A 144,179-nucleotide genomic window follows, 5' to 3' on the forward strand; every position below is an offset into this window, starting at 1 on the left:
CAAGCACAGTGGGTTGAATTATAGGGGTGGAGCGCCTCCATATTCAAAACACTAATAGCAATACCTGATATCGGCATAAAAACCAAATCTATTGATTTACGTCCAAAGATGTAATTTCAGTTTTGAGCAACTGAACACAAAATAATTGCACAGAATAATTTAGTCTGAAGGCATTTTGTGAAGTTGTCACAAAATAACTGTCTTACATTGACATATGGAGGTCACAGAGATTTAGCAGATGAGCTATACGTGGGACTGTCAAGCTGAAGAGCTCTTCTATTCTGCTCCAAGAGTGAATCTGGTGTGCAGAAGAATGACAGGTGAGTGTCCTATTCACTAGGTAAGTAATTGTTCTTGGAATTTTAGAGGAAGCTAAGTTAACTAACCTGCGAGCAGACATGAACAGGCTCTCCTGGATTCACCAGGTATGGTGCCTGGGGCTGTTTTTGCTTCTCCTGTGGGAGTGATGAATGAAGGGGATAGTTCTTTAGTTAGCAAGTGCAGAATCTGAGGCACAGAGGCTAGCTGTGAGTCATTCAGCTGAGTGAGACAGACTTTGGTGGTCACAATCTTGAGAAGAGCATGGGGAAAATCAGTCTGTCAATCTTTATGTGTAACACTTTTCATGCAAAACATGGAACACAAAGTCAGAATAAAACCCAACTCAACCACCCAAGTCTCCAAACCCACACACATACAAATCAACTCCCACCCGGACACAAACATGTACACGGGGACTTATTTGTGTGTGTGTGTGTGAGTATAGAAAGCTGTCAGTGACAGCTGGGGTTAAAGTAGTGTGTGAAAATGACCAACCATTGCAAAAAGCCTTCAGTGAGCACAGAACTAAAGGTTAACCATGCTGCATACCATAAAGGTAAGATTACCAAAAAGGGAATGAATGAGGAGCAGTCCAGGGTATTTGAGCAGCTGATAGCCACAGGGGAGTTAAATGCACAATGCACAATCCCCACCCTGCAGACTGCCACACCGAAGAGAAAACAGGAAACACAGGAGAGGAAACAGAAAGATGAAACAGTCCCCTTGTTCTTTCAGGCACTGTTTGATGAGGTTCACACATTAAAAACTATCTGATCAAGGTCAGGCATTAAAAGGTTATGGTCAGAAAATACAATGACTTGTGATAAAGCAGACACTCATGGTTTTCCTGGATTACCTCCTGATCTGACTGGCTCCCTCACCCTCAGACAACTCACAAAATGCGTTGAACACATGAACACTGAAATACATACATTACTTTGATGTCATACTGGAGGGTTCAGACAATCAGCCTGAGAAGTCCTGCAGAACCAAAAGTAACGCTTTTCAGAAAAGCTGTACCCCTAAAGTCAAGTTACAGAACGGCTCATCAAGGGAGCAGATTTGCTCCTTTCATCCATTCTGATAGTTTGAATTAACTGGTGTCCATTGAGCCTGAAAGACATATGTTATTATTACAGACTGTGAAAAAGTCATTTATATACAGTCTATGGTTATACTTTGGACCTTTTTGTGTCAGATCCTTGTAAATTAAATAGACACATCCTTAAATGGCAATATTTCAGACAGTGGAGGAATTGAGGGCCTGAGTGAAGGGGCAGTTTGAGATAAAGGAGGAACTTTGAAAATGAACTGATTACAATACAAAGTCTATAATTTTAACAAATGACTGAAGCAGATGAATTGTGCAGAGACAGATAAAACCCAGAGCTTCTTACAGTAAAAAGAAAAAAAAGATATTGGTTCTATCATGTTTAAGCAGCCTTCTGAGCAGCAGTGATGTTGGTTTTTATGGCACATTTGAGTAGCTATGGTCAGATTGACTTTGGACTCTGCAGCTCTGGCCTCAGGCCATCTGATGGTGCCCCTGACCTTTTGAGCCCTTGTCCTGAGATTTCGTGTCCTTTCTACACAGCACTAATGACTCCCAGTGGTGCTTCATTCGGCAAGCGCTGGAGAAACTGCTTATTGTTCAAGCTAGTGTTGTCATTTACATGAAAACTAATATTGATTTTCGTATTCATCTAGCTTATTTAGTTTGAACCCTTTGCATGATCATTGTTCTAATTTCATCAGCTTGGGGAAACAACACCCCCCTGGAGTTCTTGGGCACTTGGCCTGTTTTCTATGTGCTAGGAAATGTGGGTTTTTCTTTGTTTTTCTTCTTTTCTTTTTTTCCCCATCATTTCTTCCCCTTCCTTCCTCAGGCGTGGCTTCCTGTGTGGCTGATTAATCATCTGACTCAGCTGTGTTGGGACTGATTGCTGGTATTTGGTAATTTCATGTGTATTCCATAAAACTGGTCAGGAGGAAAAAAAGTTAAGCTAAAATGGACCTTTTCTGGTATTTCCTCATACAAATCACTTTATAATACGTTTTATAATGCAGTTTTGATGGAGGATGAGGAGAAGCAATGGAGATATTCGATTCCCCGCTCATATTGCACGTCCTGGAAGACCTATTTCTGAAGTTACATCTGTACCAGCTGGTGGTATCCTTGCATACTTTTTCAATAACTCATGGTTCATACACGCAGGCAACACCCAATAATGTCACCCTGATACATAGGGATTTTGCATATTCAGCAAATACTCGTGGCTAATGAATGTAATAAATGAGATGCTGCCTTTTTGCAGCATTTTGTTTTGCTTTCGCTGAGCTGACATCCTACTGCCTTAAGGTGAACGCTCCTCATAAGCATTTCTTCCATACCACTTTCTACACCTCTATTTATCCTTTTATCTTTAGTCCAGTCCCTCCACATGGTGGATGAAAAATAGGGACATGAGCACTGGTTGCAGAGGAGTCTGTCATTAATGCGTCATTAGACACTTGGCGGGGCCATTCATCGCTGTTATCGCACGGCCACAACGTGCCCCTCCGCCACCTACTGCTCATGTATGCATTGTTCCACACACATCCAAGGAGCTGAAACAATCATATGCTTCCTACCTCTGCACATACACACAGACACACACTTACAGCGTGGCATCGTTATTGGCCGCTCAGCACTGCTGACAGCCCATCTGCTTCATAAATCTTGCCTACTTTAATTTGCAATTTGAGCATTCTCTGCAATTCGAAATGATTAATTATTCAACATGCAAACAGTCACAGGCTAGGAAGCAGTGAAACATATGGATATTCCCACTCTATCATGGAGGAAGATAGTTTCATTGCACACACGGACATGCACAAACACACACTATTTCTATCATTGACTCATTGGTCTTCAGTGTTGATTAATCTGTGCACTAGTTGCACTGGAGAAGTCTGTTCCATTACTTGATTTCGATGGCTCGTAACATTGATTAAGCTATTACTCTGATTAGGAGATTATTTAAGTACCCTTAAGGCTCTTCTTTCATCATCTATTTAAATCTCTTCCAGGGCAGCTGGTGTGTATTAAAACCCTTGGTTCAAATGATACACAACTTAGAAATGGGTTGTTCTTTGTTGTGAGAGGGACACAGTGATTTCTTTTTCAAAGCTGGTAAGGACTACTAACTATGCACTGACCTTTGTTGCTATCTCTACATATGTAAAAAGCCAACTGACCTTAGGCTTTGGCTGCAATTTGTCTTTACTTTACCAACCCAAACTTTTTGATGTGTTTAAGTGATTTAACTTCAAGGTTGGCTAAAGTAGAGAACCAACAATAAGAAACACACTCAACAACAGTTGTCCTTCTCACTTATAACTTACTACTGGTGTGTGGCAATGGGTTTATCGGACTATGCATTGTTCTAGTTTCTTCTTATTTTGCTATGTTTAATACATTTTTTGGACAATAAATCAGCAGAGTGGGTGTGAATTTGGATTTTTTTTTTTTAAATCTGGCCATACACTACCTACCCACAGGGTTGTGTGTCAATGCTTTGTTATCTGACTGCATTGTAACCGTTGTTCTTTAAAAGCAAAACTTACACATAAATCACAAGATATTTTTTGTAAATATTTATTTGAAAAAGAAAACATAAAGGCAGATTAAACATCAGTTAATTTTTTCCCAGCTCTTTCAGGAGGACAGCCGAGCACTATAATCTCTTCAGAAGCCCCAGGTATGCCCCAATGCATCCTACCAATGATACATGTCCAAAACATCTCCTGTGGGTGTTCCCTGGAAGGCATCCTAATCAGACACCTGAACCACCTCAACTTTCTCCTTTTGACGGTGACGAGAACAGAAGCTACCATGAGCCCCTTTCCAGATGATAGAGCTCCTCAATTCAAATTCTGAGCTCAGACAAATTACCTTCAGAACCTTCGAGACCTTCCAGAAGAAGCCTCTTTTGGACCATTTTTTCTTTTGACCACAGCTGAGGGTTGGAATGCAAATGGCCTGGTGATTCAACAACTTCAGAAACATTCTTATCGATTTGATTTTCATATGGACCCGTGCCTCCTTCCGGTTGAAGAAAGTAGAACCTTATTTTAGATCTTGTTGCCAGCTACATTGGAGGCTTAAGTAGATTATAAAAAAACAGCGTGCTACTAACTATAGTCTGGGGTCAAAACACTAAAGTAATCATGATTTCATGTATTCATAATCAAACCCTTTTCTTTAGGATAAGCCATGGTTGGCATAATTTTGTGCACTTGCTTTCTCAAACAGTAAAAACAATGCACTTTCATGTAAATGCAACAGGGAGAATAGCAAAATTCATTATTAATTATTTAAAAATGCACACATTACGTAAGGGGCTTGACACTGCTCGGACCACATGTCATTTAGGACCAGAATGAACTCTGTCTAGACTCTAGACAATGATGAGGATGTAGTAGCATACTCAGACAGCGGGTGCCAGATAGAGATTGTGTTTGGGCCACATACACACAGAATGAAATCATGTCTCTGTGTTGTTCTGATCAATAAATTCCCCATAAGAGGCTGCAAAGATGAGTCCGACTGCTTTTTTCTCCACAGCATAATGGTGACCCCGACGTGATTTGACTTCTGGAACCCCGCTGAGTGAGTCATCTGTGCCCCGGCAGCTGAGATCAGATATGTTTTCTTCTAACCATTTAGAGCGGCAGATGTTTGCTGTAGAGGTACAGTTTGACAACTTCTGGGGTTCCTTCAAATTAAGAACACAGGAGAGGGTGGTGGGCTCACCCTCATATCCTCTTATTTCCTCTGCGTTGGGGGGCTGCTGAAATTATGCAGGAAAATAGTTGAGCACAAAGGTGGTGCATGTTTGAATTTGGACAATAATTTTCACTGGGTGAAAACATCTCCATCTGGATGTGTGAAACTTTTCTGCACGAAGTGACTCCAAGCAGGAGTAGCCAAGTTCAAACACCGTTTAGTCTGCCTTTAAAACAACTGACAGATTTGTACTGAACTGGATAAGTTTGCACAAGACAGTGAACCGGAATAACAACTACAATCTATACTCAGTTTGCAATTTTCATGTTTTTAACTTGTTAATTGAGGATAAATAAAGGATTGGTTTAACATTTCGGAAAAATGCAATTCAAAAATAACTTTTCTTTGAAATAAACTCATTTTAAGGGTAACTTGTCTTTTTGAAGTTATATTACCTAAATTACCCACATTCCCCTCTATGCTCACTAATTAAATGCTTTATCAAGTTTATTTTACTGATACAAAAAAGAAGTGGAAAAAGAGCCAACTGGTTTTCGGAAAAGTTCTAGAACTTTCACCTGTATTTGGTCAAGTCATGCAGAGGAAACACACTTTGCTGCTGCGCTGAGCAATGCCTCTCAATATGACAAGTGTAGAGGTATAGCAAGAAGTTTGCTTGCTTTGCTCTGTCATCCACGACTCGCAAAACAAGAAACCAGCAGCAGTGGCAGCACAAATTGCATAGTCTCTAAATGCCTATTGGGAGAGTTTACCGCAAAGGTTTTTGTTAATACCTTTGTATACATTGCTTAGGGAACACTCTACAATATCAAAGAGTCATTCTTTTTAATTATTTCAAGGACAGTTCTGCAGTAGTTATTAAAGTAGCCAAATCTCATTATCTCAGAAATTGTAGGCACGCGGTGAAACAGAAGCAGGTTGAATGTGGGGACACACTGCCATGTTGCATAATTGACAGGTTAAGCTCAAGGTTTATTTGCATTAAGAGAGGAGCTTATTATATTCTCACTTCGCACAAGTCACAAACTGTTGAGACGGCAGTCAGTGTTTTGACACTGCACTTCCTCCAGTTCACTTTTCAGTTATAGAGAGCGATCTTTTATGGGTCTCCTGTTGATGGAGAAGTTTGCCGTGGCAATCCTATCTTGTTTGTTCAGTCATGGTGGCTCTCAATTAAAAAAAATAATCACTCTTTTGTGCAGACAGGAGTAATATCACTGACATATTATGCATAAGGCAGTTTAAATCAGTCCAGCCACATCTCCACCACACTTCCTGGAGGGGTCACAGTGTCCTCTCTCTTTTGCTGTGTGCCTGTTCATGACAGCTCCATATTTCAGCTCTGCAGGCATCCACCCTGCACTCTGCGGGGTTACTGAACAATGTATGGCATGCACACAGCTTTTATTTACTTACGATTTCTCAGTCCATTCATATAGGTCACAATGCCAGTCATTCAACCATCTGCAGGAAAACGGATGGAGGGTGCACCATAAAGCAAGATTGGTTAGCCAAACAACAATTAACAAGGCAATTAATCTGCTATATCTCATAGTATGTCTTCAAATTTGTTGAACAAAACTCGCAAGGCTTGATTAAACCTCTAAATATGAATAATTCATCATTATAACAACGTTTCATGACGTGCAAACCCTCTTTTGATATAACTCATTTGTGGTGTGAGAGTGTAAAGCACCCTCTAGATAAAGGTAGCAATGGAGTGTAATTTTCTAACATAATGACGGTCCGACTGTAGCAGTTTAATAACTGGTCCTTGTGAGGGGAAAGTGATTTAAAACTTGATTGAAAAACGCATGTCCATGGGTCCCATGGATGTACATAGATTTGAATGTATTCATCCTTGATCACAAAGCATTGCCAACTTTTAGTAGTGATAACTTCAAGTAATTGTTTTCGACATGATGTTATCAATCTCTCACATCATCTTGGCCATTCATTTATGCACATCTCTCTTAAAGTCCCACCACAGCACTTCAATCAGGTTGAGGTCTGGACTCTGACTGGGTTACTGCAGCATCTTGATTCTTTTCTTTTTCAGACATTCTGTTGTAGATTTGTTGCTGTGTTTGGGATCATTGTCATGTTGATGACCCAGTTTCAGCCCAGCTTTATCTGTCAGACAGGTGGCCTCACATTTGACTCTGGAATACTTTGGTATACAGAGGAGTTCACAGTGGTCTCAATAGTCATGTTTTCATCCAAAAGTGATTCAATTCATTGGGAAATGCGCATTAAAAGAAATTCAAATCATGTGTGTTTCCATCAAAAATACGGACTTTGGTGAAAACTACTAACTCGCACAAGTTTTCTAAATCTGCCATGTCTGCTGCTTCAGATTTTTCCATTTATTTCTCAATGCAGTCCATGGTTTATCAAACCCCCGGCTACACATTTCCACGCAGAGCTCTTGATATATTCTGGCATTTCTCTGCTGTTTACTGTCAAGGATAGCGGTTATTTGTTTCTCCTTAATTAAAGTTGATTAGTTTTTAATTTGAAATGATGGCGTTTCCATCATAATTTTCCGATGCGATGCTTCCTGTGGTCCTGTGGCTACAAAACATGCCCAAATCATCAGCCCTCCTCCACCGTGCTTGACAGTTGGTATGAGGTGTTTGTTAGGTTAAGCAGTAGGTGTTGAATTAGTTGAATCTGTATTATTGCAAAGGTTTTGTAAGACAAGGAATTATACATTTAATATGTCACATGTTGTCTATCTGAGAAGATACCTCCAAGACCTGGTATGCACCAGAAATTCTTTTATTGTGTCCTTAAATGTGAAACATTAGAAATTAAAGAGGGTGCCTATATGATTGGAGTTGTAGAGGGCGATGTTTGATGAGGTGGTTTGGGGGATTCATGATATTTTTTCTACCAAAACATCATTATGAAAGCGTGTAAAGGATCAAATCACAAAAGCAGCTTCTCAAAATATGCCTTAATGGCATACTATGCATGAGAATATTTTAGCTGAAACCAAAAAAGAAAAGTGCAAATTAATTAGATGACGAAATGAAATGCTTAGCTATTCTAATTAAGTTTGTATGCTCTCTGGATCCCACTTTGATACCTTTCAATAGTTTCAGTATAGTTTAAAATTTTAAATGGACTTTTACCTCCAGAGGAGACTGTTTTATTGATTTATTTTATTACATTTTTTTCAGAATACTGTAAGCAGGTGTAATATTGCATCCATCCCCTGCATGACACAACATGCAAATCTCACCTGAGCATCTTATTTAATTCTGCCTTCCTACCTTTCTGCCCTCTCTCTAAATCCCTAAGCCCTCGGCTTCGGAAAATTAATTAAATGTCTGAAAATGACAAGCCCTCTTTCTCCCACTTACAACAGCCACAGAGCCTCTTCTTTTTCAGGACCTGCAGGGAAATGACACGTTGATTTCCCTGCAGTCTAATTCTCTCAAGCCGTGTCTTCCATGGCTTCTTTTTCTGGGAGACCGAGGAGAAGATAGTGGTAATATGAAGTGGGTGGGAGGGCTCAGAGGGCTGCAGAGGTGTCGGTGGTGATGCCGGTGTGCGCTGCCTGCATTTGTGTGGGTGGTTTGTGGAACTGTCAGCTACCACAGTCGGGACTATTTGCTGCTGCTTCCACCAACAGCTCCTGTCAGTGATGAAGGCTGTTCATTAACTTTCTGCTCAGTTTCCCTGACAGCCCCCTCCTTCTGCTCCTCTGCATTTTGTGGGATGTTTGCAGTTCAGAGAGGAAGGTCACTCAGTGGAGAGAGGCATCCCACAGAGACAATATTAGCATACCATCATGCAGGGCTGCCTGTTTGGTTGTCCTCTGATACAATGCATTAACTGACACTACATGTGACAAACTAATGTTACCAATGACATATTACCTGTCATATGAATAATTTAATTGGTGTCTAATATATTTCTTTCCACAAAGGTTGTAGAAAAAAAAAGATTTAAATGTTGGACAAAAGATGCCTACTGCCTCATTTTAAGGTCCACATACAGTACGTCAAGCGGAGCCCCACAGCCGCTCAGACAGTTTGGTAAATTCCTGACCTTGAAAGTGGCTTTATGCAGCTACGTTGTAATGCGGTGCCATGCCCAGAATGCATGGCTCACTGGTGGGAGGAGAGGCGCGACCACATGGGAGGTTAATTCAATGAAGCGTTATTGCATTTATTTTTTTTTAATTGGTAGGAAATGGATTTTTGAACTTGTGCTGATTAGATGTCAGAATAAATGACAGAAGGATCTTTCCTGGACTGTCTTAAATGTGTTTAACTGACCTCACTGCAGGCAATACATGCGTTTCTGAAAAGATGTATGAATGTTGACAGAGCGTGAAGCAGGAGGTCAGTAAATCAGTCTGTATTGATGTGTAAGAGTGTTTCTCACAGGACCTGTTCACAGCTGCTTCATGCTGCATGTAATGTTTCTGCTTCAGTTCATTAAACCACTGCAGCCATCTGAAGACAGCAGGACACATGATGAGAAATCTGTCTGTCTGAGTGTGGTGCCACTATATTTATCTTCACATGCAAACCACACCAGACAGCTTTGCAATAACCCCATTCAAAACTTCCCCAATCTGACTGCTCCTGGACGTTTTGCTCTGTATTCTGCTCAGCTGGGATAAGACATGCAACAAACCAATTTGTCTTTGCCACCAGTCCACTTGTCCTTTATAAAAGCAATAGGTGCTTTTGTAAAAAAATGTTTATTAAATTTTTTTTAACTGCAGGAAGAAGGACAAACTGCTGTTACACACAGTTTATTTACTCCACAGCAAGTGCCATCAACATATTTAATTTTCTTGCGCCTATGAAGTACCAAAAGCTAAACTACCTCTAGCTGCAGGTCATGCTGCACCGTTTTTCAGACACTTACCATCTTCGGGGCTAACCTTTAGCTACCTGCGGCCAACTTCTATGACAAAAATGATAAAAACTGCAGGCGATATAAGGCGATGGAGTGTAAAAAGAGTCACGTCAAGTCTGAAGCTGAGCTTGTGGGCATGCAGGTGTGAGAAAAACTTTGAGAACATTTATTTTCTGGTTTCTTTCCTCAGAATACATCATTATCACATCTCCAGAAGGCTAACAGGAAAGCAAACTAAAACGTAAAAAAATACCCTCAAAGGTATAACGTCTTTTCCAGTAACATTAGCCGAGATTTAAATGTGAATGACGCTTGTTTAGTTCTTACACATTTTTACCAATTTCCTAAAATGGCCAAAGTCATTCAGGAAGAGTATAAACATGTCAGAAATGGTTACACGCCGACATCAAATTGTTGGAATGGCTACACTTCCTTTTCTATCAAACGTCCCGCCATTCTGACACTTTTTATTTTTTCTAAACATCCTTTCCGACAATGCCTTTGATAGCGTATCAAAGCCTTTTTTTTTAGAGGAACTCCACAAACTCACAAACCACCTTTAATAATCTATTATCAAAATCTCTTGAAATTTCAAATATCAAAATACAGGTATTAATGTAAATCAGGCGAGTCTGAAACATGTTAGATTAAGGAGAAATACAGTGTCACAGCAGCCAGCCCATGTGTCTTTTGCACGCTGGCATTGTTTGCAACATTAATAATTGCAATTACAGACATCAGATAAAAATTCCAAATTCCAAATTATCTAAACAACATGAAGGCAGCTGTGAAGTTAATAGACATGTGCCACTTTTGTCATATTCATCATTGTTTATGGGATGATTATAATGTCTACTGAGTTTTCTTTTGTCTTTTGTTGCATTTATAATACACAAGTTCCTGCTTGTGTCCCTACAATATACAACAGACCAGTTACATCTCTTACAGTTCATCTCCAAATCACAAAAACAAAGTTTCTTTTGGACTAAATGTATCTGTTATTCCAGATCAGAGAGTTTTGTGGTGTAAAATTGTCTTTTTGAATTAGTTTCCTGTTGCCCACATAAGGTCTTAATGATGGAACTTTATAGGAAGTTTAATGGCAGAGTAATCACACCTCTAGAAAATCTGTCCCACAACATAAAAAAACACTACACAACACTGTGACTATGAAACAGAAAGCAGTCAATTTCTTAATTTTTGCAGTTATTCTTGCATTGCTGGTCTATTATTTTCTTTAAATCTCAAATGAGAGTAGAAATGTACCACACGTCATGCAAGTCAGTGAAGAACAGCTGCAGCGCCTGACCTGTTCTGCTGCAGCCGTTTCCCACCGAAGGGGTTTTAATGTCACATGACATGATGATGTCACATGACATTCATAAGCAAAAGCTGGCAAAGGTTGCTAACCATTTTGAATTTCTTCAGAAACGTGATGCATCATGTCAAGGTCATCCCACTTCAAGCTCCAAATAATACAATTCAAAGCAGAGCTGTTGGCATCATGTGACATCATGTGTTTTAAAGCAGTAAACAGGTGATGAAACTGGCTGAAAGTAAATCATCAACATTGCACCTTATCTCCATATGCTTTCTTTGGGTTTCTCTTTCGAAGCACCATGATGTTAATGAGCTGTATCATTTCACACTGCTGTCTTGCTGTAATTTAATGCACTTTGAGGAATGTTTGTGGCCTCATACTCAAATGACTTACCGTATGTTATTGGTTGAAAAGAATTGGCAGTGTATTCCAAGTTTAATTCTATTTTGATATATTGATGTAATTAGAACTAAACATTTTCTTTACTGTGATAATTTCTGTCAGCAGGATAAATTTGTATTGATTACTTTAATTACTAGTATAGCTGAGGTGCCTTTTAGGTGAAAGAGAAATGAGTCGGGGGGGGGGGGGGATTTAACTGGGAGGTCTTATTGTGTGCAATATCCAAGCACTGAACGTACTTCAGGTTAAAGGGTGTGGCTTCTTAAATAACATGATGGATGCACTGGATGTGGGATGATCCAACTCTACCTTTCCAGAGGTTGCAGTGACAGGCTGCTCGCTCTTGACATTCAACATGTTGCTGGCAATTCTTTTTCTTCTTTTTTAAATCATCTTTGTTGTGTCTAAGGTCAGAAAATAATACATTTTCAATAAAGATGTCCTACTCTGACCAGCCAAAGGCAAAATGATGTTTGTTTACTATCAAAGAGCAATATTTAAAATATAAAGAGTCATATTTAAAAATGTAGAAGCAGCAAATGTTCTGTTTTTACCTAAATAACTTTATCAACCTCCTTTCAGGGGAAAACAAGACATTTCCCAGTTGCACAACTGGTACGTACCACCAATGTTACAACTATGCTACTGTGGATATTAGGTTCAATTAAAAAAAAAGGTGAGACTGGAGCACAGCCTATTATATATATATATATATATATATATATTAGCAGGAAATACACAGCCTGGCTCAAAAAAAGTGATTACTTATTTTCAATTTAGGAAATGAGAGCCTCAAAAAAAAAAGTTTCAGCTAGCAACACATTATTTTACCCTAACTGATCAGTTTAGCAGCTTTTCGTTGATGACACATCATGTGGTTTTTGAAAAGAGAAGAGTCTGCTTCAGGCAGACAAAACAACTAAGGAGACTATCCATACCACTATAAGTGGGTTATAAATAGTTGGGTGTTGGCTTATTAGAATGTGATTTTTTTTCCTTTGGCATTTTGACCAACTTGGCATAAATATTGTATTTAATGCTAGATGAAATCCACTTCAGCAAGTGTCATATATGAAAGCCCAGAGTTTCAATCTAATAAAACATCAGTGAAATAAAAACAAAAGTAGCTAAACTCTGTACTCAGTCATTTGCTCGGGAATAATACATTTATTTTGTTACCCAATTGCCTGTTACATACACCCAAAATGAGTTATATCCCATGTTTAAGCACAAGGCCTACCAGCACATAATATTTAGAAGGAAATTATAGAGGCAACATATCATGCCCTTTTTCGCAATCTGAAACAATTTTTATTGAAACGTTTATGACATGCTTTGATCAAAATAAGTCAGAAGGACATTTCTATTCAAGTGGATCTTTTTAGGGCATGGAATGACAACTTGACTCCGCTTCGCCCCTCTCTTCCTAAGAGTCTGTCTCTTCTGAGGCAATAATTCTTAAGGCATTATGACCGTATGAGAGAACATACAGTAAACAGCCTGAGAACTCAGACCAAACACCAAGCTGATAGAAAAATACTTGACCAGCAATTTTATTCTCAAATACAGCTGGATAGCTGGAAGGCCAGAGATCCCTCTTGTAGACATAAGTTGAACAGCCCCAGTTGTTGGAATATAACAGCTGCTGGCTGCTTAATAACACCACTGGCCCTAATTGTAATTAGTTAATCTGTTTGGATGGGAGGATACTGAGCACTTTTTGGTGAGGTCAGCAGCTACTCACCCCTCCATCTCTCCACCACCCTACTCTCACATAGCTGAGTGCTCACTACTGATCAGTCCAAGCTGAACGAAAGAAACATGCAGAAAGTTCCCAAACAGAAAGTGACTGTCCCTGATAAAACCGTGGAATTTCATTGTCTTGAACCAGTTAACAAAATAATGGTGTTAATAATAATGTTAATCATCATGTTCATTACCTAAGCTGTTAGTATCAGCTACTGCTATGCGAATAACTAAATAAGTAAATAAATCATGGGGAATTATTTCTCAGATACTTCCATTTCCCTTGGAACTAGTTGGAATTAATCCCTCTTTGTGGCTCAGTTTCTTCAGTCCAGCATTGAACTGCAACAAGTTGTTAAAACAGTCCGATAAAAAGGGGTTGCTGTACAAACACATTTCTTGATGGAATATTACCCTGAAATATAGTTTATCCACTGTGCTCTTATATCCTTTAAAACCCAAGAATTTCAACTTCTGACTGATGCCCTCAGTATATATTCATATGTATGTTTCTTAATCCATAGAGTTAAATATGACGGCGGCCCACCCTTTGCAGCCAAAACAAAACAGTTTAAACTCTTCTGGGCAAGCTTTCCACAAGGTTTAGGAGTGTTTGTGGGAATTTTTCACCATTGTTCCAGAAGCGCATTTGTGAGGTCAGACACTGATGTTGGCCGAGAAGGCCTGGCTCGCAGTCTCTGCTCTAATTCATCCCAAAGGTGTTCTATCGGGTTGAGGTCAGGACTCTGTGCAGATCAGTCAAGTTCTTTCACACCAAACTTGCTCATCCACGTCTTTATGGGCCTTGCTTTGTGCACTGGTGCACAGTCATGTTGGAACAGGAAGGGGTCATCACCAAACTGTTTCCACAAAGTTCCTTTCACTGGAACTAAGGGGTCAAGCCCAGCTCCTGAAAAACAACCCCACACCATAATCCCCCCCGCCTCTAAACTTTACACTTGGCACAATTTAGTCAGGCAAGTACCGTTCTCCTGGTAACCGCCAAACCCAGACTCCCCCATCATGTTGCCAGATGGAGAAGCGTGGAGAAACGGTGTTTCCACTGCTCTAGAGTCCAGTGGCAGCGTGCTTTAAACACACGCTTTGCATTGCACTGGGTGATGTATGGCTTGGATGCAGTTGCTCGGACATGGAAACCCATTCCATGAAGCTCTCTACGCACTGTTCTCTAGCTAATCTGAAGGCCACATGAAGACCTCTGCGCACTATGCGCCTCAGCATCCGCTGACTCCGCTCAGCGCAAAAGAGCAAAATAGTTTAAACTTCCCTCTTCTGAGGTGTGGTGAATGTAGCATGATCTTAACTCTAACTAGGTGGAAACATAGAAAAAAGAGGCTGGATAACCTTGTAAAGTGATGTTGTTTCCATTACAAATCTGAATAACTGAGTGACACGTTATAAGTTCTTGACGGTCCAAAACAAACCATAAACTTTGCCAGGTTTGTGTCTTTCTAAGATTTTGAGTTGGAGGTGACTTCAGACACCCAAGCACTGAAAGCCCAGCAAAAAGTTATTTTTCCATATGTCCCCTTTAAAACTAACTGCTGAACTGAAGCTGCTCTCAGTGGGATAAATTATCACTGACACTTGGTAACCTCAATACCCGACAAGGCTGTCAGCTGCTCTGCTAGGGGGGCCTCACTACTCACTACCTTGAAAAAAATAAGAGCAAAGTTGGATCATTCTCATTAAATATACCATATATTTGAAGTTTTGAGAAATATATTCGCTTTGGAAACAAAACTTAAAACTACGTTTTGTGACAGGCACAAGGAAGCTCATTTAAATCAACATGGGTATGGTGCATGGTATCTATAGAGGTAACCATGACCTTTCTTTCTGAGGGGAAGAATATTTTTGTTACAAAATGCTGCAAAGCACATATTTTTTGCAAGTAAAGTGAGGCAAATATTCACTTATCATTTGGTCTGAATGCAGTATAATATTGACACGTGAGATCAAGTCAGATGTGTCTGACTAACTTTTGAGAATTTGATTGATCATCCCTGCTGCTCTAAAGATTACAGAGGAAATAAAGGACAGGTCAGCTGTCTTCCGTTTTGACAAAAATCCAACCTACGGTGTAGGTAATTGCTTTGATTTCCTCAGCAAAGGGTAGCACTATTGTAACTCCATCCTAATTCTGCTGAAACATTTTCCCCATAAATGGTCTTCACTTGACATCCTTTGATGGCAGGCACCGAACGCTTTGCAGATGTCTCTCGGTTGAAGCAGATTTTAACTACATTTTAACCGTCACTACAGCTTTAAGTGGAATTGACAGAATTCATTGTGCAGCCATAAAGAAATGGTGATTGAATGAGTTCAGGTGCTGAGCAGTTTAGAGCCAGAAATGACTCCAGACCTTAGAGACAGGTAATCATGCTACTTAAATCCTCCTTAGAGGGTTTGACTGCTCAAGAAAATGTCACTTTTGGTATGAAAAAGTATTTTCAGACAGGCAAATTTTCACTGAATGGACCATCACCTGTTGACGTCTGTTTGACACGTTCATCTCAAGAGTCAACAGACGAATGCAGAAACAGCAGCGCTTTTAGAGAGCGGTTTAACACATAAACATACAGAGGTAATGCTGAGCACAGGGGCGCCACAAATGTCTTTTACAGGGGCATTTTGGTCAAGAACTTCAGTAGGTTCAATTCTGTCATGTTTGTTAGTTTTGTTAGCTTTAAAGTTTCTGGTTTAGTCTTTAGTTTTGCCATGTTTTTCCTTAGTTTCTCTTACATCCAGTTACCTGTGTTTCTTTCCCCAGCTGCACTCACTCACCAATCACCTCCCCTCAGTATTTAGTTTCCAAGTTTTCTCATGTTCACTGCCAGATCCTCACCATCACTCATGCTGTGTGGTTCAGGTAGGTCTTTGTCAGGTTCATCAGGTTTTCACAGTCATAGCCAGGTTTTGTTTTGTCAAGTTTTTTCATTGTACTATCATAGTTTTTTTTTTTTAATTCTGGCTCACCTGCGCTTTTTGTTTTTTGTTTAAATAAATCAAGTTTTTGTTTTGAAATATCTGTATCCGGGTCCTCCCTTCACCACGCCACGCAACACACCACCCTATGTGACAAATTCCAAATAAGCATTACATGGTGCTATTCTTGATGTGCTCAGCTCATGTGTTGACTTGTCATCAAAGTAAACTGCTGGCATATCTGTAATTCCTCAAGAAATAACAGGTCCCAGATCTTGAAATAAAATGATTTTGTGTTTTAATACCCTTTACACCTTAGTCTGTGCTCTTAGTGCTTTTTATACGTGCTTTCCATTTAATGTTTGACAATCTCAAAGAATTATTCAGAAATGAAATGATAAATGGACAAAGACCAGAGGTAACTGTACCTTAGAAATCAGTTTATGTATAGTATGGTAAAGTACTTTGCATTTCTATTTTGCTTATTTTGCTTGGATACTTTTAAACAGTTTCTGACAATTTTACGCACAATATTAACTGAAACAGCTCTTCTTTCTACTTCTTACATTTCCTACTTTCTACCTGTTAGATTTTCAGAAAAGACTAGTTGCTTTAGTTATAAATAGAGATGTAAAGAGTAACTGAGATTTTCTGCGGGAACATCAGCGTAAACGTGGGTTGGCACCATTACTTGATGGTGATCCAAGTGAGTCTGCACACAGCGTTTTAATTGGCCCTCCTGCTCGATACACTCCTCACTTGAGTGGGGAAAGCAGTATGTTTCCCATACCCACCTTTGGTACAGCTGAAGTCAGCAGGAGAAGAGGGTGTACCTTCTATTTTTATCAAGGTTATTTATCTATTCACTTACTCATTTATATTATAATGATATATAAGGTTCTGCTTGAGTAGAGTTTATGTGAACCTCTGAAACCTCTTTTAGGTTCCTATGAGGTTCCTACCTGAAATTATACAGAAATACAAATAATGTATCTTTATGGTGCTTCAGGATATTACTCTTAGGGACCAGAGAGGAAGACGCTTAAACCTAAAACATGCATTGACCATTAAAAGCATAAAAGGAACAATATTAAATCCTATAAACGTCAGAGAATATTGTACATCTGGAAAATAATTTTGAGTGATTGCGAAGTGCTGCAGTGCTTAAATCTTTGCTTTTCATATTAAGACAATGTGAACATGTCAACATGCTTGTACAAGCTCTGTATGGTCTTATATTATTTGACTGCTTTTACCTTCATAGCTGTCTTGTACATGTACATGGTTACTCTTTTCAGTAGCACTGTCCGCTTATAAAACATGCTGTAAATAAATTTACATTACATAGTCTTGAAAGAAGCCTGAGGATAGGTTTCTGATGGCCGCTGGCTCATAAGTGCTTACTTGTCCTGAACCGATGACAAGGTTTAGTGGCAGTTAGAATGAGATGGTTAGTGTCACATCACAAATACACGCATGGGCCAAAGTCTTTCTGAAGAGGCTAAAAATCCACACTATCATTAACTGATTTAATAATACAATAGTTATAATGTGGCTAACTACAGTAGTTTCAATGGAAAACAAAGAGTAAACATGATAGCGCTCAATCTCACATGACTTCGGTGTATATGTAGTCTGAAACTGTCCAACAGTTCTTTTCATGGATCATCTTTGTTCTTGTCACAGAAGAGAAAGCTCAGGTCCAATTATGATGGCTTTGCTCCATCAGATGCACCAGTAAGCCACGGCAGTGAGCCAGTATGAATTAAAGAAGGCTAGTTTCCCCTAACTGGAATGCAACCTTCATTTGCACATCTTTGCTGTCCACAAAAGTCAAAATGTATGCCATAGAAAAGCTCTGTTAACCTTCATATGCTGTGTGCTGCCACCTAGAAATCAGTAGGAAACTCAGCGCAGGCTTGAATGGGGCATTTTATAAGAAAAAAAAAGTTTTTCTGTGCTGCACACCATATATTTTGGAATTTGGGTCCAAAGTTGCTGTCAACTCAAATACTGAGAAATGAAAAAATCTTTCTGACATTTTGTTTGGGTCCCACTTGGTTTGAAAAATTAATTGAGGAGCAGTTTAGATTTGCAAGGGAGAAGTATGTTACACTCCCAGCTCAGAATAGAATTGCCCGGCCGTTTTCATCTACAGCTCCACCCAACTTCAAATTCAAGTTATGTTGTATTTGCTGTACATTGTAAATGGAATGTCAAAACTCTCACAGCTTTTTTTTTTTCTTTAGTTCTTCAACTGACAGCATATTTCCTTTAACTGTGTTGGGATTTACATGAGAATGAAATTTGATTGTGCTCTTTCCAGTTTTTGTCACTTTTATATTCCCACTAAGACATCTGACTTCTAATAGGCACCCTTTTTTCTTTTTTAAATTCACAGTCTGCATTTGGAATTGCTGATTTTCATTTGTATGAAAACTCAATGTACCGTATTTTCCGGACTATACACTTTTTCACACTTTTTTTCATTGTTTGGCTGGTCCTTATTGTCAGGTGCGACTTATACATCAAAATACATATAATTTAACATGTTTTTAAATGTTAATTCATACTGACTGACATGAACTAAGGAGTAAACGTTGCTATCTACAGCCGCGAGAGGACTTAAAGACACCCGAGAAAAACTGAACCCAAACAAAATGCCGCCAAAAAGAAATTACAATTACAGATTACAAACTACAGGTTGTAAAATATGCAGCCGAAAACAGTAATCGAGCAGCAGAAAGAAAGTTTGGAGTGAGTGAGAAACTTGTGAGGGACTGGCGAAAAGCAGAGGTTAATCTTACTGCAAAGAAGAAAACAAAGAAAGCTAATCGGGGGCTCAAAGCAAGATGGCCAGAGCTGGAGGAATGAGTCTACAGGTGGGTGCTTGAACAACGTACTGCAGAGAGACGTTGTACAGTAATGGTACAGTTACGTCCCCACGCCCTGGTACTTGCTAAGGAGATGAATATAAATGACTTTGCAGGCGGGCCTTCTTGGTGTTACCGCCTTTCTATCAGAGCACAGACAACATGTCAGAAACTGCCGGCAGGCTTCCAAGCCAAGGTCGACAGTTTCCGTGAGTTCATTGAAAAGCAGGTAACTGAACACATCGTGTCACCGGATCATATTAGTTGAATAACTTTCCTTTCCAGATTAAATGTCTGTTCTTGGTCTTAGATTTTGAGAAATAAATTTCTAAATAAATGCGACTTATAGTCCGGTGCAACTTGGTTTTTTTTTCCTCTTCATGATGCATTGCGAGTTATAGTCTGGAAAATAACATTAACATATGACATTATTGTTGTCTCAGCAGATATCCCTGGCTTGGTGTTATGGTATTTCTTGTCCCCTCTTTTCTGTCCTCTCAACTCCCAACCGGTCGAGGCTGGTTCTGGTTCTGCTGGAGGTTTCATCCTGTTAAAAGGGGAGTTTTTCTTTCCACAGTCATCTTGTGTACGAGATTGGATCGTAGAGAAGTTTCAGTGCAATCTGTTGGTTTCCTTAGCAAGGCCACTTTATTATTTTTTTTAATTGTCTTTGTATGAAGTGGACTCATTTGGAATTTAATTAGAATTGATTGGATAATGATTTCATCACAATGTATTGGCTTGTATTTAGCTGTATCTTAGAAATTCTTTGAGAATTAAATTGAATTTGCCACTAAATGTCCACAGCTACAAAAAAATAAAACTCTGTTAACTTTGATGAAAAGTAACCTATATAGGCAAGATTTCTTAGCATCGACTCATCAAAACTTAAACAAAACACAGAGGAATGACCCAGAAGTTAAGCTCAGGTTTCATGGACCAGATATTGAATTTTGACTACAGTATAAACCTGAAATTCCATTGTGAGATGTGCTGTTTCAACAACCTTGGTCAGTTCAACACATGACTCGTGACTTGATTAGTCCTAAAAGAAGGATCAGAACCAGCTTTCCGTGGACGAATTGTAGATGAGGGGAAATGTTAAGTGTGAGTCGAGGTGTAAATTCATGGTGGAAAAGGGTGTCGTTGTACTGTATGCCTCTGATATTTTGGTGTCATGCATATCACAGATTTGATTGTGTATGCATTTGGCACACCTTTATCCAAAGTGACTTACACTGGCAGGCAGGTAGGGTAAGGGGGTCTTGGCTGTGGACCCCTTCTGAAGGTAGTACCTTTCATCCAGGGGATTTAACCCAGGTCACACATATGAAAGGTGGCAATCTTACCACTACACTATCCAGTCACTTAAAACTGGGGACTCATGAAGACTTTGGTATATTGAGTCAACTCATGAAAAAAAGTACATAAAATCTCTGCTTTAAAACACCTGTCTTTCAGCTTCTCTTAAAGAATATTTTATATTGCACAGTATTGTACAAATAATCAAAATTAAGCGTTTAATTTTTGGGTACAAAACTTCATGAATTAGCTTTGCTCTAAAGCTGAGACAGCATCAAGTTCCTTAAAACGTTCCATAGCAAATTCAAAGCTGCGGGACAAAAATCATTTTGTATTTTAGCACAGAGCTCTTTTGGAGCGTGGCATAATGATTTATCTCTGCTACAGCGCTGGGACTGTGTGGGTGTCTTAAGTCACATTGGTATATGGGGTACCATGCTGATGAAAATTCCACTGCACAGCTTTTGAGGGAAAAAAAAAGTCTGTATGGTTCTGCAGAAAGGGCACTGAACACCGTGTCCACCTCCAGCCAGCAGTTTGCATCAATATGCACGCTCCATTTTCATTTAGTTTTATTGAAAATAATTTGACCCTGCTAACATTCTGATCTTTTCCCACTAAAATCCACAAAGATTTCTGACAATGTGCTGCAGGCTTCCATCCATTCCCATTTCAGAGGTAAATAGGCCATATAATTAACTATTATTTTTCTCAATTAACTCACAGTGACCTCAGAATAATGAATGCCAAATTCACACACTTATCTTTTGTCAGGATGAAGGGAACATGTTAGTGTGCAACAGATTTATTATGGGATATTTGCTAAATCTTTGACCCCGTGTCTTAAGGTTCACAAATTTGTTTCCCCGTTATTAGTATTAATTTTTGGCCTTGATCACTCTTTTACGTTAGAGTTTGGACTGTTGTTGTCAAAATATTTTCATTGTACTGCTAAGCCATTATGTGGTTATTAATTTAGTAAATAGATTATAATTGCCTTATGATTGCATCTTTATTACCAGACTATTACCCCACTTTTATCATCTTCTTACTTTACTGTCAAGTACTACAGTTCTGTTTTTGATTAGCAACCTCATCTCTGTTCAATTTAAGCCATGTCTAATGTAGCCTATAACCCCACTTACCTACAACACTGTGTAGTTCAGTTTGTCCACTCCAAACTAATTAATGGAAACATATTTGATACGCATTCTCTATCAAGCCACATTTTGCTTTAATTTTTGTCACAATTGGATGGATATTAAATGCTGTTGAAAATATCTACAACTAGAAAGTGTAAAGAAGTGTTTCTTGCATCCCCGCTCTGGTTTTGTGAGGAATCCTATATACCAACTTGCCCCTCAAGTAACTAAGAAAAATAGGTTGAGAGAAGCTAATAATGATCAGTATTTCTTAATTATTCCCACTTATGGATGAACAAGATCAAGGCGGCTCGGAATGCACAACATTTTAAACCGCAAAGAAAGGAACACGCACTGTAAAATCTAGAGTAAGAATATGTTTGGTATCTGTTTGTAATAGCTTACAAACAGTAAGGTAGATGGTTGTTATTATCTAAGGGACTTGGAGGGATTTGCATGTTTTGTCCTCTGCACTGTATAATATCATCAAATGATCCAGGCTGAGTATCTGGAAGAATTTCAGTGTGTAAACAGCAAGGACACAGGCTTAAGCTGGAAACCTATGACCTTCAATCCTTCACACAGCTCAGCATGAAGATTTTTTATTCTTTAAAAGTCTCATGGGCAAGGGGATTACTGTGGGAAATACTTGTTTACAGATGTCACTTTCCCAACTTCACTGTGAAAAAAAAGGAGCCGACTTTGTCCAGAGGTGCATCAGCTTCTCTGGGCTCTGAAGCATGTGGGATGGACCTTCACACTGTGGAAAAGTGTATTGTGGACAGACAGTAGTCAGGATTTTTGTTGAAAAGGAAAAGGGTGTGTGATCGGAACTAAATACCAAAAGAGTCATTCAGACTGTCAGCTATGAAACCATAATCCAAGGTCCGTGATCAGATGGGATTGTGGAGCCCTGAGCAAAGGTGATACTTCTGTGATGGCGCCACTAAATGCAGAAAAGTTCATTAAGATTTTAGAACAACATATGCTGCCTTCATATGACTTATTTTCCATGGAAATCCATTGAGCTTTCAACAAGACAGTACAAACACATACTGCAAACAATACAAAGGCATGACTGTGGATGAAAAAGTACTGCAGCCCACCTTAACATGTGATTGAAGGAAGAATGGGACAAAACAACACCTAAAATGCATCTTCTTGATATCGTCAATGACAGTGTTGTGAGTGTGAGTTGGATGAATACAAATATGAATATGAATAGATATACTTTTATGAAAGTGTTGCAGGAGTGAAAGTCATGAATGTATGTGGAGACAATGTTGGACTCAAGCTCAAAGCACAGTGAAACAGGTGAGAAATTATGACTGACTAAGAGCGAGTCGTGTTCTACAGATCCAATATTTGTGTATAATATCTCAGATGCTATTTCATGGGTCAGGCACTGTTTTGCATGTTTAATACCTGTTCACGGCCAGAAAACGGTAAAACATATTTGCATGTCAAAGTTGTAGAACTGATTGGGTTTTTTTCACAAGGAGTACAAACATAATCATCACATATATTACCAGTAGAATCCCCACCACCATGATCACCACTACCAAATCTTGTTCTATCTGAATGGTAAATGAGCTCAAGTTAAAGCGCGTCCCAAAGGTTCTGGTTCAACAGGGCTGACTTTTAGGCACTGAGCATGAGACTCATGCAACTGCAAGTTTTCTCAAACCACGCATTCACTTTCTCACACAGTGAAAAAAGTCATTTATACACAACACAAACCATAGCCTTGCATCATTAAAAAAGGGAGACTGTCAGTGCGCATAGAGGAAGGACAGAGTAGCAGAGCGGTTCAGGCAGCAAATTCTTTTTCTGTTTGATTAGGGGAAAGGTGAGAAATATGCACAGAACCATTAAACTAGTATTTTTTTCTCATGCATTCTGCTCAAAGTAATCTAGTAAGTTGCTCCTATGCTGCATCTGTTCTCTTTCTGGGCTGTTTGCAATAAAGAAAGGAGTGTGATTACCACAGTATGTTATGTTTTCTTTCTTGGGCCTTGAAACCAAGCTTTTCATTTCATTAAAGGGGGACTCCAGTATTTTTAAACCTAGACCTTATTTCTGGCATGAAATACATTTATCTACTCACGAGAACAGTTTGTGTCCAACAAGAAGCTATTTAGATAACTCGCGATCGGCGTATATCCATATAATGGAGTGAACGGGGCAATGACGATGCAGTCTCTAAATAAGGCATTATCTGTCTTTATTTCACCAATACTTTAAGAAGAATTAATGAACGAACTTGTACTATTGCTCTGTTAGCTCATAGGTGCTGGTATGTGGCTACATGCGGCTATAGGAGAGCTAACAGAGGGATTTCTACACAGGCACTCTACTGGTTGTGGTTACAGTGGAAGGAAAGAAATGACAAGGTAGGTGAAGCAGAAAACACAATAAAATGGAGAGGATCAGGACTGAGGTTGAAAAAGTAGAACTGATGAAGACGGAGGAAGGTGTACAAAAGAAAGAGAGGAGAAAAGAGGAGGAGGAAGGCTGATGGAGACAGACTCTGTGTCCCTGCCTTTCCAATTTAGTTTAGCTGTCATCCTGACTGGTGATTAATGAAGTATGGAATCCCATCTGTTTTCCCTGGGAATTTCACCTCTGCAGGCTCAGAGATTGCCCCTCCCTATCCTCCCACTGAATCTTTCCTCCGACTCTGCTGTTCTTTTTCTGAGTGGATTCGGTAATTGGGGATAGCCTAGTTTTTTGCTGATACTGGAATACGTTTTGTGGTGCCAAAAGAGAAATTGGTAGAAGTTGGCAGAAAGAGTGGAGAGATGGAAAACAAGAGAGGGAAAGGTACTGAGGAGCAGGCAGACACTTGAAGAAGGGCTATCATGTAAGGTTAAGGACCATGGGGCACGAGGGAAAAGCTGAAAAGATTGCCATCTATAATGAACATTTGTGCCAACACAATTCAGGGGCATTATGGGAGTGTTGAATGTTGATGTACGATATCAAACCATAAAGTTAATTGTTTCTCACTGTAAAGACCTTTGGGGGATTTTATCTGGTGCTGTGAAAAGCAAAATGATTTAGGTCCTTCTATATGAAGAAAAACAGTATTTTTGGACCCAGTTTAGATTTCAGGGACTCTAAAGACTCACAGCTGCACAATAATCAGCCACATTATTCTCATCTTGTACTCGTTGCCCAGAATTTTTGGTAAATTGATTTTTATATTCAATTTGGACCATGAAAAACAGTAGCCAACACTGTCCTAATTTGGTTTGCTGTAAGCCCATCTGTTGTGGATTTTATACACAATAATCCATTCTTGTTAGGGAAGCCTTCAAAAGGTGATGATGAGGTCTTTTAGTTACATTTGATATAAGATCTCTCATACAGTACGTCTTTTACATACTTTGCACAGTTTAGTAAGTGAAAATGCAGCTTCTTAAAATTGCCTCTTCAAGTCAATAGACAGCCAGTCTCCAGCCAAAGACCTTGCAGAGAATCAGCTGGGGAGTGAATGGAGGAGCCATGAAGGAGCTTTTCTATGGTGGCCAAGAAGGGTCAACGCCAGTGTTGCCAGGTGGGAAATGTAGTATTATTGTACCAGAGACATAAAATTATCGTTTTTTGAGGGAAATTATCATACACCTGTCATAACCAAAATAACAAGTCTAGCACTCACGGCTTTGTGTCAGTACGGAATGGATTCATCAGCAGCCCCACAGTTGTGTTAGGTTAAATGTCCCCCGCAAACAATGACGAAATGAGCCAAATCATGAGGCCTTGAGGCCACCTACTGTTAGGAACTTCTGAGGCAAACGCATGCATGTCACTCGTAGCTCACATAGAAAAGCATGATTGGCTTGAAACTTGGAAATACCTTCAGGGTTCACAAAAAAATTTGACAGACAGTTGCGACAGGCTGATTACAACTGATTACAACCACACATTCACAGAATGGTCAAATTATCGTATATTTGGCCTTTTGTGGGATTATTGATCGCACATCGTACACAGGGCAAATTTATCGTACAAATACGATAATTATCGTACACCTGTCAATGCAAGCTGCAACACAAATGCAAAAGTCACAATGCAACATAAATGCAAAAGTCACAATGCAACACAAAAAGCCGCAAAACAACACAACACAACACCTAAGTCACAACAGAAGTTACACTACAACGGAAGTGAGCAAAACATTGCTTTTTGTACACAGTGCTGACATGCACACTGTGTTTTAAACATCCACATCGATGAGCAACTGCAACATCAGCTTTGTGAGCAGGACACCACAGAAAACTGATCTTTCTGTGGTAATAGGAATTGTATTACCTCAGTAGACTATAGTTACCATAAAGAATGTCTAAAAATCTATACATGGGGAAGCAAATGTTCTCTTTATTGTTCTTTAACTGGTTTTATCGAAGTTCCACAGCGAAGTGAACACAACAAGAGCACCTAAGCAGAGATAGCCTGCCACATTGATTATTTGGAACTGTAGCCTCTATGCCTTTATACTTGTTTCACCTCATGCACAAGGTATTGATTTGCATTATGTGACATTGTGGCAGTGGTGTGTCACACAAAACGGGTAGGGAAGACTGTATTTCCATTGCTTCGCTTATTATGTGGTGAAGCATTGTGCTCTTAAAAGTCACTGAGTGCATCTTTCATCCCAGTAACTGGATAACTCCTGAACGGAGGGCTACTTACCATTAGTATCTTTTTGTCGAACTACAATAAATACAATCACTTGTGCTCTTTTCCCTCTTCACAACAAGGTTGGTTCTTAGATATAATCAAACTCTAACAGCACAGTAACACAGACAAGATTTATGGGTGCTGACTCCAACAAATGGGACAGAGGTTTATGCAATTGCCAGGAGAATATATGAGTGTAACACTTAAATATATTCATGAATAAACATAGATATGTGATTCAGTAGATATTCTTACATCTATTATTTGGTTCATCTCATAGCCTTTCATACCATCAAAATAGGGTCTGATAATGCAGCCTACCTTTACCAGACTTTTCAAACCTGCTTTACTCTTGATGGAGGCACTGTTTGAGGATCAGGATGCAGCAACATTTCAGCTGCAGCTTTGGAAAAAAGAAAAAGCGCTGAATCCCGTATGGAGATATTCAATGTTTTAGTCTGATCATAGACACCATAGAAAACGCCTCAAACATAATTATGCTGCTCATAAAAGACATCTGTACAAAGAACTAACTGTGAAAGTTTCACCTCTTTCAACTCTTTTCAACAAAAACGTGTAATGTAAATGTTTTTCTTAATCTGAAATGGAGATAATAACTGTTGTCTGTAATCTGTGACATCAACATGTACTGTTGCAAAACTTGTGTTAATGTAGCCATAGCTCATAACTTGAGGTGGGTGGTACTAATTGGTTTACTAGAAAACAATTTCATAGCCTTATGAGCACCACCCCCCACTGTTCAGTCTCAAAATACAATGTTGTGCTTTAAAAAAAAAATCTAATCTCAAAGTTTATTCTAAAATGCAAGCTTCACTGGTTGAATTATATTGGAATCAAACCTGCTATCAAGTACCATGGGAAGTCAGTGGTGATAGTATCAGTTCCTATATTTTGGGTATAGCAACATGCTCATTAAGTGTGCACCTAAGTATGTTAAAGGATGTTCTGCTTTATCTCACTATACGCATGTGTGTACAAAAGTCCTTTTCTGTTGCTACATTCTGTTTGCACTTTACAAAAGCTGATGCTCTTGTTTTAGTCCACTTTGTTCTCACCCTGGCTTCTCCTTCACTTCCTCATAGTAAGCTCAAAGCTTGTGTAAAAGGGGCCACTACCCATTTATAAATACAAAAGACAAAAACTCCACTATCAAAGTCACCTAGTGTTTGTGGACTTTCTAAATCCAACAAGCAGGTCAAATAGAACTTTTCTGTTGTGTTTAGAGAAGCCTTGCATGGCCTTTGACACTGGCAGGGAACACCATATGTTAGTGTATGACTTCATCATTTAGTTACATTCCATCCATTTTTAAAAAAAAGAATAACTGAAAATCTGAATTTAAAGACAAAAGTTTCTGAAAATTAAAGTTATTTTCTTAAGTTCGGTTCTTGTTGATTTGGTGGCCTGTGAATTCACCAGAGTAACAACCATGCACTGTACATAAACTATGGATGATTTAACCCAATGTCAAAAGGGAAGTCCATGCAAAAGACTCTTTAGCATAATGACAATGATCCAAAACACCTCTGGCTCCATAGACACTCTTTCAAAATGCATCAACTTATTACTCAATATGTTTTCATGCATTGTTAAATAGACTTGACTGGGCCATTTAATTAGACTGTTGTCCTTGCCTCAAAGGTACAGACACGGGAGAGGAATCAATTTGTTGTCCTACTGAGGTACAATTGGTGCCAATATGCCCCCTCGCAGCAATAATGTCAATTAGTAGCCAATTGGGCTTTTTCCAGCTGACCTAATTACATCACAGACCAAAAATTTACAAATTGATTAGGTGGTTTCATTTTGGTGCCATATTCAGTGGTAAATGTGATAGCTTTACTCCTCTGTGCTTTTCATATGTGCTGTGTGCTTTACTTTGATTGTGGTTAGCTTCTGCTGGCACTGGCTTTTAGGTCAAGTCCCAGATGGGAACTGTGGAGCATGCGCAGGGTACCTTGGCCAATTTGAGTAATTTGTCTCCCAACCATATTTTCTTGATGTATAAATCTGCAAAAAAATATTTTATATGATTTTAGGCCTCAGAGATTATGATTGGCTGTATGGACAAGTTTGGGAGCCAATTACTCATTATTTACCCAAAAATAATGAGTAGTAAAAATAATGTGGCTTACTTCCCACTGCAAGTAAATCACTTACTTGCTCTGTAACAAGTAACTCCATTTGGTATAACCCTATGGTGTCAGAGGGAATATGATTCAGTGTTTGATCATTGCTGATCATCCATACTTCTTGGTATTAGAGTATTTTAGCTAATAACAAAGAGACCCAATGCTATCTCACTCAGAAAAAAAACCCAGAGGTCATATGTCAGATATCAGATCCTTGGGCTTTTAAGGACTTGTGAAGACCTCCTTAAAGAAGGGGAGGCACCTTAATACACATTTTTAGTGAAGCTAGAAACTACATTAGCTTGTTAGCTTGTTGTTTCAGCAGCAGACTTTTACTCTCGCAGTGTAGGAAGGAACGCTACCGTGGGTCATTCTTGCCGGCAGCTGTCAGACTCCATAATACCACATGAGCACTCATCAGCTCTGCTACTCACAGTTTCACCTGCATCCTGCCATATTCATAAGTTGTACATACTATTTTACATATTGTGCATACCTTTTTGCATTTGTTTGTTTATCTTGTGTATATTCCTTCCTTACAGAGCTCTGTATCATGCAATTTACTCACTCGTGGGATAATAAAGGTTATTCTGTTCTCTATTGCTATGCACTCTCATTAAACTGTTGTTTTTCTTCTAAAAAAAACCTACAGATGAAAGTCACTTTCCTCCCCTTTTGGCACATATTTTACATCAAACCTATTTTAACAGCTTGTGAACGTATTTCGCATTTCTGATCCGCAGAATCAGTGTTTCAGTGTTACACAGTATGTTTACCATCACACAGAAAGGAGATGTCCTATGTGCCTTTGCAGTTATTTCATTAAATTCTGATGGTGCAGGTAGAATAAAGAGTTTGATGTTACTAGTTGGTAAAAGAAATGCACTTCAGTGATCTACTGTCACTACCGAATGACAGATCACCACTCAGTGCAAATGTTTATAGCAGGAGAAATCTACCCAAATGAACAAGAGTAGTCTTTCAGTTTGCGAAAATGATAGAAAATAACTTGAAAGTCCCTCTTTTCTAAAAGTAATTTGTGAGAGAAATAAAAGAAAATCTTTCATTTCTTCCCCTTGAACACAAAACATGATCCCTGCAAGAAAAACACCAACCACTGCCATCTGAGCTTCTTATTCATTTTGTGAAATGTTGCAAGTTTAGGGCGAAAAAAAAGACAGAACACAACACTTGCTTCAGAGAGTGATTGGTTTTTCATAAATCTACTTCAGAGACAAACATATGGGATGGATATAACCCTGAGCTGTATCACTATAATAAAATCCCTACCAGCACTGGATATGAAAGCTCCTGAGAGCTTCCCAAAGGGCAGGTAAATCCTCTTTGCTTAATTACCATGTAGAATTACTTCAAGGGGGTTATGTTAGAGTAATAGTTTCTTAATTCTCTGTAATATGCAGCTTATACTTAGAGCCAGTGACCATGACCTGTCTTGTAGCTTAAAGCATGTCACCCGAGCTTACAGAATCCTGACTCTCTGTCTCCTCTACAAAACGGATGCCTCTCTGTAGACTTCAGTAATCACCCTCAGCCAGTCTAAGCTAATTTTGATAGAGCTGTAAAATGGAGGAGTTTTAGAGAGAGATGTCTTAGAGTGGATGAGAGCTGTATATGGCTGGGTTTTTTTTGTAATTGATTCTAAGTGGGCTTGACAGCAGAAATGACTAGGAATGTCATAACAAAAGGCTGACACAGTGAATGGTAGTGATGGCAGCCTATCAGCAATATACAGGTCAATTTATAAGCTTATGTGAATGTGATTAAAAGAGTAGAGACACAGCAAATGCAGATGGTGCCACCCAGTTGTGATGCATGGCATGATTAAACCAAAGCATCCAATGCTGCAGTGTGACATGAATAAAAATGCTTAGTTGAGCGTGTTCTTGTATCAAGATGGCAAGAGAAAAATATATCCTATTTGTGAACCATGCAGGAATTTTTAGTCACCCCTTTTTAAGTAAAGTTGTGTGAAGTACTTTTTAGTAGTAGAGCGCTCTTACCTTGGACAAATTCTGACAGTGGAGCTAAACCAACCAGCTATTCAGAATGGGGCCACAGAATAGCAAATTTTCACAATCTAGAGCAGTGTTTCTCAATTCCGGTGCTCGTGACCCACTGCCCTGCATGTTTTCGATGTTTCCCTCCTCCGCCACAACTGATTCAAATGAATGACCCCTTATCAGGCCACTGTAGAGCTTGGTGAGGAGCTGATCATTTGTCACAAATTTCTTTTCAACTGATGATCTGTGTTGCTCTTGATTCCTACTGTAGCTGAGATCAGACCAGCAGAATTTTGAGTCACAGCTGACCACTGACAGGATACATTGGGCAGCCATTGTACATGTAATGACACAAGCAACATGGATAGCTTGATTGAGCTTGGACAGTTCGCCAGTCCATCACAGGGCCACATAGACACAAATGAAAAAAAAATACCCATCCACGCTCACACTCACTCCAAGGGACAATTTAGAGTCACCAATTAGCCCTTTGGTTGAGAAAATGTAAAAAAAGTAATCTTTTACTTTTATTACTTTCTGGTTGGGTTTCAGAATTAGCATCACTTGTTTATTGTTGTAAATCAAAACCACTAAGTTCGGGTTTAAAGACATCTTGGTCTAGACTAAGCACTACTGCAAAGCTGGCAACGCACCAGCAGTGCCAGTAGCACATCACGGAAGTTCAAGTTCATTTTGTGCACAGCTGCGTTAACAGCAAACTCACAAACTTTTAGTGGAGATACATCGATTCACTGCTGCGACTGCTGGACTTCGTATGTGATGTGACAAACACTGAACATAGATATAATTCTTACCAGATACTATTTTGGCGTTTCACATGCAGTTATTCTCACAACCACTTGAGGTGACATATTCCTTGAGATTAATAAAAGTTTGTTTTTGCCTGCATGAACAAACAGCACATGGTCATTTTTTGTCTTGAAAGAAGAGAACAGAAACTCTTCCCCAGTACCAGTGCAGGGTGTAATCAGACTGTAAAAGGGAATATTGTTACAGTAGGGCTATGGTGCAAAAACACATAGTTTCAAAGACAAATGCACATTTGAGTGTTCATTGACATAAACCATAGGCACCTGTCTGCAGTCATGTAGAAAACAAAGTGATACAGAGATGAACCATCCAGCAAATCAATACAAAGTTGTTCTTAGTGAAACTGTCTCTCATGATAGCAGCGGTCTCATATAGGATGCTAATGACTGGATCCATAGAGGATGAAGGATGCCTGCATGAAGATAATAATAATAATTGGTCAGATAATAATATAATTAGTCAGATAATAATGTCAAACATATGTTATCACATGTATATCATGTGCTATGGCTGCTTCAGGACAGAGCTCAACTTATAGAAGAATTTGGAACAACATGGTTGACAGCGCCCTCCATCTCCATCATCCTGGGAGCATGTTGTTCCAAACACCTTATGATGACACATCGTGGTTTTTCTTAAACTTTCCAGTATTCACCTTTGTTATGTTCTTACTGCAACTTTACTGTATCGCTTTTAACTTCTTTTTTTTATTTAAGAATAGCGCATTTGTAAATTAGTCTGATCAGTTTTGTTTGTTGTCCAATAGCTAAACTGAAATTGAATTTCATGGACCTTGAAATTAGTTGGGCTCTAGCTGTTGAGGTTTGTCAGTGTATGACTATCATTAGGTTTTTGAATGCAGCATGTTCTTATCAGCAAGTGTTTTTGTGTGTGTGATAAATTATATAACTCAACATTAACAAAAATATGTGCATGAGCTGCACATTTATAAACATGAATTCATAAAGTGCAGAGCTGCTATAGATTACCATGATGTTTCACTGGGCTGAGTTAATTTAATGGGAACCTGTGTGAACAAGGAGAAATATCATCATCTTTTCGTAGTTTGTGATAAATGATCTTTTCCGCTGCAATGTTCTTACCTTGACTTCTCGCTGAGTTTCCTTTCTTGGCCTGGTCCCATCAGAGCAAGCTCTAATACATTATTCTAATATCTGAAATACTGTAGATGTTCAATTTAGTCCAACCATTTACATTCAGCCGTCCGTGTTCACTTGTTCCCATCCACCCATCCATCAACCACACCAGAACAGACATGGGAAAGTCACATTTACCGAAAGTCTAATTGGAGCTTATTTCTGTCCTCTGTTTTGGACTTTTTTCATGGATCTCTATAATACCAGATGGGACAATTAACATGTAATAACCTTCCATTTTTTGTCACTTTTGCTCAGTTAATCCCCTTCAGTCACTGTGTGAGTAATTAAATTCAGTCCCAGAGCTTGTGGATGATTACAAAGACAGTGCAACCTCAACATAAATCACTGTGACACAAACACAAAGGACAGAAGCTGACTCATTTATTCTGCTTTTACATTTTAAATTGATTTTATTTCGAGCATTTTCTTGAGCTATTGTTGTGCCAGACATACTCTGTGTTGGTAGAAACAGCACTAATGAAAAAGGGCATCTATATACTGTCTATCTATCTAGAGCTAAATATTCAGAAATATTTTTCCATGCGTATGCCTTTATGTGTGATTGTGAGGGACATAAGTGATTTAAAGAGCTGCCTTTCACATCAGAGACCTCATGTTGGATCTATATACAGATTGCCCTTCTTGACTTCACAGGAGGGATGACCTGATACTGTCCACTTGGCCTGATACCGAATCCCATGGCTCTAATTAAAGACTTATGTTTAACTTTAAGTGTGCCTCTTCAAGTTTGTCGAACAGTATACACACAACCGCATGCTAATGACAATGATTGGATAGTTACGGAAGTTTGGTGTGGACTGTAAAGCACTGAATTGTCTCTGTCAGCTGTCAAGCTGAAAAAGTAATGGTCCAGTATTTATCAAAAAGAAATTAAATGCAGGTTGATAGCAAAAAAAAAAAAAAACTTTTAGTTTTGCAAGTCATATAATATCTTAAGCGCCATTGATGTCTTGCCTCCCTACTGCAAGCAGCTGTCGGTTGTTCTACAACTGGAACTGTGATCTAGGGTTACCATGTTTGAAGATGGATTTAGTAACCCCTTTGATGATTGGCTGGAGCTGTGGCTGCTGGTTATGAGAAAGCATGGTTTAACAAATGATCAAATCTACAGAAAAAATAATGGGTTGCTATGAGAGATTAAACAAATGCGAAAGCTCTTGCTCATCCAAACAATGAAGAAAATTAATACATTATTTTGTTTTTTTAAAGGATCACTGTCACCGTCATCTCAATACTTTCATAATAATAATTACAAAAAATAGCTTTGGGACATGTTTAAGCAGCAACTTAATATTTTGTAAAACTGTTGATGATATTAAAATAACAATTTGTAGCACTGGACAGCATAAACATAGTTTTTTGGTTTGTTGCTTATGTATTAGTGATCGGTCTGATTCGCTGGTTACACACTCAACAGAAATCTACAGACTAAATTGAAACATCTATTCAGTCTCCCATCCTGAGCATGCACGAGGCAACAGTGGAGAAGAAAACCTCAACCAGACTCAGGATTCGGCCATCTGCCTCGACTGTTTGGTGGTGGAGAGAACAGCAAAGGGCTGAACAAGCACCTTAACGCCAGGTTAGTGATACCTGGTGAGTAAGAGAAGCGCTAATTAATGACAACATTAATGTCATATGTACATGGAGAGTGAAAGAGAGCTCAATGCATCATGGGAAGTGCTGCAGAAGTCGAGGCCTATAGCAGCATAACTATGGGGTGTTTCAGTGTCACCTGAGCCAACCCCAACTATGAGCTTTATCAGAATCAGGATCAGAAATGTGCCTCGGGGGCTCCTGCCAGAATTCAAATGAAATAAATAATGGGTAAGAGCACAGAAATATGTACATTAAGATGAAAATAAAAGAAAAAATATGTATAAGAATACCTAAAAAGTGCAGAAAAAATTTAAATAACCCAAATAAAATAAAATTATAAAATTAACTATAATCATATAGTAAAATAATTAATTATCAAAAAGGAACGTTTTAATCCTAATCTTAAATGTAGAGAGGGCAGAAATCAGGATGAGTCCTGCAGCATTCTGAAAAAGGCATTTTCAAGCAGTTGGCTCAGTTAGATAGTCCATACTGCTGTATCTGCTGTATCCGGAACATTACATCTAATTCACTGGCTTTAGCCTAGATATAAAGTGTTTCTTCTCCTGCCACTGAATATAATGTGTGTGTCTATTTATTAGGCAGCCAGGTCAGCTGACATAGCAGATAAAAACAAAAACATCCAGTCAATTTTCAGTGCACCAAAACCCCAAGTAAGTATACTGCTATATCAAAGGAAGTTTGATAAAGACTTCATAAGAAATAAGTAAAGTTTTAATGAGAATGTTTTACAATGATGTAATCAGGACAATGTAACTAAAAGAACAGACCGGCAGGGACAGACAGACAGACAGAGAGAGTTCCAGATAGGTTTCTCAAAAACTGAAAAAACAACTGAAAGAAGCTTAGGTCTGTTAAAAGGAACACTGTTACGTTTCTGTGAGAGGTGGCAGAGTCAGTGTCAGTGTCCATGTATGATCAAATTCTCCAATAGTGCGCCCCAGCTTGAGCGTGCACGTAATCCTCTGCGACCCCCCCCCCCCCACCCCCACACACACACACACACACACATACACACACCATGTATTGTGTGCAAAGAAATGGCTCATTTTCTTCTTAGCTAGTGGAGCACATGTTTTGTGCCTCATGTGGCATTTTGCCACACTTCCCACATCTGCACCGATTAGCAAGAATATACAGAAAAACTAAATATGGTGAGGAACTGGCAAGATAACATTATCTGTATGGCTGCACAGCTGCAGACAATGAGCATATTTGGTCTAGTCCAAACAGATGTCCAGCTTTAATCTTCGCTGTTGCAGTTCATCGTGTTGCTTACTTTCATATTATGGACCCAAATCTGGCTCAAACATGCATGTGGCTACATTTGAGGTCATGTTTAAAAAGTAGTGTTTCTCAAAGTTTCTCCTTTGCTTACAAGTTGTGGCTTGTGTATAACCTAGAGTAGTGCAAGTTCACAAGTCACCAACATCCTCTCTCCCGCCCCCTCCCGTCCTCCCCCGAATCCCCCCGTTATCAGAAGGAAGCTTCCCCCAATTACTAACTGTTAAGAGTGATGATGGGTGCAGAGCAAATCTAGTCTAATCTCATTCAGAACCTTGCACTGAGATCACTCTTTACCTTGTTACAGACGTCAGTTAAAGTCTCTTCAACCTCCTGCTGAGAACATTGTGGTGGGAACCAAAAGCAGAGGTTGTAAACGCCTTATGGATGTTGAGAGTACACCCCTTGTTTGCTGGGTAGAATAACATATTGTCTCAAGGAGAAAATGAGAGACACAAGGGTATGGCATAGGCAGAAATGTGCTGTAGAAATCTGCAGCTGCGGTTGAGTTTATCAGTTGAACAAGTGGAAGGTGACGAAGACAATATAAAGTTAAAAACAATCATGAAATGATCCCGATCTCACAAAACATGTAAAAATATTAATAGATTCTTTAACAACACAATAAGTGGTGGTGGCGCGTAATGTGTTGAAATTACATGGTGACAAAACAGAAAGTCAATTTTCAGATTGTTGAGGACAGATAATACACTAAAATTGTTCCTGCTGGTAGAGCAAATTACTGACTCATGCTGGAAAGGTCGCCAGTCATTCACAGCTCTGACACAGAGACAAACAACCATGCACACTTAAAAGTCACCAGTTAACCCGTTAACATGCATGTTTTCGGTCTGTGGGAGGGAGTCAGAGTACCTGGTGTAAACACAAACTCCACACAGAAAGGCCATGACAGAGTTTTAAACTGAGAACTACAGGATCTTGCTGTGAAGTGGCAGTGCTAACCACCAGACCCGATTCCTGAGTTGAAATGTTGTATTTTACCATTTATTAGGTTTCTTGGGCCATTCTTACTTTTTTTTTTTTTTTTTAGACTTTTTTCACTTTGTTTGGTTAGGGTTGGGCAAAGATATGGTTTGGGCAGTTTGACAGTTTGGAAACTGACAGTACAACTCAATTTCTGCTCTCCTCTGAATGAATGCACCTTTTCATAGAAGTGCCTGGGGTGGGGCTTGTCACCCTGGTAATAAAGCAAAGTGGACTGACAGACGAGACAGAAGGCAAAGCTCATTAAAGGATCAGAAAAGTCGTGAATGAAATCACATTAAAATGTATTTGATCTGTACAGTTGTGTACATAAGATGAAGTAGTTTGGGTTTAAACTGACTAAATGGCTGACCAAGTAAATTATTACAGAAAAAGTGCATCCAGAAGATGGCGATTCACTCCGCCACTCCATCTTTGTCTTTCAAACATACATACACACACCTGGAAAGCTGCAGGTGTCTGTCTAATCTGCTTTGCTCATTTATGCTGAACTGAAAAGCAGCCAACTGCCATACAGATACATATATATATATATATATATATATATATATATATATACACAGGTCTCATTTACAAGAGAGACCTGTAAAAATAACAGTCTAGCCTAATAAAAAGGATATGCCAGCCACGTTTAATGGCCAGTTGCTAATCTATTCAGCTCAGGAACAGTATTTCTGTCAATCACATCAAAATTGTTTACTTTTGATACTTTTGATACTGAAGGGCTGAAGCGAATCCTTGATATCCTGACAAGAAGTTGATCCATGTTCAAAGTATTTTCACAGTGAAAAACTTTCACCTTAGCCAGCAGCAGCAAAGTGAAGCATATAAGGATTGTCCCAGATTTAACTGAGAACACTGGGAAGTTAAGTATGTTAGTATATGCTTATGTTACTGGCCACTATATATGACATATACATACACATACATATTCCATAAGTGAGGTTTACTGGCATACAGGTGACCTGTTTAAGTCCTCTCTCAAAACCCCCGAGGATAATCATACTGAGGTTTGAAATCCCAGGTTTCTAACAGTCCCGTCCACCTATATGGTACTGTGTGTAGACATAGAAAACAAGTGAAAGACAAGGTGGTGGTGAGCGGTCCATTTAATACACTACGTTGTCAAGATACAACAGATTTTTACTGTGATTTTTATTTCATTCAAAATAAACTGACCTTGGGCTTTTTTGTTAAAAATGTGTTTTGAATCTTTTACAAAGCAATGGGAGGATTTGGAGTAGCAATTAGCTGCAGACGAACTGTGAGAGATTGTACATTATTCATGGAAACACAAAAATAACAGCTTTTTTTCATCAGCTTCCAGCCAACAGTACAGTGCAAAAGTCTTGATCCACCCTTCATTTCCTTACCATACTGTCAACAAAATACATGCAGCAATTTGCTGAAACATGTTCAAACATAAATCAAAATATAGTATATAACCCAGAGTTTGTACAATTAAGAAAAATTCAGTGAACAGTTGGTGAATCAAGATGCAGCTCTCAGGTCCTGGTTTATGTCTTTGCTGGGTTCCTGTTTCTGCTGTAGACTTAATGTTTTTCAGGCCTATTAGGGGCCTATTATGGCCTATTATGTGTTAATAATTTATAGGCTACTATTAAAAACTTTCCTCTGAAAATGGTCAGTTATAGCTATGGACTGGACTAAAATTGAATAAAAATCAAAATGGGGTGTATATTTTATTTATCAGAAAAATCTAATTTGAAGTTGATGCTGGAAGCATGTGCTGTTTTCAAGAACACAACTGAAACATTATTAAATAACAGCAACAAAAGTTGGGGAAGTACATTGTCTACTCTACATACTGTTTTACTCAGCTATGAATATCTGGAAGAATACCATCAGCTGTAGATAGGTTAGCCAAGTAAGATTTAAGTTTCTCATCAGCCTCTTATCATTTTGACCTTAAGAGCTAATGAATTTAGTTAAAATGTAACATTTTTTGTAAATACAAATAACCAGGGTAATGCTTGGGTTCGGCTTTACACTTGTACAATCCCAATCCAGTCATTTTTAATCCTATTTTGTTCCACGGAAAAAAAAGTCCTTATAATGGCCTGGGGTATTGCTCTACATCTTTTCCTTATTCAATGAATGGAGATCTATCAATCTAGGCTTGTCCACATCTCACCAACAGCTGACACTACCCTGTTTAGTCAGACTCTGTCTACTCTGTTTAGCACTGAAATATCAAAAGCAATAGCTGACTGATAGAAGGTCACATGCTCGTGGAAGTGTCCAAATGATATTAGATTTTTACAATATTTGATAAGAATCTCTCACTGGTCAGCTAGGACTGCTGTTAGCATCCAGGACAGCTTGCTTAGCAACTAGGTTGGCTGCCAGTAGCTGTTGGCTGGCCAAATTGGAGCAAGCAGTTGTCTAGTATCTGGGTCACATGTCGTAGCCTTGGATACTAGCCACCGTGGCAGCTAGGCGGTTGCTAGCAGACACGGCGGCTAGGCTGGGCTTATAAATGGCTGCTCCTATGGGCAAGGCTGGGCTAAAAACATTTGCTCAGCCAGCACGTGGTGAAAATATTTGTGGATAATCAGTTTCCTTACATTGTTGAAAGCAATAGAAAGTGAATATATAACTATTCTGATACTTCTACAGTCACAGAAGCTGCGGCTACTAGTGGCTACTCAGAGCAACTAGTTGACTTCTCCTCATAGCTTGTCCTCACTTTTCATAGGTTCCTCACAATGGATGCAAATTAGCTGTAAAGCCAAGCCCACATTTAGTCAGAACTGGTTCTGCCAAAGTTCTCAGTGTAACATAAAGGCTGTTCAACCTTGTCTTATCTTTTTAAGGATATGCTCTATAGATTCAGAGCAGAAATTCCTGTCCATAGCTTTGATGGCTGATTTTGCTTAGGAAAGGTCTTGCATTGTATCAAATTTAATTTAATTCAGTTTTATTTGACAGATGTAACTGAAACATAAATCCTATACATGTATTTTATACATATAGCACCAAATCACAACAAATGTCATCTCAAGGCACATAAATGCTTAATAACAACTAAAAAAAGCTGTTCCTGCGAAACAGCAGTGAGAATGCTGAAAAAGATTATTTGCTGGAGTTTCAAAAGGCCTGAAATGTGTTTTTGAAAGGAGTTCGAGCTGTATGAAGGCAAAAAAGTACAGCAAAGAGAAGTAAAATGCAAAACTAAAAGGGGAAAAAAATAATAAAAAATAAAGAATAGTAAGAACTATTACACTGATCTCAGACATGAAAACTCCTACGCTGAAAAATTGGCCCCATTCTGGCCTTGTGATACAGACCCTAATTCACGAGTAAATGAAAAGTGAAATCCACTGATCAGATAAAATTTTGGCTAGCACTACAGAAAAGAAAAAGTAGAATTTTGAAAGGCTTGGGAGAAAAATTCATGGTGTCAGTGAGCTTTATTAATCAATTATATGTGGAAATCCCAATGCTGTCTGCACTCATATAGACCTGGTCACAAGGCAGCCTGCCAGATACCACAACTGCTACACTCTGGCTAGTTTGGCAGATGTCAGAGACACACTTTACCACCTGTGTTTCATGGACCATGAGTACCAGAGAAGCAATGTTTCACTGTTAAAAGATAATCAGGCAAAGTAGGTTTTCAATTTGTCTGACATATCTGTGCATGTAAAAATATAGCTGTGGTGTTACCATGTCCTGCCCAATGTTTCTCTACATAGCTCTGTCCTCTTAGTCCCTTTTTATGTTATGACAATAATGCTTGATCTACTTATGATGACAGATTTAGAGGATGAAGATGAGGATTTAAATGTGACTGAAAGGTATGAAAACAACTGTGGGATAACTGAAAATAGAATCCAGCTTCTGCTTCTTCTGCTTACATTAACCTATGTCCAGTATAATGCACTTGGTTGCTACGTTTATTGATTCACAGTCCATCTTGTTGTTGTCATGTCATTATGTCGATGTTGTCGGTAAAGGTACAACAATGTAAATAGAAAATAAAAATTCATGACATTTCAGGGTCAGATGCATCAAATGAAATATGAATCAATTTTAGTATCTAGTAACTTGTAAGCTGAGTATAATCATGTGTTTTATCGTAAGGCTGGCATCTGCTGTCTGATTTTCCAATTAATTAACTGACTTGATGGCTTATGGTTTATATGCAACAAGAACAAGAGCCAGGGCCTTAACCCTTAACCCTTGGGGCCTTCTGGCCAAATTGAACCCCTTCATTCATATAGCCAGTATGAATATAAAGCAGCCATACACATATTTGTAAATACATATTGATTACATTTTTCTGCTTGATCTGATGTAGGGGTCAAATCTACGTCTCTTTACCTTTCTTTGGGTCAGATTTAAGTAAGTTTAAGGGTTGGAAAAGGTTGCTTTCGAGTTGGTGTCCATATACAACTTCTGCTATGGAGATTGATATGCACCTAGAGCACAAGGGCCTTGTCAGTATGGAAAATTAATCTGAATTTTGTCAGATACAGGCATCCCAGATATGAGACAAAATACACTGTTAAAAAGTTGCTTTAGGTATTTTTATCCAATTTGTCAAAATCCCACAGCACATATCATAGATATCAAGTCAATATTTGTTCTCTTGCTTCATAACAGGCATTTGTTGGTATCTGTGCAGGCTCGGGGCCACATGTAGCTCAGTCTGGTCGAAACCGGCCTGTAAAGATGGCTCTGGAATTAAAATGTCACATTTTGCATATTTTCATTTATTCAGGTACCTCTTATCTCTGCTCACCAGGGGGTTTATAGTAAACAGTTGAGAGTAAGGTCCAAGTATTACACACAAACAATTAGCAGAACATCCCTAAAGGCATACTGAAGCCTGAAAGAGATTTCAAATCACTGCTGAGAAGAGAATACACTACCTGGGATACTTTGTCCAGTTCTTATAAACCTTTCTGGTTGTTATTCATTGAGTGCATAAGGGTTACTTCGAGACAATTTCATCCACAGTCCATCATATAATATCTAATGCTCATCATATATTTGTGAAAAATATTAGTCAATGTACCAGTTAATTAACAGATGGTATAAGCCTGATAGCCTATTAATAAATTACATATCAGTTATAATGACTCTAATGCTGTCACAACCGGGGGACTGGTGTGGGACGGAGGGAGGACCCAGATGTAGATTTTAAAAGAAAACTTGATTAACACAAAAGAACATAAAGCGCAGCTGAGCCGGATCTCAATAAATCTGAACTGTGAAATAAACAAAACTATGCTATGGCTGTGGAAAAAACAAGAGGCAAACCTGACCAGGCAAACCTGAAACACATTAATCACGTGGCATGAAGGAAGGGAAGGTGAGGTGAGGATTTTGCCCAGACCTGAGGAAAACCTGGAAACTAAATACTGTGGTGAAGTGATTGGAGATGGGGTGCAGCTGTGAAACAAATACAGGTGACTTGAGTGAACCTAATGATGTGAAAAAACATGACAAAAACTATTGACTATAGATAAACCTAAAAACAAAACTATAATCATGACAGAAAACACAAAACCCAATACATGACATCAAAAAACACAAAACCCAAGACATGACATGACAAATGCTGCTTGCTAACTGCACAACGTTAAAGTTATAAACTTGTAAAAAAGGCTATTTTAGTAATAGTCAGTTTGACTATAAAGCAATTATGTAACCAAGTTTTCAGAGAATGTCAAGTGTAAGGAATATAATGACACTGAGCAGTCGACTATATTTACTTTCTGCAGGGATTGTGGCAGAAATTGTTTAATTATAATCCAATACAATAATTGCTGCTTGACACCTGCTGCAGCTGCCAGGCAAAATGCTTTTAATAAGTCATTTTTATTTGTGCTTGGCTACAGGTTGGCCATAGCCAAGAAACAAGATGAAATACTGAGGCTGGATTTAGGAAATAATATTATAATACATGGTCGGGGTTACAAACGATTATGAGGCAAAAATATATTCTTTTTATATTGTTGTTGGTTACATGTAAACACAAACTTTTTGACCACCTTTAGGCAGTACCATCATTTGATTAGTTAGAAATAAAAAATGATTTGGTTAAGGTTAGAAAAGTATCATGGTTAGGACTACAATCCATTTCTTATACAATTGAAGGTAACCCTCATGGATGCCAATTTTCCATTTTCCATGCAGTTGCTAATAACCGTTAGCAACTTCATGCGAGGGTGTGTGTGTTAGCGAGGTTGTGTATGCGTCAAACACAATTATGGGACGTATCTGCCAGCATTAACATATTTTTGGGCAGGAAAGTCTCTACAATTTCTTTGCATGTTGTAGTTTAATTTCAATGTTTTCTTATTTGCTCGCACATTTTTAGAATTTATGTAACACCACATTCGTACAAAATGAGAGTGCTGCACATCCACATGAAAAGCACAACAGAATGCCTCCTCTCAATGATGTGTGAGGTTTTTTTTGTTCTCAGTGCCTTGTGCTGCACATCACTACAGTTTCCTTGTTGTCATTACAGGGAAGTGTTGCAGGGTGATGCATTATAAAGTGCTGATCGTGGCCACATTCTATATCAAGGTCCTGGCACAGCATTTCAGTCAGGTTTAGGTTCTGGACCAAACATGTCCACTTTGGTCTCGTCTGATCAAATGACATTGGGCTTCATTTACAGTTTTTATGAGCAAATTTGTTCTAAAGTCCTACTCACATATTTTTTCCTGAAGACTGAGGCATTAACAAATGTTTTCTCATCCAGGATTTGTTAGTAGGTAAGATCAAATCTTTCTTCTTCGGTAAGAACAAATTACATGATCCCTCAGGAGTACTCTTATGTACATTTGAGGGATGACATGTTTGAACGAAATAAGCGTTTATGTTGTCTTCTGCGCTGTCAAGAGTCAAGAAGGGATTTAGTTCTATCACTGGTCTTCCTATAGATAGATAAACTGCACACATGTGCGTTAAAGACCCTCACCAGAACCGTTCCCATACCTCAACCGCAATCTGTCTTTAAATGTCCAACTCATTTGCGACTCCCAGAACCACCTAATGAATGCGGTCTTCCGCCTCCCAGGAGGAGCAGACTACTTCATCTAACAGCTCCATGGGAATGCACCTTGGACAAGGAGCAGCTGGTGACACATAGCTCATTGCTCCCTATCTTTTATTAATTCAAATTTTCTACAAGTGTGGATTTTTATTATGACTTGGTTTTTTTCAGGAGACTGAGGATATGCCCTCGGCCTCTGGTTAATAACACCACTGACCAACCCTCAGACTCACCAACAGGTTTTATTTAATCAGATGCACGAACATACTCGCCCCACAGTTGAGCACACCATAGGCATCTTAAAAGAATGCTGGATGTGTTTGCACATGGCCCTTCAGTCTCATGCTCTTTTATGGGCATTTTTGCAAATTAGTGACAGCTGGCACGTCCTTTCCGTTTTCAATGAGATACAAAATACAAACAATTTTGCAGTCTAAGAATGTGAATCTGATGTAGAGTTTCCTGGGACTTTTGAGACAGAAGACGCTGTCTGCCATCACTTAGCAGCGTGTCAAAGACTTTACATTCTTGCAAAGTAATTGCATGCTGTGTGGTCAAATGGTTCAGCACGTTGGAGGTATTTCCCCCGTTTGATGCGATCAAATCTCTGCACATGTTGCAGCTGGCCCTAATATTGTCCTTTTTGGTGAAATATAACCAAACTTTGGAACGCTTCTGCCTCGATGCCATGCAGAAAACATTCTGAGTCAATGCGTCAGACGTTAGCAGAACCTATGAACTAACTAGGCAGGTTAGGCAGGTGGATATAAGGATATATGGAGTCCACGGAATCTAGCTACTAGGAGCCGGTGGTTCTAGATTCCCATCCCTAAACAGGATATACATACTCTTTTTTTTCTTTTTTTTTTAGGATATAAATACTCTACAATACATCTAGTACATTTAACAGTTGTTTGACGTATGACCACTCTACTTCAAACTTTCAAAAAAAGTTGCAAAATGATTCAGGTTTTAGAAGTTTTATTGATCAACGCCGTTCCAAAATATGAAAGTGTCCCTTACTTTGGTATCAACTCATGTATATTAATGATAAACAAGATCAAGACCTTGACAGTACATAGAGAACAGTTTGTGGGAAATATTAAGAAAAAAACAAACATAGCACAGACTACAATTTGTGTTATGCCGGAACCAAAAAGACCAAACCAATTGAAGTGTCACTGACTACACTGCATCACTGCACTGCTTTCAGAAACTCCTCCCCTTTACTCTGAGTAATCAAAAAAATCTATTACGGTGATGAAAAGTACTTCGCAAACAATATATACACACTTACTCCATCTAAAAGTTGTATTTTTAAAAGAGAAAGTCATTTTTCATGTTGTAAAAGTAGTTTTGATTGATTTTTAGAATGTTCACATTCTGTAACAAGATCATTCAGACTGTAAAACTCTGCACACAGACTCTCAAATATCTTGAAAAGTGTGTAAGTCATGAATGTAAAAAAGGCTGAAACGCTGGTGACAACATGGCCATGAACAGCACACTACACCTTAGTTTCAAGAATCTACAAAGATTACATTTTATGGTCTGTGAACACTTCTTTTCTTCAGATTCTCCCTTCAGTTTGAGTACATGGGCACAAATAAGAAATAACTATGAAATATAAAACATGTATAAATATAAAACAAAATGTTAAACATAAACCAGTACACCAAATACATTTTTCAGATTTTTCACTAAGTGCTATCTATTTAACAAGAACAGATTCAAACTGATTTGCAATTTTTTTCCAACAGTGCACATGCACAGTTTTAATTGGAGGATCCATACAGAAACTCTCCAACATGCTCTTATGATTAACTTTTCAGTCACTACTCCTGAAAATAGATTTTATTGCCAATAGCATGCTACAATAGCAACGCTACATGTATAAGTCACTTAAAACCAGCTTCAAAAGGGAGTGCTAAAAGACAGTAAAATCAGTACAGTCTCTTTGTTCTGGCTTCCCTGTTTTGTCTTTTTTTTTTCAACCATATCTGTATTGGGTAAGACTTCAAAATGATTGGGGTTATGAACAGCTTGTGATCTTTACTTTATCTTGTAACCACTGCCAGTAACAAAATAAATCTTACTCCTCCTTCACTCTGAACACAGTCCTGTCATTTTATGAGAACGAAAGACTTACCAAACCTATAGCTTAGATATTGCACAAAACAAATGATCCCTATGATTCCATATTTTATTAGAGAAACAGTGTTTACTTCAGAAATTGTCAAATGCTCCTTCTTAGTAAATGCCTATGTTCTCTGCAGAGAAACATAGGGTCCCAGATTCTGCAGGTTCACCACTCAGATTATTGCTCATATTGTCCAGAGACAGTCCAAGGTTTCCCTTTGTTATGAGCCTGTCAACTGGACCAGCCGGGACAGAGCTGTCACAGGAGCTGCATTAAATCCACCTGGACTGGCAGGCTGCTGCTATCTGAGCATCTGCAACACTTCTCCTCTTTATCAACAACCCTCTGGATGGGTACTTCAACATTTCACTGTAACAGCAAATCGTCAGCCATCAAAATGGGTCACTAGTGATACTATGACAGGTTTGTTTTCTGAAGAGGGCTCTTTGGTGATGTCAATGGTGGGTTCACAGGACGGGGCCAGCTGTGGCAGAGTGGTCGCAGGTTGACCCAATGAGGCTACCATAAACAGGAGGTCATTGGTACGGCGGGGACCGGTCCCCCTCATGCCCTTTGTAGCAGCCTTGGAGGAGCTCTTGACGCTGGAGCCTCGTCGTGGAGCCTCACAACTCAGTAGGGCTTGGAAACATCTGTAAAACTGGGGCAAGCATAAAAAAACACATGATTAGACCAAAGTGGAATAAATTACAGTCTAGACAAATTCGCTTATGGCTTTGTCTTAATACTTGGAATATAAATTTAAAACCTGTAACTGATTAACCATGAACATGATTTATATTTGGGAAAAGTTGCTGCTTCTACCCAAGGGATCCAAATTTTTCTACCTCTTTGCCAGTCACTCTCTCTTCTGAACCTTTAGGCAAATTGAATTTAATTATCATTTATCAGTGATTCCTGCCCTCCTATATATGCCAGCACCCGGCAGCAACACTTTGTCATTCGGGTTACTGTGTCACTTGCCTTCTGATTTTGGTGCAGTACACCAAGGAAAACAAATAATTTGTTTTTAAATTAAATGGTTAGCTGATAACATTCTCTGTCAGGAGTGCAAACCGTTGTTGCATTTTCAGCTGGATAAGTGATTTTGCTAATGTGATTGTATAATGAGAAAGCGTCTGAAAATGGAAGAGAGCAATTCTTTCTCTTGAGTAAAACAACGAGATATTTGCACTACGTAATCGATCATTCCATTGTGCAACTGGAAGTATCACTCAGGCCTTTTTGGAAGAATAGGTTTCAGTTTCAGAGTTTGAGGCAAAATGTTGCTATTTAACATGCAAGCTATGTCTTCATTCTTTTTTAACTGCCCCATTTTTTTTCTTCAGGCATCAGTTCATCTGGATTTAATGAGCTGCATCAGTATGAAGAGGAAGTTGTAACTATTTCCTGACGTTTATACATCAGAGAAAACTAAACGTTGGAAGAGGTTTACAATGCTTGCTTGAAGAGTACATTATGGTGTGAGGCTCCATTCAACTCACAGTGGAACATGTTGTGTAGAAAATGGAAAGGACACCTTGGAAATCCCTCATTTGCAACCTTGACCGTTGGTTTTTTCACATACAGACAGGATTTCTTTAACCAGGGGAGTGATGCCCTCATTTTCAGGTTCACACAGTTTCCCACCTGGATGCTGCTTGAGGCGCCAACACTGGGAAGCAGACTGGGAGATACTCTATTAGGGCAATGTATAGATTTGGTATAAATATAACCATTCTGCTCTGTTGCCTCCTGAAACACTCCAGTGGACCAGTTTGCAGATTAGGGGCCTACTTTTCAGGGTTTTTTTTTTGTTTGTTTGCTACTTTCATCACTGAGATTAATATTTATGGCCCAGAAATTAAATGTGCAGCTGTCAGTTGCTGATCAGATTCTCTAACCTATATGCCACCAGTGCCCTAGAGGACTGTGTGACATAGGCAAAGGAAATGTAGCTACTGCCAGAGAGGGCTGTTAAACTCACTTTTGCATATATTTTCTACGAGATCAATCTAGGTCAGCAGCTCTAAAGTTAGGGGTGGTGGACACCCCAGGGGTTGTGGATGTCCAAAGAAAAAAATATGTGGTGGAACTGAATCGAAATAATTTGATTTAAGTTGGGAAAATAAACAACTAGTTTACTGCTGACCTGAATCATTTATTCATTACATGGTATTAACTTTCCAGCGGTCAGTTGTTGATCAGCAGTGGTTGCTGCAGTCTCCATGGTGCTTCGTGCTGCTTCGAGGCAGCTGTGGATAAACATGAGAACTCTTTAAAGATAAGAGTTGAGGATGCCTGGTGTCCCTTTGTGTCTGCATCATCCAAGACAGTATAAAGGAATAGCAGCAGAGGTTCATTTTACTACTCTGGACTCCAACAGATTAATTGTAATGAAAAGAAAACAAAGACAGGACTCAAGTTGGTGCAACTGCCCTTTAGCTTCACAGAAAGGCTGCAGGGCATCTGGAAAAGGAAAGCAAAACACCTAACACTCCACAAATGATGACTGCTCTTCAACATTAAGGGCAGGCTGAAATTATACACATATTTTTTCAGGTCTGGTGAAACAGAAACAACAAAATATTTTAGAACTGAAATGTTTTGACTCAGCTGGGATCTACAGTTTGTCACAGTGTCTGTTTCCCAGCACTGGTGCATTGACTTTAGATGCATATGTAAACGATCATTGACAACATATTTCAGTAATTTTTTTCTTTTTTTATTCTACACGAGGTGCTGTGTAGTACTTAGGAGCAGCCAGTGTCTGACCGGCAATAGACAGCAGTGGGAGCACTCAGTTTGGAGTCACAGGTCCAGGGACTGACAGATGAGCCAAGCTAACATCTGCTTAAAACAGGATCAGAAGAGCAGATTTTCTTGCAGATTGTGTTGTATCATAGCAACTTATCCTGAAATCTAACCTACTCCAGATGTATAGATGATGGGTGTAAGATTCTGAAGTGAGAGATCAACACATGTTCAAACTAGCAATGTTTTACTTACAGTTTCTTCCTAAAGCGAGTGTGCAACGTATGAAATTCTCCAAACTGCACCCAAAGATGTCTGCAGTACACTCATGCTCACATGCACATCCACCTTATAAAATGCTTTAACACAAGGCTAAATGAAATCAACCGATTTTCTTTCATCATATAATTCTAAGGTGGGCAGGAGGACATTAACTTAATTGTTTTCTGTTTGAGCCTTATTTGATACGAAGAAAAACTAATAAAAGCCATTTTCAGATTGTCTGAGACCTTTGTATGCTTTAAGAACACACCTGCAGCTCATTCATTTAATAAAATAACAATTGTACATTGACAGATATAGACTGCCTTGCTTTAATTGGCTGCAGCAGCTGTGTTGGGTGCACATACTCAGAATAAAAAAAAAACCTGGGGATATCCTGGATAAGTTGAACTTGCTTCACAGTACAGATCCCTGCTCTGTATGACCAAAAACACACACTTTTACTTTATTTTTTTAATCCACATGTAGTGTTTTTCAGAATCCAGTTCTTTACAGGAAGCCCACAAAAGTACAGTATGATAATGAGGAATCATCTCTGTATCATATTATTTCAAAGCACAATAACGTACAGGATGCAAGACAAAATGAAGGTCTGAAGATGCAGTTTAAGCTGAAAACATCAAATCTTTTAAAACCAGCCGATATCCAAGTTTTCCCTCACAGACACCATCACTCCTTGTATCAATTAAAACCAGCCCCACATTGTCCTCAGCTTTTATATTCAATCAAAGCCTTCTAAGCATTCAGCTGGTTGTGGCATTCTCATCAGGAGCAGCAATGATCAAGTAAGATTTTTTCTGTTGCATTTTGCATTCATAAGAAGAATGCAAAATTAAATTAAATCTTTGGTTTGAAATTCTGCTGTGATTTTTAATTTGCTAAAGAACAAGAGATATCACCGTAAACAGACAATAAAACCTTTTCATAGGCCTATACAGGTCTACAACTCCACAAATACTGTATTCTGACCAGAATCAAGAAACAGAACAGAAAAGGACAGACTGTCTCCAGGTACAGAGAAAAGGCATTGAAATGTATAGACCATCTGTCAGGGCATAATAAATAGTGAATGGAGCCCTGGATAAATTTTTAAATCCAAGAAACAATTCTGGATGTCTCAAGATTGTGACTTCATGCATATTTGCCTGTATTACACTAACCTGTACGTAAAACAAAGCCCCGCTCATATCTGGGTATCTCATCATAATGATGGACAGATGGCAAGATTCTGAATAATTGAAGACCCTGGCCACAAGTTGAAAGCACAAGAATGCATTCAGAGTATTTGGCTGTCCTTGAGATTCTGGGCATGTCCATCCACATCCGTGACCTATTCTAAAAACAAAGGCTCATGCTTTGTGTTGTGTTTACTGCATTTTAAACTCTTCTTCTTGAGTTCCCGCTGATGCAGACCGTAAAAAGATGCGACTCTTGAGTAAACGTAGTATACTTAGTATACTTTCAGAGTTTCATGTATACTTATAGTCTACTACATTTTCTCATGAGTGCAACATGAGATGAAAGCACCTTGTTATTTTCAAGAAATTAAAACAACACCCCCCCCCAAAAAAAAAAATCACATTCATTAAAATGTATAATGATGCTTACCAAGAGAGACAAAACGGGTTTGTGACATCAATGCTTTATTTTATAAAAGCAACATCAACTGTAATGTTGATGTGGGTTTTTACTGAGATGTAAACAAGTGCAAAAATGAGAGATGATGTTCAGAGCACAGCAGCTTATTGCTACTTTTAAAAGATACAAGCAAAAATATGTTTCATATTGTTAAGCAACCTCATTCTAGACAAAACAAATAGCCTCTTTCAAGGACTTCTAGTGAAAATGTTTATTTTGTGTTTCAAGTGCCTCTGGGTGACATTTGCTGTGAATTGGCACTGTGTGAATCATGAAATTGAAGTATTATTGGTATCGTCAGAACCAGATCGCTTGTAAGGCCTCAAGTGCTATCGAGAAATCATCCAGGGGAAATATAAATGAGTCACAACGTTGGGTCGAATAGCCCTTTGGGCAAGTGCGTCAGAGCTTCTTCTGAGTCAGTTCCACAGGTAGGATTATGTCTTAAATATGTATAAGCATGTGAGAAAAATACACCCCCTTTTAATTTCAATATGTTTCTATACTTTTTTTCCATTAAAGATCATCTTGTCCTCACCAGATCTAAAATGAGGTAAATCAATACATTACGTATTACACTGAGTCGCAATTTATTTAACAAAATCTAAAGCCAAAATGCGTGTGGAAAACTAAGCAGTTCCCATAATTCAATATCATGAAAAACCAACGAAAAAAAGCCAGCATGTGTTTGGGATCATTGTCCTGTTGATGAGCCAGTTTCAGCCAAACTTTAGCCGTCGGACAGATGGCCTCACAATAAATTGGTATACTTAATGACTGCGAGGTGTCCAGGTCCCGTTGCTGCAGCACCAGGACCACCTGGTCTTATAACCCTTCCCAGACTGATGGGCAGCAACAATTGCTTCTGTAAGATCATTGCTGATGTCTTTCCTCCTTGGCATTGTGTTAACACACACCTGAATGCTCCAAACCAGCAAACTAACAAAACTTTTATAGAGGTGCTCACACTTGTTGATGATCAATTCATCTGACGAGCAGCACCTGGCTGCTCTTTACTCTCTTAATTCCCATGGAGGCAGTTAGTTTTTTTACACACTACTTCTGTGCTTTGTTTTAGTTTTCGTTAAATAAATGATAACACAATGTAATATGTCATATGTTGTTGTTCATCTGAGTTGTATTTACCTATTACCTTAACAACTGGTAAGGACCAGATGATTTTTTTTTCTTTTTTTTTGCTCCTGATACATAAAACCATCTTTGTAAAAAGAAATCAAGAAACAATGGAGTTTGGATTGAGAGCCAAACAGGCTTTGAAAGTCAGAAATCTTAGTACCAGTGTTTAAACAACATGAACTCATCTATTGAGAATTGTAGTTATTTGACTCATCATTGAACTTCTCCTGCTCATTTCTGTCTATCAAATGTTTGCTGCCTAGGAAGAGATGCAGAAAAAGACAGAAATGCCCGAGGTTATAACCAAAAAATTCCACTCACGCTGGATCTACGAGCATCACATTCATCCCTATTGTCAGTCTGCCTGCAACCTTCAGGTCATCTGAAAGTGAAAGCTAGTGAGGAGATGTGGAGAAACAAGATGATCAGCAACTCTCTGTGGTGCTGACATACACTCCCTGCTCCCCTCAGTTTGTCCAAAAACCACATTGAAAACATGTTTGGAAAGATAGGAGAGAGTGTGATGGAGGAATACAGACAAACAGGTAGCAGATGAAGTTAGTTAAAACACAGAGGCTTCAAGGCTATGGTGAGAAAGGTGTTGGTATGACAGATAAAATGATGAAGCGTGACAGGGAGATGAAAGGATAGAGACGTGCTGACAGAAAATCCAGAAAAGAAAAGGCTGTGTATGACTCAGGAATGGTCTTCTAAGACATGCATTATCGGGTGTGCATGATGCTCTGTGATCTAGCCTGATCCTCCACGGATACAGGATGACAACTGAAGGGTCAAATGTCAGGAATCAACTTTTGACAATAAGAAGCTCATCTATTTTTCAAAGATTAAGACATCAGCTTGGATCAAGTCCTGTTCTGTTTCTATATGACTGTATACAAAGAATCATTGCCAGTTAACACACGTTTGCTTTGAAAGCGGAGTCATTGGTTTTATTCGTTAGGTAACAGTCCAAGATGAAACATTTGATGTTCTCACCGCAGACTGTACCAAACACAGAGTCATTTCACTACATAATACTGCAAAAAAAAGGGAGAGAAAAAAAGCATTTTAAGGAAGCTAAATTAAGTGAGTCAATGATGAGAAGCATTAAGCCTCTCTTATAAGCATCAGCGCATAAACTACCACTTCACATGACAATTACTTGACTTAATGTGATTCAGTAAACTCCTCAGTGTTATGGAGTATCATGCACTCCACAGACTGCAACGGGGGGAAAAATTAATAGATCTGAGAGCAGTAGCACACAGGAACGTGTGAAGAGAATGACAATCATCTGACTTCCTTTCGGGATTTCCTGGCACTCCTCTCTCCTCTCAATGCAACACAGCGGTGCACTATGTTTATATTGTAAATCAATCATTTCCTCACACTGAAGCGAGACATGGAACCAGCCTTGCGTTACAGATTTCCTGCAGTTTCTAAATTCTGTGATGGAAAGCGTTACTGACTTAATACTTCCTAACAAATTGAGTGCTTGCCTTTAACCTGAAGTACCTGAGAGTAATTTAACAGCATATTTAAGGTAATATGATACAAACTTTAAGGGGGGAACCAGTACTATGTCCTGGTGGTTTGGAGGCAGAAATAAGGTCATAAGGTTGTTTCATTTTCTATATATGATGTTACTGCCTCAATACCATCTTTATCTGCTGACACACGATCTTTACAACCTGTTATTTTTGGTTTAAAGGTGGACTTGTTTAAACACTATAGTGACAGATTAGATCAGCTCTTTGGTTTCCAGATGTAAGTGAGGTTAGACCACCTGTACGTGCTGCGTAAACATTTGTGTGGAACCAAAACCAACCAATCCTAAGCAGCTAATTTCTATGAGTTTTGAGGAATGAACGGATGAAATGAGAAGCCACAGAGCAAGGCCGAGTGAGAAGCTGTCGTACTCATCGAGCTGTGTTAGGTGGTCAGAAACTTGCCGGTTTGCTTTTTGTCAAATGGGGGCTGACCATGAAGCAACTTGCTCTGGGAGTGCCAGGCTTAATATGCCAGGAAGCAGACCTAGTTACTGGAACTGGGGGCCTCTGCAGCAAACCTGCTTTTGGCCGACTTGCGGCCAGCTGAGACTTTGCTCTGCCAGCACTTCCACAGCTAGAGGCCTGCCCCTCAGCTCATGTGGCTTGCTGAGTGTTTTTTGCTTGGCCATGCTTTTCTTGTGTGGCTTATTGCAGAAACCGGACTACTAGAATTGGGCTAGCAGCTCCTGAATTGTTGAAAGCAAAGAAAATTAACACATTTCCATTTTGATATTTCCACGTGCATAATACGTTGCATTATTTATTTGGCCTTCATGAGTTTCGCTCTATGGTTCAAAGTTGTTTGGCTGAATTTTGTTTTTTTTTTCATTTTATTGAACATGTAGTTATAACAAATTGAATATAAAAATGTTAGGCTTAATTACACCAATATTATAACTGGTAATTGGATTGAAAAGACAGAGGTCCACTGCTGCTGCTTTCACTTTCTTTGGGACCCTTTAGGTCTGAAAATGTAACACTCAGTTGCCAGTTCTTATTTGCAGTGTGTCACACTCCCTGTTCAGAGTAGAATTATTCAGCTTCCCACTTTAGTACAAACTAACTTCAACTTTACATCCTGCTGCATTTCATGTACCGCTGAAGTAGGAAATCAGCTCTATGTTACTTTTGGTTTTTGCTTTGCTATATTGACATCAGATTCTCATTGTTAGTTCTACGGTTAAAATAAGAAGGGAATGAGCTAACAATGCTCTACTTTGTCTGATGTTATATATCCCAACCAGAAACTTCTTATTGCCGTTCTTTTGTCAGAAGTTGTAGCACTTAGAAGGAACTGCCACTACAAAGATAAACTTGGAAGATAAGTTATGGGTTTCACAATATAAGCAACATTCCTTAGCATTAAACTTGAGAGTGAAGCCCAGGGTTTAAGGTGCCAATACATGACAGAGGAATTGTTACACGGGTTTTGACAGGAGTTTTAACCTGCCAGCCGACTGTTATGTTACCCTATCCACAGTGCAGTAACTTCACAACCTTGTGATGATTTGTGATTAAAACAGAGACTAGTACCGACTGTCTGTAGCCAAACTGCAGATTAGGAATTTGTAACTATTTGAGAATAAAATTGCCCGTCATGTATTTTTCTGTCAATTTTTCTGGGTGGTAGTCTGAGCTGACTTTCTGCTAGCGTAAGCGCTCGTGCGACTGTTTTTCTTCAGACAGATGCAGAGGCCCTATTTACTTCATTTGAGTATTTCCTCAAACAAAAAGGTGTTCCATGGTGTTCACTGTCATTTGATAGTAATATGCTTCAAGGAATCTTCATCCAAAGTACAAAACTGGATTTTTTAAAGTAGAGTTTGATAAAGGAACTGTTGTACCTCCTTGCTGTGGTATTTTGACCACAGCATGTCACTTATGTTTCCTTAAGAACTCAGAATAATGTGTCATCTTGTCAACAGAGCACAATGTATCTCCTTTAAGAAATGTATGTATCTCGTAAAACAAGTAACAGAGGAAAGCTGTGTACAGACTTGGCTGTATTATCAAAATGGTTAATCCTGGAGTTAGCCAAATTTCTAATTAGATGATTACACTGTTGTAAGAAAATATCTAGCTTTATAAAAATGAGGCTGGTCAGCCTGAAGGCACCTAAACCAGTCTAATAAATATAAGGTATAATTTATTAAATCCATGTTATTTGTCTAATAATAAAATAAACACAGTTATTGTACCCACACTGCAAGCCTACTGTTCTGGTGTACCAGAGTCAAATAAAGCAGCCCCATATATACCCTTCCATCAATACGTACAGCTGAGACCAGTGCACACTGCTGTGCAACAGATGTGCATTATAATCTAACTGATTTACTCAAATATCTGCTCTAATCATCTTCCTTTGTTAAAGGAGTATTTTGTTATCCAAATACAGACATAAATACAGACATACAATTCAGTCACAAGCAAGAAACTTGCAGTCCCAGTTAAGTTTGTCATTGGAAAGAAACAAAGAAGAAGAAAAAAAACTTCCAATCCAGATCACTGATTCCTGTGAAATTTTGAACTACTGCATCACATGGCAGACTGTATGTGCATTTCTTCTCAGTGTGGTTTGTTTGTGTGTCTGTCAACCCACAGCATTTTGGTATGGATCTGGATCTCCTCTTCATAATTATAGACAAGGCCTTTGCCATTGCCAAGGATATACTTTCTCAGTGGCCTTTGAATCGAGTCTGCACGTCATTTAGAGAACTGAGAGACAAAGTAGTGTGTCAGTCTGTTTTCTCCTGCTAAACAGCATTTAAAAAAATGTTTCATCAGCAGGTGATGAAAAATATAGCATTTGTATCTACCGTCCTGAGGATATGAATAGGGAGAGACTTTAGATAAAGCTAAATCGCTGTTCTACCTGCAGACAGGGCAGATGGCTCTTCAGAGGCTCAGGCGTGCTTTGAGCTCCTCATGAATGAAAAACACCGGTTAACAAATTGTGGATTTGAATATTTAAGCAGCGATAGAGAAGCTCAGACTAAAGATCACAGCACCTGTCAAAATGCTTTGCAACATTTCACAACAGTGAAAACTGAAGATGCTGATATGACAGCACTGAATAGTGTGTTTAGTGTAGTTTATTTGTTTATGGCTTTGGTGGAGAGTATTTCTAAATCTTTTAGAATATTTCACCTGCAGTTCATACTCTGATGATTTGATCTTTTTGGAGCCCATTCTTTTTCTCATTTTAGTTGACATCTCACAGTTGGCATGTGCTGATTACTACTTTTTAATTTGAGGTGCTTTTATTGCTTCTTTTATCATAGGTAATCATGACATAAAGGGAAAAACATTATACCCCGTTTTTTGACAGGTTAAACTAAACTTTATATGTCCTGAGAACATGTATGTCAAGTTTGAAATCAAAATCCGACACAGAGTGTCACCGTTTCGGTTGAAACCTGCTTTTGAAGCTGTTACAGGGGGAGTTTATTGGTGTCTGTGCCTTTAAATCCAACTGAGCGGCTGTTAGCCACACACCTTTCACAGATTGAATGACAAAGACAAGCAGTCAGTGTCACAGCACAGTGTATGCACCCCACCGCAGGCACAGATCTTGGCTGTGTTTGAATTGTCCATTCATTCGCTCGCTTCATAATGTTAACTACACAGAAGACTCGCTAACGGTTAGGGGCAGTCAGCTGCTAATGCATTTCAGAAACCAGCTGAATGCAGTAGTGCTTCATAATTACGTTAAATCTGCAGAGCACCACTGAAAGGGAAATCACGTTACGTGTTGCATAAACAAATGTCGTTAGTAGGTGCATGCCAAATCTGAGGCAGGAAAGAACAAGTGTGCTGTGTTTGGGTGAGAGCAAGTAGTAATGAACATCCTTCTCTACATCAAAAGCCTTTAAAACGCAAATAAATTGGTCAAAAGTGTTTTTAGAGCTGTGGTAAACCAATTGTTGTATTCAAACAGCAAACAATGTTACAATTTACCCAAGACAAATTTATTGCTCAGACTGAAGAACTTTGTTTTCAAGCATGGTTCCAATTCCTACACAACATTACTTATAATTTCTTAAGTCCCTCATCTCAGTCAGAAAAGAGACTAACTTTCTTGGTTGAGAACTCCGAGAAATTCCTTGTTCACCTGGCATTTTTAATGGGCAAAGATTAGATCTAGCTTGTGGTAGATTGTGGTGGTTTGGTTTGACCAGCGTAGAGTACAGCTTAACACTTCATTTATACCAAAGGGAAATCATATAAGCAAGTGGATCATTTCTACATAGCGCTTGTATACCGACAACAAAACACACTTCAAGCTGTGCTAAACATCCAAAGTGGAGAAAACATCCTGTTTCCTAAGTGGGTGGGGTTTAAGGAAAATTATGTTATCAATGGAGGTAATAGGGATAAGGAATACGTTTCAAAATCTACATATATCAAGGTTATATTTGGGTTCTCTATATAGATGTTGCTTTTATTTTTGTATTTGTGTCGCCAGATCTTGTTGGAATGGGCTGCTCAGACATAAGTAAGCCTCAAGTTAACATTCCCACGGTTTGTCGGTAAAATACCAATTTAGGGTCAGAGGGTTCAAAGGTGTGCAGCTTGTGTAAAGCCCACCCCCACCATGTTCTGCCCTGACTGAAAACATAGAGTACACGCTAAAATGTATTCACAGAATTGAAAAAACGTGAGATGATTCAGTAAAAACTTACCCATAATCCCAGGGTTTTCTGACATCCACCTCAGGCCTCTTGGCTGTGATCGCTGCTGACTTGATCGGAACAAATGCACACCAGCTGCTACTTGTATCTGTACAGCATTTTTAGTCTTCAACTCGCCTCAACTCACAGTTTCCATAGTAACGGGCTGGGAGGAATTGAAGACTGAAAATGACATACAGGACATGCGGTGTCCCCTCTTCACACTTTTGCTCTCTTTTGCATTGGCGTGACATTGATGACGTTTTTCGGTCAGCTGGCTGTGGAAGGTCTTCAGTGTGAGAGAGACAGTAACAGAAGAAGAGTGTGCCACCTCCAGATGACAGTGACATCTAAAACCTGCTTTTTATTTATTTCACTTTATTTTTCTTATTCAAGTTTCGAGCTGCGCAATAAATAACTCTTGACATCAACTCTGTGGAGAAAGTTTACACTTCAACAAAACGTATTACACTCGAAAGTCTTTGAACACAGTGATAAGATTTACTTTCCAATATACAGCACTGTACATAATTCTCTTTACAGTACATGAAATCCTTTTGACAGAGTCTGAGAGGAATATTTTCTAAAGCCTTACACAGCACTTTGGGCTTCACATAGACCAGAATGAGATTAAACAGATTTTTTGAAGGAAAAGGTTTTATCAGGCTGCTCCAGTGGGACAATCTTAGTTATCTTCAGTTATTTTTTCTTACCATGATAAACTCTGTCTCAGAATGCAACAAAACATCTTAAATCTTGACTCTAAACATATTGCTTTGTGCAAAGAGATTTTCTTTAGAAAGCCGCTTGATAAAGAGAGGCCCAGAAAACCAAGTAAGCTAGAATTTTGATGAAATACCTTTTGGAGCAAAATGTGAATCGTTAATCAACTCAAACAGCCATTAAATTAAAGAATGAGGTATTCACTCTGTGAGCTGAAGTTCTTTGCTGTGAGAGTGTGTCATAAACCATGTATTATGGGTTTAATATCCCTTTTTTTTCTATCAACTTCAGTCACCTTAATTGTGGTGTTGCAGTAGACAGTTGTACAACACCTGAGGGTGTGTAAGATTGTATTTAAGAGATCCCTAAAATGTCTAACTATTAGAATGTTAAGGTTAAACTTAAGAGATGACTATATTCACTTTTAGTTTGATCAATTTCATAATATGTATTCTGTTCATTTATTATTTTTAAAATGTACAGAACACATATATTTTTGAAAAAGCCCACCTTCACTGTTTCCATAGTGACTGAGGGGGTAAGAAGCAGCCAGGTGCTGTTAGTCAAATCCACTTGATAAACTGATCATCAGCAAATGTGAGCATCTCTATGAAAGCAGGAGTTTTGCTGGTCGGGTGTTTGTTAACACCATACCAAGGAGGAAAGACATCAGAAATTATCTCATTGAAGCAGTTGTTGCTTTCCAGTTTTAGATAGAAAAGTATTCTAGACTTAAATAACTTAAATTAAAAAAAAAGTTGGTCCCGTTTCAACCTACCAACTGCTAAATTTTAGCTAAAGCCTGCCTGACAGCTAAAACATGTCTGAAACTAGGTCATACAACAGGATAATAATCCCAAACACAGCAGAAAATCTACAAATATCAACAAAATAGCTTAAAAAAAGCAAAGAATCAAAGTGTTGCAATGGTGCAGTCAAAATCTGCTGCTAAAGGTGGTTCCACAAGCTGTTAAATCGTCGGGTGGATTTAATTTTACACACACTGCTTTTGCATTGTTTGTCTGCTGTTTTTACCTGATCTTAAGATCCAGTAAGTGCTGGAATTTTTTTAAATGGTAAATAAAGTCTCTTTTTTCACAATACTGCGTTTGTCACAAGCTGCTGTCCAAAACACAACAATGTTCAGCAGTGAAATCTGAAAATCCAGTTTCCAACTAAACATATTTATGTTGCAGTTTGAGGTAAAGTACCTGGCAAGAACTGAGTGCTCATGTCTGCTGATGTTGCATTTATGTCATGTAGGATATCTTGTACATAGTAGCTGTCAACCGGGAGGAGTGTTTGTGTCTCCCTGTTGGAGTTACAGGTTAGATTTGTTCAGATTTCTGCAGCTGCTGCTATCATACACACCCAGAACAGTTCCCTCATAAACATAAAAAAAGGTGGTTGGTTTATTTTTAGAACTGCTAAAGCATGTTAGAAACATTATTTGGGACTTTGTGTTTGCTTTAAAGGGGACATATTATAACGAGAAAAAAAACTTTTGTTCTTTGCCAGAGAGCACATATTTGGGTGTCTGAAGTCACAACCAAATTCAAGAAAACACAACTCAGGCTTTGTGGGTCAGCAAAGCTTATCAGATTCGCCAAAGACCTTTGCTAGAAATAGCTAAATCTAATTTTCAAGAGAAAGAATCTTGGACCCTCTTCGGCAATTATTTTGTGCTCTAAATTCCCGGTCAGTCTAACCTAAAACTGCTCAATAAAAAAGCTCCAGCTGAATAATTCAACAAATACCTGCTTGTTTCCATCGATCAGTGGATTTCAGTAAATAACAAAAAAAACAGCAAAAGCTGCATGAAGATGTGACACTACTTTTAATGTCCGCTATGATTCTTTATTTATAGTCCTTATTAATAGTTTAGTATGTATGTACAGCTAGTTTAATAATCAAATATGGTTCTCTGTATGTGTGCCACTAGAGCCACGATGTGAGGGATTACTAAGAAAAGCTGTCTGATAGTGGTGTTCATTTCCCAACTCTGCCTTCCTTTTGGCTTTTTCTTTCTCTTCTGTCTCTTTGCCATAAAACCCTGAGCAGGACCGACACTGTCTAGTTAAGTTTCCGATGGCCCAAAATTGTGTTTGTTCCCTTCGAGTTGCGACAGATAAGTAAAAAAATGAAAAACAAAAACAAAAACAAAAAACAGCAGTGCTTTTCTCACACTTATGTTTGGGTGACAGAATCAGAATGAGTTTATTTCCATACACACCAAATGATTGGTGCATTCTTCTGTCAATCAGTTGTGATTAAATATGTTGGGATGCCTTGTGGCAAGCTAGTTTAAAGCGACATCTTAAGTGATATTCCCTTTTTTGTCGATAGTTAGCTGAGATGAGATACAACCCCAGTTCCAAAAAGGTTGGGTTGCCAGGAACAATTTAAATAAAAACAGAATGCAATGAGTTGGAAATCTCATAAACAATAATTTTATTCACAATAGAATTTAGAAAACATGTCAAATATTGAAAGAGAAGTATTTTATTATTAAATTGAAAATATTATCCTATCTTGAATTTGATTGATGGCAGCAACACATTTCATAAAGGGTGGGACCACGTTTGCCACTGTGTAAGATCACCTCTTCTTATAAAAAGTGTAGATTTCTAATATTAAAATGATGCATTTCTGAATATTAAGTATTGCATATCAGGACAACGGATACATTTACTCCCAGGCAAATCCGGGGTCAGCCCTTGGGGCATTTTCCAATCATGCTGTGCCTGGCAAAGACATATGCTCATTATACATTTTTATCAGGTGCCCAAACCACCACAGGTGCCTCCTTTCCATTGACAGGTTCAATGTGCAGATACGGTTCTCAGCATATCTCAGACAGTAGCCTGTTTGTGTAGGATTTTATGATTTATTCAAAGTAGTTTTATTAAAAGTAGAAGAGTAAATAAAACACAGTGGTCATCCCAGGCCATATTCAATAGCAAGCTGTGCGTAAGAGCTTCCAATTAAAGATAATGACACCCAAAGTGATTCATAATATTATTTAAAGAGAGCAAGGGCCAGGATTAATAGAGACTTAGTGTGAATATAACTCTCCACACTTCACATGATGTTTGCACATTCCCCTCTGGTGAGTGCCAGGAATTTGGCAAAACCACATGAAGGATAGTTAGTTGATGACAAACAATATTAAATTTGTTAAGTACACTAAAATTACACTCAAATAATAACATCAAAGCCAATCCTCTCTGTTAATACTTTGTTCTTAATCCCATTAGGTTGTTGGACTCTGTGATCCTCCCAACAGTTTTTTTTTTTCACAAATTTTGACAACTTGCAAGAGTCAGACATGTAGAAGTCACCTTCTTATTCACAATTCACCCATCTGCACATAATGTAAAATATTCTGTGTCAAGATGTCATTGCAAAAACACCTGACAGGGCAATGAAACACGGGCCCACCAACCACCTTGAAAACAATCAGGAATTCTAGGATCAGTGGGCAAGATCACCTCTGCCTGCCATTTTGTGACAGCAAAAGACAACAGGCTCTGGCCCTAGCTACAGTTCTCCTGCTCTCACCTGTTTATTCATGAAGACATAGATGACTGGGTTGACGACTGTGCTTGTCTTGGCCAGCACTGAGGGGATGATGCTTGCTTCAGGTGTAATAAGGCCTGGAGGCCCAAAGGTGGCTAACAAGGCCATGATCCCGTAGGGCAGCCAGCACAACAGGTAGCAGATCACCATTATCACCACCATAAATAAGACACGCTGCTCACGTTTTCTGCTCATCGATGAATTGATCCTGCTCACCTGTAGACATTGATTAAAAAAAAAACAGAGAGAGAGAAATAAAATTAAACCTGGCTTTAATTAAAAGCTTGCAATCTTCCATGATTACACAATGCGATCAGACATTTTGGCTCTGGATTTGTACTCCCTGAAGGTACTTTCAGAAAAGGAGGAGGCTGTTAAATGAGACGTTTGAGTTACAAAAGAGAAAGTCAGGCAGGTTGAAGCGAAACAAATAGAGATTTGAGAGTAGGAGACAGCAGAAAAGTGATAAAGGTAAAGGGAGAGGAAATTATATCAAGATGTACAGAAGGACTCTAATCTGTGATGAGATAGACGAGATAGGGAAGAAAAATGGAAGGAGTGCTGTCAAAACTATCCCCTCTATCCCCACCTTGGTTACTTATCCACTATTCCCCGCACAACAGACGCAACATAGTTTATACATTCTTAGATCCAAGAGCATCTGTGGTCTACAGATCCTCACTGGCTTTGTTGCCAGGAGTTGTAGGTCAAGCTCTAGGACTGCCAAGGTAAACAGTGCTGTGGTGAATTTTCAGGCAAAATATGACTAATGAGACTCTGAAAATAAGGGGAAAAGTAAAATCGATACCCTTGCTTTGACAGGGAAACTGGAAAATAACCCTGGAATCAGACCAAGCTTCCGAGAGTGGTCAAGGGATAACAAGTAGATGTAGCTCATAGCTACACTATTAATTCGAAAAACAAATTCTTCACTATGGGGTGGTCTTTATCGTTCTCAGGAACTGCCCAGAGTAAACTGGGTTAGGGATACTTTCCAGCCCCCAGCACAACTGGATTTTTTTGTCAGAAGCTGAGAAAATTGCCTCAGCGTTATGCAGGGTTACAGAGATGAAATTCTCCCTGTTGAGCACATGTGTACACCTAAAAAAATGTGAAGTATCCAATTATCTTGGAGAAAGTAGACCATGTCCAAGAAGCAATCTGACCTATGAAATCCAATGTTCTGCAGGATGACAGACATGGTAGTATTTCCAAAATACTAACAGTTCCAGTTTTGTGCATACTGGTGTTTCTGTGTATTTCTACATGGCAGTCTGAATAACTGCCATAATTTGCGTAATTTGAGTTATTACTTGATCACTATTGTTTTGGGTTCTCATGAAATTGTGGAGTCGCAATGTGGCCATTGTCTCCGATCTTACAAATTGCTTTGGTGTGCAGCACATTGTCTTAAATCTGACAACATCTCCTCAATCAGAACTGCCCAAAGTAAAATTCTTGAACTGGTAACCAGTTACAAGTACCTGGGATTAATTATTGATGGGGAACTTTGCTTCAAAGTTCATGTAAACTATTTTATCTCCAAATTAAGGGTGAGGCTTGGTTTCTATTACAGAAACAAGTCATGTTTCTCCCTCAGAGCTCGGAAGCTTCTGATATCCGCAACTTTTTTGCCTGTACTTGATTATGGTGATGTTGTGTATATGTGTGCTTCAACCAGCTGCCTACAGTCCTTGACTCCGGTCTACCACAGTCCTCTGAGATTTATCACTGGTTGTAGCCACCTCACTTACCACTGTGAATTGTATGGTAAAGTTGGCATGCCTTCCTTGAATGTAAGGCGATTTACACACTGGATGACTCTGGTTTAACAAGGCTCTCATTGGCTTGATTTCTACCTATTTAGGCACTTTTCTTCGGAGAACTGAAAGCCGTTATGCCTTATGGTCAAAAGAACATTTTGCATTTCTCTGCTCCTCGTGTTGGAAATGAAACAGTAAAAGAAAAAGAAAGAAAAGAAAAGAAAAGAAAAGAAAGCTTTCAGTTTTTCTGCCCCCTCTGCAGGAATGATCTCCAATCTCATTTGAAACTGTCAGAATTTGTTCCACTGAAAGCTTTCCACTCTATTTAAAAAAAAACGACAATGGTAATCTTTCGAACAGTGCCTGTGTTTTAATCGCTTTTTTTATCTGGTTAAATAAAGGTTTAATAAAAAATGTATAAAAAATTGATATAAATGATAGCAAAAATATAATTACATACAATACATGATAATCACACTTTTGTAGCAGGTTGATTTTGAAAAAACACTGAGTTGAATCTGCCAAACATAAAAGGTCCACAAGGTTAAAAGATAAAACACCTTCACTCTCAGCAAACTTGAACTGTCTCCAATGTGCATCTCTGCCTGATGACCACATGTCTGCTGCTGTCACTCAATTTCACCACCAGTGAGACACTCACAGGCAGTATTCCTCTTTCAAGAAAAGTTCCAGCTGTGGCAGGTTTTATTTTAGATTTTGTAAGGGTTGCCGTGCAAGAAAAACTGTGCTTTGTGCAGATGTGCTTTGAGAAACACAAGTAAATCATTCAAAGCCCCAGAGATCAGTCATGATCTTTCACATCACAACGGCTTATCACGTGGAAAATTGGTTTTGTTGATTCTTTTTGAAAAGTCTTTATTTAAATCTTTATGTTTGCTCTTTTATATTTCCATTCTACACATTGATAGCTTCCACTACTTTCACTGCAACTTTCACACTGTATACATGTATTTCTGAATGCTTTAAGGATTTGAACAACATAATGAAGAATGAATGACTGCTGTTCTGCTTCATTCTTTCACTCACATGTTACTGACTGGCCTGCAAGCTCAGTCGTTGATGTGGACTCCCATTGGACTCATATTGTGGCAAATGCATTCACATTTGTATCAAAATAGGCAGGGCAAGACAAGTTTATTTGTAGAGCACAATTCGTACACAAGGAAATTCAAAGTGCTTTACAGCTACATAAAATCACAAGAAGGCAAATAACTGAATTAAAAGCAAAGAGTGCAGATAAAATACTTTCAGTTGTCATATGCACAGACAAAACTAACTGTTTTCAGCCTGGATTTAAACGTTGTCAGAGTTGAGGCCTGTCTCACATCTTCTGGAAGACTGTTCCAGATTTTAGGAGCATCAAACTGAAACGCAGCCTCACCTTGTTTAGTCCTGACTCTGGGCACCAGCAGGAGACCCCTCCCTGAGGTTCGCTAGACCAAAAAGAGACTTGTACACAAGCAGAGCTGTTTTAAAGTCTACTCTTTGAGCGACAGGAAGCCAGTGCAGAGACCTGATCACTGGTCTAATATGGTCATATTTCCTGGTTCTAGTCAGGACTCGAGCAGCAGCATTCTGGATGTACTGTAGCTGTCTTACAGCCCGTTTAGAGAGCCCAGTGAGCAGGCCGTTACAGTAGTCTAACCTGCTGGAGACAAATGCATGGATTAGTCTTTCTAAGTCTGGTTTAGACACAATTCCTTTAATTCTGGCAATGTTTTTTAAGATGGTAAAAAGCTGCTGATGTTATTGATTTAATGAGGCTGTTAAAGTTCAGGTCTGAGTCCAATATTACCCCCAGATTTCTAACCTGATTATTACGTTTTAGAGAGAGAGTTCCAAGGTGACTGATAACACTTTCTCTTTGTTTCTGTGGGCCACATAGAATGATTTCAGTTTTGTTTGAGTTTAGCTGGAGAAAATTGTTTTGCATCCACACACTGATCTGTTCGATGCAGTGACACAATGCATCTACAGGCCCATGTTCTCCTGCTGTCAATGACACATAGATCTGAGTGTCATCTGCATAGTTGTGGTAGGACACATTATAGCTGCATATTAGCTGGCCTAATGGGAGAATGTACATATTGAACAATAGGGGTCCTTGGATGGACCCCTGGGGAACTCCACAGGTCAAAGCTATTTTGTCTGAGACAAAGTCACCAATTTCAACTTCCTGTCCTCGAGATAGGATTTAAACCAGTTTAAAGCACTACCAGAGATTCCCACCCAGTCTTCTTACCTCTGTAATAAGATTGCATGGTCAACTGTGTCAAAGGCAGCACTCAGGTCCAGCAGAACTAAGACTGAGACTTTGCCTGCGTCTGTGTTCAGGCGGATATTGTTTGTCACCTTGATCAGAGCTGTCTCAGTGCTGTGGTGGGGCCTAAAACCTAATTGGAAAGTATCAAAAGCATTGTTAGACAGCAGAAAGTCAGAAAGACAACTTTGTTTGCCTAAGAATGGCTGGTTTTATATGGGCCGGTAGTTTTTCAGTACTGTGGCATCAAGATTGCTCTTCTTTAGAAGAGGCTTCATGACAGCAGTTTTTAAAGCCTTTGGAAAAGTTCCTGTCTGGAGTGAGATGTTAACTAGATGAGCGAGTTGTGATAACAAACTGCTCAGCACAGACTTTAGAAATCTAGTGGGCAACTCATCAAGGCAGCACGTTGATGAACTCAGACTGCAGATGATCTCTTTGACTGTTTTGTCAGTGACAGGTGAGAAATGTGTCAGCTCTAGGTGTCTAGCTGGCTGCAGAGTAGTTGTTTGTGTTGTGGAAATTATTGCATTTTTAATGGCTTGAACTTTGTCATTAAAGAATATTGCAAACTCATTACACTTAGATGTAGAAATGTGTTCTAAAGGCAGTGAAACTGGAGGGTTTGTTAATCTATTTACTGTAGCAAACAGGACATGAGATTTGTTACTGCAGTTTTTGATGATTTCAGAAAAATAACTCTCCCTTGTTCTACGCAAAGTCTGGTTGAACACAAAGCTTTTCTTTGTAAACCTCATAATGAATCTGGAGTTTTGACTTGTGCCATTTCTGTTCGGCTCTCCAGCACTCTCTTTTCTGTGCCCTGACCGACTCTTCTCTTCTCCATGTCGTCCTTTGCCTACTTTTAACCATTCCAACCTTGACAGGAGCAATGGTATCCAAAACATTTAAGAGACTTGATGTGTAAGAATTCAACAGATCATCAACATTAGAACACGAGGTGTTCTCAAACCTAATCATTTTCATAAAGTGTTCTGTCATTAATGAGTCTTTCCCGAACAACTGCAGACAAGTCAGACAGGTGTAACAGACAAGTCAAAGAGCTCAACTCTCTCTCTTCAAACTTGTGTGTTTGTATTTCTTCTACAACAAGTCATGGAGAAAATAAGTGCCTTTCCGTTGTGGCAGACTAATCAAACCATGCCAGGCATTAACACCCTCTTTGCATTTTACAAATTTATCCTCCAAAGACGAGTAGAAAATTCCCTTCATACTTTATTCAGGCAATATGTGTGATGGCTCCATGATTTGTAGGAAAGCTATCAGATATTACTTTTCAATGTTCTCAACTAGGGGGTTTCCTCAGTATTTAGGATAATTGCTGTCTTAAAAAAAGGAAATTCCCACATTGTGTCAAAAACACATCCTGACTGATAATGTAAAATGTTACTGATTGCAGATTGTGTTCCTTTCTAAAATTTTCGTTGTTTGTTTGTTTGTAGGTGAAAATTTCTGTTCTAAGCAGCTCTTCGTTTAGCTCTTCTGACAGAATAAATTAAATTAAAAAGAAAAACCTATACTCATTCTAAGAGGCTTTATGTGGATTGCACCTAGCAAAGAAGAATCTTTACCACATGATAATCCACTCTGAAGTTTTACGTGCATTATACTAAGTTACTTTGCTATCACAGTGTTGCTAACTTTGTAGATTTATGGACATATTTAGCTGCTTCTCAGTCAAACTTAGCATTCTATTTTTGAAGCAATTAATGACTTTTAATATTAGCTACCTCACTGAAAAGAGACAGCAATATTGCTCCGTGGGAGCGGGATCTAAATGCTGTGGGTACGCCTCTGGTAAAGTAAGAAGTAGTCAGCAAGCTAGCTATCACCAGCTGCAGAACCAGCATCACAGCATAAGGAAGGAAGTGAAACATCCACCTCAGATTTAGATAAAACATTTCATATATCTATCTCTTTGCGTGATCACTGGACATGTAAATAAACTGAGTTACTGCACTGAAGTTGCCTTTAACTTCACTGGATGGAGTTTTGTTTTTTTCAGATGACACTGTCCAAAAAAGATTTAATTTATTATAGCAGAGAAGCACAATCGCATTGCCTAGTGATGTCAGGTAAACACAAAGTCTTAATAAGACACTTTTTTGTTGGAATTTTAGACCCGTATTATTGTCCAAAAACAGAAAGAGAATCCGATGTAAATGGGAGCATCTTTTTGGGGAGAATTTGGCTGAACTGGATAAAATATGAAGGAAGAAAGGAAAAGAGAGGCAAACAGATTGTAAATATAAAGTAACAATATCATGTATATGCTTGTGTGTGACTTGTTTTTTTAATAGACTTTAGTTACATTTCACTGAAAATAGTTAGCAACACTGTGGCAGTGGAGCAGCATGTAGACTGAAAAATACAAGATTTTTACTTGAGAGACTGGAGTTTCAGTGCTGTCACGTCATTTTAACACTGACTGCCTCCACTATGTGACTTACTGGGATCAGGAAACTCTGCCTTCACAGATTCTGTTAAACAGCTTAATAAGGTCTATATTAATGCCTGCATTTGCACCCTAAATTCAAGGAAACAAATCCACAACTGAATCAATTTTCTGTTGTTATTTTTATTTAGGAAATAACTCCACAGGAAGGTATTTTATTTCTGTCTGGTTTTGAGCTGTGAATTCATACAAATCTTTTGACAATGTATTTCTGATCTCCCATCAACATTCAGTAAGCTGTCCAAGGACAGACACATTTTTGTCCTTTTATTGCTTTTTTTGCATCTAAGCGGAAGTTTGTTGGATTCATCCTTGTACAAATGAAAATGTCAGCCGTCATTTCGATCCAGAAAAGTTTCAGTTTTACCTCCTGTATGACTGTGTTCCCACCCAGTACATTTTTTTCTCACTTTGCCAGCTCAGAGGAGTAGGTGGCTAATAGCTTCAATTTTGCATTTGATTAATTAAATCAAGTGCCAGAGATCAGAGACAAATTGAAGAAATGGGGGGTAAGTGCTGGATGATTAAAAGCAATGGCTGGGTGGCTGGTGAAAGAGGCTGGCTTGGCAATTGACTGCAAGAAACTGTTTCATATGCTAAACATCAAACCCCAAAGCTGAGTAATTAATATTTATGTGTTGTGTCCAACTGATGGCACAAATCGTTTTGAAGACTACAAGCTTGGTAATAAGCATCAAAATAACAGAGGGTTTTTGATAATGGAGAACAGGATATTGCTGTGAAGGGAGAATAACAGACCCTTTCTTTTTAGCTCCGCAACAGTTTAAAATAGAGTTGTAGATTATAGGCAGTAGTCCAATGTGACACTGCTACTCATTCTTCAATGAATTATTGGTTGGGAAAAATATTGTCAAGAAGGGAAGAAAATATCTTCACATCCTTTACCATCTTACTTGAATATGTCATAGCTCATAATCCTCCTGGATGACAGAAGTAGTATTGCCACCTCTTGAGTCTAGTGAGTTTGTAGAGGTAGATGCTGTGCTGTATTGTCAAAATTAGTCTCGAATTAAATGTATTTTCTATGAAACTTAAAAGTATGTTTCAATCCCAACTACAAATGCACTGTAAAGTATGTAAGCGTGTATATGTGTGTGAGTTAAACAGTATGACAGAAATCTTCTTTTTTGATAAATAACCTTCAGTTTCTGCAGAAACAATAAAGGATAAATGTGTTGTTTTTTGCATTTTGACAACGAACACTGTCTAACATTGTCTGCATTTCAAACATACTCAAAATGATTCACATACCGTTTTAAGAATGAACCGGATGACCTCTTGCTGTATTAAAAAGTTATCTAAACTTTAAAGACTTTTTTCCTGGCTTCAATTTAACTTCTAAAAACTAAATAAATATAAGTAACATTGCTCATCTTGTTGCAACATAAAGTTCTACTGAGAAACTCTGCATCCTGGCATTCACTATATTATTTAGATTTTGTGTAATTCTTTTCTTTCCCTATGGGTAAAAATGGCTTACATTTTTTTATTCTATTCCTGCATTTTGTTTTTTTAGAGAATGCTCATCTTATAAAAACAGGGTTTATTGCAGCAGAGTAGCAGCCTGGAGATGCACTGACACTGATCGTGGGTTAACATCTACTTAATGGGCCACAAAGAAAGAAGAAAAAAGTTTTGAACAATTAACAGAGAGAAGGATGCAATACGATGCAATAAGAGCTAATGACAACATAATGACAACATTATTTCTAGCTGGCCTTAGCTGCTTTCCACTGGTAATAGTTATAGTAATAGTAGCAATTTTAGTTGGGGCTGAGGGGAGTCTCTCATTCAGAATCAGTTGAGTGATACACAAATACACGTACACAAGAAAGCAAAGCCGCCCTATAACTTGTCACACTGATGTAAAACAAATGCACAAAAATAATGAGCATGCCACTAGACTACATTAACATTAATCTATGTTACTGAATGCAAAATTTGAAAAAACTTTGGCCCTGATTGCTTGTCCTGAAAGTGTCACATGCAAGTAGATGTGATTGGCTTCTTAGGTTTGTTACATATGTATCTGTGAAAGTTTGAAACTGTGGTTTTGAGATTTTCAGTGGTGCATTGCAGTTTCAAAGTGGAAATGCTTAGTCACGCTTATTATTCAAGTATTTCTGGCTGTGTGGGGACAATGGGTTTGTTACTAAACTTAATCATAGCGAGGAAGAGATTTTAAGGACTAATTGTCAATTGTGTTCATAATTGACCGTTTGAATTTCTGAACTAAGGCCACAGTTTAAAAATAATTGGGTCACATTCATTTCTCACTTTATTATCACCTCCTCTGAATTCTCCTTATAAGGTCACACAGTGTTATACAGTGCTATGAAGTATTGGGGCATAGACTTCATCTGAGTAGATATATGCACATATATCCATTTATCTGTGCATCGACCATCAAGATAGAACAAATCTAACTGGCTGAAAAAGAAACAATTCTTTAGTGCATAGCTAACTTTATTTAATCATTGTTACACACCGATGAAAGCATATTGGCCATCACAAGCTCAGTGAAAAACACGCCAATCAATCAATCAATATCACACTAACTTAAGGTAACTCTTGTTAGTGTGATACCATATGCCTAAAAGAAACTAAGAAATAAGATCAGCAGATATGCAATAAAATCTTAAATTACAGGTGGTCATGTGCTCTGGCTTTCTGCAGTTCCAAAGTTGTCAATTAGATCCTGAGCTGGCAGGCGTCACTCTTTATTCCACTCATTTATAGCCCTGCATATCAATGTATGTGATTGTTCTCATGCAGTAACATTAACTGTATACAGGGTATCTATGCCTGTGACTGGTACAAAAATTATTATAAGATAAAACATGATAAACTACTTGGATGTGGGCAGAGTTCGATGGTCCAACTCTTTATTCCCAAAGGTTGCAAAGCGAGAGGCTATTGTATTTGCTGCTTATTTTATTAATGATGTGTCTTTCAGCAAATACATATCCTAAAGCAAGTTAGAGCAGATAAAGACTGAATGAAACCTTACAAGACCCTTTTGAATAGGTGTTGTGTTATTGCACTGGCAGCAAGTGTCCCAGCAGAGGAAACAGACATATAATAAGACATATAAAGATTACATAATCTTTGCTTTGCATGCAGTAATTTACACTAGGTGAGTCAGCCCCCTTTTTTTCTAAAGAAAGCTGCTCAATTGGCAAAAAAGTTCCTGCCTGAGTTCTTTGTTCTGAGTTTTTAAAAAAAATATTTTTTAAATGTCTTTATTGATCAGGGTTACAGGTGCCTTTCTTGCACGGTTGCCCCAGTGCGTTGTGCAGTTTAGTCAATACGCGAAAATTCAGTCAGTCATTATTGGATCTTTTCTGATGCAGTTTGAGTGATGTGTAACTGTTTTATGATCTGAAAAGACCCACATCTTATGTTAAATGAAAGCAATGGCACTGGCAAAGCAGGATTCAGCAGTAGAAGGCACAACTGGAGCCATGCAAGCTGCTGAGCTAAAAAATTTAAAAATCCAGAAACTGAAAGATTTATGACTAGTTGATGGACTTGACAGATTGTGTAGGTCAAGAAACCAGCAGTGTGATGTACTTAAAGTTGTGCTGCAAGCAATGTAAAAGAAGTGTCACGTACCATGATGTCAGAAACAAAAATCTGCTTCAACTGTGTAAAGCCTTAATCAAATATTTCTGCTGAAACAATCCTAAAATCCTTCCAAATGTGGACTGAAAATGTCCCCCGCATACTGAGCATGACTGAAAATAGAAAAGAAGTGTGTAAGTATGATAGTGTGTTTTGTTGCTGGTTGTATGCTGTCTGTTGGACAGGCATCTCTTCCAGATGTCAATGAAGTTGACATTAAGAACCTCCTTTCACTATGTGTCAGCCACGGTGTTCCTCCGTGGGGAAAGACAGTCATTCGGCAGACTTGTGCTGACACACAGACATCCGCAATAAAAATGTCCTGTCTGTAGGCAAAACCATCTGTTCTAATCACAGCATGTCACACGAAAAAGATAAATAACGGTGTGTGAAGTGGGGGAAGAAGCTAAACCTGATGGCATACCATGCCGCTTTACATATTTGACAGTTACAGTGTATGGTAGGCATTCAAGCTGCACATACTTCATGTTATCAAAGGGAACTTGGACAAAGAGAATGACTGAATCTGTGCATACATATATGCAATCATGTATCAGGTATTATGTATAAATACATAATTAGGGAAAAAAAGAAAGAAAGAAATGTATATATATATAAAAATACGTTTTTCAAATTTCACATGAATGACAACTAATGACACATTATACCGTGTCATTATTCATCTCAACAAAAACTAAGCTAAAGTCCACCCTTACTGCTTCCATAGAAATTAAGAGGCTAAGTAGCTAATCGAATATACTGATGATCAGTGTGAGCACTTCTATAAAAGCAGTTTGCTGGTCTGGAGCATTCAGGTGTGTGTTAACACAATGCCAAGGAGGAAAGACATCAGCAATGACCTTAGAGAAGCAATTGTTCCCCCCCATCAAACCTAAAAATTTTGGCCGAATTTTTTTACATTTATCTCAAATAGTTCAAACAGAGGGACATGCAGAAAGAAAACACACTGAGGTTGTTTTGTATCTAATTTGCCAGACAAGCAAAATCAATGCCAGAACACCAGGAGGAGGAAACGTATTGAGTAAGTTGGATTGCTTGCTCGATGCTCTTACTGGTCTGTAGTGTTGGCCATAAAATGTTGTTTATGAAGACAGGGCATGAGGGAATGCTGAGTCACCAGAAGCGCTGTTTACAATGAAAAATGTAGCCTCAAACACCAGAGACAGACTTGCTCTAACAACCCATTGACAAGATAACCAATGTGACATCACGCAGGAGAGATGCATTCTGAACATAAATCCACACATACTTCCTCACACACACTATAAGAAAATATTAGAACAGCATAGTAAACCAGACTAAACAGAATAAAAGCTTCCAGCTTTCCTTGTTTGCAGTACGCATGGTGAAAGTGGATGAAGTTAACAGTGACTGTCCATGATGCACTGAGCATCTTCCCTCTACTCCAAACTTTTCCTTTCTTTTCCATTGCATATTCTTGTCTCTTTCCTTTAGTTTTTTTTTGTCTCACCCTGCAGGAATCTCGGCCCCTGAGCTGAATCTTCCAGATACAGCAGCTATGCTGTGGAGCTGGAGCTGCAAAGCTGACAAAGCTGCTCACCAGCCAGCTGCTAACAGTGGCAGCTCCGGCGGACTGATAAGTGGTGCATTTCTAATCAAGTTGAAAGTGATAGAAAGTAAATACATGACAATTGTGAAACTAAATTTGTATGCAACCTTGTATGATTTAGCCTCCTTTTTTTACAGGCATGTTTTGCCTTTAATGGATAGCTCAGTTGAGAAAGATATGAAAGGGGAGAGAGCGACTGGGGGAAGGACATGCAGCAAAGATCGGCACAGTCGAGACTCGAATCACTGCAATGGCCATTGACAACAAACATGGGACATGGTCTAAACCACTCAAGCTCCGAGCACCAGAATTGGCCAAAGCACACCCCAGAGTCAGTCAAATTAAACTGGGAAGGCATTGTCACCTGATGGCAGAAGGACAGATGGGCTGGGCCAGAATAGGACATTAAATCCCATTCATTGAGTCGGGAAAAAGGTATGGAGTCATACTCATACAAAGCACTTTTTCATGGCAAAACCAAAATTGACTAAATTTACAGTTCCAAAGAACATGAGTTTTAGAGGATTTCAGTTTTTTCCACTTCAACCAAAACATTATCTACATTCTGTAATCATTTGCCAAATTATTTTGACACCTCTTAGTGTTTAACCTTGAAATAAAACTGCAGCTCCTTTCAGCGCTTCCATTTCAGCTCAGCTACAGATTCAACACCTTTTAAATTTTCTACAAATGCTTTCTCCATGAATTACAGCAAAAGTCTGTGCAAAGTTAGACTTAATAGTCTAAGAATAAAGTCCTGTATTAGAGGTAATTAACTTCCAAATCTGTATTTCTGTCACATTACGCTGTCACGGTTCAGAAATACATTTTTTTGGGGGGGTTGAGCATCAGAAAATCCTCATTTGGAGGCATGCAGTGAAAGGAAAACAACTATTTATTCCAAACCATGCATGAAAACACAAGTTATGGGCTTGCAAGTAACAAGAGGGTATAGAGGTGTGGATCTGGTGTTTGTGTTGTTATAAGCTTGTCATCTCTGAAGCCTTATGACGCACTGATGGGATCAGCTGCTTTTCATATCAGTGTAATCAAATATTCTCATCAGCTAAATATTGAGGAATAGAGCTGCAAGCGGTGAAACCTCTCAATTCCCTGTTATTTTTCTTCCAATGAAGCCTCTGAAGATGAATTTTGAGACGGAAGTTTTATTGTATCAAGGCTATTGTAACAAACTTAACTTTGTTAAGATAAAGTTAAAGAGAGACAAACTTATCTGTGATGCAACTATGAATATACGATAACAAAGGCTTTGATTGTCAGAGTATCTTGTCGGTTTAATACTAAAGTTGAGTGTTTTTTGGAGGAAGATTAAAGCTGAGTAAATCTGCACTGATGCCACACTTTCAGGTGTGTGTGGGGTACCCCTGTGCAGGATAAGTCACCACCAGCATGTTCCAAACACATAAAATTGGTCTACAGCTGAATGAAGGAGACATTCTGGCAGCTGTGTTGACGCAGTGCTCAGCCAAGGCAGAAACAAATCAACATATTTCCATTTCAGACACAGCTCTCACAAGCACTATAGTCATTACATATTGTCTTTGTTTCTACACCCCCTGCCATACTCTGCATATTTTTGCTTTGCTACCACTTGTTTTCCTTCTGACAGCATCATCTGGCCAAGACCAGCAGCCAGATTCATTAACCACGTGTACATAAAAGCAACGCGGATGCCTTCAACAGGTACTCATGAATGTGCGCTGAGAGGGTGCATACTTCACACAGACTTCAAACAATGCATACATCCATTTTTTTGAAAGCAAGCTAAGGTTAAAACATAGAAGTGGAAATAAAAATAACACCCGCAGTCACACACATCTATTATAATATATACAGTTTCATAAAGAGCATTTAAATGGATGTCTATGAAACATCATCAGTTTCATTGAATATTTTTGTTGATTGTGGGTGGTATCACCAGCTGCAGTTATGTGTAAAGCTGTCTGCTGTGGTTCTGTTAACGGACATTGAAGTTTGCTTTGAACCCACATTGACTTTATCTGGGGTTTTTTCCAGGTTCAGAACTTTTTGGTTTCTTTATTAGTTCAAACAGAGCATCAACATGTCAAACAGAAGCAGCAAAGAACACTTTTATGTGTAAATGACTAGTTTAGGGATTGTCAACATCCACTGATGAATAGAGATGGTAATGAAAATCAGGCTTACATATATGATTCTCCATAGTGGAGGAAAGTTGGAGTATTCCAATAATATTCTGTGTGTTTTCTATTTTTTTCATGTATTTTTCAGATGTCCTGCTAAACATTTTTTTTCACAGAACAGAGATTTTTCCACGCTGGCTTAGAAGCTTCAGACACTTTTTAACGTCTGTCATTATGAGTTACCATGCTCATGTTACCATGTTAAAGACACAAGATTGAATTGATTAAATCCCACCAGGAGGTGGAGAAGTGTTTTAGTGAAGTGTTGTCCTGTTATTGACTGAATGTAACTCAGATGTGAAAAAAACTGTTGGTCTGTAATATGTTGGTCCTAATCTCACATCCCATTAAGGCGCATTATTCAAACCGGTACGCACAACCCCTCTTCCTTCCTCCTCATGTGGACTGAAACAAAATCTTAAACAAAAGACCTGGCACTGATGACTTTTATAATGTGGACACAGCACAAAAGTTGTATCTCCTTCCTGGTACTTGAAGGGGAAATACTTTACAAGACGCAGTTAAGAGTTGTATTTTAGAGTATTGGCAAATTATGGCATATTACATATGGATGGCTAGCGAGAGTCTAACAATAACGATAATGTTGACTTTAAGGATGTAAAGGATTTAAAGTATGTAAATGACGTTTGTTTTTTCATTTGCCCAATCGGACAACTGCATGTAACCTTCCACTTGTCCAAATAGAGTGTTTAGTTTCCCTGGGTATTCTTCAGCGTAGAGTCTTGCAAAAGTGCTTCACAGTCCATGTCACACAAAGATCACAGATCCTAAACTCACTTTAATTGGCTTATCATACTCATACCAAATGCAACTGTATTAGCACACTCTAAATAGATTTACTTAATCGCCATAATCAGTTAATGTACAGTTTAAGATGGCTCAATCACGTGGACGGAGCAGGCGGCGGCCAAACCAGCTGCTGAAGCCCTGGGAGGCTGGAAACAGGCAGAGCTGCTCCTGTGCATTCCCCTGCTGCTTTCATACTTTCATTCCCGCCTGCAGCCGCCTCGCGCACAGGCTGGTGGACTGTGAGATTGGTGGTGTTGAAAAGCAGAAAGCAGTATGAGGCTGTTGCTGGGGCGAAAAAAACCACACATGATAATGGAGTGAAGGCAGGGTGGAGAGAGTGAGACGAAGTGAAGATAGGCTTTTTGTCAGGTAAATGTGCACAGCAGGTATGGAGGAGGAGGAGTGGGAATGGTGTGGTGGGAAGGAACGAGAATTTCCCAGAGGGGGGGAATAATCATATAGGGATGACCTGCATGCAGGTGGATAACAGATTTCTCCTTTTGTGAGTCCAATTTTAATGCCGGATTAGCACAGAGCATTCCTCGTCCCCCCGCTCTTTTTTTTCATTTCTCATTATGAGGAGTTTGTTTGATGTTATAACCGGCAGGAGAGGCTTCCAGCTCGGCAAGCTCTATATGGCTGCAGAGAAAAAGCAGCTGCAGTCATGCTTGACTCACCAGCAACACAGACGTGTGCTTAACCTTAAGAGGCACAGCTGTCATGTAGGTGCACTTCACTAAGAGAGCCGCAACAAATAACTGCACCGTTGCTTTCCTCTGTGAGCACACACCCTGAGAGACCTTCAGGGAAACGGAGACCAGAGCCAAATCATTTGAGGCAATTAGTATCTACCACACCTGCAGAGTTTTTTGCAAGAATGCATTGGCAGCTCCCTTGACACTCCTGAGAGTCATGAGCTGAAACAGCTTTGCACCACTACACCAACTGAACCAGAAAAGAAAGATTAGAAGTAATTTTCTTGAAGTCCTTTACAATAAATTCTGACTCCTTATCTCCCTCTATCATTTCCACAAAACTTTTGCCCATTTTCAAGTCTGTAAGTTGGCTGTATCAAACTATGAAATGTTACAACTCCAAAAACTTATCTTGAGACTGTTGAATGTGACCAAAGTTATGCTCAGAGGAACAAAATATGAGATATACATTCAGTGCAGGCAACTCTCAAAGTTTAATGAAGAGGAAACTTTTCATGCTACAGCACTTGAGTTTGGCAACTTGCCCATAAAAACTATGATTTCTCATAACTCACAGTTTCCCTTTGTTAATCTAATCATTTATTAAACACAGGCACATCGTATGTCTCTGTTACAAATGTAAAGTAGCTCACTATGTTTCAGGCGTCAGAGTAATAGTAGGAAATTTAAGCCAAAGTGAAGAAATGCAACCCTTTTTGGTGCTCATTTGGAAAATGTATCTGATGATTTCTCAACATTCCCCCTCCCCCCGCCCATTGGCAGGACTTTGACAGTTGAAACTCTAGCACGACATCAAAGAAAAGTCAAATCCTGGCAGCAGAACATGAACGCCTGTGAAAGCTGCATTCTCACCCATCTAATCACACTTTGTGCCCTTCCATCATCTCCCTCCCTGCTCTGCCAGAGGGGGGAGAGCGCAGTCACTGAGACAAGATGTTCAAGTAATGCCGAGAGTCACATGAAAACATGTAAGTGATTGTACGAGTGACATTGCTCAGAAATTACTCACTTGAAGTGGGCGCGAGGGAGAAATGGTTCTAGCAGCTAATCAGCTGAACACAACTCCAACTGAATGATGCTTTGTGGCTTGTGCAAAAATTCAGATACACATTCAGTTCAGTTGTGCAAAAGTCTTAACCCAGCCCTCATTTATTTATGTTTTTCTTCCAAGCAGCATGACTTCCTTGTAATCTTTTAAAATGGTTTTGAACAATAGTTCTCATAGCTTTCTGAAGCTTTCTCATAGTTTTTCTTTGGAATTTGGCTGCTTTTTCACTCATTCTCAAGCAACTCCTTATACCTGATTATTTTAATAAAAATGTGTGTTGTTGTTTTTTTATGTTTGTTAAGCCATTTACTCTGACCTATGATTCATTCATGCATAAAAGGGCACTGAACTCAAGGGATGAACTGGTGTTGTGTCTACACCTAACAGACAACTTATAAAATAAACTATTTTAAATTGTGTCTTCAGGCAATTGAAGCACTTCAGCCTGTCTCAAAGAAACATCATGTGTTCCCATTTCTGTTTTTGCATCTATGACAAAGGCCAAAGATAACAGTTTTTTTGCTTGAAGAGCCATCAGCTAAAACTTGTCATATTTCAGTATTGTGTCCTTAAAATAAGGAAACTGGACAGTTGGAGGACAAAAGAGTGTGTCAGGCCTAAAAAAAAACTATCTGTATACTAACTATATCTACAGCGGATGAACAGTATCTGAAAGTGATGTCCTCAAGAAATTGGAAGAAAAATTCAGCAAAGACCTGACACAGGACCTGAGAGATGCATCTGGACCTTCAGTTGATCCAGCTACTGCTCACTGAAGCCTTGTCAGAAATGATATCCATGTCAAGAAGCCATTCTTAAGGAAGGGAAACAGGGAGAAAAGGCTGAGGGATGCTAAATGACACAAGAATTGGACTGAAAATCAGTGGCAACATTATTGAAGCAGTGTGGGATAATCTTGACAGAGAATGGAACAAAAGGCAGCCAACATCCAAAGAAGAGCTTTGGGATGTCCTTCAAGAAGCCTGGAGAACTATTCCTGAAGACTACTTAAAGAAACGACAGGAAGCTTGTCTAAGAGGGTTCAGGCTATCAAATCATAGGAAATATATACTTTTAATAGTATTAAAATTGTTCCTGGTTCCTGTCTGTATATACTGTTTTGAAATATATAAGCAGTTGTGTGCGCTCTGCAAATATAGCCACAACTTTTTTGGAATAAAATAGACACATAGATACTCTGAGATCTAAAAACAAACATATGGCATTCATCTAACACAGCATTTCAAATTTACCCACCCACCGGATACAGAGATAGTACACACACAAGTGCACAACACCCAGAAGGAGAAAAAGACATAGGCGCAGCACTTTCGACTGTCTTGTTTTGCCTCAGCATTCCGACTCCTGAGTCGGCCTGGGTGTTCTGCCAGCACAGTAGTTGGCTGCTAAACATGATTGATCGCAAGATTTGTGTCTGCTGCATTAGTCCTGTACAGTGCTAGCCTCCTGTGGCTTGCCAAACACTACGCTTGCCTGTCGCCCATCAAAGGGGCTCTCTCAGCAAGAATCTTCAACGCTCCATTGTGTCTCTTTACAAACACCCTGCCCGCCTCCTCCCTCTTTGACAGCCCTCCCTCCACCTGCTTAAACTCTCCTCTTTTGCTGTTGTATCAAAGTGTCTGCGAGGTCGGGCAAAAAACAGAGCATGATAGTAACTTTTATTGAATGAGAGAGAGTAAAGTAAATCTGTCGAGCAAATAAGAAATTGAGAAATAAGCATCACCATCTGCTTTCTGCAGACAAACAATCTCAAAAGGAAAGAAAAAGGTGAGGCTCTGTCTGGATGCAGGGGGAGTTCAGGAGTGGATGTGGTGAATGGAAGGTTGGTGCGCTCACATATGTGTGTGTGCTGAGGTGGAGTGCTGGGACATTCATTTTCATTTGGAGTAATAACACTCTGAAGACCAAAAAGAGAGAGTCGCACTGTACGAGCGATGTGAAATTGAGTTGTTGAATTGTTGACCTAAAGGGCTTTTTTCCCCCGTTAGATTGCTTTTGGTAGCGTCTGGAGATCCTGCCTCTTTTTTTGCTTCCTGGAGTACTGAGAGGACAATAGATTCTGAAGGGGAAAAGAAAAAAAATCAACAGACTGATGTTCTTTTTAATGTCAAAAGTCTTTATAGAGTTCACCAAATACTGAGAACAAAATAAATGATGTCCGCCAGCTGTGAGTTAGGTGTCAAAGATGTGTTCATACCAGTCATGCTTTCACCAAGCACAACTCACATTTTAGATACCAAAAATGGACCCTTATACAGATCCATATATGTACTGTACATATATATGTACTGCATACATATGCATGCGCGTGTGTACATATAAATTGAAGACAAGAGCCTTGGCAGAAAACAAATTAAATCTAAGGTGAAAATCTACAGGGAAATTATCACTTGAATCAGGTAAATTGGGCCTTTGAAGGCTTTCATTAGTGTGACAGGCTGTGTTGAAAGTAAGAAACAATTTATTCCAACTCATTTGATGGGTTTGTCTTGTATGTCGATAGCTGGCTGGCTCATTCAAGCTCTTTGACACAAACAGTGACACACAGAGACATGAACTCACACAAAGGTGGATTTTAAAATCGCTTATTTGGTTACAGACACAGACACTCATTCAGACTCACAGCTAATAAACTGCTTAACAGTGTCTCCTAATTTGCTGAGACCCCACCAATGCCTCCTAAATATCGATATCATTCGGGAGATGAGTAAAAAGGAAGAAGTCAGCAAGAATTATTGCTGACCTCCGATGATTACTGTCAACCTGCTATGTTAGTGTTAAGCCACTAAGCTAGCAATAACATAAGAACATCCCTGTCATGGGGCCTGTACGACTGAGCAGGATAAGTGGATTACAGTCAACTTCAGGTTCAGATTTTCAATATCACAAAGCTGATTCACTTCTTACGAATTGTATTACCATGGCAACTTATGCTCAAAACCTAACCTGTTTCAGAGCAGGACAATTAAAACCATCTTCATTACATAATTTGGTGCCTTGATCATGAAAAAAAAAAACCTTTTTCAGTAATACCATTGACTGTTTGCTCTTTATTTGGTAGAAAAGCCAACTATAAGTGCCAGTGTTGCATCTGACAGAGTAAAACGGAAACTGGAAACTTTCTTACATAAAGCAAGAACACATCTACAGCACATCCATTCATTAAAATACTTAATTTGAATAATTCATTAATAATTCATTAAAATGTGATACTGACACTGTAATTTCATATCACATCAAACTATCTTTTTCTTAGATTACTGTCTGCCAAGACCATCCCCCAACGCTTAACACCAAGACGAGCTGGACACGTCCACACCTCTTCCTGAAATACAGGTCTGCAGTTCTTTGAGAGTCCTGCTGTGTGGCCCAAAATATTACAAATACAGTTTTATGGAACAAGTTTTTCTGTAAGACTTTAGAGAAGGTTTCATGGCACAACTTTTCTTTTTTATTTAAATGGTGCTTTCAAGAGACCCTGTTTAGCTCTCATATTAACCAGTTTAAACCATGTTTTCAGCTTTGTTGCAACAAAACCAGAAATGCAGGAGCATGCTCGACATTTTCTGGATTTTTTTGAATATGTCAAATGTTTTCTGTCAGTGCAGACCCTTTTAGTTTCATATTGAATTATTAATGTGCTGGGGGACTACCTCTAGCATGTGAGTTTTGCATGCAAAAAAAAACCAACAATTAAAGCAACATAAAGAAACAGAGACATCTACAAGGCTAAAGCCATTGACAAACCCAGCTGACAACACAGTTCACAGTCTCTAGGATATCTTAAAGCTTCCTGATGTCCAAAACCATCATCAACAGCTCGCTAAGGCTACAGAAAATGGATTGAAAAAAAAATTAGTTTCTGGTGTCTTTTTTTAATGGTTTTGTTAGTTTTTCAATATTAGGGATGCAGAATTGTTCTTTCAAATGGGACAGACAAGAGGGTACAAAAAAATATTGATTTTTTTTAAGGTACAGTGCTTCTATAAGGCACCATTATAGACTCTTGAAATCAGTAAATGTTTGTAGTCAAAATGTTTCACACCAGATCACAACAAGCACTCACAAAAGACAAAATGAAAAATCCATTTCTGCAGAGGGGAGCTTGATATCCTGACTTAGTCCTCATAATATTTGTACAGTCTCATAACATTTGACTACGCAGCAGTCATTACAGCCTGATGACATCATAGTAAGATTGAGGCCATTTGTTCACAAGGCTTGTTGGTTCTTATCCAAGAAAAAAAATTAGGTGACTACAGTAAAATAATCTGACCTCATTACAAACCTCATACCTTGGTCCACAGCACTTGAAGTAAAGCTTCAAAACTGTACGATTACTACATTTTCATTACTCTTCTCCTAAACAGATGAAGCTTAAGTGTCAAGTTTGGAGTTAACAATGGTCAGACATATATATGTATATGGTGAGACAGTTACAAAAACAACACTGTTACAGCTTTCACATTTTACTATGCTGCCTGACAGAGAAACAGCCAAGAGATACGTTCCCATCTGAGAATTTACAGCCAAGGACGGAGACACCACTACCTTTTTGCCATTTGGACAAAAGTACCTATTACAATTTGAATCCCAAATTCAATTTTTTTTTACTCATCAAAGTTATCTAAAATTATTAAGAAATATCTAAATTGATAATGTTGAATCTAGCTTCTTCAAATGATCTTAACATTATTATAAATTCAACTGCAATTTGGAGACAAGACAATGAAAAGTACTATACAACCTTAACCATTCTGCTGTTCAAAGGGTTTCACTGTTATATCATCTCTGCTTGCAGCCTAGAATTGAATATCTAAAACCAAAATCAATCTTTGTGAAAAACAAAGTTTTAAAACACTTTTACATATGACTTAAAAAATCCACAATGCTTCCAACTGAAGGCCAAAATTGTAATTGTGATGTATAAAATCTGATGAGTGCCCCTTTAACAAATTTGTTACTGCATGGACCATATGCTGTTAATTGTTACTCCCTCACATGAGCTCAGTCATGTGTAACCAAATGCATACACACACAAAGTCATGGGGTACAACTGTTTATGTCCTTGCCTTTCATTAGTTAGCGACAGGGGGCTAACAGCTCATCGCTCAGTGTGCCCTAGAACTGCCTGAAACACACGCACACGAATTCACACCTTACTAGGAGTAGGGTTTTCAGCACTTTTCGGTGTGAATATTATTGATTGCCCCAGTGTGGCTCTGCCTTAATAAATTAGGGGGGCATACATTTCTAGCCGCAAATTAATCATCTACGAGAATATTCAGTTTGGAGTAATGCTGAAAAAAGGCAATTAGCCAAGGTTTAACATTACAGATGTGATCTGAAGAGTCTTGCATGCTTAATTAAAAAGAATGTTGACTTTATTTTAAAAGTTCAGTCATTTACGAGTGTGACTGTGAACTGAACTACACTTCAAAGTAGGGAGTAGGAATCTTTTGAATGAATGAATCATCCACCAGTTGAGCAATACCTTTGTAAGACGACCTTAAAAATCTGCTTATGTGATAAAGCTGCGGTACATTTTTAAAGTAGGAACGTGCTTGACCGTGCGGCGCTCTTAAAGTAAGGCCTGAAAATGGACGCTGAACAACATGCTGTTTCTTTGAACAGAGTATATTACCACATTCTTGAGATTCTTTCCAAGAATTTCCTGTTCACTGAAGTACATTGAATGACATGAAGCACAATATGCAGTCATTTGAAAAGAAAAAAAGATTAAAATGTTTTACATTGAAAAAAATCATTTGGTCCTTACAAGTTCTAAAATTGGGTCAAAATGCAGAAGCAATATGTGAAAAACTAGGTATATCGTATGATTCCGTTTCTGTATGAAGTTATCAGTCTGTCACATCACTGAGGAGGAATTTTTGCCCACTCTTCTTTTCAATGTTGGTGTAGTTTGTTAGCATTAATTCATGCATAGCAATTTTCAAGTAGCTCTTCCTTGGAGTGTATGTCCAATTCACCCCAAGGTGCAATGTTTAGAGAAACAGCAAATAAACTCAAGAGCTACATTTCAGACACTACAGGCTCCAGTTAGTAATTTTAAATGTAATAGTGCATGGCAGGACAATTAGAAAATAGTACAAAAATGATTTGGCCCTTACAAGCCATATTAGGTGAAAAACAAACAGCATATCAGCACAAACACCTCATACCAACTGTCAAGCACAGTGGAGGAGGGCTGATGATTTGAGCTTGTTTGCAGCCACAGGACCTGGACACCTTGCAGTCATTGAGTCCACCATGAACTCCTCTGTATACCAAAGTACACCACATGACTGTAAAGTGACTGGCAACAGATTAGGTTCAGGTTTTCTGAGGAAGACATGATGGTTGATTTAACAAGAAAAGTCAGTTTATAAAGCTTCAAGTCAAGGACTTTTCAAAAGAAAAGCATTAGTTCGGAATAGCCATCTACAAGAGAAGTAGAAAATTTCCATACGCAAACTTAATTTTTAAATGAGGGCAAGGAAACAAATGAACACATAAAAATAGGTCAGAGAGAACCCAATCAAAGTGATAACATATCTGTAGCTGCTGCTCCATTTCCATAAAGAATTCTCATGAGGTTTGTTAGATTTATATCCTTGGGAAAAAAGACAGACAATGTGGAGCTGGGCAAGCTGTCACAATAGCAGGCAGTCATCCTCAATAAACCTGTGGCCTGTGAAATATGACTGAGACAGACTGCTATAATTCCAAGAAACGCATCACTTTTCATCTGCTTTGCTGGATGAATGAGTATGAACATGTGTGCCTCAGCCAACACTGACATGATGCTACATCCTACATACAGAAGGCTGCAGAGGTTGGTAGTATCAGGCTGCCTCTCATTCAAATACTCCAAAGAGGCCAAGGCTTACTGGATAGTGAAATGATTTGGGTAAAGACTGAAACTATGACCATAAAGACACCCCTATCTCTTTTTCACATGTAAAAGAAGAAAATGGGTAACCTAAGGCTTCTCATTTGTAAACTGAGCAGCTACCAATTTGTCAGATGGTAACTGGCAGTTTTGTCACCTCCACTGAATTACTTGAATATATTGAGTTATTTTTGTGTGTTTGTGTGTGTGAGACAGTTACTGAACCCTTTCGACTGTACCACTTACGTGCATCCAAAGACAGCAGGCATCTTTCTCTACATCTTAACAAGACACAAAGTTGATTTTGAGAAACAAAAAAACATTAATGTTGTGGAGAGGCTAATGGGAGCTAACACAAGGTAATGACGTAAAATGTTCTGATGCAGTTAAGTTGAATAGCTGAACTTTCTGACATCAAAGTCAAATGACACATGACAAACATGATAATTCCAAGGTCTTATGAATCAGGACATTAAAAAAAGTAAAAAACATCTGGTCCTCTCCTTATTTTAGAATTAGATCAATCAGATGATGACATCAATGTGACATTACAGCAATGGTTTAGTTTCAGTTTAGCTTTTGTTAAATATGATGATATGTTTAATATGTTGTGTTCTTGTTCACCTGGTTGTATTTACTTATTATAAGACATAGTAAAAATTGTGTGTACTTTCTTTTTCATATGACCGTACACCCTGTAGAAACTGTCTATTAACAAGTTTCGGTGCAATATGTTGGTTTCCTTAGCTAGGATATTGTTTTTTGAATTGGCTCCATATTTTGAAATTAATTAATTGGATTTCATTGGATTATGATTACAATGAATTGAATTCCAATTGGCTTGGATTGGACTATATTATTTAAGTGCCTTGAGATGACAATTGTTGTAATTTGGCGCTATATAAATAAAACTGAATTGAATTGAATATACCAAGGAGAATTCTGGGAGGCGCTTGGCAACCGGCTAAAGATGCTACACTGATGTTGGTATGAAAACAAAAGCACGGCAATTAACTCAGTGTGATACAATAAAAGGTTTTTTTCCCTGGGATTTGTAGATTTTTTTCATCAACTGCCCACACTTTAGTTCCCTCTTTTGAGTGCCAACGTGACAGCTGTAGTGCAGGGAGAATCGGGGTTGATATTTTCAGATGAATCCTGTCCCAGTTTGATCTGGAGGCAAACGTGATGGGGATGACAGGACGAGAATTTAGTCTAAGTGGTTTTGATGCTGGTCTTTCAGACTTTGTCCCCTAACAGAGGGCTATCTGTCAATAATTAATGTAGAGAAAATTAATAATTCAATCACTTTAATCCATGTGGTCAATGTTGTTTGGGTTACTGGGTCAGTAAAAAAAACAACAAAGACTTTCTTTCTGTTTGAATTATTTGGACATTTGAGCCTGGGAGTCATTAAACTCTCTGTGTAAACTTTTCACAAGTAAGTAAGTTAAACTAACACAACTTAATGTATCTGGGTCCATAATTGCTTTGGTATGTAATTAAAATTCTGTATTTGTCCTGTCAAACAAAAAAAATTAAAAAAAATGTAAAGACTTTTAAAGCAATACAAGGAAAGTTTTTAACCTCAAAACTATGTGGTTCTTATTCATTTTAAAGTAAATCAACCTTTGTTATGCACATTCCTAGGCCTGAAACTGTCGTGGAATCCCCTGAGCCTGAGGAATTGTAGTTCACAATTTTGCTTTCCAGACCAGCATGGCTCCATTTTGCTTTAAGGTAACATATAACACAAGAGCAGCATAATAAAACACACATTTGCCACAACAAATATTGAAAAAAGACATGTCATTACAAAAGTTTAAGAAGGTGGTAGATGTATCGATGAGACCCAAGACATCCCGACAGAAGGAAGTCATATTTCACACCAAAGTCTTTGCAGTTTACAGCCTTTTCAGAATGTTCTTGCATTACATGGCACTGTGATATATGCAGTTCGATGACGTTTCACTATATTACAAATAAGTCATATCTACATATATCATAGTATATAAAAAAATGCAGCCTTATTCTCGTAAGGGCCTGCAACATTACACTACATTGTTACTTGGTCGTGTCTGGAGCTGTCTTTGTCAGCATGACCAGTGTTAGAGTTTTTAGTAGTTATCTTGTAATTTACATACTGTTTCCACTCCTGTGTGTTGTGACATTTAGTATTTTTCCACTTCCGTTTGTTGTGACATTTGACCTCATATGAACGTATCGAAAACAGAAAACTTTGCACATCCTTATCTGACATGAAGAGACAATAGGAACATTTGCACATCCTTATCAACTTCTTGTAACCCCTTCCCCCTTCCCCTGCTCAATAAAAACAAAGCTGCTGCAGGTGGTGAGTCGGAGTGGCTTGGACTCACAAGAGTCAGCTCTCCCCCGTTGCAAAGGTTGAAATTCACTTAATCTCTTGTGTGGTTCTTTTACATAAGGTAGGAGTATAATAAAAACCCTATCAACCAGAGATTCACATGTATAGCTGTGCATGTACAGGGCTCAGATGAAATTTGTTTTCACAACATTAACGTTAACATGTTGGGTTGTTAAGCCAACGCCATCAGTGCTCTGTAACATCTAATAGTTGTACGAAACTGCATTTGTGAAAGTGTTATGTTAATGCTGAATGTAAGCATTACCGTTTGCTGAAGGAAAATGTAAGCATGTGATGTTTTCGGATCCTTGGAAATGTAGTTGAGTCTGTATTATGAAACTATTGTATTATGTGCTGTGAACCAATAAAGTTGAGTTGTCTATTGTATCGTTCACCGACAAAGATCCCTCTCTAACTGTTAATTTAAAAAAACGTAGCATTCAATTCAATGACTATTCTTTATATGGAATTAGTTTTAGACCTTAAGTCTTCAGACAAAATTAGCTTGTCTTTCATTTGGAACAGTCATTAAAATAGTTGTAAATCACCATAATTTATTTGATAAAGATCTTCCAACTGCACTTGGAAAAAAGGTTGCATTTACCTTTAATAAAAATTATAGATGTAGACGTATACTCTCACAAGTATAAAAATATTTTCTGTACTTCAAGATTTCCTTAAATTTCCAAGACTTCTTCCAGCTGATTTCAAAGTCAAAGAAAGTGATACGTGTGTGTGCATGTGTTTCAGGGGTGTCCAGGGTGGAGAGTCTAATTAACCTAAGTGGTGATTGAAAACAGCAGGTAATTGATATAATTCACAAGTTTAATTGAGATTTGGTCTTGACAGCTTATGGGGAAGTACATCCCTTTAACAAAGGCTGTTGTTCAGCTTTCTTTGTCCAAATTTTAACACTATTTCTCCCATGTTTATTACCCTTGTTATGATCTGAACCTGCGGTCTTCAAAGTGAGAGGTGGGCCATCTCAGGGGGGCTCCAAATAACATTCTTAGGTGAGGCCCAGTGGACAGACCATTTACAGATTTATTGAAGTTAGAATATGTCATATAAAAAGTATGCAGTTATCTTGTCTCATTTGTTGGAATCAAACAGTATAATCATGAACCTACAAGCATTTCGGAGTTTAACAAAAGCGTGTGGTTTTCGAAAAAAGTCCTTAACTTTGAAAACACCTTATCTGAACAAAGCCTTGAACATCCCCAACTATTACATCACCTTCCATACTGAAGAAAAAATCGAATTAGTGAAAGAGGTATATCAGGTAATATAATGCCAAAGGATGAAAGATTCAGTAATGCCGTGTTAAATATTTGATATAAAATGGTCTTAGTTGAGCTTGCTGATAATGTTTCCAGTTCTTCCCCCAATAAATTGTTGCTTTGAGGGTTGGGTCAGAATAGTTTGAGCTGAGTGACCTCTATGTGACATTTGAAGACAGGCTCTGGTGTGACTCTGTTGAGGACAACAACTGACGCTTTGTGAATGCAAAGGCTATTGTAACACAGATCAATACTTAGCACCTACCAATGTACAAATGTTGCTTGTGGATTTATTGCCACACAAACAATAACCACACTGAACTGGTTCATACATCCAGGAAAAATGGAACTGTCACCTTGCTATTGATTTCTTCTTCTAAGTGGACCATTAAGAACTCAGCAATAAATGACCACATTACCAGTTTTACTTCTAGAGCTGTATTACTCCTCCCCTCTTGGCAGATTAAAGAGTTCTCTCTGGTTTTTCTAATAGGTTGTTGGGACGGGCAGCTCTTTTGACCCTTATTTGCAGGGAACATTTCTCACTAAAGTTATCAATTAATGTATCAGCGGGGACTGGTTGATGGAAGCGGATATTTGGTTGTAAAAGCAAGCAGCACAAACCTCAAGAAGATGCCAGTGCAAAATCTGCAGCAAAACAATAGTTCAGTGGATTGCACTGAACTATTGTCATCCCACAGCAAAAAGGTTCAAGCCTCATCTGTCTTTTCTGTAAGGACTTTCTGCCTGTGACCCCTGAAGGACATGCGTGTTAGGTTAATTGGTAAGTCTGAATTTAGCATGGCTATGACTGCGTATGGTTGTCTCTCTCTGTGTTAACCCTGTGATGTAGTGATAGCCTATCTGTAGTGTACCCTGCTCCTACACAGTGGCAGCTTGGACAATTCAGCATCCCATGACTATGTATAGCATATAATTGATGTAGAACATGTTGGATCAATGGATCAGGGATTGATGATGCGCATTAGGAGAATGGAAACAACTGTGCGAATTGTGTCTGACATTGCAAAGATAAAAATCATGTGACTCACTGGTGGTATTCAATCTGAGCCAGCAAAGAATAAATTGATGTGACTGGCCGGCATCTCCCCAGATATAATTCGATATCCCAGATATTCTGAGAGATTTCTCCATTTTCCCCTTTTGGATGTCCACTGCAGTTTTTTTTTCTCCTCCTCAAGAATTTTCCTAGTTAGGACAGTTACTTCTATTGAATTATAGTAATGTATCTTGTACTGCAATCATCTGGTGACACTATGCAGTCCAGTTTATTCCCTTCAAACCAGTCAATGATTGACATTTCTGTTTTGCGGATTTTCATGAGATTGCTCAGATTTGCCTTGCTATTGACTGGTAACCTGGCTAACGTCATTGTGCCCATAACACAACTGCTTGTTTTTGCCATTAGATCAGACGCCCTGATTTATGAAGACAACAGCTGGGCCATAAGGTGATCTTACAGTGTATTGGACCATCACTGAAACCACCAATTTGTAACATTTCAGTGTTATCAAAAACTTCTTCACATTCAGCTGTTGAGCTGGTAAAGATGTGCAGGACCAGGCCAGAAATGCTAACTGTTCCTGTTCGTACCGAACCATTCCTATTTGTTTGGGGACTGGGGCTAGTGGTATACTAGACTCTTCAGGACAGTTGACTGTCAGGGAACAAGGATTGAACCCTGTGGTACAAAACACGGCTTGTAACTCTATAGGCTTGGGCCTATAGGCCTCTATAGGCCTCCTAGGGCGATAGGCTTGGCAGCAAATATGACCCATAAGAAGTGACACAGTGCCTGGTTCTGTACTCCTAAAGTTGGGCAGACTAATGGACCGGCTACTTAAGTGAACATCAACATCAGCTTAACATCAGCAACACTCAATCAGAAAAGGTGAGTAGAATGGACAATGGAAATCGATGTTGTCAGCTCTGTTCCTCTCAGGTAGCATACCACCCCAATTTTGGCTCTGGACATCATGGCAGCTCCATCTGTTCCTCTAGTGACCAGCTTGCTCACCCACTTACCACACACCCTCTCTATGATGGCACTGATAGCATTGCTAATGTGTCCTGTGTCTGCCTCCCCCACCATCAGCCTTGATGCCAGCAAACTTTGACTTGATCCTGCACTTGTTATATCATCTCATCTGTATCTCTTCTTTTTCAAAATTCAAAAGTTCATTTCTAAATCAATTCAGTCATATTTAATTCAAGATGCAATAACTTCAATTTAACCTCTAATTAGAATTTTTACTGTACAACCCAAACTCAGCAGATACATGAAGATCACACGGTGTGATCTAAATAAGTGATCATTTTTAATTATAACTTTGATCATTTGTATAATTAAAATGCTCTAGTAATAAATGTTAGGAGAGCAAAATGGTCTCTTCACTGTTGTCATCCCTTCTGGTCAGTGATATAAAACCTCCTAAAAAGTGTCTGCATCTCCACACTGATTTGCTCTCGACTTTGCCATTAGCAACATCACAAAAAGTGTTAAGACAAAAGCTACAAAAGATCTTCAGGGAATGTGACACTTGTCATGTACAGAGGTCACAAATGTTCTCCAGCTTCATTATTTTATTTTTTAGTGACAACTGATAACATCACCACAGCATTAGCATCCTTCTGTACTGCCAACATCTTACAACTCTCTAAGCCAGTTCTCACAGAACTTCTTTCATTAAAGTCAGCTTACTTTCTACCGGAAACATAACTGCTATTTAAATTTTTCTCCACATAGTAAAGCCCTCAGCCAATGCTCGAACTAGGAACCCTTCTGCTACAGGGGAACTGCTCCATTCTCTGCTCCAACCTCTCTCTAATGCAGACAAATATCTAATTTCTAAAAAAACAAAACAAAGGATCTTTCCTCCAAGAGGCTATATTAAAGTTAACCGTGCTAAACTTTCTTTTTAGAATTAATCTACATTGTGAGTGTTTACATTGGATGGGAGCACATGACAAAACAGTATTTTAGTGTGTTCACATCACTCAAAACCAATGCTTCCCACCTTGTTTTTGTTTTACAGGTTTAGCTGTCAGAGGTCGACATCTGCCTCATGGTTCCACAGGCTGCGCTTGGTGTGCTTTCTGGAGAGGTGATGAGGGTTGGAGATGAAATGGAAGTGGTAACGGCAACTGCGACGACCAAGGTGAAGAAGACAAATGATAATGGCACAGAGAAAGAGAGACAATATGTGAACGGGGCACACAGAGAGTTCAGAGATAGAGAGAGATAATGAGAGTAAGAGTGAGAGGGCTTTGAAAAGATTGAATGAGCGAGCAAGAAAAACTGGGATAGAAGCCGTAACTGCAGAAAATTAAATGAGCCTGTGTTGTGCTATGTGTGTGCGCACACAAAGATTCAGAAAAGTAAGCATGTAGCAGGGACAGTCATAGTGTGAACATGAAGACATGTGAGTGCAGGAATGAAACACACACACACACACATGCAAGGTAAGCATTACAGTCCAAAGACATCTCAAAAGAGCAGGAATGGAGACAGAGATGGATGCTTAGAGGGAGGAGAGAGAAAACAGCAAACAGGACCCCAAAATACAATGAGATAAGGCACTAGAGGCTCACATATAAACAGAATAAGAGCTTCATCCTGGTACCCATCTGAGAACTCATTTCTGTGTGAGGTCTGGTCTCCAACATCCTGCTGCTCCCTCACCAAGCTCAGATCAAGCAGAAGTGTTAGCAATTTTCACTCCAAGGGTTTCCAAGAGACATTTTACAGCTGTGTCTCCTTCAGTTTCTTTCCCGTGATGTTTGAGTGTACTGTGTATACGTGTGTGTGGTGATTTTTTACTCAGCCTCGTGTGGCGTTTCACTGAACGATTAACACTGGAGATTTTATAAGACTGGGTGTTTTCATTCTGACAATCTTGGACTTTTTTTTGTTGTTGTTTTTACTAGAGGTCAAACAACCAAGAGATTGCAGATAAAACAACAAATCACTGTAAAAAACTGTTTATGCTTCTTGACTGCCAAATACTGGAGAAGAGTTGTACCCTCCTCTGGGGATCATAAAATCTATTAAACTGGAGCAGTCTGAGAAAGGAACATCCCCCGGGTCAGATGCTACACAGATTGCAACGCTCATTTAAACTCATTTGTGACTGGACAAACTAAATTTGATGCAACCTAAGGCACAGGGAGAAGTCAAACGTACTGTCGGCTCATGTGGTTTTTCAACCTATTCATTCGGAAACATATTATGACAGTATTTTCATTTTCTAGATTGAAATGTTACACCAAACCTTAAAAAGTGAGACAGATTACTAGATGTAATCTGGATGTAATCTGTCTCACTTTCCATCTTGCTGCTGGTTTAAGATGTCATGACCACCAGTGTTGCAAACTAGTGATGTAGATAGGCATGATGTATTGACGTTTCCTCTGGATCACGTGGAGTACATGCAGACGCAGCTTTTCTGCAAGTGCTTAACCAACCCACTCACAGCAAACTGTGCTCCAGTCATGAAAGCCTTATCTATTGATTCGTGCCCACAGTAATACTGGACACCAAAAAGAAGAAAAAAAACTTATAGATAAACACAGTGTCATCGCATGTCATGGAATAGTCACAAAGCGACTGTTGTATCACATTTAGGAGGCTAAAAAAAAACGTGAAGGTCAGAGGAGTTGGGTGGTGTTTCTACACAGAACTGTCAATCTGAAGAGCTGAGTTCAAGTTTCACATTTTAAAGTGAATTTAATTTAAATATATAATTTTAGGATTCTGTTGCTGATTCCCTGCACTTTCACTCGCTGTTTTGTTGATGTTTTATACTTTAGAAACTACTGAAGGTTAAGGTTTATGGAGAACTAAAACTGCCAAAATATGCCCCCCCCCCCAAAAAAAAAAATTAGCTGATAAATGCCACTAGAATATAACAACAAGTTATTTCATGGGATGATAAAGTTAAGTAATGTAAAATTAATAGAAATTAAACCAGACGTATCAAACTGTTTTCATTTAACTTTATGTTAACACCCCAAAATTACTTGAATGTATTTACTTAAATCTAAATATCCTCTATCAATTTTATTAATTTATTTACTTTTTGTATTTATCCATACATTCCTGATGTTTTTTTAACTATTTTTTTTATTTTCCTCTACTTGTTTCCCTTGTAAATTAAATCATTTTTATTTTTTTTTTAACTTTTTTTAATTCAAAGATTTATTTATTCTGTAATATTTCCCCTTTGCATGTTCCGCCCCATTTATTTCCATATGTTCTTCTGACATTCCTTTATATATTTGTGCTTCATTACGCAAATGAGGGGAGGTGTCTTTCAGAGTCTGAAATCCATACATTACTGATGTTTTTTTAACTATTTTTTTATTTCCCTCTACTTGTTTCCCTTGTAAATTAAGTCATTTTTAATTTTTTTTTTACTTTTTTAATTCAAAGATTTATTTATTCTCTAATATTTCCCCTTTGCATGTTCCGCCCCATTTATTTCCATATTTTCTTCTGACATTCCTTTATATATTTGTGCTTCATTACGCAAATGAGGGGAGGTGTCTTTCAGAGTCTGTAACACAACACAGCCACAGAGACCAGAAGTCAGGAAGGCTAACGGTGCTAGCTTTACTTACAGTTTGAAGTCATACAGTGTATATTCTACTGCTATAAAGAACAGCTATACTTTAAACAGATCAGTGAATCTATCTAGCCACTATCACACAACAATTTGCACATTATCAACACAAAAAAGTGCGCCTGAAGTGCGCCTGGAAAATTAAAAATAATAATGATAATTCAGACAGCCAAACATAGGAGGCTCAGCCCCACATCACTGTGTCTTTTCGCACATCAAGCCTGTATCGCAGTATCAGGTGTGTGACAACAGCACCACTGGTTAGAGTACCGAGTTCCGGAATGCCAGCTTGATGTGTGTAAGCACATGCGAGAGATAATTCCCCCTCTGTTGCTACCTCCCTTGCTGGCAACAGCAGATCAACAGCAGATCAGCTTAGACCCTCTGAAAGACAGGCCCCATCATTTGCATTTTTTAAACAGAAATGCATTTAGGAATGTAAAAATGTGATAAAGAATAAAAAAAATTTAAAAAAGAAACAAATGACTTACAACTACTACATAGATCTGACACTAAGAAGGCATATGTAAGTTGCTGCCTTTGTGCATACACATAGTTTTTGTTGAGACTTTATTTGCCCAACGAAACACTTTTCTAAATTAATATTCATATTCAAGTGTCGAAAATACTAAAGATCTGTGCAATATAATTTCCCAAAGCCAAAGTTGGTGTCTTAAAATGTGTATTTTCATCTGACCAACAGTTCTGAATCCAAATGCCTTTCCTTATTCTGAGTCAGTCGTCAAGCTTGATAATCCACTGTTTAGCCCAACAATAAAAGTCTTCAAAGGTAATGTCAGTGATTTGAGATGAGAAATGGAATAACCAAACCTTTCATAACCTATCAAATGCATTTATAGAATGTCTAATTTAAAATGACACTTTATTAGATTGTTAATAGAAAGCGTGGAAGTGAACAGAACTGATGAACTGCAGAACTGCTGCGGATTGCTCACATGAACAAACTGAAACAATAGGTTTGTGGTAACAACAATATTACCCCCCCCCCAATCCCTTCCTGAATATATTTTATCAGTTGAGTGTGACAGGCTGCAATACTTCTCTCTTATGAAACAGAGTACAACAAGTACCTTCCCTGTACATTTCTGTGAGATATTACAGCAAATCATAAAATGGCTAAATCCGTAAAGGTGGGGAAAGAAAATCTTGCAGCCGAAGACATTAACACCTGACCAGCACAAGGTCACTACATCTGATGTAGGCCAGCTCAAAATTAGAACTCCAGCAGTCACAGTCTGTCACTCTGTCCACTCCTCCCACCCCTTCTAATGCTTTCATCGCTCTGCCTCCTTCACTTACTCTTTATATCTCCATCTTCCTGCCTGCATCCATATGTGCCACAGACAGGATGTTGAAGAGATACTGTTGCACTCAAGACAGCATGAGTAGAACTCCACAGGGACAGACAAGTCACATAACGAATTCAGACCAAGGGTAAAGATGCCGAGATGAGGAACAGAACGGCTGGTTATCTAACCAAGGACCACTTCATGTATGTGTGTACATCTGGATATTTTGTTCTTCTTTTCTGTTTTACTCCAAATTAATTCGAGCTCACGGATTTAGTTTGTCCTTGTGGGTCTCCTTCAGCAGTATTTCATGAAATGCTGCTTTTTGTGATTTTTGATTACATATTTGTTGTTGAAGTCTTTTAGGGTCTTTCGGTCAAGAAAAGCTAGCAGCTTTGTCAAAGTAGAATGAATCATAAAATTATTAGGTTTATTGCTTCAGCCACTTAGTTGTCCCTACAGTGATCTGTCAACAATTAGAAGTTTAATCAAAATAATGTGCATCTCATCTGATTATCATTATCTTGATTTGGTCATGAATGACCTAGTCATGTATTATGTCCAACATAAAATGATTCTTATATCTCTTGTGAGCCTTTACAGTGAAGAACTTCTATTTTTCTTGTCTCACAAGACTTTTGCCACATCTTTTAACACATTAAGGTAAGAGGACGAGCACTGTAGGGAGCTGGATGCAATGGTCCCTTTCATGCTCAGTATATTGAACATCCTTTTTAGGCATGAGCTATCAAGATGGAGAAATGAATAAGTTTAATGCAGCCTTTGAAGAATGAGTCTTAAACACTGTGTGGACAACTTATTTTTACACCGTGTTGTGCACAACTCTAAATTGGGAACTGTTAAAATGCACAGAGTGTGTTTAAGTGTGTGTTTAGAGTGGGTCCTGTCTAATTAGGTAAAAACTTAAAGTCACAAAAATTGCACAAAACAAAACTGTTTATTCTGTCACTGTTCTGCTAAAGCAAAGTAGCTGTGACCTAGTTCCGATACAGAGAGCTCTCATTTTAAAGAGTACATGTAATTCATCCCTCCAAATCCCAGTGCAGGCCGTTTCCAACTGCACCAGGGCAAGCTGCTTCTTTGGACATGAAATGACCAAAAATGTGTCACAACAACTTGCAAACGTCGCCATGTCGCTTGATCCCCAGGAACTGTAAATGAACTCTAGAAACAAAGCACTCAAGCTTTAACCAGTTTCGAGCCATTAATAAACAAACTGTTGATTAACTCGCTGACTGTTAATCAAGAAAAACAGTATGAGGCAGCAGAGAACGGCATTATTCTCTTTAGTGCCACTCTAAAGATTGTCTTGGTAATGGCTGTTCTACCTCATCAGTTGCTGCTTCTGATTGTCCTGTTTGAATGACAAGAAAATGTCCACAGAGTCCATGTTCTACATCAGGTTTTTCATAGAAGATGATTGTATTTTTATTGAATTTGTATTTATTTTTAGGAGGATTGTATTTCTCACCCTATTTATACCTCAGACTTATTTCAGAGATCTATTTTAAATCATACTGTGCACATTATGCATTGGCACAAGACAGTTTTATTACTTTTAGTTAACATTTAGTTTTGGACTCTTGGGCCTCTAAATGCAACACTTTATTCAGTAGTACAGGAAATAATTAAAAAATTAGATTTTTCACAGTCAGTAGAAGTGCATTCATGCATAATTTTCATTGTCATAATTACTCTAAAAGACTTAGACAGCTTTGGAACACACGGTGGACCATGTTGCTAAACAGACATTCTGAGGTGTATTATTTTCATAAAATCCGGAAATCTTCTCTCTGTTCCGGCAGGTGTTAACCCATGTGAGCTGATGGGAGAACTCTAGCCTTTCTTTTATATAGCGCTATCACTGTGAGAGGAACAGTAAACAGCATGGTGGGCCATTAAAACAAGCACAGATAAGGAATGCACATGTAATCCTGCACAAAGAAGGGGCAAAGGATGAGAGGAAGAAAAAAGCAGCTGGAGCTGACATATAGTATATATACGAGGGAGAAAAGAAAGTAGGAAAAAGCAGACGAAGACAAAGAGAGAAAAAGAACTAAACACTTTTACTTTCCCAAGCATGATTCTGTGCAAAGGACAGTGTAGGCTTTTGGACAAGCAAATAGATAAGGTGTTCAGAAAAAAAAGAAGAAGAACAAAGTGAACTAAATGTTGTTGCTGTTATTAGATGAATTGTTATTCATATTCCCCTCACAGGTATGTCAGTGTCATACACCAGGCTGCACAGTTTATCAGAGCAGAAAGTATACAAGCATGCTCAAACACACAGAAGCACACACTCACATATGTAACTCACTGTTTGTCTTAGAGAGCATGACACTTGTAGAGTCTGAGTGAGTTATGATCCCAAAACAATTGCTCAGGGACCTGCTCTTGGATATGGTGCGAGTGCACACGTGTGCATGTGGTGTGGCTTCCCCGGAGAGCGAGCAAACACAGAATTCAACACAGTCAGAGTGAGTAAGTGTATGAAAAACCAAACACTGGTCACCTCATGCCACAGTTCATACCCGAGGGGAAAAGAGTAGCAAATCCTAAAAAACACAGTCTGGACGACCACCTGTCCTCCTCACCCGAGAGCAGGCAGCAGCTGAAAATTCACTGACATGATCAGAACCAATATACATCAAGTATATCAAAATCCCTCTAGGGATTAGAAGACAGCATAAGATTAAAGACGCTCCCACTTCAGAGTAAGGCTGGCTACTTCTTTTAGTTATTTATTTGGCATCCTGCATTTATAGAGGAACAACACTAACGATATTCAGCAGAGTAGATATGATTTCATTTTCATTAGAACTTTGTTCTGATAAAACTTTTTTTTTTTAATTTTTAAAACCCAATTAGAACACTATAGTTTATCTACAGCCTCCCTGGCTAAATTAAGAGATCATTATTCCACTCTCACAATGCAAGTGAATCTGTCTCTCTGATTTGGAGGGATTTGCTTGTTAGACTACAAATTATAACCTGTTGATTTGGACTAAATTTAATTGAGGTATTCAAAATGTGTGCAAGAGAGTGTGATAACAAGATTCAACTTCTGTACTGGCTGAGCATCATGGAAGGTACCATTAGATTTCAGACCACTTTAAGATACTTTATGGTGTTTTTTTATGGTGATTAACATAAATGTGTAAACCAACCATTTTGTGTATGGAAGTACAGTTTTACTGCCTAAGATCACTGGCGGGTTCACTGCTTCGATGTTGGATGACCCGTGAAATGTCACAAACAATGAGCTGTAAGATGTTTAAGAATCAAATGTGCCTGTCATGTCTAGATTAAAGCTGAGGTAATGATACAAACTCTTTGAATTATTACTTACTTTAAAGATGATGCAGCAGTAGGTCTTTATTTATAATGAAATTAATTTCCTTGTCCAAAAATAATCCTATCCTGTAACACTGCTGCCCCTTTATAGTATATTTATTCATATTTACTTTGTTACACAACTGCTTCTTTATGTTTTCTTTTGAAATAAATCTGTTCAAACCCCAGACACAAAGTCTGCATTGCTTTTATAACACTCTGAAAACAAGTGTCCTAATAAAGACAGGAACACCATCTCTTTTGATGTTTATAGGACAGGGGTTGAAATTGAAGTTTTGACCCTTTTTTTGTCTTCCTGGTCATAAGATTTACAGCCATATTAAGTGTCAGGAAGCTTTGATATAATGTAGTTTTATTGTTCTACTATCAGAGTCCCAATCAGCTGCAGTGTAGTCATTACTGCATTCTCACACGCTAGATCTTTTATGATATACAGTACATTCTTTTTATGTTAAAAAAGATTCTGTGTGAGAGTGACATTGCATTAACGGTTATCTGGCCACTTGGAGATTTCAGAAACAAGCTAAAAACACATGAAATAAAGGTTTATGCTAGCAAACATTTGCCTACACATTCCTAAGATTGAGAGCATCATTAGCATTCATTTTTGGTTTCCGGTGATGAGTGTGAATTCAATGCTCACTGTTTGATCTCCACCAACTTGTGAAGAAAATGTAAAGCCTTTTAGCTTTTAAATGTTCCACAGTGTTTGCTAGCTAGTTGCTAACTGTGTCTGTCTGCCTCATGCTTAATGCTTAGCATGTAGCATACATTAAGATTTGTGGATTTTATACAAACATTAGACTGTCTATCTGGCAGCAGTTAAACTATAACAATCAAGTATTTAGTATATAAAACTAAAAGAATAAGCTGAAATGAGAAGTAATCCACAGAACAGGAGGATACTGAAGAGTAAGAGTGAAATAATTCACACACGTTTAATTTAACTTACTTGCAATATAGAATAGTGGTTAGAACAGCTTGAAACAGTAATTTAAAAAATAAATGCGTTTGAATCTTTACAAGTCACTTATTTTGAAATTTATGTAAATAAGGTGTGAACCAGCCTGTGTCACACAAAAAATGTGAAATAGTCACCACACAGAAACTGAATATGATTTCTGTTTGTTTACTTTTTGTTTTATTTTTGTTTTTTAATGCCATTTAGCACCAGTTTCAGAGACATGTATAGAGGTCGGGTTTGTGTGTCCAACATGTTTTATTTGTTCAGCTGAGGGAGGCAGGACTCAGCAGCCAGTGACCCAGGAAAGTTATATGTTGATATAATACATTATTACACTGTATGTAACAGGCCAAGATGACTTCCTACCCATAACATGTAGCTTTTTAATGCCCAATGTTAACCAAATATGTGATATGTGAAACAGTGCAAAGAGACTGCAGAGAGTGAATGAATCCTAAAGTGAGTTCAAAGTAAACATTAGTGGTTGGGATGCAAGTTGAACTCGGCTTGTAACTCCGTCCCCCAACCTCTCTGACCTCCAAATGCATACTTTGTTGTCTCTTAAACATGATTAAAAAAATAAATCAGTAAAAGCTTCATATTTTGTTTTGAGACTTGGTTTTGTGAACTCCACAGCCAAGGTGAATGGAATACCTCCCAGCACAAGTTTATCAAAAGTCCGGAGTCCCTGACTGACGCACCTGTTTGATGGCATACAGCAGTTTCCCATAGCAGATGATGATCACCAGGAAGGGCACAATGAGGCAGAAGACAAACAGGCAGATGATGTAAGAGATGTTATTTGCTGTCTTGGCAGTCCAATCGACAGAGCAAGTGGTGCCTGGACCCTCTGGACCATAGTGGCTCCAGCCGAAGAGCGGTGGCAAGGTCCAAATGAGGGAGTAGACCCAGGACAGGATGATGCCTAGGGAGATCTTGTGGTAATTGGAGGAGTCTGCCTCAGCGGGGGTCATCATGGTACTGTAGCGCTCATAGGAGAGGATGGCCAAGGAGATCAAGGACACGATGCCTACAGTGTATAGGGGACAAAAAGACAATTAACACGTAATGTACCGTATATACTACTTATGTGAAGAAAGATACGGAACGTGGATTAACCCATATACAGATAATAAAAGGAGTTAAACAAAAGACGAATTCTGCAAACAGTATGTGCAGGTGTGTTCTTCTGTTAATTTAATTTGACCATAAAACACAAGTGCACTGTCTGTCCACATGCTTATCCTTCCACTGTGATGTAAAGCCTCACAGTTCTCTCTGAAATCAGAGGTGCTGCAAAAATGTGTCTTACCAGTTCACACAGAGGGCAGGATATACTTTTAAAAAGATAATTGCCTGAGTGAGATGTGCAGCATAGTAAAACTACACCTTATAATTCATCACATATGTTGCGACCCACGGCAGGCCCCCCCTGCTGTAAATTAGAAACAATGGCACCACCTGAAGTGTCTCTGACAGAGGCAGTCCACTGAAAAACAACAGAGAACATTTCAAGAAGCTTTCTTATCGTTCTGTAACCTCTCAATGCAGCACATGCTTCTATATATCTTTGTGTCTCTGTTGCTCAGTATTGCAAAAGCTGAGCAGTGGTAGCCTGAAGCTCAGTGTCCATGCCATTCCTTGGCATTTTCATTCCTGCTTGCTCTTCGAAGCCATTATGTACAATGGGGCTGCCGGTAAAGCCCATTGATTCTAAGTGGCAATAAAGGGGACCTGAACTGAATGATCTTCTAAGAAGACCTTTCACTGACTACTCGGCATGATGTGTAGTCATAAAAAGGAAATATTAATAAAGGGAGTTGAGTTAGAATAAGAATAAGATAGAAATATGTTTTTGCTCTGCAGTGAAGACAAGGTGTTTTTGTGTCTGTTTGTCTGCCCTTACATTGTGCAAACAGTACATTGACCAAACTGTATGCGTTTCTTGACTGCAGAGTATCAGAGACAGTGTGTTGTGTAAGTCTGTTTGCTCTCAGATATTAAACTCATGTTGCTTTTCCCTTCACAGACTGATTAGCTCAGGGCTTTTATTAGTTCTGTTACTGCAATATTATAGGGTCAACACAGCTTTACAACCACCCACTTATGCTTCTGTTTGATATGGGATGACTCACAGCAATCGACTCCAAATATGTTTCCAATTTTGTGTATTTTTGACTAAAAACGACTATTGCTGCCTTGTTAAGTGTTCTGTCGTTCTCTGTCTGTACTCTAAACAGTCAGGTTTCTTATGAATCACTGGGGGAACTGTCCTCTCACACCTGGCAGACAGGCTGATGTCATCTTCACACTGGAGACTTTGTGATAGAGTGTTTATAGCTGGGTGTCATCACTAACTACTGGTGTAGTGCAGCAGAAGCTCTCAGTGATGTGCGAGCTCTGATCTGGTGACACTTAGGAGGCTGCTTTCACATCCTTGTTCTATTTCCATTGGAGGGATTCTCTGATCTCATCTGCAGTTTGAGTTTAAGGCGTGTATATTAAAAATGTATGATAAATAATAGATTTTTTTCACTTTAAGAATTTATGTCTGAATGATTTAACAGCTTTATAGAAAAAAATCACATCAGGGTCAAAGCATCACTCAAAGTGTATATTGTGACATTTCTATCAAAATATCAGAGACCTTTGAACTGCAAACTTGACCTGTTAGCAATTTGCAATGGATTCTGATTGATGAAAAATTATGACTTCAAGCAGAAACAACTTTCTTCTGAATGTCCCGGTTGTTTAACAAGGACCCCAAACAAAGTTTCCATTGGTGGTTCGATCACTGATATTTTGTTGCACGTAAGCTAAGTTGCAGAAATCCAAAGTAGTTCTTTGCTTGCTACTAGCTAAAGGTGATCCAACATTATGGCTCCAAACAAACTTTTTATTTCAGAAACTGAAACTAAGGTGAAATGGTAGCCTTTTATTTCCTGCCCACGTTTTTACATCAGGGGAAGTCAGTGGGGATAAATGTCACGGGAACGTTTGGCATGGACACAAGATGCTGTCTTTTGGTCAGTGTTTGACCATCTGACCCTAATTTTCTTTCCTCTGTTATTTTTCCCATCAGAATCATTTGATTTCTTGAAATAAATACACTTAACCTTGACTATTTAGTTCTGGCCTTGAGAACTACACTGGATAAAAAAGTTGGTTTGGTTTCATGAATAGACTGAAAAGGGGTTTGATTCTGAAGAGACTGAGATTTCAACATGACACTGGCTTATAAATGAGTAGATCTTACTCCCAGCCAAAACTGTTGACAAGTTCCTGGGATTTTTAACTTTTAAATTCAAAGTGTATCAGTCAGTCTGAAATTAGATTGAAAATCAGTATCTATCTATCCATTTTCTATCCCAACTCAGGTTCATAGGGGTCACCAGGGGGCCTAATCCAGAGGCAAATGGGTGAAAAGTGGGGTACATCCTGGACATGTCACAGGGCCACATGGAGGCAAATGAGAAAAAACAACGAGCCACATTCACTTCTAGGATACATTTAGAGGCAAAAATGAACCTGTAATGCATGCTTTTAGACGGTGGGAGGAGACCAAAGTACCCGGAGTTAGCCCATGCATACATGGGGAGAACATGCAAACACCACACAAAAAGGATTGAAACCGGGAATCCTCCTGCTGTGAAGTGACGGTGCGATATTCTTGAAGTAATGTCAAATTTGTCTCTTCTCCTTTAATTCTAGTCTTATTTGATCATTTCGACCAAATTCTTAGTCGCTCAAAATAAAAGGTAACCATTTTCCTGAATGAACAATAACCGTGATTTCAAATTAATATAATATGATATTGTATTGATAATACATATATAGTCATTTGACCTAAGATGATAAAATCAAAAACTTTTAAAAGTGTTTTTAAATGACTTTACCTCTGATAAGTGCATTCCTAAAGCTAAAAAAAACAGGAACCAAAATAATAAAAATAAAAAAATCTCATGAAACAAAGATGAATTAGTCTGTTGGGGATGTATTTCTTTCCTCATTTTTTTAAGTTTTGTATTGATATCACAATAACATTGTTATCATAAATGCTTTTAACCACAATAAGTGTACAGTGATGGTCAGATATTGTGACATTGCCCAGTAACAACTGGAAAAGTTATCTCACAAACCGGCTCTCTTGTTCCAACACGCAACACAGGAGGAAGCAGCATCAAATTCTCTATTAGAGTCATGTTATTCTCAATGTGAGAGTTCGCTTGCACTAAGTGTAAATTACTTCTCGTGTACACACGAGGCAGCTGGGCCACATTGTCAAATGTATATAATTTTGACCCCTGTTGGTGCAACAGCAAACATTTGAAGGGTAGAATTTCCATATTTCTACTTTGCTCTTTTCCATTTGCTAAATGTGACCTTCAGGAGTAATGAAGGAATGTGCTTTATGACTATTCTTACGACTATTAACTGAATAGTTATGAATCAAATGAAAGGATCATCCAAACTGCTGAGGCATGTGAATAATAAGTCCTCGAGGTGACTGATGTGTGTGCGTTTCTCTATAAATCAGCTTTAGTGACTGCGAAAATAAATCACACATGCTACAGCTCATTAGCAGCTCTGGTACACTGCTTACATACAGTGACATCAAGACGGAAACCTTGGGCATAATGGTGTTGAAACCTTCTGTCCTCACCAGGAGAATTGGCACATTTGACCTGATCTGGCACACAATTTAGTTCAGTTCAGTTCAGTTCAATTCAATTTTGTTGATCTATCTTTCACCAAATCACAAAATAAAAGTCATCTCAGGGTGCTACACAGAAAGAGTAAACAAGTTCAATGAAATGCAGTCCAATTAAATCCATTTAATTAGAATTTTATTCAAATGAAGCCAATTTAAAAAAAAAAAAGCTGATCACATCAAATCATCAGTTGAATTCTATCCCTTCATCCTGAGCATGCACAGGGCTGCAGGGGTATCCCAGTCAACACAGGGTATGTCAAAGTTATTAAGCCAATTTCATCAATTTCATTACTTTTTGTAATGACAATCAGAAATCTTTTTTTTTTTTTTTTTTTACTCTAAAGTTTCTGGCCACATCTAGTGGATACATGGTTGAGTCTTATCAGTCTAGTGAGTCACATTCACCCAGAGTCAACACCTTCAAATCAAGGCCAAATGTGAACGATTTGAAAGGTCATATTGACACCCAAAAAAATCTTTTCCATCTGGAGGGCCTCCTCAAAACTGCTGTAGCCATTAATAACTCAATAGTTTTAATAGTTTATGATTTTTAATCTTAGGAAAAAGCCCATATCAGCAGATCCTGTATGATATCCTCCGTCTTGATGAGTATAGCAAATCTCTGGTTTTACTGCACACTGTGAGTGACAGGGAAACCTTTATTTGAGCACGTATAATGTCATTGTGAAAGACGGTCCTCTGGCTGAATCAAACGAAGCAGCTGAATCTAATATTCTGAAATGAAACATCTCATGATCTGATTACGAGAAAAAAAAGGAGAACCTTTGTACTGCTGTCTTTGCTGCTCCCTCTCAGCTGTTGTCATAATTGTCTTTTGAAAAGCTTCTGCTTCAGTATCACTCATCTTGAAACTGTATATCCAGCAAAAGACATTTTGAATGGAATTGAATAAAGATGTTTGTTCTAAGAATCCCATCCCAGTGTCTTCCCCGGTCGACACAGATGCGCAAGTCCATCATAACACTGCTAAGTTCACAAAGAAAACAGAGAAACATCTCAGTGGATGTGGTTAATTATTCATACTAAAAACTGACACCTCTCATCCGCCGAACATATTTTCACCTCAGCGTTACAAAGCTTCTAATTTTCTGTGTGTTACTTCGGCTCATTTATCATCTCACTCACTCTGACCTTTATGGCAGAGTGCCACTGTTCTGCTTTCTTTCACCCTGCTCAGACTTCCATACCTTCACAACAAATTAACATCACTCAGGCTAGGTGTTCTGCTGGTGTGGTGCACATGTATAAGCAAGTCCTACCCTCTGTGCGTCCATTTCTTTTCTGTGTGTGTATATTTGTGTGCGCCAAGGAGGGAAGCCTGACTTTAGTATGCAGTGAGCGGGCTCAGCAGTGCAAGGTTAATCCAGCGACTGTGTGCAGAGTCCACTCGGGGCAGGAGGCAGCCGGCAGTATGCAGGAGCACGTATACTGGGTGTCAAAGACAGAATAGAAGACTGTGGCTGGTTACTCTACAGTATTATGGAAGACAATAAAAGTACAGAGAGGTAGTGAGGAAAATGCAAAGAGGAGCGGAGAAGAGATTAAGCAACTAAATGGGTGCCAGGAGGCTGATGGCACAGGCAAAACTAGGGGATGTGTCTGTAATGCACAAAAATCCTTTTGGCATAAAGTCAAAGATGTGGAACATAAATTGTTCAGTTCTTCAAAAAATGTGAAGCTGAAAGAAAGAGGCTGCAAGCAAAGAGAAGAAATTGAATTGAGGTGAGGAGAGACCAAGAATATGCTACCACCAAGCTAACAATATATTTTGTCTTTAACAATGGGGCTCTCTAATTTGAAGGAGCATTGATCATTTGGGGTGGGGGTTACAGGGATTTGGTGAAGACAGACAGAGTCACTTTGTCAATGCTGCATCGAGCATTATTCATCTAAACAATCAATTTCACTTTTCCTTTCTCTGACCCTCCCTCACTCTTTCACTCTGTTTTTATGAGCCCATCGAGGATTTACTCATCCGTGACCAATAGATGCTCTAATGATGTCTGCCAGCCATTTCTTTCTCTCTATGTATTCCTGAAATGTTTTTAGTTTGTAGAAACCAAAGTTCTGCTAGACAGAATTTGACAAATTGGCTCCTTGTGGATGTCAGTGTTACACATCTTCAAATGGCCATTAATCTTTGTATGTCAAGACTATGGGTCGAGTCACAGCGCAACAGGATACAGAGAAATGATCAGGGCTTGGTTCTCTTTTCTGAGATGCGACTGAAATGAAGTAATTTTGTGCTGGAATATGACAACTTATCTTAGAGGAAGTGAAAGTAACATGCGAGAAACTGTTGTGAGTTTAAAAGTGACAGCCTCTTGAGGCTGTAATGGAAAGGAAAATTCAATTTAGTCAAATTGAACATTGATTGAAAGTTTTAGTATTACAGCAAGAAAAGAAACAATGACTGCTGCTGACTTTAATATGAGTAAATCTTTTTTTTTTGGAACAAACAATGAGCAACTACACTGGCTACAAAACCCTAATCATCCTCCAGATTAGTGCAAATATCTGAAATCTTAAAATGCTAATTTTATCATCAGCCCTGGTTTGTGTTGTGTTCCCAGAGGCTGCTCTACTTAAGGCAAGTCATTGAATATCAAGAGATTAGATGCACTGAGCTAAGCGAAAGGGAACCTATTGTGAAACATTTATGAGACCTTCATACAAACTTCATCAAAGAAACGCTTTGGCCACTGATTATGAACACATGGAATAGTTTGCAGATAACAAGAGAGGCCAAGGTCTCTAAGTGTCTGTCAGAACGAGTGTGTGTGGCGTGGTCGTGAGGAAGGACCAGGGTGCAGAAATTCCAACTGAAAATTTGATTTATTCTGCTAAAACCTGCTAAAGCGATGACTACAACATGAATGACGGTGAGGATCTGGCAATGGGCATGAACAAACTGGGAGACTAAATACTAAGGAGGGTGATTGGTGAGTGAATGCAGCCGATGACACTGACACAGGTGAAGGGAGTGCAACTGATGACCAGACCAGTGAGAGACTAAGGAAGGTGAGGAAATGGTACGGCTAAACTGTAAAAGCTGACAAGGCGAGGATTTCTTCACCGTTTTGACTGGGAATAGTTTTTACTTCCAGCTTTTACCGTTTCAGAATAGCAAAAAAACTGAAAGAGCCCGAGGTAAACAGTTCAACATCCTGCATGGAAGATATTTAACAACATCTCCTCTGCAAATATCAGAGATGGTAAATACTTTTTTATTGTCAGCTAACCATCTTGTTCTTCTACAGGAGATTTTCAGCCTGTTTTCCTGCAAAAGTTTTCTAGTTCTGTGAGATTCTTGGGCTTTTATACATCTGCTGCTATCTTTAGGGCCTTTCAAAACAGTTTTTATGATTTTCAACTCAAGGGACTGAGGATTGTAACAAAACCATCAGCTTGTACTTCTTTCGGTACCTCATTGTGGATTTTGAGGTGTGTCATCATTACCAACTCTTTTATCTGTTTTTTTTTTTCAAGTTTGGTGTTTGCTTCCACAGTCTGCTAGTGTTTAATTGATTGTACTAGTGAAATGTTCCCCATGGCACTCGCTGCACCACAAGCTCATAGCATGATCGATCCAACATAAGTGTAGGAGGGGCATTCTTTCAACGAAACACTCCAAACATACTTTTTTATTGAACCAAAAAGTTCTGCTTTAATGTAATCAGGCTTCAATCATTCTTCCAGAGCTTCAAGCTTCTTCAGATATTCTGATGATGAATTTTGTTATGAGAATCCTGGAGAGGATTTGCTGTAATTTCCCTTCTGTGAAGGTCAGGATTGCACACGTGTCGCTGACCATTCATAGTTTGTTGAATCTTTTCTGGAGGCCTTTTACAGTCAGATTGGGACTTTTGTTTGCCTCACTCCTACAGCTCTTTTCTTGCTCAACTTGTCAGCTGTACTTTCCAATGACATTACAAACTGAGAAAGCAGCTTCTTGAATGTAGTTTGTTGTGTTCTCACAGTCTTCTCCTGCTTTGTGAGGATAAATTATATTAATGTTCTGACAGCTACGCAGCTGCTCGTGGATCTCATGACTGCCAATTGTCAGGGCAAGGTTTGAGGAATCAAAAACTTATGACCTTCGAATGATTTAAAAACCTACTTTTTTATTACAGTTTTTCCCCCCAATAACTGTTAAAAAGCCAAAGTCCTGACAAGCTTACTAAGACATTTATAAAAAGTATCAGAGAGCTCAAACATCTTTGTGTATCCTCAAAACTTGTACTGTAGCTCATCGAGCATCAACTGAAGGTGGATTAGATAAACACTTAAGCCATATGAACAAAAATAAAACCATTGTGCAGGATGACATCCTTTTTCTGAAAATTCTGCTTCAGTTCATTTATGAGCTTAGTTCCCCTTTATTACCTACATCCTAAATACAGCCTTTGAAATGCGTTTTGACTGAACAGCAAAGCAGAAGGTGTATAATATATCACAACGAGAGTCTTATAACATAGTGCTGATGTCAGAGAGAGGAGGAATCTGTCTGGTCTTCAAAGGTTGTTTCAATTAAATGGAAAGCTTTTGAATCAATTGCAGACACCAAGAAAGCTTTTATTTCTTTTTTTTTAAAGAGACAGCGAGAAAGGAAAAAAAAACTTTAAGGCACAAGATAAAGCCCCCCTTATATTGAAAGCAGACCTTTAAGAAATACAAATGACTCGCTTTTTACATTTAGCTGCCAAAATATCATCGTATTCAATCTTGAATTTTCATGTAGAACTTGTTATTTGTTGCTCACATACAGCCCATCTAGACCATAAAGAATTATCAAACTGTGTGTGTGTGTGTGTGCTTTTTTCCCCTCCATCCTGGCCTAGTTCCAAGTGACTGATTGCCTAATTCTTAGTTTCAGAATTTCGCCTCATTTGCATCGATATCAGCAAACCTGAGCACAGGTAGATCAACCTCCCCTTGCCCATTACCCTGAGTGATCTAGTTTTTGCAAGAAATACTCCTAATGCATCCAATAGGATGCCCGTTGATCGACCCCGTGTCACCGCAGACGTCCACAGGCAGCTGAATGAACAGTGAGGAGGCTTCCGCCGCCTCGGGTAACAAGCATTTAGCAGCCATTTAAAAGCATCTCCCTGCACAGTGCGGGCAGCAACCAAAACAGGAGCGTTTTTAGAGTTTTTATAACGTTTGAACAAATGTCTAAGCATCTATTTACAACACCACATTCTTCCCTAAACACGTAACGCGATGTCATGCAGTGGAAATGCACGCGCTGTCAGCTTGGGAAGTAATTCAACAGTCTGTAATGAAGCTCCATTCCCCGCATGAGGAGCTGAGCAGCTGTTTTCAGAACTAACTACCTGAACAGAACGTGCGCATCCCTTATGATCCGAACTATGACAACGTACGTGCAAATCAGCAACATCAGAATTTCGCTTTTTACTTACAATGAATTCACCTTTTTTTTCTGCAAACACTCAAAGATTAGATGCTGAGGCGACCTGCGCTTCCCGTTTAACTGCTGGCTGATCATCCGAATGATTAAAGACAGAAAATCCGGATTACACATGGAAACAGATCAAGCTCCTAAACAGATTTCATGTTTTCGTTTTTGGCGTATAAATTATCATGATGATCTCATACAATTTACATGCGCTTCGAAAATGTCCACGTTTTTAAACGGAAAGTTTGCTGTGGCCATAAAGTGTGCATCAGAGCATGACACAGTTATTGTCCAAAATGATCATTTCCACCCAAGAGAGAAACTTTACTTTATCAAATCCAGAAGAAGTGTTGCAAAAAAGGCTCCGCACACCCACCAGAACCACATCTCATATGAAATTTCTGTGCCCATGATTGTACATACAGCGATACATCAACGTGAAGATGCAACAGAAACCCTCACATGCCATCAACAAACAGATTACGCATTTCTACTCACCACAGAGGGAGTTCGCGAAGCCGTACCACACGCATCCCCCTTCTCCTATGAGCCACCTTCCCTGTGTGCTGGCTGCGAAGCTGAACGGAGTCCCCAGTACGCACACGAGCAGGTCGCTGACAGAAATGTTAATCAGGAGCAGGTTGATGGGAGACCGTAGCATCTTGTAGCGACAAAAGAGCACCAGCACCAGCAGGTTGTTCATGAGTCCGAAAGTGCCGATGAAGCCAAGGCACACAGCCACGACCAGGTGCCCTGTTGGGCTGAGGGTGGTCCGGTATGAACCGCCCCCCAGGTGTCCTTCCCCGGCTCCGGCGCACAGAGCGCTGTTGAACTCCGCGCAGCCGCCCAGGCTCACGTTGGACACGATCATGGCAGTCTGTGTCACTGCGGTGGCACGCTGGGAGGCCACGGCAGCTAATGTGTCGATAACATTTATTTTTTCGGCTGTGTGGAAAACGAAAAAGAAAGAGGAGCCACCAGAAACACTTGTTGCTTTAAAAAAACATGTCAGGTAGAGAAAAATGGAGCCAAACTGAAATTTGAGATAATAAATTAATTGTTTGTTGTGGATATCTAAACTTTGTGCCTCCGTTCGGGGGCAGAAGTGGAGGGGGGTGTTCTAAGATTCTGGGGAAAAAAAGTTTGGTTAGGTTTTTCTCCACCGTGTGGCAGTCTATAATGCGCGCTCTCATTCTTTCCAGAGATGCTGTTGTATCTCATCCAGACACCTTCCCTCTCTGGTCGTATTTAAATCACTGTTGCGCGCTCTCCGGCCGCTGACGTTTAGGTTGGGGGGGGTGGCTGAGAGCAGTGGTGGTTGGGTGTGCAAGAGAGTCGCGTGGAAAAACAGCGACAGATCGTTCAACCGGGCGTCTCAAAGAGAAATATATTGCAACCCGCTGAGCTCAGAGCTCGATTCGGCTCAGGTCCACCCACCTTAAAGTTTCAGGCGCTACTGGGCGCGTGATGATGCGCTGTCCTGGGTGCTGAACACGGCCTCAGCAGAGGCTCCACTGATCCATTCCTGAAATTGGTGTGTGTGTGCGTGCGTGTGTGTGTGCTCTTGAGACATCTACTGCATCAGCAGCCTCCTCACAGATGGCTTTGAAAACTTTGGCAAGTGTCTGTCTGTGCGTCTTTCTTTCACTCTCATCAGAACCAAGGCGCGGGTCAGTAATGTGTGTGGTCCGACATATGAGAACTGAAAAGGCAACTCTTGTGATAATGAATGATGATTGCTTCCAAAAGTCGGACGTGTTAACAGATGGTGTCAAGTCTGTCTTGCATTTCAATATCTGTTTGAGCGTTAAAAACAGTAGAGACATGCGCAGAAATGTCTTTGATTCAAGCCATAAACATAGCTTTTTAGGATCACATCTCTACCATATTAATGCTAAGTCTGATTAATTCACATGATTATTTCATAAAAAAAAATGAAATGAAAAAGTAAAAAAATTGTCATCACTCCGTCAATTTCAAGATTTGCTTGCCAGGACATAATATAAAATAATCTGGTCCTTAGCAGGGCTTAAGACAAGGTAAATACAACTTAACTAAAAAATACAAAACTAAATACAGCATGTCTTAAAAAAGAAGAGGAAAATGGAGAAGCTGTCCACCCTTACACCAGAGTGCAGAGGAATTAAGAGGATAAGTAATAGCAAGGTGCTGTTAAGGTGTTTGCCCAAACACAGGAGCAAATCTGCCCACATGTCTATACCAGTTTTAAAATGTTTCTTACTTTGCTTAGAGGCACATTTCAAATTGTCCTCAAATATTTTTAAACTACACACAGAAGCTCTCCAGATTTTTCCAACCGTAATAGGCTCAACCTCCTATTAAAAATTAGGTTGTTCAAGACTATAAAATTATGCTGAAGTCATTGTGTAGTGCTTGTTTCAACATGAAAGTAGAGGTAAACTCTGTAGTAATTTTCTTTTCTCCAAGAGGATATCAATTTAGATTTACCCCCCCTTGTGAATTGTATTCATAGTGTCTCTCCATCTGTCAGCGCTGAAAAACATACCTCAGGGATTGCAGGTTCTGACTGGAATAATGACGAGCAGCGAAACACTGAAAATATGCCATGTGCCAGGCATCTCCAATCAATGTGTCCAAGCGTTCTATCACCAGCTGAGAGAAGCTGCAGTCTCATAGATATAGCATACCATGTACTGAGAATTTTGAGTGCCTCCTGAGTCCAACAAGTATGATCTCATCTTCGGTTGCACAAAATAACATCTATGCTGTTACCTACATTACCAGTCTGAGAGAAAAAAAAAAGCAACTAAATGTTGCTGCTTTCTTCATTTTAGGAAGAGAACAGCATGTCCTTTGATTTCAAGTCAGGAATACTGTCTTATGCAAACAGCGAGCAGATGCCGTATGCAGTAAACTCAAGTGTGTGCAAAAGAGCTCCACCAAGTTTTTACGAAAACAGTTTCCATTCGACAGCAGGTGTAGATACAGAGGCTGGATCCTATATGTTTCAGCACAATGCCAATGATATGATCCACATAAAGAAAAAGGGGAAAAAAATAGTACAGTATCAAAATGTCAGCAATTAGTTTGTAATTAAAATCTAACTCTTGCAATCTAACATTGGCATTTAGTGCAAAAGCAGTATACCTTATCATGTGTGGAGGTGCAAAAATGTGCCCTTTGCGATTCTTGGCTTTGAAAGCTATAGAGGAAACTTAAAGAATCAGACAGGGAAAATTATGCTTCACCTTCATGGTCTGTTCTAAACCGTTCTCGCCAAATAGGCCCCTTGTCAAACTGAACCCAAGGTAATTACCCATGAAAACTGTATAGCGACATTTACTCTGACAACATCTTCTCCATATACAGGCCTAATTTAGTTGAGTTAAGACACTTGGGTTCTACCGTGAATACCACCCTTGTTTAATCATTGCAGTGGGATTGGAAAGCTGATATTTAGTTGGATTTCTAGGTCGGCTATGTGGCTGCACTCTTAGGCAACATCCTGGAAGTTAAAGTGCAAATGGGGTGTGTAAGTCAGAGGAAATGTTTTGTTGCTTGTTGCTAGCTTTTGTTGTGTCTGTTAATAAATCCATGATTTGGTATGGTTTGGTATGGACTGGTTTACCTATTATTACCATATGACCTCTGCGATTTTGCTCCCACAATCAATTTATCCTGGACCGTGGTGGATACATTTTCACTTTCAGAAACATTCAGCTTAGTTGCATGCACAGTTAAGTCAAGTTGGACCACTTTACTTGCCCCAGTGCAATGCATAAGATCTGAATAAAGTTGTTGACCAAAGTACACTATATTGCCAAACGTATTTGCTCATCTGCCTTTACACGCATATGAACTAAACTGACATCCCATTCTTATTCCATAGGGTTTAATATGACATCAGCCCACCCTTTGTAGCTATAACAGCTTCAACTCTTGTGGGCAAGCTTTCCACAAGGTTTAGGAGTGTGTTTATAAAAATTTTTCACTATTCTTCCACAAGCGCATTTGTGAGGTCAGACACTGATGTTGGCCGAGAAGGCCTGGCTCACAGTCTCTGCTCTAATTCATCCCAAAGGTGTTCTATCGGGTTGAGGTCAGGACTCTGTGCAGGCCAGTCAAGTTCTTTCACACCAAACTCGCTCATCCATGTCTTTATGGACCTTGCTTTGTGCAGTGGTGCTCAGTCATGTTGGAATAGGAAGGGGCCATCCCCAAACTGTTTCCACAAAGTTGGGAGCATAAAATTGTTCAAAATCTCTTGGTATCCGGAAGCATTCACACACATGTTTATGTTTTTAGCAGATGCTTTTATCCAAAGCGACTTACTTGGGGGTCTTGCCTAATACCTTTCATGCGGGGGATTTGAACTCAGGTCTCCCACATGGAAGGTGGCAATCATACCATTACACTATCCAGCTCACTAGTTGTCAAGTTGTCTTTAAATTACCTGAACGGCGATTTTTGTCTGATGACGCCACAGTTCTAAAATAAAACATTTTTGAGAGCCAAGCAACAGTCTGGGCCGATTTTATGACAATGACAATTGTGACTCACTTAGCTGTCAGACAAAAGTAATAGAAAAAAATGTGAACGAGAGCAGCTTTAGTGGGAATCCAGCTGTAGCTATATAAACTTCCATTTTACTGTTTTTTTAAAAAAAAGTTCATGTTTTAGAAGTTTGGAGCATGTGAAAAGCACTTTGTCCAATTTCAGTCTGGTCGAGCTTGACTTGAAAAAGTGATTCAAACCCAACTGCATTATTTGGGTTATTAGCCCAGTTTTGAGAAGTTGATTTGGTACGACTTTACTCAGACGACGTGCATTTTACAAATTTTGTTCGACAAACACTTTTTGTTTTTTTGCTTTTTTTAGTGTCATAAAAACATCTTTACTCAGAAACTATCTTACAGTGTGATCATACCAGCCAGAATGCAAGTGTTCTGAGACACCACCTATGATGCTGATTATGTTTGTATCCCCAAGTTTCCATTACCAGAAATACTGGGAGCCGATTTGAAAGATAACATAATCTTAAATTTTTCATTTGTTAAGAGTTGGGACCAATCCCATCAATACTCCATATAGCAGACATTTAGTGAAGGGCTGATGAGCAACTGTGTTTCCTGTCTTCCCCACCCCACTCCCACTGTGAGCATGAACAACAAATACAACTGCTGTCTGATTCAGGTACCATAATGATCAGGGTGCAGAGTTTGCTCAAAATCTAGGGCTTATTCTGCTATGATCTTAGTCTGTTCAGAGGGGACACAGTAGCTCTGCAGCTAACAAAAATGTGAGATGATCGTTGTGTTGCTTCTAATGCCTCATGCACCCTTACACAACACTACTGTCATCACAGACGACAACAAAGAGTTCAACAACAATATTAATTTTCAAGTAAAAGAGCCCTGGAATCAGAAAGTGCCCATTTCTACTGAGTACAATATTTAAGCTGCTATTTTAACAGTCTTTGCTTGATGTTGTCAGATTTTTCTCTTCATGATGTTTCTCTCCATATGCTTTCAGTAAGAGACTAATCTGGACTGCAGACAGGTCAGTCAAGGACACACACTATATTTGGAGCCATGCTTTTAGAATTTGTGCAGAATGAAGCCAGGGAGTGTCCTGCTGAAATAACCAAGAATCTCCTGCTTGACATTACCTTGATGGTAGCATATGTCTATGGTCTCTCTCATATTGGCTTGAATTGGACTATATTACTTAAGTGCCTTGAGATGACAATTGTTGTAATCTGGCGCTATATAAATAAAATTGAATTGAATTGAATATTTGGCATTTCGAACAAGACATTAGAGTTTCCCAAAAGCAGCTGAAACGTGGACTCATCTGACCACTGAACATGTGTCTACTGTCTGTTTGTCCATCTGAAATGAGCAGAGAACTTGATGGCATTACTGTGCCATGTATGGCTTCCTTCTTGTGCAATACAATTTCTGGATGCAGCCTGCAAATCGTGTAGAGTTTGAAGATACCTCTAAATCCACATGACTATGCTCATCACGATACCTCTTTTGCAGTGTTACCTGAGGCTCAAAGGTTATGCAACTTGAGTTTCTGTCCTTTGCCTTTATTTAGTGAGATTTCTGCAGACTTACCATAGTATGTACTGAAGGCACTGAAAGAAACTGATTATTTTTATGGAACTTGTTGATGATTCCTTAACCAAATGTGGCACATTTTAGTGAGCGATGACCCATCCATGCTTGGACAGGCTATTCCTTTGGTGGATTTTCCTTTTATATCCAATCCTGACACCCTCACCTGTCGCCAACTACTCAGCTGATTGTAGAATATCTCAGAACAGTGCTATTGTACTTGTGTATTCTATAGAAAGTTGTGCTGATTCCAGAAAAAAACATGGAACACTGTATACAAGATGGACTGACAAAGAGAGTTAAACTATGGTGCAGGTAGATGAATCAAAATTTGATTAATTTTTTGGGGGTGTTGCTTCTTCTGGGCTAGAATGTCAGGGAATACCCCGTTTGTTCAAATACCATGATGATGTATTGGAGTGCGTTAGTGTATATGGTATCAGATTAGTATCAGTAACTTGATAATCTCTTGGGGCACCATTTATGATGGATAATATATGAAGGTTTTGCAACATGTGCTCCTTTGTTTACAGGAAAGGTTTTGTTTATGACCTGTCCAGGGTGTAGCGCAAGAGGGCTGCTACAAAACAAGACAGCTCTGTACTTCAAGGCCAACTTAGGAATTAATATATAAAGAACAACATGGTCTCCATTCACTATCAAAGCAAATGTGAGGACATCTTTTAAAAAGCAGAAAAAAACAAATATGAATCAGATGCATTCCATGACTGTTTGAAAGCGTGTAAACAATGCTGCACAGTGTCGCGAGAGGGCGGTGGTTTAGGTTATGTTGGCAGGTGAATGGACGGCTGTAGCTTGTCCTTGGGCAAGACAATGTACCCCACATTGCCTACTGATGTGTCCATGTGTAAAAATGTGTGTGAATGTCGAAGAACGTAGAAGCACCGTGTAGCTCTGCAGACTAGGACATGCTATGTAAGGTTGTGTGTGAATAGATGAATGTGGCGTGTATTGTTCAAATACTTTGAGTGGTCAGCTAGATGAGAAAAGTGCTATACAATTAGAGTCCATTTACCACTTTTAATTTTCCAATAATTCATTTAAAAAAAGTTTAGATGAACTGCCACTTGAGGCAGTTTTTGCATGTTTTGGGAACGTTGATGAAAAATAATAATGTCAATCATGTCAGACCTGACAAAGATTAAAATGACGTGACTCTGCATCTCTTTCTAGTCTGAGCTGGAAAACTCGCAAAACTCCCCAGAATTTATATAATACCCTGGACATTCCCAAACACAAAAATAACTTCTGAAGAAGAGCTTTCTCCATTTTCCGTTTGAGGATGGCCACTGCAGTATTTTTTGTATTTTCTTTCTGGAGGTTTGCTTCTGGTAGCAACAATTTCCACTTCAACTGTGGCAGTGGTATCACAGGCTATGAGCAATATAGCTTATACCACCACCCTGATACTGATACCATTACTAGTTTAATTACTTCAAATATCTTATGGGAACATCCCTGATTCACATTCTTTTTTGCAGTTTTCTTTGATGGTACATGAAGAAGTGATTATAAAGTAATGGCAGGCAAATGGTCAAAAGGTAATATAGCTCCATGGTCATTTTATAGACCACCAGACCACCAGTGATTGGCTGGAAAGGCCCAGGTAAAAATAATCAAGCAAAGCCACCTGAACCAAATTAGCTGGAGGGGAGGAGTCAGACCTGAACACATATCAATAACTCAACACATTCTAATGGCGACTGAAGACAAGGCTTTAATTCATGTCAAGATATTTGACTTGAGGTGCAGAGATTTATTAAGTCTACTGCTGGTATAGAGAAAAAAAAAAAATCCAGGATTTATTATTGTCAGTTGACTTTACATGACAGTTCCTTTACTAACAGAGGCATCTTAGACTATACCACAGTGTCTCTAATAATGCCAATCACCACACTCCGTGTATTTTTTTTTATTTTGAACACAATACAAATTATTATTATTAACTTTGTCTTGTGATATAAAAAAAACTATAGATCACAAGATATGTTTCATCATTTTGTACGGTTCATTAGTTTTGAAAGTGTTGTCCTCTAATCCGCATTATTTACTGTTAAAGCTGCACATGGACAAAATGTAAAGAAGGACCACAACATGTGCTGTTTCATTTTTTTCTCTTTTCATAGATTTTTAAAAAATGTATTCAGTTTGGTTTCATATCTACGTACATTTTCATAAATTCTCATGTTACATCTTCCCAGACTGTCACTGTTTCACTATCAGGCCTAGATTCTATGAGTTTTAATTGTTTATCCTGCTTCACAGAGAGATTATGGAAGCCTTGCTGGGTTTTTTTTCTTTTTTTCCTGTTTTGTGTCAACATTACGCTGTCTCCAAAGAGTATGCAACACAAGGTAAAAGTGTACCTGGTATTGCTGCCCTGTATCTAAAAAATGCACACAGTGGAGTGCACACAGTGGATCTTTGTATGCAAGCGGTGTGGGACTTTTGCTATAATGTCAGATGCACAAAACACAAAGATACCTCACTGAGTCAATAAGGGGCAAGAGGTGAGGAGCCAAGAGAGGGAGTACGCAGATGAAGGAAAGGTCAACAGACTTGAGGATGATTTACGGCTGTGTGGGCCACAACGTGTACAGTACACAAGTTTTTTTTAGGCATCTGTGTTTCAAACCTGCAATCACATAGATATTTTGTTACACTTCTTTTTCTGCACCTATTGCTCCCTCTAACCATCCTCATTTCTTCTCCACTCCCCCTCCTTATACATCCCTGCTGCCCTCCTCTTTGACACTGACCTTGAGCAGGCCACCGCTGGTCTGCAACTTAATAAGAGCGAGGCTTTAAGGGATACTCATGTGAGGGGCGATGTCATACTGCAGATCATATAAATTTATGGTCCACACATATAATGCATGGGCCCAGTGCAGGATCTAGTTTATCTGGACATGCGTGTCACTTGAGACCCTGCTTTGAATGCTTGCTGCACAGCCTGTCATGACATGATACAGTAAAGGAAATATATCTTGGATGATAGGTGAGGTGAGGAGATAGAGAGGTGGTAAGGAAAAGCTGTCAGAGAAAAGATTGGAAGAAGCAAATCATGATGCAGCACAGCTTTTTTGGGGAGACTGACAGGTGTCAAATTAGGTGCATGTCCATGCAATTGTCCCCAACTTCAGGTTTGAGGCACAGGACCACTCTGCAGCAGAAGGCAATGAAAAGTGTGTCTAGAAATGAGTTCTTACTGGTTTAAAGTTATTTTTTGACCTGGAAGGCTGTTCCAAAACTGTTCTTATCAAATTCAATCTTATAATAATTGTTTTTGTCTTAGTTACCAGCATCATTACTGGTCCCAATACTATTCTGGTGTTTATGGGGGCATAAAATTAGGTTCAACAAAAAAAACCTTAGAAGACAAACATCACATGACATGTTGCACAACGTTATTATTTATTTATCGAAACCTAAAGCCAAATTGCAAAAGCATTGTGTAAACAAACTTAATTTACACCATGATTTAATACCTTGAAGGTCCCCCTTCAGCAGCAGTAACTGTAAAGTAATCATTTTCTGTATGATGTTATTTGTCTCTTAAACTGTTTCAGAGGTATTCTGGTTCACTGTTGTTTATAACGTTGCTTCGGTTAATTGAGATTTACAGACAATAATTTATGCACAGCTCTCCTAAGGTCCAACATAGGATTGCATTTCAGTCAGGCTGAGGTTCTTCACCTTCATTTTTTTTTCTTTTTCAGACATTCTCTTGAAGATTTTGTGCTGTGTTTGGGATCATTGTCCTTTTGCATGACCAAGTCACAGCCAAGCTTTAGCTGTCAGACAGATGGCTTCGCATTTGGAATACTTGTGTATACAGAGGAGTTCATAGTGGACTCAATCACTGCAAGGTGTCCAGGTCTTGTGGCTGTAAAATAAGCCCTCCACCACCATGTTTGACAGTTGCAAACTCTTTTTCTTTAGCCAAAAATGGCCTATAAGGACCAGATCATTTTTTTAATTTTGCCCTGACATGTAAATGTAGAATTTAAAGAGGATGTGCTTTCTTTTTAACATGACTTTAAATGTCAAAATAATTTTTTTTTTTAAATATAGCAGTCATATTTTTATAGCCAGCGGGAAAGAGTGACAGTGGGTCAATACAAATACATTTTCCTAAAACATTCCTCATTTGTCATTCATTGCCCACTAGGTCATGGGACTTTCCATGAAAATGTTTCAAGATGTCAACATTAGAGAAAGAGAAAAATATCAGTAGAAGCAAAAACTGCATTTTCTTGTAACGCAGAAAAAAATAAATATTATAGTCAATGTATGTATTATGTGGTGTGGTTTCCAGGGATGTAAAAATAATCTATGAAATCATTAGTCTGATATCCACAGTCTTTTGATCTGTTTTCTAGTCATAAACTTAAAAAACTTCTGCTTTCAAGCAGCAATGCATATCAACTGGCAAACATTTTCTGCTTGACTTCGATGTTTAGAGCAGGGCAGATAGCAGCAGTTGCTCCTGGAAACAAACCTGATAGGAAAGCTCAAAACTTCTCTGATCTGACAGATGCCAAAACATTCGGTAGAACTGAGAGCAACTGCAGATAGATTCGATAGTGGGGTCACTAGGTTTGTCAAAGGCATACTGATTTATTTATTTCCTGCAACAACAGTGGGGCTAGTAGGTTATTCATCAGGTATGTCCCTGAATGTTTGTTTGTGTGGCTCTGCTCGTAGCTGGCATTAGAATGCTTCTCCTCTATCTCAAGTTACCACTTGTCCATGGATCTAACTTGCCTTCTCCATGAATAAGCAGGTAAACAGATGGCTGCGTATCAAATGGTTAACTTTCTGATTGCTATGAGTAACTAGTAAATGGGATATTGGTATAGTAGGTCCACTCATAGTTCTGCAAAACAATGATTTCCTTTTTGTGAACAATATTAGTGTCACAGTTCATCTTTCCTGTCTCCCCTCCTATCCTTCGACTTCAGTTATTTTACACTCACATGCCAGCCACTCCAACCTAATCATCCCAACTACACTCACCTGCATGCTCAGCTGCAGCTCATTCCCTGCAGCTCATCAGCTCTGCATATAAGCCTCTCCAGCACTCTCACCTTTGCCAGATTGTTCTACTGCGTCCATACGAGACTGTCCAGCGTTATGACCTACCTGATTTCTTGTTGCCGACCCTGCCTGCCTCCGACCTGCCCTCCTCACCTGCTTCCCAGTGAACTTACCTGCCTTCTGTCCCTGGACACATGCTCTGCTTCAGCGTCTCTGGCATCTGTCTGTTTTCCTGGCTTTGAAGCCTCGAACCGGTAACCCACAGACTGTGTGTGGGCTATTTGCTTGAAGATTTAATTGTTTGCTGAGTTTTGCTGGTGTAAAAATAAGTCATTACCAACGGTTCCTGATTTCCAGAATGCTGCTTTTGGGTCCTAAATACACCCGTTACAATTAGGCTATAACAGATTCAGACAAGATAAGTAATTTCAGCTCTGCCTGATAACTATGAAAAGCTGATGTTTGAATATTTTACGTAATACAACAAGAGCAACTACAACCTGGAGCAATATAACTTAAATATCAAATCAAACAGCAATCAAGAACTGTTTAATTATACGTTGTAGGGGTTGTGCAACTCTCTTGCACACCCCTACTGTTTAAACCCAAGCAAATTCAATATGTTTCAGGGATGATTAATTTTTAAACAGAAACTATTTAGCTTGATTAGATGTGATTTGGTTCAGTTAGATTCAATGCACTGTGTTATGGTTTTTAAAATGTATTTAATATAGATGTAATTTTTCTTTTACAAATTAGTTTTCAAAAAAGCTTCTGTTTCTGTTCTTTGCTTACTTTGATATACCAGTCTGGTGCACATTTGTGTCTTGATAAAAAGCCAAAAAGATCATAATTCTCCCACCATCCAAAAAGCCGCTTTTGCAGCTAAATCTGAGCCTACTGCAGCTGCCATCAAATAGGAGGTGGCAGGATACAACTTGGACAGTTTGCCAGTTGATCACAGGGCCACACAGAGACAAACTGGACAAACACATGTTCTCAAATTCAGTCCAAGGGTCAATTTAGTATCACCAACTAACCCAGTGGTTCCCAAACTGGGGGGCACAGAGCAATTGCATAGGGGGTGCACGGGTGGAATGCATGAATCAATCAATCAATAAATGACCCTGCCAGCATTACATGGACAAGTTTTTGATGGGGCTCCCATTTAAACACGAAGCAGAGGATGAAGCATTGCCAAATGTGGATTCATCCTTCCTTCCATGGCAAAGAAAATAAGATATGATGACACGTTTCTTGCTTTTGGCTTCACCTGTACAACAGTGGGTAATCAGGAGAGACCGCAGAGTGTCTATCTTAAAGCGCTAGCTTGTGACAGCTTGAAGCCGAACAAGCTAAGACGCCACTTGGAGACAAAACATTTAGAGCACAAAGCCAAGCCAGTTGAGTTTTTCAGACAAAAACTTGTAAACTACTATGCTCAACAGTCATTTTTGCTCAGCTCACCTCATATAAAGTTGCCTACCAAGTGGCACAGTGTAAAAAGCTGCACACAATAGCGGAGAAATTAATACTTTCCTGTGCTATGGACATTTTATTTCTAGAGACTTGACTGGAATGTTATTCTGGAATATACCTCTTCAGCAAGGATTCATCTTGTTTTTCAATAAATGCATGCAATTTCCCAAACACCACATTCAGCCCCATTTCATACCTCTACCACCTCTGTGCTTCACTGTAGAGTCTATGCACTCACTGTAAATATGGATGAGAAAACACGGGGTCAATGAATAGGCAAACAATAGAGGCAGTACATACTAAGAGCAGTGGCCAGCCGCACGTGCAGTGGCTGGAGAGCACTTAGGGCTAATGCTCAGGCATACTTCAACAGTGGATGTATATGATGGAGCAGTATATTGTTGCTCACTCACACATTTTTCCCGCCAGTCAGCGAAGTAAACTTATGGTACTATTAGTAGAACAATGGCTCTTTCTGTATCTCTTTTTTTCCTTCTTATTTCTGAAATTTTATAATCAGATGTTTCTCTGATGATTCTTGTCTGTTGGACTGAATTTTGTGCCAGTGATTCTGGGCTTATGCACATTTGTTACACAGAGTTTCTAAAAAGGGCTTTTAGTTTCTGCATAACCCTTTTCTAATGAATCCTGTTTGTTGTTGTTTATGAAAGGTAATATGTGTTTTTAATCCCTTTCTGCTAAACTTAAATTGGTCTACTCTCTTCTGTTTTATCTCACGTGTGCCTGTAATAAATGAAATATGAGAGAAAAGTCAGAAAAGAAAAGGCCTTCAAAATGAAGACTGATTTGTGATGGTGTAGAGCTCAATGTCAATGTGGCGCAGTCCAGTTGTCAGTCTCTAATTAGAAAATCAATTTGTCCCTCCATGTATCAAATGACTTGGGCAAGACTCTAACCCCCACATTGCCTCCAATATGGTCATTGATGACTATATCTTGTGACTTTACAGAAAAAGTAATGCTTACTTGAAGAGAAAACGTAGGATAAAAAGTGATGAATGAGTGTATGCTTGAATGTGTTGATGAGAAACACATTTTAAAACGCTTTGTAAAACCTAAATAAGGTTCAAATTCACTGGACCATTTAACATTAAATTTTCCCCACCTTCAACATTACATATTTTCATTGTGATTTCATTCCTTCCCCAAGGAGCTGGGCAACAAGGAAGTATTCATTCATTCACTGATGTTTTACACCCTATACGGGTGTAGAGCCTACCACAGCTGCCACCTGTGAGAGGCAGGGTACACACTGGGCTGGTTGCTAGTCTATCACAGGAACCTACCGGGAAACGTGACGCAAGAATATGAAAAAATAAATGTTAAACACAAATGTTGGCCTCTTTGCTCTGCCAAAAGCAGCTTCTCCCTCTTGTGCAACTGTTGTACAGACACTGTCACACCAGCTACAGGCGTAAACCCTTGAGGTACAGCCAACAAAGGCTTATATTTAGACAGGGCAAACAAGTAGCTCTGACAGTATCCCAAGTTTTATTACACTTCATGAATGTCAGTATTATTCATAGAGAGTGCAGTATAGGAGGTTGCTCTGTTCATATATCCCTTTTCTGATATATATTTGGGATATTAGAACAAACTTAATAGAAGAAGTGTGAACTGATTTGACAGCCCAACTTTTTTTTTTATGGATTCGGCAAAAGGCGATCCTGATCCTGTGGTATCACCAGGCAGGAAATTACTGCTGCTCTGCATTCCGTTGGCTGAAGTTTTCAAGTTCAGATACTTGAAAACAAAATGGCACTCTCCGTCAGTTCTGAGGTTTTTTGTACAGGGACGTAATATAATATTAAAAAAAATAATAATAATCAAGTCCTTACTAGATCTTCAATTGATTTCAATACAACCTCAGATGAACGACAACATGTGACTTGTTTTGGGCATGTTTTACAGCCACAGGAGCTGAGCACCTTACAGAACTCCTCTGTAAAACAAACTGATCTGCAGTCAAATGTAAAAACATCTGTTTGACAGCTAAAACTTGGCTGCAATTGGATATTACAACAGGACAATGATCTCAAACACAGCAGCAAATCTTCAACAGAATGGGTGAAAAAGACAAGAATTCAAATTCCAACCAAAAATGACTCAAAGTCCAGATATCAACCTGAATTGCTGTGCGGGGACCGAGAGAGAGCTGTGCAGAAATTAACGTGTGCTAGACTCAATCAACCGAAGTGACATTGTAAAGAAAAGTGAGGCCAAAATTCCTCCATAATATGCAAGATTACTTCAAGTTATTGCTGCAAAAGGTGGTTCTGCAAGCTGCGGAATCATAGTGTGTACTTTTTATTGGTTTTACAATTATATATTCTTAAATATATAAGTTGTAGTACAATAATTTAAAAAATATTAATCACTTGAATTATAATTTCCCAGGTCACACAAGAGTGATTACAGTTTTGATTGAATTAGACAGTTTTATCTTTATAATTGATCTCAGAGGGTAAAAAGAAATATTCTTATCAGTTTATTTTGCCCTTCCTGGGGCTGGCCTCTCTCCAAATAAGTGTAGTCAAGTCAAATTTATTTGTACAGCACATTTCATATACAAACCAATTCAAAGTGCTTTACACAAAATAAAACAGTGGGGAGTGGAAGAAGTATTAAGAATACATAAAATAATATAAAGAGAAACAAATAAAATAATTACAATTAATTAGAATGATTTAATCTCTGATTTGAACCTGGCCCTGTGTCCTTATACAGAGATAAATACTTAATTATATCGCCGTTTGTGGAATGATTACAGACATCGCTGTTTGCTGAATAATAACAATAACATCACCGTAAAAGCACTAGATTAAAAACACTTATACTACTAAAAAGCAACAGTCTAGATAAGTCCAAAGATACGTGCAGATTTCATGCATAAACACATGAGAAAATAAATGTTTTTAACCTGGATTTAAAAATGTCTACATTTGGTGAAAGTTTAATCTCCACTGGCAGTTTGTTCCACTTGTTTGCAGCCTAAAAGCTAAATGCTGCTTCTCCATGTTTAGTCTGGACTCTGGACTGGACCAGCTGACCTGAGTCCTTGGATCTAAGAGCTCTGCTGGGTTTATATTTCTCTGAACATATCACAGATGTATTTTGGGCCTAAACCATTCTGGGATTTGTAAACCAGTGTTTACAAAGTGTACTGATGGATATAAAGCTAGAAGACTGATAATTTAGAAAAGCTCCCCATTTTTTTCATTCAACCAAAAAAAATTATAATAAGCAATTAGCTGCTTTTGGGTAGGAGTTGGGTACAGAGACTGTGTTGCTGAACAGAGCGAGACCACAGCAAAGTGTTTAGTTATCCTTTGAGAAATTCTTCATTTCCATTTCAAATTCCTAATCTAAAAACTGTGGTCTCTAATCTTGAGAATCGATATTTTTTCTTTTAAATTTATGACACGTACTTGGACAATTGGAAGGAATTGCATAACTTAAGGACCGACCCATGACATGATTCACAGAAGCCATCTGTATCCAATGAGGTTGTTTTGACGCCACCACTGAGACATCTGGCTCACCACCTATTATAAAATATTTATTGATAGGTTTAAGTTTAGCTTCCTAACATCGTAAAAAAAGTTAATTATGTTATTTCTGAGTTGTTACATTATTAGTCACTACTGCTAAAGAACACCATTCCCATATCAGTCGATGAAATCAAGTCTGACCCAAGAGTAGACTGCTCCTGGCAAACCAAAGCAAAGTCAGAATTTTATTATTTCAACTGAAAAAAAGATTAATTCTTCTTTTAAAGTAGCTTGATAGGAGCAAAAGCAATGGCAAGATGTGAATTACTTTATGGCTAATGAAACAGGACCTCAGTGACAGGTAAACATCAAAGGCATTTAAAAGACATCTTCTGTATATTAAACAGGCACTTTGCTAATCAATCTCATCATTACTCCTACAGATGTTATAGTGGCTTCCTAATAACAAAAAACTGTAAACCACTCTGAGGAGGAATTGAGATAGATAATAAACCAGATCATTGAAGATGCACAGTGGAACAGCTACAATTGAATCTATTAAGAGAATAACCAGGTGTTGGAATAAAAGGGCTTGTTTGAACATTGTGTGCAAAGTGCAACAGTACTGATTAGACAGTATTTCTCCTTATACAGAATGTGTTGACAAAAGAAAACTTGAACGTGGCTTTAAGTCAAAGAACACTCAACACTGTAGCATCATTACGTGATGGTAGTTTGTGTTTAATCCAAATAAAAATAAAACTTCTGTTTTTCTCTGAAGTCTGGTTGAACCGTAGATTTATTAAAGGACAACTTTACTGAAAAAAATAGAAGAATTGCATTTTGAATGACTTTTGAGGTACTGAGAGAACTTCAGATTTGGAGGTTGCTGCATGTGAAAATGGCTTTTGAGTTTTTAACTATCACTCATTGTTTTTCAAGCATTAGATATGAACAAGGGTGTACAGTTTTTCTTCTTGTCCTTAAAGTTTCTGTTTGTAAGTGTCTCTCTCTCCCTCTTACCTCAGCATCAGCACAATATGCTTTATCCTGGTGTGCTGATCATGAAAGAGTTTTTGAAGATCGTTGTTATGAAGTGTCTCATTAATCTCTATCTACTGAACCCTTTTTCAGACCAAATGAAGAAAAGCAATTTGCTGTCCTGTCTGAGAGGAGCAGGGTGCTAAAAGCACTAAGCTCTCAGAAATCCCTCTTTGGGTGGTAATTGTAAGAAAACATCTTTTCATGCTAAAAGAAAAAACAACATTTTCTGTGTGGGTTCTACAGCCACCATCACATTAAGAAATGGCACTGTGTCAAAAGCAACAGTTTTTCTATGCATCACTCGTTGGATAAAGAGCTTGTCGTGACTTGTATTTGAGTCCTGTCTAATACAAGTGATGTTCACATTAACTGTGGGACATCTGTGCATCATACAGACAGTGCAACCGCTGCAAAAACAATCCAAGTCAAAATTCCTTTTATAAGGATTTGCCAAAAAAAAAAAAGAAATCACCCTTTATAGTGTGTTGCAAGGATTATTGGCATAATACTCATTGAAAAATTAAAGTTTGATATGGTATCACTATTCAACATGTCCTATCCCATAATCTTGAGGAATGGAGGTTATATTTGTTGGCTGTAAATCAAGTAACAAGGTTTATGTAAACATTCATGTTTAATAGCACATTATCTGATATGTAATTACTTAAACCAAAGGCTTGTGAACTTGTTTAATTTCCATCCAGTGTGAGCCTCTGTTGTTTTGCTGCCCTCTTTCTGTCATATGTTTCACATCAGTGTCTCTTTAATGACTGTGTTGGCTCCACTGTGTCTGCACTGCTGGACTAAGGTTCTGTGAAAAAAAGTGGGTTTGCAGCTCCATGTGTCAACACACAGAGTAACTGAACAATTACTGGTAAATCTCCAAGTTGTCTGTTGTTAAAGTTTGAGACTTTTGAAGTTCCTGTCAGTCATATTACAACTGCAGCAGACATAAAGGAAATAAGTTATTTTACTGAATCTTTAAACAAGAAGCAGCCCTTTTATGGATCTTTCAAATACTTTTGACACTGTGGACATACAAAGTAAAAGCAATGACTTACCACTGTAGGACTGTTGGATTATACTAAGAGATAGATTGTAATTCATCATTGGGAATCAAACCACCAACCTTCCAAATGGCAGACAACTTCTCCTGCTCCTGAGCTACAGCCAATCCACATATACCAGTTACCACAGTGCAACAAAAGATGTTCCCCAAGAGTTAGTTCTTGGATCACATTATCAATTTACATATAAACAATCTTGATCAAAAGTTCTCCAACACTAATTTTCATTTTTATGCACACGATAGTCAGTGGGGTTACATGAGTGCCATCGGATCGGATTAATGGCTAAATTACAAAAAGACTGAGTTATTAAGTTCATGTAGATACCTTAATCTGACAAGAAATCGGATTGGGTTACTCGCGATCGGATTAAGACCTCGAGATAACTCGATCCAAACGTACACTAAACATGCATGTAGACGGCAGAAGCATGTGGTGGATCGGATCGAGCGTTTCCCAGGATTGTCACCCGGAAGTCGAAAGAGACGATATTACCTTTGTTGTTGCCGCCATTGGAAAGAAATAAACATAACCATGCTCATCACAAACGAAATGTAGAGGGACATATAGCTTCATCTTGCTCCTCGTTGGCCATCTTTCTTGAATAAACGGGGTATGACATGCTTTGTGCCAGTGATTCGATTCATTCACCGCCATATATCCAAGGATAATTACCCTTGCCCAAATAAGCAGCATAACCCAACTATAGTAATAATCGAGTTAATCTCATCATGTAAACCCACTGACTGTGATGTACAGCTCTACACTCACAGCTAACCAGGCTCTCCATTAGCTACATGTGGACTGGTACAAAATCCTTTCATCCATGATTAGATTTAAGGCTTTGAGATTGCCTTAATATCCTTGCATATATATGTATATATATGTATGAGGTGTCATCTACATTCATGCATCTTTGCATTAGACACAGTCTACCAATGAGCACTAAGGTTAAATACAAACCTCAAAACCGTTAGTCATCATTATATGTTGTATGCTTAGTTCTGCTTCATCATCCACGAGGCATAAGTATTGGTTTATTAGTGTCTACATCACTTTTCTTGGTCTGCTTCCACCCATCTCCTAATCTGCATCACTCAAAAACACACCAAAACTTTTTGTCTCTACTCTTTAAATGTGCTAATTTTTGCAATCCCTGAAGCCCACACTGAAAATGTAAAAAGGGTGTTTAAATATGCTGCTCTTTCTGTTAGAATTAAGCTGCAGATTCAGCTGAATCTGGGAGAGTTGGTTTCACAAAACAAATTTAAAGAGGTTGCCAAAAGTTTGCAGGCCCTGATATCTGGCTTCAAATGGACTTACTGACTATAACTGGCAGAGTTTGATCAGCAATGACTAATGTTTTATTCTATTTTCTTATGTCTTTTCATCTTGATATATATGCTTTTGCTGTCTTTGAAGTTCATCCATACAATGTTGGTAAGGTATACTGTTTAGGTGTACTGTTTTAATAAATAAATGCTTGGAGCTTCTGTTACAAGTTAAATTATATAAGTTAAATTCATAAACAAAAATGTTTTTTATGTGAATAGAGCCATCCCTTTGCAACTGAATAGAGCCCTATAGAAATAGTCTCAGGGAGAAAAGACCTAGTCAGCAGACACAGACACAGTTGGCAACAAAAATGAGAAAGAAAGCAGCAAAGTTAAGACTTTGCTTCTGACATGAAATCTAATGAATGCACAGATGTAACAAAGAACAACATGGAGGTACACAACAAAGAACAGCAAATTGGCATACACGGGGTGATAGAAATGAGAGGAGAAATAGTGAATATTGCTTAACTGAGATGTTCAAAACAGGGCATTTTCTCTTTTTCCAAACAGCGTCAACACAGTTGCAATTCACAGTTATGGAATAAATGCTACTGTTAAGCATTTTAGCTAAATGCATTCAGGAGCTCTGACATTGATGTTTCAAATGATCATTTAGAAGGTTGTATATGTTACTGTCTCCCAGCTGATAACTGGCAAACTGTTTGTCAATCATCATCACAGGATAAAAACAACACAAAAAGGATAGACGTTACTGGAAAAAAAGGAAGAATGAAAATGGAGGCCAGTACAGCAAGTTTATGTCTACTACTGCTTTTAAGAACTATTCTCCTTATTATCCTTTAGCTAAATGGCTATTTGGGATACAAGTAAAATGCAGTGCTCTTAAAGTTCTATAGCAACTGGGGGACCTCCCATGATGGACTGAACACCTCTCTTTACTTTCTTTACTCTTAATGTAATTATATGCCATTACCACTGTCAATAACTTTGTGAAATGTCTTTTTTAACCTGTTACAGAGCAGCTATTCTTGCCCAGAGATTTGATGGGTGACAGGACAGGTATCCCCAATTTTGGTTCTGCTGGAGGTCGCTTCTTGTTCACATGACTTTCAATGTAGGCTAAGGATGATAGATAGAATGGAACTTCAGATTTAGTGCAATCAGTTGCTTTTTGATGTAGACAATTTGTAAATAAACTGGTATAGAAATACTATAATACTGAATTTGCCTTGGATTTGGCTGTTTGCCTGAAAGTCCACTGAGATCAAGTCTGGTGCTTTATTGGTGCTCTATAAATAAAACTAAATTGAACTTATTGAGTCATTTGACAGTAGCACAAGAGAGGAAGTCAAACAGTCAGCAAAACACCACCAAAGTAGGTTTTGTTTCTTATAAATGTAACTTTTTATTTGTTAAGAGTTTATTTCTTCTTGCAAGAGCTGCATTGCCTCGTGTGAATGTTTGTGATTAGATGAGATTCTAATGACTAGTTTTAAAATAGGACCCAATCCCAAATGTTTATTGATAACGCAAAGTAAAGATGGTCCACTTTCATGAATATTTTGGTGTTTTCAAAGAGCCTCTTTAAATGTTGGCCACATAAATATATTTTATGTACATGTTGTAACCATTTATTCCTCTTGAGAGGATTTGAAACTCATCTACGGGGAGTCTAGAAGTATCAAAAGTGATGTAAAAAGAAAAAAATTGAGGGTCCAGAATATTTTTCCTCTACTTTTGCACTCTACCAGCTGTACATGTACAAACCTTGCTACATAGATTTCCCTGTAGTACTGTCATCTGTGCATGGTCAGAATATCACAGTCAAAAAAATAAAAAAATATGGTTCTATTTTATTCCGACATGATTAAACAAGAATTGTGTCGTGCTCTTTCCTCAGTCTCACTCATTTGTCAATACTTATCCTTATCTAGCCTTATGTTAATTAGGTGGGAACTTTATGACTACATTTGCTCTTCCATCATATATTGAACCTACAATGTAATTTCAAAAAAGGGAGTTAGATCTTTCTCCCCATTGCTATAGAAATACTGAATTGAATTATTTGGTCTATTCCGCAAAAGCTTCTGCTGAAAATTCTGAGCGGCAGAGTTGCTGACATTTCTAAGAAAAGTATAAATTGATTATCTTTCCCAAACTGTGATGGTAATGCATTGTGGTGATAAGTGAAATACTTAAAGAACAAGTCAGTAGTGATTAAAGGTGAAAATAGAATGATTACTAATATCAGTGAGTCACTGATTTATGATATTTGATAATGTGTCAAATATTCCCTTATACCCATCATAAAGTGATAGGAATGAACAGATCAAACAAAAAGTTGTCGAAGCATGACATACGCTGACCAGCACAGCAGTCAAAGAGCGCCATCTGCCACCGAAGGGGGGTGTGCTTGGAGTGCACTCTTTTTTAGGACAGTGCCACATGTGGAATTATCATCTACATGAATGCAAAGACCCACATTTTACCTGCAGAAAAGTGCATTTCAAAAAGATGATCTCTTCACCTTTCAATTGATCAGTTTAATCTGTTAGGTTTGTTTAAAATTCCCATTGGATAAAACTTGGAGAGAAATTTCTGCATGGACTCAGTAGAGCGGTGAATGCTTGAAGCGGCCTAGAAGCTACAGCAGCTACCAGCAGTGTTAGCTTAGCTGGGTGGTGGGCAGCTGCTTGGGTGAGTTGTGCAAGCTGAGCCCGCTACTTCCACCAGCATGTGATCTTATCAAATTTAGCTTCTTGAGAAATGCTCGTTGGTTAAAAGAACTAGCCACAGCATAGTGTAGCAGAGCCAGAAAAAACAGAGCAGTGTCAGCTTTTGGTGGGCAAGAAATATGGACAAATTAGCATATTCATAAGTCCCCATTCACTGAATAGAAAAAAAAGGAGGGGGGGAGCCAGAGTACCTGGAGAGAACCTGTGTAAGCACAGGGAGAACATGCAAAGTCGTCACAGAAAGGCTCCAGCAGAGAAGTGAGACACATTTTGCTCTGGAGTTGTGAAGTTAGCATCTAGAATGAGCTGCAACGCAACCCCACGTTGAAGACCCCATTACTCCTCCGAGACCTCAGTGGGTTTTTTTGCTTTTTAACAATATTTCACATTGTTAGTGTGTGTAATAACCGTTTCAATTTATGATTTTCATTTCGAAGTTCTGCACATGCAATTTGTACCAAGGTACTCCACATCTCACTGACATTTCCTGAATGAATGAAGCCGTGCATCATAAGTCATGAATAAGTTTGACATTTCCTATATTTTTGACATTTTATATTGTTGTTTTTTTGTACCAGCTGCATCATCTCCATTCAACGTAAAAAAAAAAAAAGATGGAAAAAGTATGTTACCTTTTGTTGCTTTGGTTCAGCTAATTTCAGATTTTAGCTTTTAAAAATGACCACCTAGCCCATGTTTTTTAGAAGCAGTAACAGGATGTTCCTATCTAAAAAAAAAAAAAAAAAGCTAATATCTCCCTAATTCCATTCCCAATCACGTACCCTTCCTAACAGGCTTGTAATGATGGGAAGAATTGATGGATTATATGTGTCACCATATTACATAGAAGGTCATTCTATTTTCAGACCACACTAATCATTACAATAATACAGATGTATGAAGTGACAGTTCCAATTATTGTAATCCAGTATTGCACATTTGAGTCCATGTTTAACTAATTGAGGAAAATTGTGCCAGACCGTTACCTTTCACCTTTGTAGAGCCGCTATTTATTACTTGGGAGATTGCTATCAAATGATGACAAATGACCAATGATATTTTAGTTTTGGTGGAAATGAACAGACAAAAAGATGAGAAGATAACGGAGTAAGATAACTGAGAACAAATAAGTCAAAGAGAGAACAAGCATGCAGCACATGCTGGCCCACTGGACCTCATTTGGGAACTAGATGGGTGAAGCGTTCAATATAATGCAGACAAAACTGACAAAAATAACAGTTTCTTTTCTCACAATTAAGTTGAGCAAGCTCACTATTTACAGCAAAGGAAACGAGGACATAAAAAAAGAGGCTTTTTTTCATCCTGTTACTTACTGCTGTGACCCTGTGGAAGAATATTACTTTGTCCCTTGCTTTTATTTCTTGATGACAAAAAGACCTTGTGACCCATGGCCCTCCTGGGGGCTTTTCTCCATGGTTGAATAGCAGAAAATGCTCAGAGAAAGGTATGCGATTAGAGAGCAAGTGGAAGCCATGGGGAAATTTTCCTCAAGTCTTTCACATTCAGCAATATTTAATGGTCAGTTTACAGTCAAAATTAAAATTAGCAGGCAGCTGACACAGACAAGTTGAAACCAGAGTAATATGATCTCAGGATGCGTATTTTTTTCTCCTTCCATCGATAAGCAGACAGCAGGAGGGCTTCATGCTGCTGCTATGTCAGCACTGTCAGCACAAACTGCATAAAGACAACCATACTTTCCATTTAAATGAAATGTTGCCATTTTGAACGCCCTAAATCGATGAAGACGCTGAACAGCCCTCAATTTCTCTTCAACCATGAAAAAAGTAAATGTGTTCTGAGGCCTTTCTGTGTCTGCAAGCATCACAGATCAACAGCAGTTTAGTTTTCTTAGCTACAAGCTGAGGCGGCAGAAATCTGTGATGTATCAGTGAGATGCAAATATTCATCATTTTACCTGAGGGAGCCATTTATTCAACTCAAAGCGATTTGCCCGGGGGCGATGTGAATCCAAATAAGTTCTGAGATTGACAGCATGAGAAGATAAAGGATAGAACTTAAACAGCTTTTCAACATAGTATATCAAAAGGAGTATATTCTTAAATTAACCACAACCCTTTAAGGAGTACATCCTTCAACAAGAAGCAATTCATCATCTTAAATATGAACATTAATTGATAAAAAGCAAGTCACAGCTAAAAACGTTTATACAAAATGCATCATCTGTACTTCTTGGACTTATATTTGCCAGGATTAATATAGATTCTCTTAACAGGTTTTAAGTGGCTGTAATTTGGATTTTTTAAAATCTATTTATTTACAGTCTGTTGAGAATTATACTGCTTGAATGGTAAGCCCAGTAGTTGGAATACTTAATTAATGGATATTGACCATACCAAATCAGATTTTCATTTAGTGACATAAACAAATTAAATAAAATACAATAAGTTATTTGCATCTAAATTGATTCAAAAGCAAACTTGTATGTTTAGAAATTCTCGCCAGAAAAAAAAAAATGGCTTGGGTATGACTTTACAACATGCAAGTAATTTACCATTACAGTGCACTTATTCGTAGGCACAGTGATGTAATGACAGTCTACTGAAACATTGAAGTGAAATTGGCTGCAAAAACCCTCCTGCAACTGAATTTGTTTCAGTAAAGCAAGACGAACATTTGCTTTGCATTGGGTCTGTATGCACCAGTTGGCTTTCAGAATTGCAGACATCTTTGCAACAAAAGCAAAACACACAACGTATGTTCTGCTTCTGCTGTCTGCTCCAACTAGCTTGTACTAACTTCTCTTCGTAGTTTGCCTTCTTATTTCATCAGTTCTCCACAGTGCATGTAAATTAGTTAACCAATTTTCTACATATAAGACATGGGCTGTCTCAGTTCACCTTTCTAAGACTGAGTTGTGCTCTGCAGACTTAAAGCAGCATATCATGCCATAGTGATGATGGCTGATTTTGCTTATGACATGCTTTGTGGCACACACAAACACACACAAACATCGTATGGGCTTCGTTAAAAATCCATTTGGGGATGATATAACACATCAAAAGTTAGTTTCACTTCATAAAAATGAGCGGTTTCCAGTCAAAATGTGGTCTGAGGGTATCAGAAATGTTAACACCACGCAAGTTTAAGGGGGATGCAACTAATGACAGAAAGAGAAATATGTTTGCAAAAGCTTTAGAAAAGCTGCAGCTTAATGAGCATTTAAGTTCTGTAAAAAAAAAAAAACTGCCAAACATTTTGACATGGACCGCTTCCACAATTTGGGTCAGTACAATGCAGGACTGGCAGCAAAACTTTTCCTAAAACAGAGATCGATACCAACCATCTGTGGGGAAAGGACAGATGACATAAGTGTGCTTTGTGTTTCTTTTGTCCGATTACCACAAGCTAATGCTAACCGCTAGTTCACGCAGGTGCAAACATGCTGAAATGAATTATTTATACAGCAGGTTGCGTTATGTTAGAGTATATACATTCTCAGGGTCTGACTCTGGCTCAAACATACATAGTTGCAACGGTGTGTGGGCAGCCATGACCAGTGCTCTTGCTCAACTGTTGTCATGGCACCCTGACGCCGCTGCAGCGGCATGAAAATCAACTGCCTCAGCGCACGAGTGCCACAGAGAGTGTACAGAGAGGGCTGCTGTGCTTGATCCGTGACAAATTTGTCCAAATGATTTCACAGACATGTCATTAAGGTGCCTGGGACCTGTGTGAACTGGTAGAAAAGGAATATAATTCTTCTCCTTTAAGTCTCAGAAAAAGGGAAATTTTAAGGAGATGGTTCTGGGTATTTCTGTGAGAGAAAACAAGCACACAGCCAGAAACCAAACAAAGGTTGGAAAGAAGGATGAATGATTACTGGCCGGCGGCAAGTCTCTGCAAAAATAAAAACCCAAGAGAGCTTCAAAATATAAAATTGAGGAGTAATGGAATTTTTTAAACAAAATGTTTGCAAAGGTGCCAGTAAATGTGTCAGGGTATACTTTGTATTATAGTAAAAAACCTTTAAAACTTTTCAATAACGTTTTACAGTGATTGTGAAAGCTTTTTTTAAAAAAAATCAGCCGACTTGACAAAATTAATTTTTTAGTATTTAATCAAGATATTCTGAATTTTGTGCTTCCTATTGAGGGGTGGCAAAGGTTCTGACCAGACTGTGATATTTGGACCTTGTACCTTTACAGCATAGCTTGAATGTAGAGTAAGAGGAAATGTGTGAAGACAGAAATGGAAATACAAAGATAAACAGCCAGAGCTGACGTCATGACTCCATGGTCATGTGGTGTTTTAGCCATAAATAGTCAATCAAACATGTGAAAAGTCATCATGCAACAAGTCGCTGGTTTGTGAACAGCCCATTTGCAGCTTTTAGTTTGGCATCGGTTACCAGCTTTGCATTTTTGGAACGAGACCAGGACCTTAATCAGAGACGGACTCAAAAGACTTATGAATAATGTTTATTGACAAAATAAATGTGTTGGTGCCCGTCCAAAGTGTGGGTAAGTCAGAAAAATAACTGAAGGGCTGAGGCGATCTGCGGAGAGGAGGAGAACATGTAAAACTGCAGCAGAAAGTTTTGCATCCAAGTTGAAAAATGTTTACTGACCAGGCTCTGTCTGCCTTTTAACTGTGAGTTAGGGATCCTCCGGAGAAGTTGACTGATCCGAAAGAAAAACTGAGAAAAACTCCTCATCCAGGCTCTGGGTTGTTGACTCCAGTTTTGAAGAGAAAAGACCTCAGTGAAAACAGATCGAAAGATAATTGAGGATGGTCTGTTTAACACAGTTTAAATGATCTTCACTGAACACGATACAAACTTAGTTTGAGCAAACTCTACCACATGTGAGCAGACCAACTGGCACCAACTGGCGAGCAGACCGAGGCTTAACAGCACGAGGCAATCAGACCATCACAGGTGAGTTACATCAATAATCAGCCACTGCGGGAACCAAGCCTGTGGAAGCCAGGAACAGGAGGAAAACCCAGAGAAAACCCACAGATCCTAACAGAGAAGTGACTATATTTGGACAATACGGACGAGCTGCAGAGGGATACTTGAAACCTCATTGGACAATGGTGCATATCTCTGAAAACAAATATCTTCTGAATATCATTTTGAGAAGGACTGTCTGCAGAGTGATTAGAAAGGGTAAATCTAGCAACTGACACCAGTATATTGAGGGGAAGAAAATGTTGTGGCTTTCAGGGTTTAATCAGAGAAGCTGATACTTTTTGAATGGAGCAAGAAATGTTCGAAAGCTGTTGCAGCTTAAAGGTATAGCCTTTTATAATGATACTTTTTTTCTCATTTGTTTCTTTCTTTACAAACAAGCAACTGTTTCTCAGTGATCAGAGCATTCTCAGACCAAATTTTCCCCATCTAACACAAATAAAACCCACAAACAACAGCTTGAGCAAACACGGCACAGAGGGATTTATTTTTTCTTTGCTACACTTTTTCGATCAGGTATTTATGCGTGCACCGTGGTCAGCTGTGACATACAATTCTGCCTGTCTGATCTCAAAGTACCGACAATGAAACAACAAAAATAAGTGGAAAGCCTTGAAAAGCATAATTACCATCATTTAAGATAATTGTGTTAGTTTCCACAGGTGTCATTTCTTCACAGGCCGATAAAATCAGAGCCCAGAAGGCTTTCTCTGCTTTTCTCTGCGCACATTACTGGAGCAACCAATCATTTTAGAGCTGCTGTGACATCCATATTTTGAGTATATCCCCCTCGTTAGTTGAGAAATTAGCCAGTTTACATTGTCCGCTACACATTTGTGATTCATTTTGTAGGTTGGCATTAGTGATCATAAAGTACAGCCTGTACAGTCATTACCTGTACAGTCATACACAGACAACCTGATCAGCTCCAGATGTTGGCTCTTAAAGAAGATGTTTTTACTGCTCGACCACAGAGCTGTGAGACAGTGTAGTCTGTTTGAATGAATCGCACGCAGTTGAGCGTCTGATTACCGTGAGACAACAAATGGAAATGTTCTTACACCACATCTATATCTATGTACAAAAATGTACATAGATCTTTCTTAGTAAAGTAAAAAGTGTTGAGGATAGACAATAATTGTGTTTGCAGCATCTCAGAGTTTTCAGTAACCATTTGCTGTCATTTTCTTTTTACATAATTTCCCCCTCCTGTCTACTGCTCCCCACATCTCCTTTCAGTTTACTTGCTCTTTTCCCGTCAACTGCATCTTTTCATTAATAACACCTTTTCATTCTGTCTCCTGTCTTTTGTCACCCCCTTTCTTCTGAGCCACCTCGATCCCCTTTTCAATTTCCACATTCCTGAAGTACTCTTGACTGCGCTTCCCTTTCCATACATCAGCCTCATGTTCCATCTCCCTTTTGCTCTGCTTTCTCATCTGTATCTGTTTCCTCCTTCCTCTTGTTCCTCTCCCGTTCTCCTTAGACCTGGCCAGCTTCGTGGAGTAATTTAGCAACCAGTGAGTCCTGGGCCTAATCTGTCACTATAGACATACCAGTGCCAGCACGAGTGATTTCCCACAGGGACCGCAGACACATCTAATCACATCCTCAGGGACACGTGGAGAAAGAAAGCTCAGGCAAAGGATAACAGACAAGGAGGGAGAAAGAGTGAGACCATTAAGTAAACAGGCAGGCACACAACCCTGAATACATCAAGATATCATGCCTGTGAATTAATTATCTGCAGTAGTCTGCCAAGCGAGAAGTCCAGGATCGTCTCACGTGGGTTTTCCAAAGAATGAAAATTTGACTGGTGTTGCTTATTACTAATTTTAGCTCTGCCGTACATTATATGGCAGCATGTGTAGTCGCAGACACCTAGATGCGTTCAAACTGGTTTGAAAGTAAATGATTCCTTATGTATAAATGCCTCATAATACCATGAAACAGTAATAATGCAAAAATATTTCAAAATCGGTGAACAGATTAGGACTGCAGATGCACATGTGGCTCAATACATACTATATTTTGGGTCAACTGCGCTGAAGCTTCTCACGCATAGATATATAATCAGTCTACAGGTCGTTGTAGAGGTGTGGATAGTGGTGTGTCCAGCAAATTCAGCATCCACTTCTTTTTCCTGCTGCTGTCTGCTTTGTCTGGTCAGGATTTATTTTCTTACTAGGAGAATAATCTAAGCACCCGCGTAGTTGCTGCAGTGTTTGGGCTGCTCGTGGTCGTCAGAATGATAGACCCCAGCAAACTGCTGCATATTATAAGATTTATGTTGCACAGGTCTCACGTACCAGCAGACCTGTGAGTTGGCTTTAGGGAACTCAGTGATAGCTGAGAGGAGGATACTTTTCAAACTGCTTGACTACATTGACAACCCGACTAAACTTCTATATCAAACTGTGTACATTAGCAGCAACATATGCACTGACAGACCCACCAACCCTAAGCCTAAAGCCAAGAAATTAATTTTCCTAATGCTGCAGTTCTAAGTTGATGTTTTCAGTCAATTTTTGAAAGTGCATTGCACTAAGAAACTACACAGAGTTGTGTAATTTAAAATTCTAAGTTTGTTATAATTGACTTTTTATGAATGTAGTCTTTACTTTAAAACTTGCATTTAAGTACAAACAAAGGGGCGGCAACCTAATATGCAATTGGAATAAATGCTCATGCTTACAACTAGATTATTTCAGTTATGTTGTAGAAAGGTTATACCAGGGGAAATAAGGGGGGGGACATCTTCTCAGTGTGGGAGCAGCCACCCTGTCGCACGCTGTGGTCCTTCCGATCGGCAGCTGTGCAGTTTGTGAGGATACTCTCAGTGGTGGTTCTGTAGAAATTCAGCAGCAGGTTCTGGGGAAGCTGGCTTTGTTTCAGCTTTCTCAGAAAGTACAGTCTTTGTTTGGCCTTTTTGTCCAGGTTTAGAGTTTTGAAGGTTCATGACAGATGACTACACCAGGTGACTCCAAGGACCTTCAGTATCTCCACACTCTCTACTGCTTTTCTATTCATGTGAATGTTCAGCTGGGCTGTTCTGAAGTAAAAAATAATCGCCTTGGTCTTCCTGGCGTTAAGGATCAGGCTGCTAGTCAAGACAGAATTAACTAATATAGCCCTTGTCAGGAACCAGCAGGACACAGGACACACGTGCAGGATCTTTTAAGATCATATTTAATAAATATAAATCATATTTAATCAAAAATAAGGTTTCTTTTTCAACTTCTTAACAAGTGCTTCCAACAGAGAAACAAGAGCTATGGAAATTCTATGACACTGATCTCAATAACTAAGGCAGAGACAAGTGCCGATATAAAACTTTATCAAAAATAAACATCCACTCCACTCCAGAAGGAAAACAAAAAAAACTATAAAAGATTATTATTTAAATTTAGCTGCTCTCTTCTAAAGAGGCGTAACAAAGAAGAGCTCTCTGTCTAATGGAGGATCTAGAGAATTAAAAAAAGGAACGAGGTCACGCAACCACTCCTATAACAGAGGTGCAAATAAACTTACAAATCAAAATTCACTCCTAAATGGAGGAAACCAAATCAGACTACAAAAAGTTACAAAAGGATAAACTGGAATACTAATCAAACTTTAACCAAAAAAAAACTCTGAAAGAGAAACGCTCGACTTCAGTGATCAAAGATTCTGAGTACAACAGGATTCAAATGCTAGAGGTTCGCAGGCTAGGGTGAAGACTGAGAGTACGACACACTGGCACAGGACTCGGGAAGACGAAGACTATTTAAACACATGAGGAACCAAGAGGAACAGGTGGAAACACTTAGGGAATCAGGGAAGACAATCAGACACTGGACACGGAAGGAAGAGCAAGTTATCTGAAACGAGAGGAGAAGTTAATATTTCAAAATAATAAGACAATACATGAAACAAAACCTAAATCCTGACAGCCCTATTTGTAAAGTATGAGTTTCAGTATCAGTTGTAGCTTAATGACAAAAAAATGATGTTTTCTTTAACCTATCACTGTTCTTCCTCATAATTCACACTTAATTCACCTAATAGAGGCTCCACATTGTTGTGTTCTTACACGCCGGTGTTGTGGGATCCCCTGGGTAACCACAGCACTGTTTGTTAGAGTAACGAGTTCAGTCAGATCAGATTAGATTTCCTTAAGAAATTAAGATTAACCTGCATCGAAATGACAGAGGAAGAAAACTAGATAAAAAGATTGGAACACCACATAATCTGGGCTGATGAGCAGAAAACTGGAAAGCCTTCTCAATCTTTTGATTTTTTTTATTTGATTTTTTTCACTTTATTAAAGACTACTGCTGCTGCTTCAATCGACATGTCCAGTCAGCTGTGCAGTAACCGATAGTTAAATCTGTCCTCTCATATGTACTCCCATTTACATAGATATGAGCTGATCTACAAGAGGCTGGTGTTGGTGAATGTATGAGATTTCATGACCACAAGCGAGTATGTCGTCCTCTTTTGATTGAAGCAGAAGGCGACCTCCCCTGTCAAGCTGCATGCTACATTTAGAAAAAGCCTTATATCCACATTACACCCCCACAGGTTCCTTCCTGATTAAGACATGGCGGAAGGAATGGGTGACGGAGAGGTGTCAGAATGGGCGTCCTATTCATTATGAATCTGGATGTGGTGCTGACAGCTCTGATGACAGATGGGCACGGACCATGAACAGGCAAGGAGCTGGGTAAATTTCGCGACCATGGGGCCCTTTATATTGACTATGTGTAAATAGTGGTCCAGTTCAGCAGATGGGAATATTTTAAAGCTCTCAGATCACCTTTCATTTGACCCTAAAAAGCACCTAAAAACTCATTATCTTGTTTCTAAAGAAAAAAAAAAGTGCCACCTATCTACTGCATGATGAAGATGTGAAATAAGAGTCTAATTTAGAAGATGGAAATAAGGGTAAATAATAATAACAATAAAAAGCTGATGATGCCTGTAAACCTGTAAAAAAAAAATAGTTCACAGTAAAATGATTCATATCAGGGTTTTTGCATATTCTGGCTCATTATCGACAAACTGAATATGCCGATACTCTTCATTTTAGACCTTTCTCTAAAGCATAACATGGGTTTTAGTTTAATTCCTATCGTTAAAGTTAGCCACTGGCCGACATCTATGCTGCATTATCAACTTGCTTATTTGTGAAAAAGTCCAACCATGATTTTCTTTTTCAGTTTTTCCTCTTCCCTTTACTGTAATAGTTTAGAAAAAGATACAAACACTGAAACAAGAAAACTGCATACGATGTGTCTTCAAGCACAGCACCAGAGGGGTGAGCTAAAAAATAAAAGCAGAAATAATGCTTCAGCACGGTATGCTAAGCATAAAGTAACTATTTTCCTTGTTACTGTCACACACAAAGGAACACACATGTTTTAATATGGACAGATAATTAGATAGGACAGATTGTAATTGGATAATTACAACAATCAAAACACATAACCATCCCAGGAGCTGAAATTTGGATTAAATTATGTAACAAGAAAAAAAAGAAAAAGTATCTCCCTTTCACTGATTCTTTTCTTGACATTCCCAGATGACCAAATTAAGTAAAGTTAAGTAGAAAATATATAAATGTGGTCAAGCAGAAGTATTAAATCTATGCTGATACTATGAAAAAGCTCGAGTGATGATGATTAAGAGTCTGATATTTCATCCACAACAGACAGTAAATCAATAAAACAGCTGGCATCTAAAACGTCGGTAGTTTTGAGACAACAGTGATCAAACGTTGGCTTTGCTTAGTTCACATTTAACTGTACTACAAGACTGATTCAATTATGTTTACTTATAAACATAAATATTTAATCTATTAAACAATTGGTTCATCGTGGATTTACAACTTGGTAAACAACAAAAAAAAATCAGAGAAATCACCAGGAATTCAATTCAATTCAATTCAATTTTATTTATATTGCGCCAAATTATAACAATTGTCATCTCAAGGCACTTCAATAATATAGTCCAATTCAAGCCAATTGGAATTCAATTCATTGTAATCATAATCCAATTCATTCATATAGAGCCAATTAAAAAAATTATATCCTAGCTAAGGAAACCAACAGATTGCACCGAAACTTCAGTCCAATCTCCCGTCCTGAGCGTGCCTGTGGCGACTGTGGAAAGGAACGACTCCCTTTTAACAGGAAGAAACCTCTGGCAGAACCAGACTCAGGAAGGGTGGCCATCCGCCTCGACCAGCTGGGGTTTGAGAAGACAGAAAAGAGGGAAAAGAGGAGGGAAAAACACCATAACGCCATTCAAAGGATATCTGTTGGAACAGGGAAACACAACTTAATGACCACAATAATGTCACATATACATAAAATCAATTGAGAAATTAAAC

At 38.7% G+C, this 144,179-nt stretch overlaps 1 protein-coding gene across 1 annotated transcript; it reads right to left on the reverse strand.

The window, feature by feature from the left end:
- Positions 1–44,538: 44,538 nt before the first annotated feature.
- On the reverse strand, positions 44,539–111,449 carry LOC140269303 (vertebrate ancient opsin-like). The gene is made up of 4 exons (XM_072364341.1): positions 111,049–111,449; positions 101,095–101,423; positions 61,993–62,226; positions 44,539–46,338 (listed from the first exon to the last, which is right to left on the reverse strand). The coding sequence occupies exons 1-4, from the start codon at positions 111,419–111,421 to the stop codon at positions 46,066–46,068; spliced, it is 1,209 nt and encodes a 402-aa protein (XP_072220442.1). The 5' UTR covers positions 111,422–111,449; the 3' UTR covers positions 44,539–46,065.
- Between the last annotated feature and the right edge of the window lie 32,730 nt (positions 111,450–144,179).

Source organism: Leuresthes tenuis, unplaced genomic scaffold (genome assembly GCF_036924035.1).
Source record: "Leuresthes tenuis unplaced genomic scaffold, fLeuTen1.0.hap1 SCAF_14, whole genome shotgun sequence".
NCBI lineage: Eukaryota > Metazoa > Chordata > Actinopteri > Atheriniformes > Atherinopsidae > Leuresthes > Leuresthes tenuis.

Bases quoted from the DNA above. Each gene is read 5' to 3' on its own strand.
- LOC140269303 (XM_072364341.1), bottom strand. From the start codon at position 111,421: ATGATCGTGTCCAACGTGAGCCTGGGCGGCTGCGCGGAGTTCAACAGC. The intron at 62,227-101,094 runs GTGCGTCAGTCA...CAATGTCTACAG, and splicing joins TGCTGTATGCCATCAAACAG to GTGAGCAGGATCAATTCATC. The intron at 46,339-61,992 runs GTGAGAGCAGGA...TGCTTGCCCCAG, and splicing joins ATGTCTTCATGAATAAACAG to TTTTACAGATGTTTCCAAGC.